Raw genomic sequence first — 118,654 nt, forward strand, 5'->3', positions numbered from 1 at the left:
TCTGCCATTTGTTTCAAAGGTGCAGGGTCCTTGTATCCATACCTCATATTTGTAATTGTGTTTGATTGCTTAAGGCATATGTAGATAATCTCAAAATAGTACCAACAAGGATTTTTTTCCTTCTGGTATTATGTTTTTTCCATGGGTCACGCTGTTATTTAAAATATGATGTATAACAATATAAATGTGAAGTAGATTGTGAAAAGTAGACATTTTCTTTCTTTTTTATAAAACTTCATTCTGGTGTTTATATTTTAATTTTTATTTGAATGAACAACCTTTTACTTGTTAGTGCTTTGATCGCTGAGAATCTGTATTGAGTTTTAACTCTATGTGTCTTTCTTAGTATCTTTGATTTAGACTTTAGTAGGAATGTTTCTCTTATGCTGTTGATCTCCTTTGTGTAGCTCTAATTCAAATCCTCCTTTTTGGATCCCCATACACATTGTGATTCCCGAGCGACCCACTGAGAGTGCTATATTCAACGTCATAGCAGGTATTATTGTTGAACTACTGAATTTATTATTTTGTTAAGATTGTATTTTTTTCCCTTTCACATTGCGTTTTCTTGTCAGTAAACAATATCGTTTTTGGTATCGTTTTTGTGGACTATGATTCTGGGTTGACATTAGTGGGTAAATCCACCCAACAGATTGTCATGAATGTTTTCTCTTAAAATTAAATGTCAAGGTAGTTCCTACATCTATAACCTATCTACATTTAGCCTTTTTTTTTTAACATACTTGGAGATCCGAAGATTTTATCATCCCACCTGAAATTAGGTAGAACTTTCATTTGCCCCCTTATAGTAAATATACGTTAGAATCATGTTGTTTGGCTCTGCATAATGCGGTAATGTAAGGATAAAAACACTTAAAGCTGTAAAAATGAAGACTTGTGTAGATTTATTTCTTAAAATATTGTTGTTTGCATTTTCTGTACTGGAGGTACATAAGGCGTGCATGTGTTGTGCTGGTAGGTGTGGTACAACCTTTGCACCATAGTGCAGCTTGAGCAGTTTACAATTAAGACCTTGATGAGACATCTATGTTTACAAATTTAATTATTAGAGGTTTAGGAAACTGTGATAAAGATAATTTAATATTAATTTTTATGTTTATTTTGAGAGGCATTAAGGTGTATAGACATAGTTGTCCTTTATGTTTTAAAAATTTTAAATTTTATATGGCTATGTCGACCCCATAATGTTGGGATTAAGGCTTTAACATTGTTGAACATAACAATGCTTTTGGTAACTGTAGGGGCCTAGGGGGGCAGGGCCAAATAGAAGCTCTGTACATTTTTGGGGGTGAAAAAAAAATCTTCGAACTTTTTATTGAGATGAAACCAGGTCAAATGTCATGGCGTCATGATGAAAAGCATCCCTTATTTTTTATTTGTTTGAGATTGTAAGGATGTGTGTGTGCATTGCCTCATATATAATGCTAACTAGAAGGAAAGTGATCAGATACTGTATCTGGAAGAGTGATGACATGGGAGTTGCATGTTGGCCTCATACAAAACTTAAATTTTGAGGGAAGTAGCATTAAAGATGTGCTTCTTAGGCTACAAAATTTGTGGTAAGAAGGAAAAGCTTTTAGCATTGATGTTGTCTAGGAGAGGGAGAATTAGAAATTTTTGGGGCCATTTTGGAGGTTTTTTGTTGATTTGTAATTTCAGCTATGTTTCGATTTGTACTTTGGTATTTGCATCATGCTTTGGCTATAAAACTCAATGGGTTGAAATTTGGTCTTCATCTTTGTGACGTTTGTTATATTTCTTTGAAGTCATTCTATGAAGTTATAACCTATTTAGACATGATTCGCAGATTGTCCCCGTGATTCAGTTCAGTTTATTGAATGGTCTCCACCATCTTGTCCTCGGGCATTGTTGATATCAAATTTCTATGGAAGAGTAACAGTTTGGTGTCAGCCTTCTCAGGTTAGTCAGTACATTTGAACATTGAAAGTATTCTTGTTTATCTTTTATTCTCACCTTTTTCTAAACAAACAAGGATAAGGCTGTGGACATTTGACCATCTCCTTCCTACCCTACCTCGTCTAGGTGGGTGCTACTATAGTGGCACTACGGCAAAGCAATGTTGCATTTTAGAAATTCAGATTAGTTTCATCTATATGAATCCTTTCTCATTTTGTAGTACTCATAACATTCTATTCAGGGGCCAGCTAATCTAGTGCGAGATGCTAGCAACTGGCAGCGGGAACATGAATGGAGGCAAGATATTGCAGTTGTAACAAAGTGGCTCTCTGGTGTTTCTCCGGTAATTGATTTTTCCTGTGTTTGATGGTCATTGCTTTTTTGATATTTTGCTTCTTGAATCTTGATCATTCTTGATGTACTACATCACATTCCATAAAGAGAGAGAGTAGGGAGTCTCCATTTATTAGTGACAAGAGCACGTACTATGCACTTATTGTCTATGCTAGGCCCTGGAAAGGGATATATAGGCCTCTTACAAGAGTCTTGAATCCTCTCGGGCATTAATCAATTGCTGGGAAATAGCGATCATGAGTGTGTCATGCAAAGTAATTGTTTTCTATTCTCTTCGTGGACACCATCAACCATAGAAAAAAGTCTTGAATGTTGTGATACTGATAACAATTGCGATGTCGCGGATGCGGCACCTTGCGGCATTAGGATTTAATTCTCGGACTTTGCAATGTGAATTGTTAACTTGAAGAAAATTCATTTTATCATAGTGATTCTAGATAGAACATATATCTAAACTAAAACTTATAATAGACTTTTTAGAACCTGATGGCTAATACACTTTTAGAAAAAGATAGTAATGGCTAATATGTCAAAATAACAACTTGTAATAGCTGTTACTAGATGATTTGATATCATAGGTCACATAACGAGGTTTTGCGGTTCATTAAGCTCAAAATTTTCTATAAAGTGGTTATTATGTAACGGAACAGCCTCATTTTTAATCCATGCCATCGACTTTTCCTTTCATGCAGACAGTTGATAACCAGAGTGTCTTAAATCAGTATTGAAATGTTCTAGTTCAACTGAGAATTTTTCATAATACTACGTTTCTGTAAATTCAAAACCTGGCATCAAGTTGAGAGACTGTAAAAAGGAATTCGAAGCAGAAAAGGGATGCTTAGAGATTAGGAAACTTTAAACTTAAGTCGAGTCATGTTCCTTTCCTCGTGTCATTATCTACATTAGTTTGACCTGGCTGGATTCTTCTTGTACCCTTGTCAACTAAACTTACAGTGGGTTCTTCTATTTGTTTGGTAGACACTTTGAGCCACATATTGTACTACCTTTCTTCAAGTTTGAAAAACATCCAATCTGGATCGGTTTCATGGAATAACGTACTTGTGTTGGACACGACTACTGTGTCCAAGTGTCTTGTCTTTTTATAACCCCACAGAGGCGCACCTAAGGCCCGCAGAGGCGAGGCCTTACACTTCGTGCGTTAGTCGACCTCACCATTTTTACAAATAAGAAACGAAATGTCTGAAGTGTCCTTGCTGATGTCCTTATTCTGAGCGTGGATGTTCTTGATTGGTACTTAAAGTGAATCATCCAAGCTACATGTATCTTAGTCCATATAATATTTGCTTTTTAAACTTGTCCTTGTTCTTTTCATGGCAATAGATTCAAAAATCCTCGAAGTAATACCTGGTTTGTGGTTGTGCATTCCATGATATATGTTGATTATTTGTCATGTCAATCAGATTTCAGAAGCTCATCTTTTCATGGAATATAATCTTTGTGATCATGTTAATTCTTTTCTATACATACAACAACATTCCATTACTCTAATGTTACTAGATGGCTTCAACCTAGGCGAGGTTGGATGTACGAACCTTTTTTTTGTAATGACAGTCTTTGTGCTTTATTGACCTTGATCGGATATATTATTTGCAACTTCATATAACTAAGAAGCACACATGGGATCATGTCACATCAGTCAGAATTTGTTGTCCTAGGCATGACTTTTCTTTTATCTTTGATCAGTATAGGTGGCTTTCTGCAAAATCAAATACATCTGCGAGCTCGAATTCTGCTTTTGAGGAGAAGTTTCTTCCACAGCAGCCGCAGACTTCAGGTTGGTTGGGTACTTGGGTACTTCCCATGATATTTCTTGTCTCACATTTCTCCTTGGTTTTTGATGTTTGAAATTTCTTGTTAGGTTTAACAACGATGTTTCAGTTCTAGTTGTGGATCAATTGTAATCTGCTTATATAACCCAGGCGTGGGTTGTATGTGTTAAAATGGTTTACCCAGATAACTTACTAAAAAATTCATGCATTGATCTAAAATGAAGTGTCAAGTTCTCTAACAGCCATGCTCGTGTAAGAGTGTTGAGGATTCGACACAAATACTTGATGTGAAATGATGACTCCATATGTAATAGTTCTCGAGGAATTAACTTAAGTAGTTTTCTATGAATTTATGTGGGAAATATTAAATTGAAGAATGAGCATGAGTGCAGATAATCATACTGTGTTTAATGTTGAGGAACATTTTAGCAGTTTCCATGTAACTATACTCTTTGCCCAAGCTAGCAACTTTTATTGTCCTTTGTGAGGAAAATTTCTTGGTCCTTTATCGTGAAAATGAAGTATCCATTCCTAAAAAATTGGTTCTTCAATCGAACCTTGGAAAGGAGAAGTGACTAGGAAGCTGTGCGAGCATATCATCAGCATACTATCAAGTGGTATGAATTGAATGTAATTTTTTAAATATATAAAGATTAGCGGAATTGCTTCATTTGACCACCCTTCCTTTTCTCTCATTAGTTACAGTAGCAATTTGGAATAGCAGTCTCTTTTGTTAAATGCATTAAATATTATGCTACTTGAAACTTTAGCTTAAATCACGAAAAAAAATATTCGTTTTCTGCTACATCTATCCGTCCCTTACCAATGAAATAAAAAGTGTTTGCAAGCTATGTTACTCGGACCCTCCATTTTTTCCGGCTCACCGGTGTCCGGTACGGATACCGGTGCCGGATACGTGCGTGGTACGCCGGATTGTAAATGGGTACGGCAGACTTCACGTCATTCTTTCGCCATTGAAGCTTCATCTTTTCTTCTGTTTTTCTTCTATATTAGAGATGATTTTGAAGAAGAAAGGGGTTAAAGAAGATGAAAGGAGGATGAAGATAAAGCTAGTTGTACCGCTGTAAAGTAGTGAATTGTAAGATACAAGAAAAGAGTGTCAGGTTTTTAAAGGAAGAGTTAGACTTTATCGGCCCGTTTGGTAGGTAGTAATAAATGGTGGTAATGGGAATGAAAAACGAGTGTAATTTTAGTTGAAAAATCTCTTGCCTACCTTGATGGTCATGTTTGTCCAACTTTAATCATCTCCTTTTCTTCATAAACTTCATTCCAATGCATTACCTTTGGGAGAGGTGGTATTAGGTGGTAATGGAAATTTGTAAATAAAAAAACTTTTTTGTGACATAATTTCATTACCATGGGAATGATATGGAATTTTTGATGAAATTTTACACTATAAATCATTCTCATTATCACCATTTAGTACCACTAACCAAACGGGTCGTATAAGTCACGATTGTACAAGCTTCTCATACAAGCTACTTGTTTACTTTTTTACTTTCTTTAATATTTTACTGTTTTCTGAAGTATTTTTTTCTAACTTTTTACTTTTTCTTATTTTTTTACTTTTTCTTACTTTTGTACTTCTTTTTTTTACTTTTTCCTTTTCTTTACTTTTTCTTTATTAGATTATTATTGTTTTAGATTTGGTGAACCATTTTATTTTTTGTTTTATTATCTTAAATTCTTAATTTTGAGCATAATGAAAAACTTATATTTTATTGATTATTTAAATTTAGACAAAATTTAATTATATTTATGCTATATGAGATTTTTTTAATTATTTTGCTGTATCCCCATACCCGTATCCAATATTAGGACGGTGTCTGTGTATCCTAGAATTCCAAAATTTTCGTACCAGATCCTAAGATCTACACCCGTATCCGATATCCGTACCCGAGTCCAAGTAACATAGCTTGCAAGTATTCTGGTATTTTTTTGCAGTAATTAGGCCATCCAACTTCCGTTGGATATGGCTGAACTTCTAGTCATTGGCATTTGATTTTTCCCTTTGCCAAGTAAATATCTGAATAAAAAATATTTTGTGCAATTTTTGGTTCACTAAGGTTGAGAAACTTGTGAGCAGTCTTCTATTTGCATTGGATTTCTGTGCTTTTCTGCAGAGCATGCTTCTTATTTAAATTTTCAATGTTCCAACAAATTGTTATATGATGTTACATCTGATGCATTTTTCTTGTTTTGCTTGCCTTCTCAGCGAGGTGGCCGAATATCCTTTGTGTCTGTTCAGTTTTCTCGTCAGGGTCTGTTCAACTACACTGGTCTCAGTGGCCAAATCGAGATGTTGCAGCATCAAAGTGGTTCTGCACTAGCAAAGGGCTTCTTGGAGCTGGACCCAGTGGGATCATGGCAGCTGATGCAATGGTAACTGATTCAGGAGCCATGCATGTTGCAGGTGTTCCTATTGTGAATCCATCAACAGTGGTAGTCTGGGAGGTTACTCCTGGACCAGGAAATGGATTTGAATCAACTCCAAAGGCGACCATAAGCAATGTGGTCCCTCCTTCATTGAATCCCCCACGTTGGTTAGGGTTTGCTCCCCTTGCAGCTTATTTGTTTGAATGGCAAGAATACTTCATATCAGAGGAAAAACACGGAAAAAAATACTTGTATAAAGATTTCGCGGCAAATGTGGTGCTGCATTGTTCGCCAGTGTCAAATTTTTCTGCATATGTGAGCCCAGAAGCTGCATCACAATCAGCAGCAACTACTACATGGGGCTCTGGTGTCACAACTGTTTCATTTGATCCAACTCGTGGGGGCTCTGTTATCACTGTGGTGATAGTTGAGGGTATTATACTTTGAATTTTTCTTGGTTTTTTTTTAATTATTACGTTTCATTTTGGGAAGGCCAAGAGGTGAACTTTTTATTCAAGTTTTTTTTATATGCATAAAAAAGTCACAACTAAGCTTTATTCTGTAGTATTTTTAAAAAATAAGCATTTTTTGATTCAGGCTTATAATACTGACCGAGACAACAATTGAATGATATGGGTTTAAGTAAAGTTTTGCTATCTTGGGCAACAGGTCAAAGTTTTTGGGCTTGCGTAAAATTGGGCTGTGGTGCAAGCCCAGAGTCAATGTAAATAGCTAAGGTTTTGGTCTTTCATGTACATGGCTAAGATTTGTTTTTAATGAAATAGCCACTAGTGTGGGTGACTTGCTAAACATTTTTTTATCCTTTTGTTTTTTCTTAGCAAAACGATGTAAAACAAGTTTTTTTCATTTTTCAATTTTCGACATGAATCCAGTAATCCAAAAGGAACAAAATGAAGTCTTTTCTCTTTATAGTGTGAATTTACAGCTTTGGGTTTACACTTCAAACCAATGAAACATAATTCGCTTGTTAGTTCGCCTTTTGGATTCGCTATTCGCTTAAAATGGTTCAAAAGTAGCCTAAAACCGACCATACTTCGTTTTTTTGATTCGCGATTCGCGATTCGCAAGGCAATTAGTGAATCATGTGACACAGATTCAAACAAATGTTTGAAACCTCATTTTGATGGATTATCAATTGAGAAATGTAAAGCATTCAAGCATGAAGCTTTTGCTTGTTGGAACAATTGCAAAATGTATTGGTTTGCAGATTCCAATATGAAAGACGGGAAGGGGGAAGAAAGAGATACATAATCAGAAGTGAGATACGTGGTAGATTAGAGTGGGGGAATAGAATGAAGCAGGTTTTTTTGTAATGTGGGAAAAGTAAAAAACTATCTTCAATTTTTTTCTCTTTTTCCTTTAATGTTCCATATTAAAAACATATTGCATTTGGTTTTTGATCTGGCCTTTTTTTCAATTGAATGGAATATAATAATAGATTTTCTTATTCTGGTGCACTTTTCCCAGTGGGAATTATGGTCACCAAGCTTTTCTACAAGTTCTTGACCGAGTTTGGTGATGGTGATTGGTGAAGGTGGTGTAGACAGAGATGGTGATTTATCTGGTTTAGGGGATTTTTGGATCCCTGTAGCTGACTTCCCTTTGCTGGTACGATTATCTTGTGACTGAAATTGATTTTGTTTTGGGTTTCAGGTGGGCCTTTTTCTCTTCTCTTTCTATTAGGTTTTGAATGCCTGTAATGTAATGGTAAAAAAATTTGATGTGGGGAGATTGGACTATTGAAGTCTAATGAGGAGAGACATGAGAGAAAGAAGGAAATTGATAGTGGGTGAAGTAGTAAAGAGAGTCAGGAGGCGAAATGAACGATGAACAATTATGTCTTTTTGGATCCTGCCATTCGCTGTAGCTAGTGGGATTTCTGATATTGTTTTGCTGAGAAAAACAATTATTGAAGTAGATTTGTATATAGAATTAAGAGGCTCAGTGAACAAGGAATATGTATCCTTTTGGATCCTGCCATTAGCTGTAGCCATTGGGATTTCCGAAGTTGTTTTGCTGAGAAAATAGAAATAGAAATATATATTTGGAAAGTCACTTTTCTTGGCAACGGTTTTTTTTAAATTTCTTTTCTTTTACTCTTCCGTGCTAACCAGACGAAGTCTATAGAAAGCCAAAATCACTGCCCGTGACAGTTTTAACCTTAAAACCGAAATCACTTGGCTATTTACATTGACTATGGGCTTGCAGAACTGCGTAAGTCCATACAAGCCCCAAATCGATGCCCAGGACAACGATTTAAACCAAACAATAAAAAATTATTTTTGAAAATGCCTAAGGATGAAGCTTAGTTTTGAATGTACTGAAAATAGCTTTTAAAATAGTCCCAAGGGGTTGTTGGACATCCTTCATTCTAGCTTATTTCCACTTCATTCATGCTTCTCGTGTTTTTTATAATGCCGTTTTATATTAACCGTGCAGGGCAGTACATGTCCCCATACGACCCAGATGAGGGACCATCAATCACTGGATGGAGAGTGCAGCGCTGGGAATCATGTCTTAAACCTGTCGTCCTTCACCAGATATTTGGTAGTCCTACCAATTTTGGAGGCCAGCCACCTATGCAAACAGTTTGGGAGACCAAGGTCAACAAAAGCATTCCTCCCACGGACGATCTGAAGTCTCAGCAAGCAGCATCAGTGGGAGCAACCTCTGACATGCAGCCAAAACCTGATTCATCTGCTGATAAAATGAAAAGGGTTACATTTGATCATTTCAATATGCCCAGTGATGTCAGGACACTTGCTCGCATTGTATACTCTGCTCATGGTGGTGAAATTGCTATTGCATTTTTACGTGGCGGGATCCATATTTTTTCAGGGCCGACCTTTAAGCCTGTAGATACATACCAAATTAATGTTGGCTCAGCAATAGCTGCTCCTGCCTTTTCCTCAACAAGCTGCTGCTCAGCTTCTGTATGGCATGACACAAGCAAAGATTGCACTATGTTGAAAATAATCCGTGTTCTTCCACCTGCTGTTTCCATTAGTCAAGCAAAAGCCAGCTCTCCAACCTGGGAACGTGCAATTGCAGAAAGGTATACGGTCTATGCATTTTTTCTGTATTCCACGTGTTTCAAATTGTATAACCCCTTTCTTCCTATGTTTGTCTCAAAATCATCGTTGTTAAAATTAGTACCTGGAGATCTTGTACTAGTAATTATTGAACAACTATGGGTAGACTTGGAAAATGATGTCATCTAGTTACATGTGCACTCCCCATCTTAAAGGGGGAAAAATAGATTTTTCTGTGATGCTCTTAGTTTGGAACAAAGGGTGTTTGCTTTCATTTTGCTGCCTTGTATATTTGTTGAAGTTCCTTAATCTGATTAATATTTTATTTACTGGTATTTTGTTCCTGACTCCATTTCCATTTTGAATAGGTTTTGGTGGAGTCTTTTGGTAGGAGTAGATTGGTGGGATGCTGTTGGCTGTACACAGAGTGCGGCAGAAGATGGAATTGGTATGTAAATGTACCTTATCTTCACTGTCATAGTAATTTCTCCCCAATTTTAGAAGTGAAATGAAAGTTTTGATTTTTGAATTGTGAGCTGTTATTTCTTTTGATATATTATCTGATGTTGGTTTACCGACATTCTGTTCAGTTTCCTTGAACAGCGTTATTGCAGTTTTGGATGCTGACTTCCATTCTTTGCCCTCTACTCAGCATAGACTGCAATATGGACCGGTATGTTAAGTCTTGCTTTCTTTATAAAGTTGTATTTATGTATATTACTAGTCATTACTGTCCTTAGTGTGGCAGGATTGTGGCTTATCATTTGTATGAATGCTAATTCAGCATCAGTTTTCTTGGATGATACTGATCCAGTGTTCTGTGTTGTGCACCCATTTCAGTTTTGGTATTCTCTATGTTTTACCGCGACCAGGATTTGTTTATGTAGTCATTTAGTATAGTATGATGAAATGGGGGAGAGGGTATTATGGATATTTAGATCATATATTGATTGATTTTGTTTAATTTTCCTTCTTGACAGACGTGGAAGTTGATTGTTCTTTTTCTTTTTTTTAATGCAGAGTCTTGACCGGATAAAATGCAGGCTTTTGGAAGGCACAAATGCACAAGAAGTCAGAGCAATGGTTCTAGATATGCAAGCAAGATTGCTATTAGACATGCTTGGGAAGGGAATTGAATCTGCACTGGTAAACCCTGCAGCTTTGGTATCTGAGCCATGGCAAGCATCTGGCGAGATGTTGAATTCGATTGAAGCTGAGTCTATGGCTGTTGATCCAGCACTGGTCTTAAGTGTTCAGGTCTTCATCCTGTGCTAGCTATTTTCATTATCATTCTTTGGTTTGTGTTAGAACGTAAATATCTGGCTTATGACAGTTGGTTTTTATTCCTTCGGGTTTAGTTTATGTTATTTTTACCAGAATATATTTGACTGTGCTTTATTTTTGTGGGTTAAGCTTTGTTGGTTTCTGAAATTCGGAATATTTTGAAAGTTGGAACAGAACTAACAAAAATAATGACGAGTATAATTTATTTTCTGTGCTGTGGTGTACTTTTGACTGCTATATGTGGTTTCATAATTTGCATCTTGCATTAATTGTTTTTCTCTTTTTAATCTTTGAATACCATTCAGGTATTCATCTTTTTGTTTTCAACTTTAGGTTTGTTTTGTACTTTTATTCTTTTCCTTCTATTATTTATAGAATGCAATTAAAATTTGGGATGTTTGGATTCAACAAATAATACTAGTGCTTATTCTTGATCTTTTATGGATCGGTTCTCTGTTAGGAATGTTTGAATAGATGTTATTCAGAGCCTTCTCTTGTGTAAAACGTTTGAGTACAAGTCAATAATATATAAGCAATGCATTATTCTGACAATATGGGTTCTGATTGTATCATCCTTGAATTCATCTCTTTTCTTCGTTCATGAAATTCCTATTTAAGTCAAAAGTAATATTTAAATGCTGATTTTTCTGGAATGATTTTGGCATGCACTTTGAGGCTATATCTGGTGGAAGGTTGCCTAATAACTTAAAAAGAAGTTTTAGCTTTTCCATCTCTTTTCCCATAATCTCAGCTGAGAATAGGACAGATTTGTGGCCTTATGGAGGCTGGTTAAAAATCCATCATATCTGATCACACAAATTTATTTGATGCTATTGACGCGGGAGGATATTGAATATAAAGGCCTTCCTTTATATTTTGTTTCAGAATATTTGAGCATTGGACTATTAAGTGATTATTGTTCAAGTAATTGGGTTTTGTAATTGAATTAGAAAGATATTAACTAGAAAAGCCTTATTTTTCTGGATGACACCAAAGGGATGTCATATGAATCACAAGAGTTGTGGATAAAATATAACAAAGTAGAGCTTGTTTGAGTTTCCCTATACAATGAGGCATGGAATGGTTCAAAGACAAACTTCTGGAAGGTATTAAGTTCAAGAACATGTTGGTCTTGGGTGATTGGGAGTTGAACTTTACGAGATTGAGGCTCATAGTGGTGGAGACGTGGAGTAGCTACTGTTTACTGATCGGTTGAGTTTCCCTATACAATGAGGCATGGAATGGTTCAAAGACAAACTTCTGGAAGGTATTAAGTTCAAGAACATGTTGGTCTTGGGTGATTGGGAGTTGAACTTACGAGATTGAGGCTCATAGTGGTGGAGACGTGGAGTAGCTACTGTTTACTGATCGGTCACCGAAGTTATAACCATGGTATCTTGGGCATGTGAATCGAGCTTTTTAATTGTTATGATTTTTAAAAGGGTGCAAGGTCACTTGTTCAATAATGTTCAAACGTATATTTGTGATGTTATTTGGTCCCCTATTATTTCTGTGATTACTCATTGCATTGAAGAGATCCAGTCTGATTTTGACAAACTATTATATAGAGTGACAATAAAAGTTCCTTCTCCAACATGTATGCTTTCCAGTCATTTCATGTTCATTCTTTCAGTTTGTAACCATCTTTTTTTTGAAGAATGTTCTGCCCGTCATTAGAAAAAATATGCTGGTTCTTTTGAAAACCCACGACTAACTTTTAGCTTTCTCAGGCTTATGTTGATGCTGTTCTGGATCTTGCCTCACATTTTATCACCCGTCTGCGTCGTTATGCTAGTTTTTGTCGTACATTAGCAAATCATGCTGTTCAAGCAGGAACTGGTGGCAACCGGAATATGGTAGCTAGTCCTACACAAAATGCTGCATCTCCTGCCCCATGTCAGGGTGGGTACTCAAACTCTTCATTTATGCTCCTTATATTTTGTTTGTCATAAAAAACGAAGGTTGTGATTTGCTCCAAGTTTTCTTTGACACTCTCCTTCTAGAGTGCATAGGCTGCCTTGAGCCTTGACTGTCCTCTATGCACTGTATTTCAAATTTGTGATGTTCTGACTTGCTTCCACATCCATCATACCAGTGTCTATACGTCAGCCTTTATACATACATGGGATGTGGGTTGGATTCGTCTTTATGACAATGGATACATCACCAAAGAAAGAAGGGTTTAGAGAATTCTAGATCTGAAAATTAGGACCAAGCCAACAATGATCTTGTAGTGAAGAGCATATACATAGAGGAGAGAGCACAAGGGGATGGAAAGGGAAAGAGACACGAGAAAGAGAGAAATGAAGAGAGGGAGATGAGAACTGACAAACTGCAATGTCTTTTGTTGACTGATTTTGCACAACTGGTTCTGATATCATCATATATTTTTTTAAAAAAAAGATTCATTATCTTTTTCGTTTATTTTTTGAAGAAAGTCCTGTTTCCTGTGTTATAGCTTTTTTATTAGAAATCAAAAAAAAAATCTATACTTGTTGAAATAACATAAAAATTAAAAACTCTAAATAACTAAAATATATAATATTTGTGTTTTTTACTGAGTCGAAGTATGGATACCCTTCTCAAACAAGCCACTGAGTTCTGAAAGTTAGAACTTGAGTCAGATACCCGGATCCTTTACCAGACACAGTACTCGAGTCTGGGCATGATGGCGTCAAAGATAGAACCAACAAAGCGTGTTATCTGTCAAAATCTCTGTAAATGGTAGTTTTCAAATTATTTGAGTGCATGGAATCAATATGGTACTTTTTTTTTGTTTTACAAGAGTTCTTCTGACAGAAGTTTCCATGTGTTGCTGCTTTCAGGAGCTCAAAGTGGTACAACAAGTTCAACTGGAAGCACACAAATGCAGGCTTGGGTCCAGGGTGCTATTGCCAAGATTAGTAGTACAACAGAGGGAGTTCCAAGTTCAACTCCTAACCCCTTGAGTGGGCCTTCCTCATTTATGCCAATTAGCATCAATACCGGAACTTTTCCTGGTACACCTGCTGTTAGGCTTATAGGCGACTGCCATTTCCTTCATAGATTGTGTCAATTATTGCTGTTCTGCTTCTTTTTCCGGCGCTCACAGCTACCTCGCTACATACAAAGTGCTCAGAGAATGACTGATGCAAGCATGCAAAAACCTCTGCCAAATGCTGTAAGCAAGGTTGAAGATAATCAGACAAAACCCATGCCAGTTGCAGGCAGGCCAGAAGATGTTCAGGGGGCTCGTAGCAATCAGTCAGCTGCTACTGCTAAGGTTGAAGACGGTCCAGCTAGCCGAACTAGATTGGGGACTGGTAATGCTGGCCAAGGATACACTTTTGAAGAGGTAATTACCTGTGTTTGTTTTCACCATGCCAACTTTAAAAAATTGTACAATTGTTCAAACTATAAAGTTTTGCTTGGGATTCAAAAGTAATTTTTTGATTACATACTGTCCTCATTTGTAAGACTGAATTTTTAGGTGTTTACATCTGTTGAATTTCTAAAGTGAAACTAAAGTTTATTTTGCTCTTTGTAGGTTAAAGTGCTGTTTCTGATACTGATGGATCTCTGTAAGAGAACAGCTGGTCTTGCACATCCATTGCCTGCTTCTCAGGTTGGAAGTTCCAATATTCAGGTCCGGCTACATTATATTGATGGAAATTATACCGTCTTGCCAGAGGTTGTTGAAGCATCACTTGGCCCACATATGCAGGTACCTCTGTAACTGGCTTAATCTTGCGGCAACACACTGCCAAAGCCAAATTATTTATAATGGAATTTAAATATTATGGGGAATGCATTATTTGGAGGAAGCAATCAAGAAGAGAAACTTCCCCAATTTTTTATGTAGGAAAGAATAAAAAAAACTAATACTTGTTTCATGGTGAGATAGTCTACTAGTTATTATGTTGATCGTTTGATGTGATTCTATTAGTGGGTTTTGTCGAATGAACACTGTTGTTTCAATTGTGAAATATTGCAGAGTCGAGGGGGATAAAGAATGGATTATTGGGGAGTAGTTGTTCCTGGTTTCCATGGGTTCTGTCGATGGAAGGAAGTTATATTTATTTTCACTAACAATCGTTTTTTCTATAGTTCAATGTATTCTAAGATTAGTTCGAAAAAGCGCGCCTAAGGTTAGCGCCTTTGGAGGGCGATAAGCTAGGCACCTTGATAGGCAAGGAGATTATTTGAGATGAGCATTTCATTAAAGGCTAGTGCTTGAGAGTGCCTTTAGAACGCCTTTTGGTTTTAGCATCAGATTTCTCGGTTTTCCATTGAAGCTGGATTGTACTTGCTCAAAATAGACTCAATAATTTCATGACATGCTGCAACAGATTATCTTTGCCCCCAAAAAAGGAGAATGAAAAGAAGGAAAAAAACATAAATAAAACTTCCCCCACCCTGCACCGCCATGAACTCAGCCACTGCTCCCGCCTCGCCCCCGCTCAACCCGCTCCCCTTCCATGCTTCTTGCTTACTACCAATGCAAGTTAATGGTGGAAGAAACAGTTAAACTTAAACCAAAATCATCATCCGGTAGTATTTTGAAAGATTTTGTTGTAGTGTAGTATTTGAATATTTTGTTTAAAGGTATGATTTCGAAAAAAATTCCTTAAAAAGATCCTATTTTTCCTTTTGGAATTGATAATTTGAGGTACTCATTTGGGAGGAGAAAGAGTGATTGGCTAGTTATTCCAAGGATGAGCATACAACATTTCATCACCTCAGTGTCATTAATAGGCTCCCACCTAGGTTGGGTTTGGAGGAGTCGATGTATGCTTCCTTACCCTTGTTAGTTTGTTACCTCCAATAATTTGTAATGAAAAGTGATTGATAAAGCCTCTGGAGCCAATGAACCTGACTATACCTTTGAGGAGTATCACAAGCACAAAGAAATAGGAGGATCATCATTGAGAGTTAATAAAGGGAAAGGAGAGATGTTGATCGATGATGATGAGGTGAAACATTAGAGAACATTGGTGGAGATGGAGATCTGAGAGATAAGGATGAGTATAATGACAATGATGATGTACACAGAGACTAATATTGTGAATAAATAGGAGGCTATTTAGGAAGCAATAGACAGGTACTATGTTTGCATGTTTATCTTATTGTCCTATTTTGACTCTTATTTATGTTATTTGTTTAACATTATCTAGCGACAAATTGTGCTATCTCTTGTCAATCTGTGCACTTAAAATATTGCGATATATAGTCTAGAAATGCCAATTTGAATTTTGACACCATTGGAGAGCCTAACGTCTGGGCTCTAGGGACCCTTAGCACTTTAGGGTGCCTCGCACCTTGTAAATTTAAGTTGTCCAATTGATTGTTGGTAACATCATCTAATGCAAATTCACATAAATTAAAAAGGCACATGATTTATGACAGTATTGACTGCCAAGCCGGTTACATTTGAAAGTTGTTTGTCAAGCACATCATATAATATACCTGGATAGGGCTAACTGCTAAGTAAATCTTTATACCCTCTGATCTCATTTATTTCATGTGCGCTCTGCAGAATATGCCTAGGCCTAGAGGTGCTGATGCTGCTGGCTTACTTTTACGTGAGTTGGAACTCCATCCCCCCGCTGAAGAGTGGCATCGTCGAAATATGTTTGGTGGACCTTGGTCTGATCTTGATGATATGTGTCCTATAGACGAAAGCTCAAATTTAAGCTCGTCTAATGATCCACTTGATTCAAGTTTGACGGAAAATTGTGACGTTTCGTATGGAGTGCAGAGCTTATGGCCAAGGAAACGCAGATTCTCTGAAAGGGATGCTGCTTTTGGAGTTAATACTTCAGTTGGTCTTGGAGCTTATCTAGGAATTATGGGGTCTCGACGAGATGTGGTGACTGCTGTTTGGAAAACTGGTTTGGAGGGTGTTTGGTACAAGGTTTGTTCATTACTGTTTTCTTGATAAAATTAAGGTGTGGTCTTAGTGTTATCATTTTTTTATGTTTTGAGCAAGATCCTTTTCTTTAGGACTAAAGTATAGAGAGCTTGTGAATTATAAGATGGTTAGCTCAAATAGCAATTTTTGAATGAGTCATCGTTGATAGTTAGTTTTCTTACATGTGAGAAGACAAGCAAATGGGGACTATAGGGGATAGGATCTAGAACCATGCGATCAACATCATTATACCTAGTATATCCCGCTCAGTGAAATTATGATCAAGGTTTGGGTAGGGTTGGGTGACGCCAGACCATACCATCATCGAAGGAGATAAGAAGGTTGCAGTCAGTTAACACTTAGGGCACTTTATAGTTGTATTCTTTCTTAGATGGAATACAACTGTCATAATGCCAAAACTTCAATCCAAAGATGCATGAAGCACCAAAATCAGAGAATTAGTAGCGATTACTCTGTACATGCCCTTTTACCAAGAGAGTTTCACTCTTGTCAATTCTGCAGTCTTTTCTATGCTTATCCACTGTGGACCGTCAAACATTGACACTGAGTGATCTTAATCCATGATTTTCTTGCCGTGCTCATTTTATGTCCTTCATTTTGACATCTTCACTTCATCCTTTGTGCAGTGCATAAGATGTTTGCGACAAACCTCGGCCTTTTCCTCACCATGTTCTACAAACTCATCCAATCAGAATGATCGAGAAATATATTGGATAAGTCGCTGGGCTTACGGATGTCCAATGTGCGGTGGAGTTTGGGTTCGAGTTGTATAAATGTATAAATGTTTAGGTTTATCTCTGCCTATCTTCTTTAATCCTGATTGATGCTCTCTGTAAATGCTGTTTGAATTTTTTATCTTGATTCATTCGGCTGATTCCTTCATTAATATTCACGTTGTTTCACCATGTTCAGATTGTACATTCTTTTATCAAGCTCTGGCTAGTGAAACGGCTTCACCTCCTTAAAGTTCATGACTCGTGAGAAAGCTGACGAACCCGTCGAGTTTATTTTGCTAAAAGAATTATTGGGTTGATCACGTATCTCTAAATATTGTGAATACGATTTAATTGTAATGCCCGATAACTAATGCTGTTGGCATTCCTGAACCGTGATATATGAGCTCTGGCGGAAGCCCTCAATGAGCAATTTTAGTAAGACATATACAGCAGCTGCGTAGCAAGATCCAGATACTGAAGAGAACATCACGGGTCTCGTTGAAAATTATGTTATGGAGTAGTTTTATGTCATCATACTCTGTATTTGTTGGATTCCTGTAAACTATTGGACATAAAGCTCATTTTAACAGCTGGAAAGGAGCTTATGTTTAGTGAAATTTAGGAGAATTTTGTTCAGCTTTTTGTATTTACTTTTTGTGTTCTATTGATTATAAGTGGCAACCATTTCGGCACTCGATTTCTCCATTCATGAACTTGTGATTGCAGGTACAAAGCCAAGTTTTCATTAGACTGCTTGTGACTAGATCGATCTGTTTTGGGTTAAATCTAGGCCGACTGAACGGTACCACCAATGGGCTGACTGAGTTTACTTGATTTGGCTTCGTTGAATTGAAGTGAATCGTGGGAGTAAACGAAACTGAGAGGTGCTGGCGGTCAGTATTGTAGTTCGACTAAATTTACATTTCTCTAACAAGGTAAAATTGCTAACAATGTTATCGGTTCAATAAAAACGTTAGCGAATTTTGACTAGGAAAACTAAGAACCAATCTCACGGTGACGACATTTTGGAAATTATAATTTATGTGACAATGTTGTAGTTCTGGAGTTAATTTGGGTTTTACTCACTACATAATATTTTTATTTAAATATCTTTAATTGAATTTGATCAAAAATTATAGAAGTTAATGTTAATAAAATTTATACTAAGAGTCAAATAATATTAGACTTGATTATATTTTAACTTATAGATATAAATTAAAAATAAAAAATAAATTATAAAAAAACAAATAAAACATTTAATTAGAATAGGAATGAGTATTATTTTGTAAAAATTATAATCATTTACCTTCCTACTCCATATTGCTTAATTATTTAAAAAGTTGATCCAGCAATTTTTTATTGACTTATTTGATTGATCCACATATTTTTATTAAATAACAATATGCTCTCAATATCTAATTAACAAACATTTCTATAAATAAGAAGGTGTTTCAATCAGCATAAATCCAAGAAAAATAATCAATTGTTTGGGCTAGTAATACTTATATTCTCTCTAAACTAATCACATCGCCTCACTAAAAGTCATAATCAAATAAAGTCCATCAATGATTAATTTTTGCTGTTTATTTCATCGAATCGTATTTACATTTATATAGTCTCACTAAAAAAACTAATCCTATTAATATACCATAGCAAGAAAATGTCTATTTTATTTATATGGTCTCACTAAAAAACACTATCACCACATTCACATCAAACTCCGCCAAAATGACGAGCACAACCGGCATGAGCGGCGGTGCAACATCACAAGGAAATCATTCATTGGCGTTTCGAGTTATGCGATTATGCCGTCCATCTCTCCATGTTGAAACGCCTTTTCTCTTCGATCCTTCCGATCTCCTTCTCGGCGAAGACGATCATTCTCTATCTCTTCTTCCTTCTGATTCTCTCTCTTCCGATCTCTCTTTTCGCTCTCGTTATCTTCTCTCTGATCCTTCGCACGCTTCTGGACTCTCCGGTCTCCTCGTTCTACCTCAATCCTTCGGGTTTGATTTTGTTTTTTCTTAATTTGATGTAATTTTGTCGTAATTGTGAATTTTGATTGTGGATTATTAATGTGTTTTGGTTTTGATAGGGCGATTTATTTGGGAGAGACGTTTTGTAGCTATATTAGTATTAATAATAGTTCTGCATTCGAAGTTCGTGATGTTGTTATTAAGGTTAGTTTTTTTTTTTCTTTTTTTTTTGTGCTCTTTTTGAGTAATTTTAGTTTTGATGTGTTCAGTTGTGGAAATTTCTTGGTTGATAATAGTAGTTGCTTTGCGGTTGATTATGTGATCGAGTTTGGCGCTTTGTTGTTAATTTTTTTTTCTTTTTCGATTAAGTTCTGTAGCCACATTAGTATTGATAATATTCTGCATTTGAAAATCGTAATGTTTTTATCAAGGTTAGATTATTGCACTTTTTCGCTAATTTTAATTTTGATGTGTTTATTTTGTGGAAATTTTTTTGTTGATAGTGGTAGTCGCTTTGAGGTTGGTTAACTGATGGAGTTAGGCGCTTTGTTGTTCCTTTGTTAAATCGATAGCTTTTTGTTGCTATATCAGTATTAATAATATTTGTTGATGATGTTTTGCTATTAAGGTTAGTTTTTTGCCTTTTTGTGTAACTTTAAATTTGATGTGTTGACTTGTGGATGGAAATTTCTTTGTTATTAATGATAATTGCTTTGATGTTAGTTAGCTCATCAGTTTAACGCTATGCTGTTTAATTGTTTTTGATATCGATTTGCAGATTTGCAAATCGATGACTGTTAATTTGACGTTTGGTCGAATAATTAATGTGCGATGTAGACTTGATAATGATGAATGATGATTTCATTTTGTATTGATTTGCATGTTTTCTCTGTAAGTTGGCCGTATAACCAATCTCTTAAGTCCTTAGGGCTACATCCAACTAAATGTGATTTACCTCGAATCAACAAACTGACTAGTCGGAGTGGAGAGACCTAGACCTTTTAAGCTCAGCCTTAACATGATCAAATCATATCTTAGGGAACAATCTGACTGAATCGAGTAAGGAGTAGAAAACTTATATCATAGACCATAGCTGCGCCATTAGACAAAGGAACAAAGCATGAAGCTCCCTTGCTTTTTACTGCACAAGATAGATTAGTCTTAGACCCACTAAAGGACTATGACAAATGGAAAGAAACAGACCTAAATCAATTTTGTATTGTGCACTATAAAGAACAGTAGCACTATATAAATAGATTAAACACTCTCCTACTCTAGGCAAGTAGTACCAATAGGGACTATAGCTTCAGCCTGTTGATTTTTTATTAAGAGTGGATGTTGAAATTTATCTTTAAACAATACCAGGTTGTAGCGTTTGTTGCCATTTCTAAGTTAGCTACAAAAAAACTAGTGGCTCATATAAATCGGATGTTTAGGTGTATGCTGTGCTAGCCCTTACTAGAATACTAGTACACATCTTTCTATTACTTTGGTTGTTGGAGTTTATGTAACTGTATTAATCTTGAATTGTACAATGGTAAAAGCAAAGTTTGAACTCTCTGTCTCAAAGGCTTAAGCCCAGCTATATATATGTATTTGTGTAATCATGTTGTCAGTTTAGCGCTCAAGAGTGTCTCTGATCTCATTTATTGGCTACAGGCAGAAATTCAAACAGAGCGGCAAAGGGTACTTCTATTGGATACATCTAAATCACCAGTTGAAAGCATACGTGCTGGAGGACGTTATGATTTCATTGTGGAACATGATGTGAAGGAAGTGGGTGCACACACGTAAGTTGTGTTACTATGGTGCCTATTTATCTTTCTCTGTTCTTTTTGTTAATGGATTTCCCATCATCTTTAGGTTGGTATGCTCTGCTTTGTACAATGATGCTGATGCTGATCGAAAATATCTGCCTCAGTTTTTCAAGTTTATTGTTGCAAATCCGCTTTCAGTTAGGACTAAGGTATCCGCTTTTCATCTGCCTCATCCAGGCCTGCAAAACTTCTTTATGTATTTTCAAGTCTGTGACCTTAGCTCTTATGTACATGTTTTTTGTGGTGCAGGTTCGTAATGTCAAGGTACGTACTTTGATCTTCGTGATCATTTTTGGGGATAGTAAGTCCAGAATTTCTTTTTAATATATGAATATTCTCTGTTTATTTCTTATGGTGATTGCTAGATTTTGAACTTTCAGTTTGGTCACTATCTTTTGTTGTACCAGAGGATTAGCTAGAAAATGTACAAGTTTCGGTTAAATGTTTCCTATTTTGCTTCCGTCCTTTCCCCTTTGGAAAGTTTTCAGTGTGAGGAACTTGGAAGATTGTTTCTTTGTCTGGAACAGCTTTGGGGATGGACATGATTCATAAGGACTAGTGTTTTGCATTTATTTTTGGTTAATAGTTATATTTGCAAATGGTAAGAGGAGGGCTTAGTTTTTAGGTCCTATAGTTGCTGTTTTGTGATGCTTTAATGGTGGTTTTATCTTGCATATGATTATAACTATTGCGGAATGTCTGGTTGCCATTTGGACAGTTTTATGCATGGTCTTGTAATCGGTGTTGAAAGTTAGTTTGATGTATGAGTTTCTTCAGAATATAGATTTTTGTTTACTTGTGTCATTGTATGATAAGGTCGTGGGGCTTCTAAGATTCACTTGATTATGGAGGTTTAATGGTATAAGGTTTCTTGATTCATTGTGACACACACACACATATATATATATAATGGATGAACTAGTTTTTAACTTGTTTTTTTCACACTATTTCCTGATAATTTGCTTTTCAATTTATTGTTTTCTTCTAGAAAACACTGTACATCCTTGAGTCAATTGAAGGTTGATGTTGTGTCATAGTATAGCAGTAGTTTTGCCATTTTGGAATTTCTTAGTGCTGGTTTTCCAATGTGGCGAATCAATAACAAAAATATCCTTCTCTTAGATTTTGCTAATATGCAATCTACTTCCAAGGTTAGCAAAACATCATACAATATTGTTATAAAACTTTTATAGTGATTGCTACATTTTATTGGAAAATATATAATTTTGATAACAATAATATATAATTTCTTATTTCTTATAAAATTTATATTTATTTGTAATTACATATTAACAAACTCCGTGCATAGCACAAGTTTTTAACTAGTTTTCTATAATGAATAATTGTACCCCAGGATCTCACTTTTTTGGAGGCGTGTATTGAAAATCACACCAAGGCAAACCTTTATATGGACCAAGTAGAGTTTCAGCCAGCGCAGAATTGGGGTGCGACAATGCTTACAGCTGATATGAGTCTTTTTGAGAAGAATTTGGCTGGGTAGGTCTCTAGGCTGAGAAGCCCTGTTTATCATTATACGGTTTACTGTCCACTGAAGTTTTTCAGTTGCTGACTTCGAACAGTTTACAGTGACAGAGAAATCTTTAAGCCGCCAGTTTTGATCAAATCTGGAGGTGGAATTCACAACTTCCTATATCAGTTAAAGTTGTCTTCACAGGAATCTACACAAACGAGAACTGAGGGGAGCAATATTCTCGGTAAACTTCAAATAACATGGCGTACGAACTTAGGGGAGCCCGGACGTTTGCAGACTCAGAACATCCTTGGAAGTGTAAGTGCTCAAGTTATTTCATAACAATATTATATAGAAGTATATATTATTTACTTGCAACTCTGTTTTATACTACTATAATTTTCTTTATTTCCTTGTATGTTATGTGTTAGGATTTGGGAGGTGGTTGTAGGAGAGAAGTAGCTTTCTAGGACTATCTTCTGAATCTAGAGTAGTCCACAAAGTTTTGTCCATGTGTGCAGGACATGCATTTGTGCCACTAGAATGTGCTTATTTACTCTGTAGTTTTGATGAGTAAATGAAATAGAGCTCTAAGGGTTTATCGGTTGTATCACCTTTTTCGTTTGTTCAGTTCATCGCACTCATAAACACCGCTGAGGGATTACTATATCCCTGCATTGTGTGCTTCCCCAATAAATTATTGTTTATCACTTGCTTGTCTATTCTGTTGCTAAACTTCTTGTGAATACATATCTCTTTTCCTTATACTTGTATCTGATTTTACTTTTTGAACAGCCTGTTCCTCGTAAAGAGATTGATTTGCAGGTGGTGGAAATTCCACAAGCTATTACTTTGCACAAACCCTTTAAGGTGACTATTCTTTTCACTTCTGTGTGTATGTTATAGAGGTTGTAGTTTCCATTTACCCTTTTTGGTAAAATAAAATTCATCTCTAGTTTATATTCTGAAAGCAGAAGTGTTGATTTTCAGTTTTTTTTTTTTTTTTTTTTTTGTTGTTGCATGTGCATGAGAGATCCAAACCATGCCCACATTAAGATATATAGGATAAAAGAATAGATTTCTCCGCCCATCCTGTTTAGTCATCTATCCATTTCAGATACATATTCCATTTTGCATTGTGCTAGGCGTTGGTGATGATGTTTATTATTCTAAAATGGAATTACTCTTTCATCATACGTTGTACAATATGCTTTCTGGAAACGGAGAACTAAAAGATATCTTGAACGGTTAAGAACAGAGGGGTATGATGGAAAGGACATGGGTAAACATTTCTGTTTGCTGATGTAGATTCTGTTTTCAGGTAAACTTGAATCTCAGAAACCAGACAGAAAGAGCACTGGGGCCTTTTGAGATTTGGTTTTCAGGTGATGCCAATGGTGAAAGAGCGTTCATGGTTAATGGCCTTCAAACTATGGTAAGACTGCTTTGGCTTGGAGCAATAATAAGTAACATGTGGTTAAATATAGATCATGTTATTTATTGACCTTTCTATATGGGATTTTCATGGACTATAATCACAAATAACACCTGCACTTTAGTCATCTATAGATTTTCAAGATTATCCACATGTTATAGCAACAATCACCTTTGACCTACATATGCTGTCTTAAAAGATTATTCACGTGACGGGGCTTGCTACAAATTTTTCTAGGGTAGGATATTTGTGTGGTCCAGCTTCTAGGTTGTGCTTTATGTTTCTGAAAAAGATTATTAAGTGAAGTATAACTTGGATCATTTTGATGCATTTGTACAGGTTTTGCCAGAAGTTCGGGCTTCTAGTGCTACTGAATTCAACATGGTAAACACCTTCCAATGCTATTTCCGTCTTTGAATTTACAAGTTGTTTTCTGAATTTGAAATGTTTGGAAAATAAATGCCTTAGTCTTTTCTATGAAGTATGAGAAATATAATGTTGCTAACTCCGACAATTAAGCATTTGACTACTACATTTGTCTTCATCAGAAGAAATTACTCTTCACGTCTCTAAAAGATTGTTTTTCTTTACATATATGACTGTACAAGTGAATTTCTGCCAAATTTGTACACAACCTTTTTTTTTCTCTGATAAAGCAATTGGATTCGGAAACAACCTTCTTGTTTCTATAAGGATATGGTTGTGTACATCTAACCTGACGAGTGCCAACCCCCAAATCTCTTTGTTAGGAAGAAATATTAGTTAAACTTGGGTCTTGATACATTCCTCGAAGTATTTGCTGAAGCATTTTACTTCGTATGAATTTTTAATTACAATCATTTAACCTTATAGACTAGGGAGAAGGGTTTGCTGAAGTAAATCAACATTTGAGTTCAGGTAATGAATATGCAGCTTGTAAATATTATGAAGGTGCATTGATGTTTTCCAAAGGAAAGGGTACTTGGAGCAATTTTTGACGCGTGTATACAATTTGCTTAATAACCTTTGACCATAAATTATTGAGCATCTTTGTTCAGTGATAGTTAAAATAGTTGCCAACTAAAGGAACTTGATTGTATAAATTTTCAGTAATTAGAGCATAATGCTAGACTTGTTTTTCAGAAAATTTCAATTTACCATGGTTATTGATGCAGATCCTGATTGCAACTAAACTCGGAGTCCAGAAAATCACAGGTATAACGGTTTTTGACTCAATTGAGAAGAAGACATATGAGCCACTACCGGATTTAGAGGTATGTTAAAAGTAATTGTCGATTTCTCTTTACTCGATCAAAAGAATCCTAATTCGAAGTTGAAAATTCATCCTATGCTATGGTACTAACATTTCGACTGTCATATGCTACATAATATCAACGATATGAATTTACTTTGCCAATAATCCAAATTATTGGAGCTTGTGAAAAAAATTTACAATCATATAATCATCTTATTCATGAATCACTATCTCAACTGTAATCTTTCTAACTCTTATGTTTTTATGTCTAGATCTTTGTTGATATGGATTGAACGATGTCACTATTGTGATGGATGAATTTTTACGTTTGAATGGGCTCTTCGGTGACTCAAACAAGATGAAACTATGCTGAAGCAAAACTTGAGAAAATTGCATCGTGCTTTTAAGCAAGGTAGAGTGAAAAGATTTCTCTCAACTTGATTTAATGAGCAATCTGCAAGGTGTTGAGGCGTTGTGAATCAAAACAATTTCACGTTATCTCAGTTTGCCTCGCCAAGATTTTTTAGTGTTGTTTCAAAACCTAATTGTAGTTTACCATAACTTCAATCATTCACTGTTGACCCCACTAAACTCTATTTATAAAGCCAAGTGTTTTGAGTTGTTTGTCAATATACAAATCTTTATCCCACCACTATCTTCCTCTCTACACCATCCTCAACAAGGGCAGGCTAGTGTGTTGCATATTTTTATCCGACTTGTGTATTTTGATGATGCCATTGGGCCTTTTATGTTGAGCATTTTGATTATATATATATATATATATATATATATATATATATATATATATATATATATCAAGTTTGAATATTTCTTTACTTCTCTACTCTTTTCATATTATTCTAAATTTTTTCTCATTTTATAAATGGGCTTATTCATAATGTTTAGATAAAATTATTTCGTTGATTACAAGGTAGGTTGAATAAAGAAAAGAACCAAGTGAAAATCAAACACAGATTCTTATATAGAGAAAATATTATTTACTATTGAGACAACATTCTACTCTCTAGATTATGTTTGACATTGTTAGTGTAAATGAATCTTGTACTTCTTTCATTATTGTGGAAACAATAAATACACATGCATAATCAATTTTTAAAAAAATAAATCAAAGAAATAGATATCATTAAAAAAATTTCTCTTAAAACGGAATCCCTTTGGCAGACAAACGCAGCACATTGTAGGCCAAGCAACATAGATTTAAGAAGTACGACAGGCTGATATCATATAACTATGAGGAGGCTACGTAGAACTGAATATATTCTCAGTCGAAATATATTATCAAATCCTTAAAACTGTAAAAGTGCAAAAGAAATAAGGGTAAACATGAAAAATAATAGCAATGTGCCTATACATCCAATTTTACAAGCTAACAATTTCGCACCTTTCACGGTTTTACCCGTTGTAATCAGCATCATAGAATTTGTCTTCTGGATAGTAATCAGCAGTGACAGTATTTCCCCCGAATTTCCGGCCCCCAAGCATCTTTTTGGCAGCAGAACAGGCAGCTGTATCAACATACTCCAGGAATACCTGCAAAGAAATAGCTCAAATATGGGATTGTAATAATGTATATTAGCACGACGACAATGTAGAAATACCTACTACATTGTAATAATGTATATTAGCACGACAGTGTAGGATTACCTATTTACTCAGGTGACCGCTATGTGAACCATATATTGGGATCACACATAAAACAAATGATAACTTGCAACGCGTTTCTTAGATAAGACATTCAAGAAATCACTAAAAATATAAATGGCCACTAATTATGATAAGAAATAACTTTGTGAAAGAAACAGTATCGCACACTGCCAGATTTTTATATAAATACACTGACATTCTTATATCTGCTTAAAACACATTGGTAACAGAAGGAAAATGGCATGACATTAATTTTATACTTGTATTACAAAAGGATAGAAAGCCTTTACCTTCCCAACACCAGGAACCAGGTTCCCCTCCATATTGGGTCGCGGAATAACAACACTCAACAAGGATCCTAAGCAGAGTATTGAATAAAGTTAGTTTCAAACCATAATGAGATACCGCTCAGGAAAAGTATAATAATAACACAACAAAAACACAACTCAAAATGTCAACAATCCCACAAACATTTTAAAACAATTGACCAACAGGATAAGATTTGTGATCCTTCTTCTATGAAGACCAGTCATAAATAATCTAAATGCAATTCTTTTGACTTCTATCACGCACAAAAGAACCCAGATGCTTGACATAACTAGCTAAAAAGTTTACATACTAAAAATATATCCCTTAGTCAACACTTTCTTCAGCTTCAACAGCACATAGCTCTATAGCACTATCTAGCCAAATCCTAATTATTCGCATGAAACCAAATGTCAGTTAATGTGTTATAGAAACCAATGGCTAGGAGTTTACACAATCAACCAATGAGGACCGTCACTTATGCCGTTGTGGTCACATCTGAGCCTTTAAGGATCTACAAATTACTCGCATTGAGCTAGACAAATAACATAAATTTGCTGACGAGTTACAGAGAAAGAAGGAAAATCAACTTTTGTCAAGACTCTAGGATCCATAACTATTTATACGCTAAAAGAAGAGAATATTCTCAAAGATATAAAAGTGTGCAGTTATATCCCATGGGCAACAAGAAGAGAAGTACAGTACTGTATCAACTTACCAAATTTTCCGCATTCCTCCCTCATATCTTCTAAGATTTCTTCGTATTCATTATCATTTCTCAGTTCATCAACAGTTACCACCTTGACAATGGTATGGAAAATAAAAGTATTAAAGAAAAAGCACAGGCTTACAATAGGAGAAACGGTAACACTTTGAAAAGCAAAAGGTACCTGATTCAAGCAAAGAATTTTAGTAGGGATTTCTGTAGTTTCCATAGTCGGTATCGTAGCTCCAAGAAGATTGAAACCACTAGCATCTAAAGCCATTTTCTGTTGATATACGATGCAAGAAATTACAAAAAACTCACTAACAGAAAACTACAGATTCAAATCTTCAGATATGTAAGACTAGTTCACCTGCATAGCTACATGTTGTTGCGCATGAGCCAAAAGATTTTCATGCTCTAATTTTGCCTGGCCATTGCTGCATAGGTGTGGCATAACAATTATTAAGACATGTATGCATGAAAGAATGTCATTCTAGAACTGAAAAGGTTCTACCAGAACATTCATTGAGCTCTAATACTCCAGAAGATTAGCAATCAACCACAGCCCTCAATAATTACTCTATTCAGAAGGTCCAGCCACAGGCATGCTATACCTCCCAATCTTCCTAGTTTGTTATTTACTTAGTACCATATACAATATATTGAAGAAAAAAGAAATCTAACAAGCTCATATAGACACCTAAAGAAGTGGGAAAAAAAAACTAAATGAAAGTGCTGATAGATGGAAAACAAAGATATGTATTTTTACAGCGAAATTGGACGAACAACTTGATAGATTAGCATAATTTCACTTATGATAATGCTGTTTGTTAAACAACTCAAGCGTCTGTATTTTAAAATTTACTCGGATATATGACCAGTCACAATGATTCAGCTAAGTCTAATTCAGCAAAAAATACACTATTTTCAACTTGGACATGGTCATATACATAATACGTCATATATCTAAGCAGTGTAGTAAGCCATAGTGTCACTGTTGCAAGCATCAAAATTCAACAAACAGGGACTAAGGATTGCAAACAATAAAGATGAAGTTTATTCCTACAGCCAAAATGTCGAACACCCAACGTTCAAAATCACTAAGTCAACACACCTGACGGCAGCTCTTCTAACAGTTAAAGTTTTATCGCCCATTTTCAAGCCATTGAGGGCATCACAGGCAATATCAGTCACTGATGGATCCTGCAAGTTTAAGACACAAAAAGAATAAGAAAACCATTGGGGCAATCACATAAACTCAAGTTTTAAAAAATAGTACTCCAAATTCTATGGCCAATGGCATAAGGACACATAACAAATGAATGGTAGCACCGCAAAGGGAAATTAATGTCCAAAAAATTCAACAGATGAATGAACTTTATACTTCAACTTCGTCATAAAAAGATGATCTACAAACCTGATAAACACAAAAACCATAGCCTTTGGAATTCCCAGTGTCTCTATCCTTCACAAGGTCAAATGCCTTCAATGGTCTATGATAAAACACATAGCAAAAATAGAAATCAGCAAGCAGTTGAAGACCTCAAGTAACAGATACAATCATACAATAATACATACCCAAATGATTGCAGCAGCTCTCGCATCTGCTCTTCATTAAAATAGTAAGGTATTCCACCAACAAAAATACGGTCAGGACCTTCTGTCCCAGAAACAGCACTGAAACACATTTCAAAATCATCAGGCTTAGCAAAGAAAAATTATGCAAAATATAGCCAACTTTCCTAAAGGTCGGTCCAAAAATTAAGAATGCATCAACAAACAAATTATTAAATGTACAGTTAAATCTCCTCACTCGTGAATTCTTTGAATTAGAAATCATATATCCCTAATGATAACAGCACAGGAGGACAACTTACACCAAACTCTCTTTGACTGACGCTATGACAAAATCCCTACTTCTATCCACAATAAAGATTGTTCCCAAAAATCCACTTCACTGAACCCAGCGAATTAAAATGAAACAATACATATTGCCATAATTAAAAATTATAGCATCTTGTTATCTGATTAAAAAAAGTTCACATTATCAATACATGAGCTTCAATAAGCAAAAAAGCAGTTTCATTTACCATAAAGCTATGTTACTTGGACTTGGGTACTAATATTGACCACTGCTACGTGTCCAAGTGTTGGATACGTCTAAATATTTATTTTTAAGCCTCAAATAAAGTGTCTAAGTGTCATAACAATATCCGAGCATCAAGGATTGGACACGGGTACCTGAAGCAAAATGAAGAGTCCAAGCAACATAGCCATAAAGTAACAATTTTGTACAAATTGAATGCATCATCATCGTATATATGTTTGAACATGGTTTGTAAGAAACATCGAAGAATGAAACTCACCCGGGAACAAGGCCGACAGCAGCTAGATTTAAACTGGGATTTGGTAGGCTTGGGCCAAGAGCTGCAGCTAATGCTGGATTATAATCCGTGGGTCTCTTCACCCTCACGGAAACCCCCTAAGATAACCAAAAAGAATACATGAACAGTTGATAAATGAAAGCATGCAGTCAGAACCTCTAATATGCCACCATTGACCAAGTTACCAAACCAACCACAGTATTACAAATCAAAGGAAGCATGCATAGTCGCTAGATAGGCTAATAAGTGACCTCATAAAAATACATTCGACCCTCGATTCCTTATTCTATCGAATAAATGCATTTTTTGTATCGTTGCACTTCTAGTTCAACAAAATGGGAACTTATGCAAAACATAAAAGCATCAATGCAACATATAAGCCAATTTTCATATTAAGCATATTTACAAAGCTAGATAAAATGAAAAATGTTACAATGAAAAAACAGTTTTACAAGTCAAGCAAATCCAAATTACGCTGTTAAATGAAATATTACAGCTGAACAAAAAGAGATGAAGGCAATAGCCAATATCCATTGCCTGCATTGCAAACCTGCAAGGTATAATAGTCAGCAAACTGAAAGAGATAGGAAAAGCTTCCCAAGATGAATGCACTAATAACAATAACTGGTAGCCATAAAATATGCATTCTCCAAATCATGGACTCAAAACCTATTTAACACTTCTTATGAATCAAGTGTCAACACTCAAAAGCCACACTTGGCAATAAGATATGGTGTCCCCAAAATGATCTGGCTTTTATCATTTGAATGTGACATACATATTGTGATTTACGTGGCTTTCAAGAAGGGAGAAATTCAGGAAGAAACATAGGGGAAGAAATAGAGCCAGAAAAGGACTTGCCTCGAAAGAAATTCCATCCAAGGCCATTGCATTAGATGCTTCTTCAACAGACCTCATTTCTACAAAAGCAAATTTTTTTTCATGATTGATGTACACATTGACAACTGCATCTCCTGTAATTACATAAAAACATTTGTTCAAATTAGAATCATATAGAAGTTTCTACATATCAAACACTGACAAGACTTATATCCATAGAAAAAATCAATTGCGGACGACATAATGATTGCAGTACGTGGCACCTAGTGTGTTAAAACTCGCTTCACAGATATCCCAATATCAATTATGAACTAGTATAAACATAGTAATTCAAGTTTTTTGGAACATATAATCAAATTAAAGCTTCTGATAGCCTTTTAGAACCTAGTACATATTTTTAAAAAATATGATGATTAATATGTTAGAATAAAGCTTATTATGATTGTTACTCCATGATTTTACAAATCTTATTATGTAATAGGGTTTTGCGGAACGGTAAGCTCAAAATCCATTATAAAGCGGATGTTATTGAATGGAAGGTTTTTATTCCATGCTTCTACCTCAAAGAGATTATAAAAAATAGGGTGGCTAAATCAATTTGACTTACCAGGACCAGCAGCATTTCCACCAACTGTTGTCATAATTTGGCTGAAGAATGTAGCAATTGTCTGCAAAGTCGAAGACAATTTCTTTACCACAAGTAAAAAAAATAACTTGGCTGCATTTCAGTAGCTCATTCTGAATATAGTTTGGAACAGGATCACTTCCACTAATTGCATTAATAAACTACAAAAGAAAATGACTGAACAGCTTGATAACATAGCATAACATATGGCTAAGTGCATAAAAATTACCAATTTGAAAAGAAAAAGATGGCTTGATTTACATCGTTAAGTAAAAAGGCTATTTTAGAATTAAAGCATGCCCATTATGCCAACTCGACTGAGAACACAGTAAGATACCATCCAACTTGTCAATAACATATTTCTGAAACATAAATAGTACAAATAAATAGAAGAATAGCATACAGACATCAGATACATTAGTGCATTCTTTTATATCATTATCCCACAATAGAAGTATTATTATGTAAGAAAACAATATTATCATATACTGTTCATGACATGGATATTTCAAGAGAGAAAATATTGCAAAGCATAAACATAAACTTGAAGATACCTTATAAAAATATATCAATACCGAGAATCAATTTAAGTGTAGACTGTGGTTACTAAGACAAGAAAAGCATAGAAGTATTATTCCACCCATACATGTCTTTCACACTCAAGTTTTGCATAAAGATTATGAATTATGTAAAATGTATAGTAAATATGGAATGGAGAGATTAATGTTAAGTGATAAGCTTCTTAAGTCTCAACCCAAATAAAAATGTGAAACCCTGTTGGTGACTACCTTAATGTCAAAGAGTGAAAAGAGGCATAGACTGTAAATGTGCTAATAATTTTTCAAAAGGAGACATTGAGAAGTGAACAGGACTTGTTAGTTGTTACTCTTCATAAATGTAAAACCACCAAGAAATAAAACACAAAGAAATCAACCTGCTCATTGGCCGAAGGAGGAAGCCCACCAACATAGACTCGGCGAGCATGCCTAGTAGCCTACAATGTAGGAAATGATTAGGAAAGTGGGAACATACAAAACCTAAATTAAGAATTGTGAATTGTGATTAAAGAGATAAGTGAGTATATAAAGTATCCAATTTACCTGTTGAGTCATAAATTGTGCTGGCATCAAAGAGAGATGTCCCAACTAATTAAACATGAACACAAATTACATTTTCTCAATAAAGGGGCAAATATAGAAGAAAGGATCAAAAACAGATCCATACACACCTGACTTGGCCCTCCAGTAAACATACTATGTGCATGTCCTGTCACTGGCTGCGGCACCCCTGGTAATTGATCTACAAAATCAAGTATAAGGGAATTCATACTCATTTACTGTGTTCCCACTGTGTCAAAACTCAGAAATAAGTACAATATACTCTTTATACTAAATGAAATATCTACTATATAATCCCAACATTTAGTGCATCAAGAATAATAACCTATTTCATACCTAAGCACAAGATCATTCGCACTATAAATAAGAGATAAATTCCATCATGGAAGAAGCTGATGATTTTTTGTAAGCTACCAAGGGACAACAGTTGTCGGTCGACAGCGGGCAGGATCTCGCTAAGCCTTGCTAGAAATCGTTCCCGTTGATTACAATAGCTACTGTGCCCGTGCCCATGAGTAGCACAGTTGGACAAAAATCAACAGTCTTCTAACCCACACGATAAGCATAACACACAAACTAGGAACCACACACACAGCCAACAACACAACAACAATTCTCAGATTCTATGGGTAATGATACATATATATATATATATATAGAAGTAACATAAATAAAACTTTGATGGTAACTTCTCAAACTAATGATCCCAACTAATAACTTCAAAAAAGCTTTAAAAAAGCTACCATAGACAGATTGAAACAAACCTTGTAAACTTTGAGCTGAAACACTCGAAACTGAGCTGCCTGTAGGTGGCGCCATATCAAAGCCACTAGTTCGCTTGCTACACAAAGGTACATATATATTAATAATTAACCAAACAATCATAGCACAAAAACATTAAGGCTACAAAAAGGATAAGAAAACATCCTAGGGAAAAGGAAGGCAACTCCCATCGGCCTAGCCATAACCAATCATTCCCTCTATCATATTCTTAGGAAACAAAATCAAACTTGAAACCTCAAAGATGCATAGCTTTGCAAATACAGACCACTAAAATTGCAAAAATCACTATTTATCTTTATTTCAATAAAAGAAATAATCCCTCGTTCCTTAAAGAAGTTCCCACATTCCATTTTGTGGTGTTCCATTTATTGTTCCCACGAAGAATCTTTCCATTTATATCACAAATTTTGGACAAAAATAACCTTGTTCATCCTCATTTTAATATTTTAATAATGCTTATGATCCCCATATATCTTCCACTAACTTCATTTTAACATCATTAAATCCTTATGGTCACATATGTTTCCCACTAACTTTATAAAAACATTTTTTATTAGTTGTGGTCCCCATATTTTTTCCACTAACTTTCTTTAATATTTTTTTGATATTTATGGTCCTCGCTTTTCCTCTATTAAATTTATTATTCAATAAAATAATATCTCTACTATCTAAAAGATTCTATTTTTCTTAATACCCGTGAACATTCCTTATGAGAACTAAACGGTCGAAGTACAAACTAAACATCAAGAACCAAACACTAAAAACAACCTTGAAGCTACAACAAAGCACCTTCTTACTCGCACTTAATCCAATTCACTCAAATATTAATATTACTTACTTCCTCTACCATATTACTTCATAAAAGCTTAATGAAATTCTCACTACATCAAACATTCATATGAATTGCCATAGCATAGCATAATTAAGGTTATCAAACCCACAACCGATAAGCTTCATAAGTAGTACACAATCGATGACACAATAAATGCACCAGTTAGCACTAAGCACCTATCTCCACTTTGACATATAAATAATTTCAGCTTCATAACACATATCCTTACTCTTATAAGATAGTAAAGGTTTTTTAAAATAAAACAAACCAATATTTCTCATGTTATAAAGATGTAAAAACACACATTTTGGGCCTTATCAAGGGATATTTATGGTTTTAATCGACATTTAGGTGTTATATTAATCACATCACACTCATTACTACATTATCGTTCCGTAACAACAATCGCGACCGTAACCGCATTTTTACGCTATACTTCGGAGGGACATCAAAGAATCAATTAATCTCTAAAATCTCAAATTGAAGCCCTACTTAAAACATAGTGTAAAAAAGCCATAATCGCGATCGCGGTGACAGAACGATGATGTGATTATTGTAATGCTAATATCAATCAAAATTCAAAACCATGAAATATCCCTTGATACGCGATTTCTAAACTTTTACAACGCGAAAATTATCAGTTCATCTTCATTTTTTTGAAAACGTTGGCAATGCGGCCTTTATTCACTATGGCTTAAAGTGCTAATATCGCAACTAGGCTTCTTTTTGAATTAAATAGTAAAGTAATGCAAAGCAACATTCACAATCACAATGATATCCTCAATCCTAGTAGTTGTAGATGAAGAACAAAAGCAAACCAGTCTAAACAATCACACTATCAAAAGCTTCATAATAAAGATTGCATACCTCCTCGAACGAGATGGTGAGGGAGAACGTGATCTACCTCTATGTCTTCTATCCCTATCATGAGACCTAAATGTAAAGGCAAATATCAAACATTGTATAGGTTATAACAAGAAACTTTGCACCGAGAAAACTAAATAGGCATCCAAACTACTGAATATCATAAAAATAAGGAGTAATCTCTTTTTTGTTGGTCACTTTTCAAAACAATCAACAAGAAATAAAAATGTGAAATTTAGCACAAAAAAGCTAAAAATTCGACAACCTTCCATAATCGCGCCCACCATAATCTCTTCGTCGTTCATCTCTGCTGTTTCTATCTCTATCATCTCTGTTGCTTCTATCTCTGTCATTCCTATGGTGACCATCACGGTCATCTCCCCTATCCCTTTCTCGGTGATAATCACGTTCTCTAGTCCTCGGCATTTCACGGTCTAGCTCTCGTGACTTATACTGAGGTATAAAAGCTCTGTCATTACGTAATCAGCAATTCTACAATTTACATTATCTACAACAACTATGTCAAAGCCTTGATCCCAACAATTTACACTATGTACATGATGCCAGTATAGTTCATCAAAATTCAATATCAACTCTTTATCAAATACAATTACAATTAGCATAATTTCACACTTCACAACTTCCATTATTAAATCAAACACCAGACAAACAAATCACACAATTCACTGAAACATCGAAGTTTTTTCCTGGATCATTCATCAATCACCTCAAATAATTAAATGCGACTTCAAAACTGAAATTAAATCATGCTTGATTTACGATGCAAAAAATTAATATTCAAATGGAATCATGCTCTATACATAAATAAGGAAAAGCGTTTTTTTTTTTTAAATGAGAAAGGAGAATCACCGTCGAACGAGAGCTTCGATCGTCAGAACCTCGTCGAGGTGAGGATTTCGCATGATCGCTACTCATATCTTCTCTAAAATCAATTATTCGGAACTTTGCAGTAAACCCTAGCCCTAAACCTAGAGTTGTGTTTGCGTCTTGATTCTTAGATTTGCTTCGAACTTCCAACTTGTATCTTGTGATGATTTTAGAACTAAACTAACGACCCGTTTGATAGGTGGTAATAAATTATAGTAATGGAAGGAAAAATCAGTGTAATTTTGGTTGAAAAATATCTTGACTACTTTGATGGTCATGCTTGTCCAATTTCAATCATCTCATTTTCTTCACAAAATTCATTCCAATGCATTACTATTGAGAGTGGTGATATTAGATGGTAATTGGAAATTTCTAAATAAAAATTTTTTTTTTTCAAAGTTTCATTATCATAGGTATGATATGGAATTTTGATGAAATTTTATACTATAAATCATTTTCATTACCGCCATTTAATACCATTAACTAAATGGGTTGTTATCCATGGAAATTATAATAACATTATTACTACTAATGAATTAGCATAAATAATATTTATATGTTAAGGCTAATGTAATTATCTAATTGTAAACTTTTATAATTTTAACTTTTTTAAATAATACTTGAATAGTCAAATGTAACAAGTATCATAGAATAGAAAAAGTATATATAATTAGTATGATTTCTAAAAAAAATTGGACAGTAACAAAATCTCACATGATAAAAAATTCAAAATTTCTAATTATTGAGCGAACTTGTGATTCGTTGGAGTGGTTTTAAGGGATAGTATGAAAAGTTAACGTCTTTCAATTTAATTGATGTGATGTTAACTAATGAGAGATGAATTGTGTAAATGATATTAAATGACACTCGATTTGTTGTTTTCAAACGTTTTTCAATTTATTTTTTTCACAAATTCCAATGCAAACTTTAAAATTAAATAATGTATTTTTCTTATGGATCAATGAGTATTCGAAGTCAAAGTTTAACACTAAAATTCGTAAATTATATTTGACAAGAACATATGAAATTTTGACACTAAAATTTGTAAATATAAGAACATATGAAAACGGAGGATGAAATTTATTAAATAATTAAGATTTCAAATATTCATAACAAAATTAAAAATTTAATATAATGAAAATATGCATTCCAACGAATTAAACAAATTTAATAATTAAGATTGATTGATAGTGATTATTATTCAATTATAGTCATTAAAAACAGTGAAAATATTATTTAATTTAAATTTGGCTAAAAATATGCCAAATTTGAAATACATAAGAGAAAAAAATTAACAAAATAAACTAAGTTTTAAACTTATTTCAAAAGTGAGCGTGAAATTTCCAAACCTGAGTTTTGGGGTTGTTCGCAGTTACTAACTGTAAACAAGTCAAAACAGACAAAATAGTTGTTCGCACTTACTAATTGCGAACAGCTATTTGACCTGTTTTGACCAGTTCGCAGTTAGTAACTGCGAATAGCATGCTGCATAAAAACAGGTAAAAATAGTTACTAAATGTGAACAACTTTTTGCCTTTTTTGACCTATTCGCAGTTACTAACTGCGAACAGCCCCAAACCTCAGGTTTAGGAATTTCACGCTTATTTTTGAATAAGTTTAAAATTTAGTTTAATTTTTAAAATTTTTTTATTTTTTCTCTTATGTATTTCAAATTTTCACGCTTCACGGCATTCTTGTTAGGGTCGGCCTTAAGCAAAGGCAAGAAGAGCTTGCGCTCAGGGCCCACGAGAAAAGTAGATAATTTTTTTTTCGTATACATCAAACTTGAGACCTTATGTAATTAAATTATGCATTTAACCACCAAGTCAAAATGTTATTAATAATAACTATTACCTTATTTACTAATTATTGAATTAGAAATGCATGATTATCACACAAAAAGCGGATAATATCGAGCTCTATTATTAATGTGCAACAATTTTTTATATTATAAATTTATTATTATAAATATATATTTTATAATTAAAGCCCATGATTAATTTTTTGCCCCGGGCCCCTAAAATCTTAGGGTCGGCCCTTATCCTTGTAATCTTGATTAATTAACATTTAAAATTCATAATCAAATCAATAATCTTTCTGGAAAATCCAACTAAGTCAAAGGAAATTTTTGTTTGGATATATCTGGAAGATGCTGTGGGAGCAAATACTACATAATGCTAAACTTGGACAAAATAAGATAATATTATTATGTCAATCAGTGTACCTTTAACAATTTAAAATGATTGTTACTTAATGGAAATGAGCAAATGACTATCTTTGTTAATAGTATAATTTTTAATAATACTCCCTCCTATTCATTTTAAGAGTTCCATTTGACTTATAACGGATTTTAAGGAGAGTCAAAAGTGGGAACCTAAGGGTAGGAAAGAGGATGGTATTATGAGTTTTTAATGTAAGGGAGGAAAATTAGTATGGGTAATGGAGGGTATAATTGAAAATAGGATAAAGCTACTAACGGCATAAAGTCAAAAATTCATACCAAAAATAGAAATGAGACAATTAAGGTGACTTGACCATAAAAGAAAATAGGACACATAAACTGAATAAAAGGGAGTAATAAATAATAATAATAATGTAAGATGTTTCATGTTTGATAGGGAGTTCATAATAATAGGGTAGTTTATAGTCAAACAAATAAGGTGGACTATAATAAATTTTCTAAAGTATATTTCTCTCATAGTTACTGCTTTCTCCGTTTTATATCTATAACGTTGGCTTTTTTATATACTTTAATGCATTAATTAATTCTTTAATATTTTTATTTATGTATAAAATAAATAAATTTTAAAAATTTGATAATAGTAATCTTTGCATTTAGATTAACCCAATAAAATTTCAGTTGACTATATTTTAACTAAAAATTAATCACAAATTAAAAATAATGAATGTATATTGCAATCTTCTTATATTGTAATTAATTTGAAAAGAAGCAAATATTGAGTAAGTCACGTAAAAGAAAATGACAAAAATAAATATTTCATTTGTTTCATTTATTATCCTTAAATTGTAATTATAAGTAGTTTTTAAGTTTACTAAAAACTAAAAAGAAAGAATTTCATTTGTTTCATTTATCATCCTTAAATTGTAATTAGAAGTTGTTTCTAAGTTTACTAAAAACTAAGAAGAAAGAAAATTTCACATGGTTGCATCTAACTTTCATGAAATGTCAGTAGTGCACTTTTATAAGATTTTTCCACATGCTAGCATCCAGTTTATGCCTTATCTAACTGTCGTAGCATTTCCCTTTAAATTCTTGTCAACTTCTGTTTAATTCACCATTTTGACGTTTCTATCTCTATTACGTGTTGGTTTTTGTCTTTATAATTTGCCTTAAACATGTGAGAGCGTTGAGGAATAAAACGTCAAAAATGGCGATGTAAATATTTGAGAGCATAAAAATGATTTAGGGCAAATTATAAAGACAACAACTAACACTTACTAAAGGTAGAAACGTCAAAATGGTAAATTAAATGGAAATTGGCAAGAATATAACGGAAAATGCTACGATAGTTAGATGAGGCATTAATTGGATGCTAGCATGTGGAAAAATCTTACAAAAGTGCTACTACTGGCTTTTCATGAAAGTTCGATGCTACCATATGCAATTTCCTTAAATTAAATATACTTCATAAATTTACTGAAGTAAAATTAATTTTATTCGTCTTGTAAAAATTATTAATATTAAATATTTATTTATTAAATGCGATATTAAAAATTAAATTAATATATATAATTCGTCAAGCATTTAAAATGATTAGGTAAATATTACAAAAGTGGCGCCCACAACCTCAATCATTCAAGTCCGTAGTACCGCTACGTACCTGTCGTCCAACCTGTAAATCGCTATAAATAAATATTACCAAAAATTACTTGAATTCACCTATAAATATCCCATACCTCATTTGCATTATCTTCACCCTTACAAATCTAAAAAACCCAATATTTTCTCCGCCATCAACGATCTTCTTCAAGCTTTTTCTCTCTAGTGCATGGCAGTACAATTATTCTCTCATGAAATATCTGACCTTTGTCTTGGGAAGCCCCCGCTAAGGCCTCTCTCAATTACTGCTAAAATTTCTGACGCTCTCTCATTTTTCCGGCGATCTTCTGGCGACACTTCGCTTACCGTTTGGTCTTCTTCGTCGCTTTCCGGTGAAGCTTCCAAATGTGTAGGAAAAATTAGTGTTGTTGATGTTCTGTGTTTTCTTTGTCGAGAAGATAATATCTCTTCTCCTTTTCTCGCTTTGAGCTCTCCTGTCTCTGTTCTCCTTCCTCCGGAGGGTTCCACCATTGTAAAGCTCTTGGATCCTTCTTCCAGGTAAATTTTCAGTTAAATTTATTCGTTCCATTTGTGGTTGATTGCTTGCGATAATATTTTTAGCGATTTGTTATAAATTTTCATTTGCAGTTGACGCTTTGTATTATGTGTGATTAATTTGTTTGTTATGTTTTGAGTTATGACTTATGAGGTTTACTTTGTCCGGGTTTTGATTATTAAAATTTAAACTTTGTTATTCAGTTTGTGCAATTAATTTCTTATTGAGTTCGATGCATTTAATTCATTCTTGAGTCGGTAAGATGAAAAATGATTGAAATTAAATTAATTTGGTCATAATTTTGACATCAAAACCTAAAATAATGCTTCATGCTTAATGTTTTTGCTTCTAGACATTTCTTGTCGGTGCATAGTTTTGCCTTATATTAATAGCTGCTACATTTTTATTTAGGATGCTTTTTGATAATTATTTAATATTTAGTCTTTTTATCACATAAGTAAAAATTATAGTTGTATGATATTTGAAAGTAATATAAGCCATGAAAACCAAAGGAATTACTCTACTACTCCATGTACTAACAACCTTTATGTGGAAAATGTTTAATTGTGTTAGGCGAATTTGTTTACTACTCCTAATACTAGAACATTGACGCGTATTCAAGTTAGATAAGTGTATATTCAGAAAATTGTGATAATTAGATAGAGAAATTTGATTAGGTCTATAAACGACAAAATCATACAATGAAAAAAGGAAGTCATATAGAGGAGCTTGGACCTTTTTCTTGATTTAATTTGGCTTTTGGAGGCTAATTGGGTCAATATAGTACTGGAAAATAGTTTTTTATGTGACCTTTATGGAAAAATGTCTTTTTCGGGGCTTTTCTGGGATCCAATGATGATGATAACAATTAAATTTGGGATGTGATACCAATAGAACGGAAATCAAACTTAATGACGTGTTTGATTTCCCACTCATGTAATATCACGGTCATGCACCATTTGTCCGATAGTTTTCACTTTTCAATTTTCATCTCCTGCAATGATAGATGTGTACCATACAGTACGAGGTGATGAAAATGATCTTTAATTTATGGTTCCATCCAAATTTAACTGGATTATTGGCTATTAATCAAATAATTAATTACCCTATATGAAAACCTACAAGTAACCCCAATACCTGAAGGTTTCAGACATTTGACCCCTAAATTCCACCCTAGATGGGAGCCAAACTGGGGCAATAGAATGTGGTTATGATCATACTTACGGCTGCCTTTTTTCTGATATTGCTACTTGTTTACCTTTTAACTTGCAGCATACTTGATGCAGTAGATAGCATCCTTGAAGGTGCTCAAGGTCTCATAGTGCCTAGGAGGAGCCGCAACAGCAGCAGTACAAAACAAAAGCCTCAAAAACCTCCTGTGGGGCGACAATACTGCTGGATCACTCAAGAAGATGTAATCCGTTTCTTCTTTAATTCCATCAACCATTTCTCTCCCGTCCCATTCAACTCTCTCCAATCCCTTAATATAATCGAGGAGAAAATCCTATCTGTTCATTACAACGATCCTGCACTGTCTGCCCTCGCAGAAATCTGCAATTCTCCTTCTGGCCAAACTGCTGTGGCAGTAGTAGACGACCAAGGTAGATTAGTTGGTGAGATCTCGCTTTACACGCTTGCTTGCTGTGACGAGACTGTTGCTCCTGCTGTCGCTACTCTTTCAGCCGGTGATCTGATGGCTTACATCGACTATGGCGGCCCACCAGAAGATCTTGTTCAATTAGTCAAAACAAGGTTAGAAGAGCGGAAATTAGATCAAATGTTGGAACTTTTAGAAGACGATCACTCAACTTCTTCGACATCCTCTTGCTTAAGTTCGTCTCCCTCTTCCTCATCCGATGATGAAGTTACTGTAAAACGATCAAGAACTAACTCGGGGCGATTCACAAGTGGGACAGAACCCATTGTTTGTCACCCTAGGAGCTCTTTAATCGCCACGATGATACAAGCATTATCACATCGGTATAACCATGTTTGGGTTGTCGAAGAGGATTATAGCTTGATCGGAATTGTTACTTTTGTGGGAATGTTGAAAGTTTTTCGAGATCGTGTCCCTTGTTTCTCCTAATTTTGGCCTACATATGTATCTCTATATCTACTACTAAATGATCATTAATCATGGCGTGGATAATGAGATTATTGTATTGTTATTAATCATGGCGTGGATAATGAGATTATTGTATTGTTACTTTACTTTTGGGCCAAATTGTACTATAAGATGGTTGTATGAAAAAAATTATCGGTTCAAGTACAGTATATGATATACAGTACTATGATAAGAACTTTGATATTTGTAGCATAGTTTGTGATCATAGAACTTATTCTGAAATGTCATTATCAATTTATCATTTCTGATTCACTTTTTAAAAATTGGTGTTTCTTTTTATTTATAAAATTGGATTGGTTTTGTTCTCCATCTACTTATTGGTTTCTTTCACAAAAGTACAGATATGAATGAATGGTCCAAGATAGAGTAGAAAAGACCATCTTGAACCCTTGTAAATGTGAATGTAGTAATTGCAGTCTTATGGATATAACTAGAATATTCATGAAGCTTATCCAAAATCAATCATAAAACTCAAAGTTTAGAGAAAAAGCGACAAGTGTAAATTGAGTCAGTAACAATAATGTCACAGCTTTAATCTCCAAAAATTGAGCAAATCTAGATTGTGTAAATGAGATTATTAAATAAATTAAATTTATGGATGACAATTAAAAAATATAAATGAGATTATTAAATAAATTAAATTTATGGATGACAATTAAAGAAAATGAGTGATAACTCAAATAAAAAATGTAGTGAATCTCGTATTTTCCTACATTCGATAAAAATATAAATACTTTAATTCCAACCTTTAAACCAAACATAAAACTGAAAGAAAATGGAGTATTTGATATAGCAGCAGCCAACATAGCAACATAAGTGAAAGAAAAAGAGTGATTGAATTGCATAATCTACAATGTGAAAATAAACATTAGACATTGTAAATGTATGGTTCACCTTATTACAAAATGTAGTAATATCAAACTTAAAACATGGAGGCAAAATCTTTGCTCATTGTTTTCTGTAATAGATACAGTATATGACAGTATTACAATGAAAATAAGCTAGTTAACCCGAAAATTCTTTCTGCATCGAAGTAAACCGTGTTATGTCACTACCATCGAGCATAAATAAGCACTTGGTTTGTATTGCAGTTACGGTACACGAAGTATGTTCTTATTCTATACACTATAGTTGATCCCCTATGACGCTCTGTTCAAGCGAATCTAGCTTCATATCACTAAAGGGGACCTACGCTCGGGTCTGCCTAGGCCATGGCCCATTGGCCCAAGGCATTTGATTAAAAACATATTAATGTTTAATTGTGTAATTTACAACACAAAAGAATGGTACTCGAGTTGGTTCAGCAAACATACAAAGGTGACTGTTCGGCTCACGTTATACTAGTATCCTCAATCTGCCCCTATGTACCACGTTCAAATGGAGAACTTGACAAATAATGATAGCGGAGTTTGAAGATCAAGGAAGAAGAATGGTGGATGGGAATGTCATAAAAGGAAATTTAACTATTTGCTTGTGTTGTTTTGAATGAAGATTTATAAGTCAGGAAAGGCGAGCTCAGATATGCATGAAGATAATGCTTTTCTTACTTGGAGGTTGTTGGAGCCCATTTTGACAGCATCCTCGTAAAGCCTCTTAGCTTGTTGTAACAATTTCACCTTATCTCTGTCGTTGCTTGGTCTCAAGCGAGATCTTTGCTGCAAGGCCATACCCCATCTGAACAATGCTGCAGTGATTCAACAATAAGTTAGAAGATTGGATCTAATATAGAATATAGAATTTACGCTATTTTTATGACGATTTTAAACTTTTTTTATGATTCGGATGAAAGAAGTTCAAGGGTTCTGCAACAGCACTTTATAGCTACTATGCTCTTTATGTGGACTTCTACAATGAAACACGAAACACAGATCATACCTCCGGTCTCCGGTCGAAAACGTCCGTTTTGGAGTCGTGAGGATTCGCGACTCAGATCGCCGGGGATGGCGATCCGGATTCCGGTGCATTTTAAACATTTTACTTTCTGTGTTATTCGGACCCTCCATTTTCGCCGGCTCACCAGTGTCCGGTACAATCCAAACATTGAAGATAACCCGTAATTATTAGCTCGTCAACCGTCTCTTGTAGTTAAGCACCAATACAATACATATATTGACGATAAATTGCACGAAGAAAAAACACTCATGCAAACACAACAAACACAAATGCAAACACACAAGCAAAAATGTGCAAATTTCGTTATTTCACCGATTAATGGAACACATTGTGACAGGTACCGAATAGAACGCAGAGATAAAACAAACCGAACACACAGAGAGAAGCAAGCGCAGAGCACAGACATTTATTATATATGCACGCATGCAAGAGTGAAATGACCACAGAAAAATAACGAGGATCCGATATTTGAATAGTTGGGGCAAAAACATGCTTTGCTTACCTTCTGGTGCATAGTAATTGCTTTTCGACATCATAGCACTAAATTTATCAATTGCAGCTAAGAATAACTTGTCAGCATCACAAGCTGCATCCTGTATATAGGCAGAAAAGAGAGCTTATTTTAATATAGTATTAAAAATAGTTAGCATGCATAGTAAGCCCAAAATTTCTCAAGCCATAGGTGATGAACCTTTCAAATTTCGATGGTCATCTGACACAGACATGTAATCTGTCATAATAGTCATTATCTCCATGTTTCTAAGAAAAATACAATGTCTCGAGTGTTGTATTACTAATCAAGTCCGAGTATCCATAACAAAGTGTCTAACAAAGGCAATCGAGAGTGTTTATTTGGAATGAAAATAGGTTTCCATTTTCCTGTTTTTTGGTTTGTTAAGAGTGGGAGACAATTTTTCAGGGGTGTACATAGTTTTCTCAAGGGTAGTTACATTTTTCTTTCGTAAGAGAAGCCACTTTTTTTGGTAAATGAATGATATTATTACCGAGAAACACAACAATATACAAACCCAATCGGGGAGGGGGCAAAGCATCTAGGATAGACCCTCACAAGTACAATCGGGGAAAAAATAAAACTAATCAGCCTACTCAACATGCGAGGCAAAAGAATATCCAGAAAAAACTATAGAAGAAGTTTACAGGGAATTAATCCAATCTATGTCTTTACAAGGCACTTTCTCAAGAGAAAATAGTTTCATTCTTTCCTTTATGATCATCTAAATGTGGGGTAGTGATAGATCATGGATTTGGAACTTTAGGATGGATTCAGGGAAGCCACATTTTCCACCCTATTTCATTACGTTTCTCTTCCTTTTCCCCATCAACCTTCCCTCTTTATTTTCCATTTCCCACTTCTCTTTAATTTACGTGCATGTGAAATTTGCCACTAAGGGTCTATTAGAAACAACCTCTTTGTTATCGCTAACAAGAGTCAAGTTGCGTACATCCCACCCCCAAATCCCCACAATTCCCCGTAAGGTGGGACCCACTGAATCGCATTTGGGTAATGACATGTTGGCACTTCTCTCTAATTTTTCATGCAAGAAAACCAAATGAACACAAATTACATTTGTATAATCCCCTCATCTTTCACTGGAATGTATAAGTAAAACCCATAAAAACGACTGTAAACTTGTAGTAACAAATAAAGAATTGAGGTGAAGCACTACATAGAACATCAACAACAATGTTTATGATAGAGTGCTTACCGGACCGATATCAGCAATCAGTTGTGCGCGGAAGGAAAGGGCAAGGCCCCAATTATACAAGGCTCGTACATCATTTCTATCAATTGATAGAGCCATCCTATATTGCCTTCCTGCTTCTACAAGAAGTGCTTCACACTCTTCACATACACTACTTAGACGATTCTGGAATCCATCTTTGCTTGGATTTGTGTCCTCTAGAAAGAGTAAATTACTCCTTTCTACTCCAAAATCAGCGGTTTCATAAAGAAGACTTCTTAATTCTCTACCAATCTTCAGTTTTAACTCCCCATGAAGAAGGTAAGTATTTCCCAACTGTCCTATAGCCAAGAGACTCAAAGGTTTTATAGCAATTGCTCGACCGAGCAACTCAGCAGACTCACGAAGCCTTTCCTCTGCATAGGTTTCATTATTTCTAGCCTTCAAACAGTCTTTCGCTTGTTTCAGAAGCTCATTGGCTTTTCTAAGGTACCTATCAAATAACAAATCTTTCGAAATTGTCAATGAAGATAAGGAACCTAAGTCATTCTCTATTTCAGATTGGTTTTTTCTAGAATAAAGTTCATCTTCTACAATCATCCTCTCTTCAGTAATACTTGCTCCGAAACTTCCTTGGTCAACACTTTCCTGTTCTTCATAGCACTTGTAAGCTTCACTCGAGCTTTCAAACATACGTTGATTCTTCAAAGTTTCCTCCCCTATAAGATATTCCATGGAGGTATCAAAATCCGGATTGCACCTCATACCATCATCAACTACCCAATTTCGAATTTCCTTGTGAGATGGCATATTGAAACTGAATCTTCTATCACTCGAAAATCTTACATTTTGGTAATTAAACTCATCATTATAAACAAAGCTTTTAGTATTATTCATGTATGTTTCCATTCTATTAGTTTCCCCTCTAGACAAAATCCTCTTAGTTTCATTTTTTGTACCATATGTATTGTTCTTTCTACTACTATCACTCACCGTTTCCCTATATGGAATCCCGGCATCCTCAGCTACTACCGGTTCCAATGCTGCCTCTGCAGCTCGGTTTTGATCAACACCATCCTTGGACAAAATATTCTTCCTAGTAAAGTTTGTACTACTAGACTTCGATTCAGCTCGATTATCCTCGACAGATTGTCCCATAAATCCGAACAAGTCAAACCCTTTATCACCATTTTCTTTCTTTTTCATATTGTTCTGATTTGGCTTTTTTCTCATTTCCTGTACCTCAACCAATGTACTATGAACACAATCGTCAACCAGATTCCTGGCATTCAAGATCAACCCACCAAATGTCTCAACATCATTCACATAACTCTCCAAATCACCCAAATCAATCCTTTCATATTCAATTGCATTCTTAATATCATTCTTCAAATCATTAATTTTAACATCAAACCCATCAAAAATTTTCACTAATTCCTTTAATTTTCGAGCATAAACCCTATAAGAATCATCTTTTACCCTTTTCTTACTCCCATAAGTCCCATTTGAGCTCAAATCTTTATGAGGTCTTTTTTTAACAAACCCAAACCAATACCCAGCAGCAAAAACAATAGCAAAAGCAGGGAAAACAGTGATTGATGAAACCCTAACCCTAGAAATTGCTAAAGCACAAACAAAACCTAATAGACATGTAACAGCATACTTCTTATCATTAATTCCTAAAGTAATTAGAAATCTTTTTAAAATATTGGACTCACCCAAATCATCTGAGTCAACCCAGATTCTTGAATCATCCCAGCCATTGTATGAAGCTGCTGAAGTTAGAGTACGAGAAGCTCTGAATGAGCTGGCAATGGCGATCTTAGGGTATAAGAAGCATTTATAATGTAAAATAAAATTGGGTTTTTTGATTTTTAATTGAGTTGATGGGAATTTGAAGAGAAAATGAGATTGTTTGAGTGGAGAAATTAGATTGTTCATTGAGTGGATTGGAATGTTTTATGTTGCATACTCTTATCTTAGCATTTCTTTGGTGATCAACGACTCAGGAGTCAGAGTCAAGGAGGCAAGAATATAACTTTGGAAAAAAATTATAGTAGTAGCTTTTTTTTAAAAAAAAACATTTTATTTATAAAATTATTCTCCATAACTAGTATTTTCTACCCTAAGTTTAATATGGTATAGTGAGCAAAGTTAAAAAGTTTATTAAAAAGTTGACAAAAAGACTTTATTTGTTATAATTAACATCAAAGTAAATAAAAAATAATTTTAAAAAATTATAGCGGTTATAACTCATAATTAAACTTTGCGGATATAATTAATAAACGAAATAAATTTTGCAAATTGTTAAGTTTAATTTAATTTTAATTTTCTTGCAAATTAATCGGTCATCCGAATGTAAATTTGGTAAATAATTTTTAAAGTTGGATTTATTCATGGTTAACCAAAAAATAAAATTAATATTAAAATATAAGTGAAAAATTAAATTATTTTCAACAATATTTTCAACAGGCAAATGCTAACAAACGCCCAAGGGCTTACGTTAACAAAAATAATAATACATCTAAAGGGTAAATTAATAAACAAACTTAAATATAAAAATAATGTGTGATTTGGTAATAAAATTTAATTTTTTTATGCTAAATTAGGCAACAAATTAATACTTACACAATTAAAAGTATATAATATATTCTAGTTTACCATTTAAAATTCATTTTATTCTAATGAAGGGGTGTTCGTTAGCTCACTCTCACTGTCTCACAAAATTAGCCACATATATTAATTGTGAATTTATCATTAAATAATTTGTCAATTGAATACTTATTATATTCTCAATTTAACTTGTTATGGAGTAATTAATTCTAAGGATATAAGTAGTTTCTAGATTAGACTACTTTAAACTAATCATGTGTTTAACAATACTTTATTAATGAACAGAATAATAATAATATTGCATGAGCAAGTTGGCTAAAAACATACAGTCAGCTCTGTCTCACTTAATTGCACTCAACTTACATGAATTACATCATTTTTTATTTTTAATTGTGTCATTTATTTTGTATTATTATTTTAAATTTTTTTAAAAAAAATTTATTTTATTTCTTTTATCACCCACTACACTTCAAACAATTTTTAATATTATTTACACGGTTTATTTCCTCTATTCATTTAATAATCCCTTTAATATAGAGCTAATGTATAAGTGTGACAATTAACTGTTGACTGTTGTCTTATTAGTTGGCTTGTTTGACTAGCTAAAAATGTTAATTGTTTTTGCTCCCTTTTAAGCTATCTTAAAAAGTATGTTGTTTATGGAGATATTTGGTGAATTTAAATATTGGTTATTGGCCGTTTATTAGAGAAAAAGTTAATCAACAAGCCAAAAACAAATAAAAAAAAGCTAACTTGAGTAGGTTTTTATTTTGGCTTAAAGTAATTTACTAAATTTTTTTTTGCTATTTGACCAACGAATAAGCTAAAGTCAAAAGTGAACAAAAAAATCAATGTAAAAGCCAAGTACTAAACACTCCCAATGTCTTATTTGCTTTTTATATACTATTCACATTTCACAATTAATTTGTATTTAATTCTTAATCTGTAAGTTTAAATATAGTCAAGTGAGTTTTTTTTATTCGTCTCAATGTGAAAATTTTTAATATCAACTTTCTATAATTTTAGTTATGCAAAATCAAAGATATTATAAGTAAAATTTGTAAATTAACAAGTGTGTAAAAAATAAATAAGATATTAACTCTAATTCTTGGGGAAATATCATATCTTTTACAATTTTTTATACTTTTCTTACATATCTTTCTTTTTTTTTTTCCAATCCTTAAACTTCGCCACCCTTTACATTGTATCACCACTCTCTTTTTAATGAAATTACTAAAATGCCCTTAAATCTATTTTTAATTATAAAATCAACCATCATTATTTCTTAACTAAATTTATTAATAATAATTAAATTAAAATAAAAAATATTAATTTTATTAAAGAAAATAATTTTTTTAAATCGGAAAAACGGGAAAATAAACCTAATCACATATTTTGTGTTGAAATTTGATACATGATCACTCTTTTAGCCAAAACTTTTGATAGGAAACTCACATTACTACAATGTTTACAACATTAGAACCTAGACTTAAAAGATCTTTCCAATGATGTATTATATGCCCAATTCCGGTAACCGAGCGAGAAATGACGATCGTTTAAAGTTTGTTTGCGTTGAAATTTGATATATGTTTAATCTTTTGGGCATAACTTTTTATACAAAAATTTTATTATTGCAAGGTTTGTAGCATTAAAAACTAGACTTCAAGAGCTTTCCAACGACATATTATATGCCCAATTCTGACAATCGAGTGAGAAATGAGAACTGTTTAAAGTTTGCAGTGATTTTTAACATCCAGTTGCATAAGACTCTACCGCGGTCCATTCGCGTGTTTTACGTGACCCGACTATACTGCGGTCTGGTCGCGCGCGACTAGATGTTAAAAATCCCTGTAAACTTTAAATAGTCATTATTTATCGCTCAGTTGTCGGAATTGGGTATATAATAGTTGGAAAGCTATTGAACGTCTCGTTTTTAATGACACAAACTTTGCATTAAAACAATTTTTCTATAAAAAGTTATGCCCAAAAGATTGAACATGTATCAAATTTCAACACAAAAAAACTTTAAACGATCGTCATTTCTCGTTCGGTTATTGGAATTGGGTGTATAATATATCATTGGAAAGATCTTGAAGTCTAGGTTCTAATGCCGTATACATTGTAGTTATATAATTTTCCTATTAAAAGTTATAGCTAAAAGAGTGAACATGTATCAAATTTCAACATAAACATTTTTTTTTAAATGCAAAATAAAAAAGACAATGAAGTTAAATAATAAGTACCATTTTAAATGTCAGATTTATTGCTTAGATATTTCAAGTGGAAAGATTTTTTCTATATCCCATGAATCAAGTTGTAATGTCAACATTAACAGGCTCTTATTGAAAGCCAAAAGAAGATAGATGATTATTTAAGTCACTATAAAGTAGGGTGAGACAAAACTTTGGATAAGGCAAAGCCACCGTTTTATCATTGTTTTATGGAGTACAACATTAGAATTATTTTAGATCACCATGTCCCTTTATATGTTTTATTATTTAGTTATGACTTATCACTTCACATTTTGTCTAAAAAATCTATTTTATTATTTAAAATTATTTTATTTCAATTTAAACAGTTATTTATTCTATTAAGAAATCAATTAAATTAAAAATTCACAAGTATTGTTAAATTTCCAAAATATGCATATACGAACCATATTTGACCAAGAGCAGGGAGCAACATATATTTATTATATTCTTTTATAACTTTTGATTCATATAAAGAAATCGCCTTAATTAACGAGTTAAACAATGATGAAATCCCCATATCATATATACGTCATAATTTTCATCCTTAATTTTATCTTATTATGTAATTAACTGACAACAAAAATTAGAATATTATTGTTTAAAAAGTATTAGGACAAAACTTTAGTAATATTAATTAGAAAATAAGAATATTATGTTTTTTAAAAATTATTTTTGGTATCACTTAAAAAAGAGTACTTTATATGTATATTTATATTATTAGTTATAGTAGTAGTATATTTATTTATATATATAGTAAATAAACCTCAAGATGACATATATTAAAACAAATTGCACTTGTCATCATTTCACACCCTCCACCTTCTCTGTTTGCCTTTACCTAGTGCAACCACTCTCCAAAAATAGGGAATTTAATTTTTTTATTTTTTTTTAAAAAAAGTTGTAGAACCCAGAAAGGGCAAACTTCGCTCTCTTTTAAAGAGAAACTTTTTACATAGTTTACAAAGAGTGTATAGATTTTGTTGGGTTTTACTTTTAGGGTTTTTGGGGGTTTTGAAGATTCAGGTTATTGAGACAGAAGAATTAATTCAATCCGTTATAGGGTTTTATTCCATTTAATCTAAATTGATGGTGGTGTTCTGGGTATTTTTTGGATTTTGATTTTTCTGGGTAAATTAAGTTTGAAATTGAGGGTAAAAGCAGAGTAAATAGGAGTTTAAGATTTTTTGAAAGAAATGTATGTGGTTTCTATGCGAAAGTCTTTCAAGGATTCTCTCAAAGTATTGGAAGCAGATATTCAGCATGCTAACACTCTGTAAGCCATGGAATTTACTTCTTCAATTATTTTGTTCTTGGAAAATCCATTTTAATTTTCTTTTTTCCCCCCAAAAAAGTAGTTTCTTTTTGGGGATTTTGAGATAAGTTTCCTAATTTTATTATCTTTTTATTTATGTTTCTAAATTTATGATTTTGGGTTAGTTTTAGAAATTTGAATTGACACTAATATAATTCATGGGTTTGAAGTTTGTTCCTTCAATTAGTTCTTTGAAGTATTTGATTGTTGTTTATGAATGACCTTTTTGTCAAATTGTGTTCTCTTTGATTGAGCTGTCGGTTTGTTGAATTTTGAAGGATGAATTGAGATATGAGATTCATTGTTTTTTGGGATTTGAATTGGAGCCCACATATCTAACTGTTTGAATTAAGTGGGGTTGTTAGGTATGAAATATGAATGGGGTTATGGGAGATTTGTTTCCAAAGTAAAGGAGTTATAATTATGGTTTTACAATACTGGAGCCCAAAGTGTTGGATGCTCTTTATGTTAATTGTGTTATTATAATGTTGGATATGATTACTTTTGGAGTTTATTCATCTTGTGTTATGAGTTGTATACTTCATGATATAGCATTTGCTTTGAAATGATAAGGATTTAAGGAGTATAATGGTGAGTAGTATGTATGATTGATAAATATCAGTGCATTTTTACCACATTATGTATGATGGATAATATGGGGAGCTTGGTATTAGTATAACGACGAAATCGTGTATTGTTGTGTGGGATGATTTATTTTGGCTTTTAACTGATTATTATGGATTATTGCTTGTGGACTTTTAGTGCTTGTTAAAGCCATGGGGATCATGAAGTTCATTTTTGGATTCTTTGAACTTTGATTGAGTTTGCTATATTTGTAGGGTCGTATTTTGTTTTGGTTGAGAAGGGTAGAATGCATATTCTTTTTTGTTCGGTGGTGCCAAAGATTTATAGTTCTTTTGTATTAAATTGTGATGGACTATATTGAAATATCTCCTCAAATCATAAGCTCTTTTTATTCACGTGAAGTTGGAGAGGATGTTTGCTATTAGTGGTCAATTGAAATTTGTAAACAACATCCTTGTTATCACCAACCTGGGTAAGGTTTCGACTTGTTTAAACCTTACGTAGGTGGGAGCTACCTAATGACACTAGTTTTGTGGATTGTTGTTCAAGTAGTATCTAGTAAAGCTATGCTATGAATTTTTGCTAGTTTGATAAAATTTTATGTTATATAACGAGTGGACTTTCTTCTGTAGGGCATCTGAATTTCCTAGAGAGTATGATGGGGCTTGTGTACAAATGAGAATGTCGTATGCTCCTGTTGCTCATTTCTTTCTTTTCTTGGTTCAATGGACCGATTGCAACTTGGCAGGGGCGCTAGGCCTATTAAGAATTCTCATTTATAAGGTTAGCTACAGACAATTGAAATATTGTTATAGCCTAAGTTACTCGGACTCTTTATTTTGCTTCACGTACCCCGTGTTCGATTCTTGATCCTCGGACATTGGTATGACACTTAGATACTTCATGTAGGTGAAGGATTGAATATTTAGACATATTCGACACTTGGACACGTTCCAGTATTTCGGTATTCAACATCAGTACCCAAGTCCAAGTAACATAGGTTATAGCTGCTTGCAATGTCATTGCTTGTTGCTTAGGTTGCACCTTTATGTGCAGGTTTATGTGGATGGAACCACAACTATGTCATCACATGAAAGGAAAGCAAGTATAAGAGAATTTTATGGTATGGTATTCTGTATTCTTTTGCATAATGCGGATTTTGAGAAAGCTGCTCTTTTCTTTTTCCGATGATGATATATGTTCTTCCTTGCTGCAGCCGTAATATATCCATCCTTATTACAACTTGAAAGTGGTGTTACTGATACTGAGGATAAAAAACAGAAAGTTGTTTGTATGGAGAGATACCGGAAAAGAGACGAGGAAGAATATAGGCAGTTTACAGATACGGATATTGAAAGGGAGGACGAGTGCGGTATTTGCATGGAAAATTATAGCAAAATCGTGCTACCTAATTGCAACCACGTGATGTGCCTGAAATGCTATCGAGAATGGTAATTTTTTTTTCTTTTGTTGAGACATTTTTTGATATTCACAGCAGAATTAAGAATCGAGAATTGACAGTGATTATGTTGTATAGGCGCACGAGATCACAATCATGCCCCTTCTGTCGAGACAATCTCAAGAGGGTAAACTCCGGAGATCTCTGGATGCTCACCGACAGCAGAGACGTAGTCGACATGGCAACTTTGACAAAGGAGAATCTTCGGAGACTGTTCATGTACATAGAGAAGCTGCCTCTGATTGTTCCCGAGTCCTTCTTTGACACTTATGACTCACACCTTAAATGAATTGGGAATCGGCCCACCCTCTCTACTTTCCTGAAGTGTTAGTTTTTACCTTTGCTACATAACCTGTTCATCAGTGCAGCAGGTTCGTACGAATATCGGTCTGTCTAGATCAGTTTAGAAGTACAAATGTTCTTTTACTGCATGTCTTTCACTGATTATTATGTGGAACATTATCGGCCCGATTCGTGGTTGGCGAGGGAGGACGGACGGGGCAAGTGCCTTTATTTCGAGGGGGTTCGTAATTTGTATGTAGGAATATATGTAGATGTTTGTATAGCTCTGTTATTCAGGTACAAAAAGAAAGTGTAGAAAGAAAGGAACTCCCTTTTGTTGGTAATTTTCTGTATCTTATTCAAAATGTTGAATTTCAAGGCATTACTGGTTTGGAATGGATCATCCTTTTGTGTCTTAGTTTTTTTGTGGCTGATGGTTCTGCCCTCGGCAGGACGTTGCGAGACGAGGTTGTTTTCTAACTTTTTTTTTCTTATGGGATATGGTGAATGCCTTTGTAGGCAAGAGGGGAGGAGAAAGGGAAGAGAATTAGTTTTTTATGTAGACGGTGAAAATTGAAATCTAAGGGGGTGAAAGGAGTAGTGTCACATGATTTGCTAATTGACTTGTGAATCGAGAATCGAAAAAAGCTAATTATGGTCGGTTTTAGGCTATTTTTAAACCATTTTAAGCGAATCGTGAATCCAAAAGGCGAACCAACTAGTAAATGATGTATCATTGAAAGGAGGGATAATTACTTAATTAGGGTCAACCATGGTTACTCACTTTTAAATTTTTCTTATTTCTTCAATTATGATATGTCCTCTCACCTGAGATATTATCGTTTTTGGTTTTTGTGGATTTAGATTTATAAAATTGTTGGATTTATACTGCACTAATTATTTTTTAGAATAGGTTAGAAAATTGCTACAGACAAGGGGAAAAATAATTTATCCTTTTAGATGATGAAAATCAAACCTTTTGTCATCTGGACGAAAATCCTCAACTACTACGTTAATCTATGATTTTTGCTAATCTTAATTTTTAAACTAATCTATTTTGTTGGAAGATCATTATAAGCAATTGAAAGTCATATATAAGTTGCCAACATCACATTCTACAAAAGGTTGCTCATATTATTAGATCTCACAATATACACACAATAACATAAATTTATGAGTTCAACACTGTAAGCTAAGAGCTCTGTCTGAATAACAAGCTCCAAGAAAATTTCACACATGAAGTATCAGTTTATATGTTGAGCCAACATTCATTTGTGCATGTGTATTGAACCAGTTCGGCTGTCATTTTTTAGTGTGACATGTTTTGCAGTTCACACATTTTAATCAAATAACTGTAAATACGGCTCAAGCAGACTCGAACCTAAAATCTCTCAGATCAGTTTCTTCAACAGCCTTTAGGAATAGCTATCACTGTAGCAGCTATGTTTTCACCTTTCTCAGTCCCTTCAATATCAGGATAACCATGTATGTTTTTGTAGGATGGTGCTGCATGATAGTAGTACGGATCAGGGTGACCAACAGCATAAGGAAGATCTCCTAAGTATTGATTTTGAGGTACTAAGAATGGAAGTGTGGATGAATTTGTATTTTCGTCGTCTTCGTTAAGATCTAGGCGTGATTTGAAGGGACGCGTAGCTCTCAGTATCATGGCTAAAATGAGTGAAATCACCTGTCACAATATCGGTTCAAAATTAGTTATAATGAGTTATCTGAAATATGTTTGCACACCCAAGATTCGGAGATAGATAGAAGTGTCTACAATTCTATACTTTAGACCTCTAACTAAACGAGGTTTCATCTTTAAATCATATGGTTATATATTTCATTAGCTTTTTCAACATGAAACTTTTTTTTAGATTACATAGGAAAATTTGAACAAAATAAGCAAAATTACACCAATAAAATATCAAAATAAACATTGGAAAAACTTATTTCTCGAAATAAGCAATTTTAGCCCAATGCTAAGGTATGAAGTTTGTTCGCTGTTAGTAACAGTAGACGATTTTTAGGTTGACTTTTTAACTCTGTTTAAGTAATCGGCCGCTGTTAGTAACAGTGGGCCATATACAATTAAAAAAGTTGGTTAATGTATATGGGAAAACAACCGTTGTTAATAACAGCGGACCATTACACATCCAAAAGTCAATAAAAGTCAAAAAAGTCAACTCAACCGCCCCCTGTTAGTAAGAGGGGCGAGTACTTGACTAATCTTTTTTGACTCAATTTTAATAATTTTGGGAAATACGTTTTCCCAAATTTTATTTTAAGATTTTTTTATATGACTTTGCTTATTTACTTTAAATTTTCATTAGATAGTAGGGTGATAGATAGAAAATCTGAATAAAATAAGATGTTTTAATAACTTAATTCCAAAAATAAACTTCGTGAAAACTTTATTTCCAAAATAAGCGTCCGTACATTTCAACCTAGGCTTGGTGTAATGTCGCTGTAACTAACAGCAATTTAAAAAAAAAATTATTTTTTATTTTTTATTTTTAAGTCGCTGTTAGTAACAACGACTTAATGCGTTTTAAGTTTCCAGTTCTCAGTTACTTCCTCATTACAACCTACGAGATTAAAGAGTTGACCAGTTAACCTTAAAGTCGCTGTTAGTAATAGCGACTTGAGGCTTTATTAATTTTTTTTTATTTTTTTATTTCGCTGTTAGTAACAGCGACATTACACCAAGCCTAGGTTAGGATGTACGGACGTTTATTTTGGGAATAAAGTTTTCACGAAGCTTATTTTTGAAATTAAGTTGTTAAAACATCTTATTTTTAATATAAGTGCCAAGATAAAATCTGAATCTTCTAGTGTGAAACTTTATGCTTAGTAGAAAACTAAAATTATGATACCCCTATGGCCCTATCATTTTCTTTTCTTTATCATTTTTAGTTCATACTTTGTATTAATTTAAAATTAATTTTATGATCAAATGTAACTTTTTTAATTGTAGTTATAAAATTTTATTATTTTAATATTATTTATTAACTTTCATTTGTACTTGATCTCTTACCTATTTTTAAGAGTGACGTGATCAATCTTATTTTTGTAATAACAAAGTAAAATATAATCAATAAATATTTAAAATTAATCTAAAAATTATAAATTTCTGAGTTCATCGAGAATGAATCTAATTTTTCATTAGTACATACAATATTACTCAAGGAGATTAGATTTCGAGATGTATAACCTGAGATGATGCAATCAATAAGCCTAATTTTGTGAAGTTTTCCTTGTTGGAATCTATGTAATGCACCAAGGCATCAAACCTTCCTGTAGGATCACGAGGGAAGTCCTATTCCATTAAAAAAAAAAAATTAGTAAATCAAGCACATTAATAAATTAATTAAAATAAGAAAATATTAAATATCATAATCTCGTTTATTATCTATTTGTTGAAAATAAATTTCTTATTGGTTATTGTCTAATAATCCCTTTTACTACTTCTTTTAAAATTCCCTATTACTAGTTCTATTTGCTAAATAAATTCACCTTTTCTTATGTATTTAAAAATTTGGATTCACTATCAGCAAATAAAAGTCAAAGATTGGATAATACATATAATTAACTGATGGATTTTCAACAGATTAGTAATAAGTAAAATTATTAATGTCAACTTTTCCAAATAACAAGAATCTAAATTTGAAATGATAATAATTTAAAGTTAAACTTAATACCTTATCCCAATCGTCATTCAAACAAATATCACCAATGATTAAACCTTCAACGCACATAAGCAAGAACAAAAAAACAATATACTATGGTCATTTTTAAGGTCCAACACATTAACTATGACCAGAGCCGTATTTGACCCAGGGCGGGTGGGGAAAGGCCCAGGGTCCCAAATTTTCAAATTTTGGTAGGTTTAAATTTATATTTAAATATTAAAAAAAGTAAAAAAAAAAACATTAACGAATTAAGAGTGACAGTGAAATATTATTAACACATAATGTTCACGATTAATTGAATTAAAGGAAATGCAATTTAAGAATCGGGTTTTATTTTTCCATCTTAATTTTACTTATATTATTAACTAGTCTGTCTTGTATGAGACCGTCTCATTTAAGAATTTGTGATTAACATATTATAATAATGTTGCCACGAAAATACATCTTGTTGTGAAAAAAGAAACAAAATGAATTTAATAAATAAAAGATTCACAAAGTAATTTAGCTTTTTGTGGATCCGATGAAAAATATTATGATGGAGAATTTTTAGTGATGCTGATAAGGACCTCTATTTCTAGTCTCGCCCTTCGGCCACCAAAAATTCAGCATTGGTCTTGACTATGACACTTGAAATTTTAAAATATATGAGTATATCAGTTTTTGAAATTAAAAAGTTACTGAATTAAAAAATAAAAGAATTAGAAATTGGTGGTTGTGTTTGCATCGTATATCACATGCTATACACCATTATAGGTCGAAATATTTTGTTAATCATTTTTATTACCAGTAAAAGTTGCAACTTATAGCCTTTTAGGCTTGTAGCTATCATCGGTGGTTCAGGATAATAATATAAGGTGAGTTGAACACTTATCTGTGCAATGCATATTAAATCAATTTAATTGTTATTTTTTTATGTTATACTTTATATATTTGATAGAAGTAATATTTAATATTAATAGCTTTTATAAATAAATAATTTTGTCCATAACTTAGGCAGATCCCACATGCTGCATGTAACTAATTGTTATCATGATACTAATTATAGTAGAATATCATCATATAAAAGTTTGATGAAAAGGATACTGATGATAGCAAAAAATCAAGTGTGGTAGCTGCTCCTCCATGGCCAATGAATGATATGAAAATAAACAGACCTCCTGTACCAAGACATGCCCATAAAAACCTGCAATATTAAAATATATATAAATTAATAATAAACATCAACTATATATGAGTTTTAAAATAAATTTCAAAGCAAAACTAACTTTTGTAAAGCCAAAATTTGATTTCTAAGCCAACATTATTTTGTATAATCACATAATACACTTTACTACTTTAATCATCAGATAAATTTTTAATTGCAAATAATTATTTAACATTTTATTAGATTAAAATATCTATATAACATATTTTAAATTTTAATCATCAGTTCAAGTTAATAATTAGAATATCAAATAACAAATATGTTATATACTCGATTACTTTACACAAATTATAATTAAGTTGATTGCCAATACTCCTTCCACACTTTTAATTTCACTATATTTATTATAAAAACTCTCAAATTGAAATAAATTATCAAATTAAATGGAACACACATCATTATATGAAGGACGAGTATACAAATTAATTAAATATTTTAAATATATATAAAAAGTAAAAACACGACCAATAAAAGGTCAAAACTCATTTTGACTATAAAACTTCTAAACACGTATAAATAAAGAGCATATAAATACGTAGCTATTATGAGAGCATACACATTAATCATATATTTCAAATTACATATTTTATGAAAATAACAATATTAAAGTTTTAATTATCTGGACTATAAAATTTGGATACTCATATATAAATAAATAAATAAATAAATAAAGAGAAATATATACATTACCATGGAAAAGGATACTTTTGATATTCTCTAAGACAAACAACAATAATCCAGACAGAATACATAAGAATAGAGATACCAGTCATAGCCATGACTGAATTTGAGATTTTAAGTGTTGCAGCAACATATCTCTTAGAAACTGATCCATCCATTGTAATATCTCTTGGGTTGAAAATAATCACATTAATTACCCAAATTAATATTTTGCAAAATGGGGTATAAATTTTTAAGTTCATGTTGGATATAATATAATATATGTAGTATGTTATTTAGTATTTTAGTAGAAAATTTTGGCAATTAATTTTTGTCACTCATACATGATTGCTCTGTTTTTTTAAATTTTCAAGTTCTAAGAAATTTCCCAATGTTTATTTTTACAAACAGGTTAAAATAAGGAAGCTTCCTGGAAATTGAACAAATTAAAGCTAATATTTTGCTGTATTTTTGTTGGTAACGGAAACAAATGTGTTGCTGTGGTGTCGTCAGTTCGATCCTGCGCAGCAACATGTATTTTGATTTTTTAATTTGTTACACTTTTTTTTTTATTTTAAGAAAATTGTTGCTCTTTAGTCCTTTATTTTTTTTGTTTGTTCAATTTGTTTTTTACACACATTTGAAAAAAATTTTAAACCTCAGCTTCGGTTACTAAAAATCAAGTGTATTTTATAAGGCTTAAGGGTAAAATGTTATACGGCTACGAATGTGGAACTCATCTATCTAGTATTTTGATTTTTTTTTAATTTGTTACACTTTTTTTTTTATTTTCGAAAAATTGTTGCTCTTTAGTCCTTTATTTTTTTTGTTTGTTCAATTTGTTTTTTTACATGCATTTGAAAAAAAATTTAAATCTTAACTTCAGTCAATAAAAATCAAGTATATTTCATATTGCCTAAGTGTGAAATATTATATGGCTATAAATGAGGAACTCATCTATCTATTATTTGTGTGACTGTGTGGGAAACTTCAAATTATATGAAATCTTTTATCAATTTTGTGGATATAATTTTTTGAAATGAAATTTTATTGTTTTTTTTGATAAGGAAACTTTGTTGATTTAAGTTAACTAAATATAGTTAATACTCAAAAGCAATGAAAAGATTCTCATCTTTGAGTACGCCGTATTCAGGCATTATTAAATGAAACGGTGCGTTTTACTTGTACAAAACTAACTATCCCATTGGATCACATTCAAAAAATACCAAACGAAAAACAATATTGCTCCATCAATGGAGCTCAACCTCTGCCTCACCAAATTCTCTCTCCTCAATTACCGCCATGACCGCCATAATCGCCGTAAAAACTTTTTTTGCAAGCTTTCTCTCTCCTCAACCCCCTCAGACAATCTCAAACTCTCCGAACAACTCCAAAACGAAACCCTTGAAATTCTTGAATGGAATCGTCTTTGCAACCAACTATCCCCCTTCATTTCCACTACTATGGGCCGGAATTTGGTTCAAAATTGTTCTATTCCTATGGGAAGGACATTGGAGGAGAGTCGAACACTTTTAGCTCAAACTACTGCGGCTTTGAGTTTGGGCTTCCCTAGTCCATTAGATTTCTCCGGAATTGAGGATGTTTCTGGAATTGTGAAATTGGCGGATTCTGGTAATGTTTTGTCCATTGGTGAGCTCTGTTTGGTTAGGAGAAGTTTGCGGTCGGCTAGACGGTTGTTTGAGCAGTTGATAGAGTTTTCTGATGATGACGTTCGAAGGTACTTTTGTTAATTGAGCTTAGTGTCGGTTTCGTTTACCTTATCTTTGTCGAATCAAACTAATTTATTCTGAACTGAACTTATTACTGGAAAATTGAGAGAAACCAAGAGTAAGATTCAAGAAAGTGTTGGTGACATTATTGGATATAGAATTATTGCACATCAAAAGATTGGACTAAATTAGAATATTGGCTAACTTTTGGGACAGAGGGAGTATCCATGTTGATAAAATTCTCTATATATTGATAAAAGTTTAATAAATTGAGATGGTTAAGAATACGAAGTTCAAACATTATGTCACATGCTTACATTTTCTGTTAAAGATAATATAGTAATGACGTTCAAAGCAAGAGTTTTGAACAATGTAAAAAGTACAATTGTTGCAAGTAAAAAGAAATAGGGTGATTGTTCATTTTGTTACTATTATTAGCTTCTTAATGATTGTTATATATAGATATATTCTTGAGCACACATTATTTACTTATTGTAGGGTATTACTTAGCTAGTTCTATTGGAACTTGGAACAGGAGCTATCCTTTGCTTGAAATTCTTAAGGATTGCAACTTTCTGGTTGAATTGGAGCAGAAGATAGAGTTTTGCGTGGATTGTAGACTTTCAATAGTATTGGATAGAGCTAGTGATGATTTGAAGTTTATTAGGTTGGAAAGGAAAAAGAACATGGATGCTTTAGATTCTCTTTTAAGGAGTGTTTCACAACAAGTATTTCAGGCTGGGGGAATCGATCAAGCTGTTGTCACAAGTCGTAGATCAAGGATGTGTGTCGGTATCAAAGCCTCTCATAAACCTTTGCTTCCAGGTGGAGTTGTTTTAGATGTTAGTAGTTCTGGAGCAACACTTTTCATGGAACCTAAAGAGGCAGTGGACTTGAATAACATGGAAGTCTGGCTTGCAAATTTGGAGAAGGATGAGGAACGCACCATATTAAGCATGCTTGCTTCTGAACTGGGAAAATCAGTAGCATATGTGATAGATTTGTTGGATAGAATCAAAGAAGTTGATTTAGCAGTTGCAAGAGCTGGTTATGCTAATTGTTTGCATGCTGTCTGTCCTGCTTTACACTCAATTACTGATGTTGATGAATTATTAGTAGATATTGAAGGAATACATCATCCTTTGCTTCTTGAACCATGTTTGGGTAACTTTAAAGATGTAACGGGACTTGATTCAGGAAAAAATATGAATTTCAATGGGGAAGCTGGTGTAATGTCTATCAAAGAGCTGCCTGATGAAGTGCACAAGTTTCCTGTTCCAATAGACATTAAAATTGGATGCGGAACTAGTGTGGTGATCATTTCAGGACCAAATGCAGGTGGAAAAACTGCTTCTATGAAAACTCTCGGACTCGTGTCCTTGATGTCAAAAGCTGGTCTGTATTTGCCAGCCAAAAACGCTCCTAAGCTCCCCTGGTTTGATTTTGTTTTCGCAGATATAGGAGACACCCAGGTATGAAATCATTTTTTTCAATATATATGTTAATGTGCCATAACTCATAAGTACTGTTTCATTCGTCTAAAATGCTTCTATTTCCTCTTTTCAAAATGAAGTCCTTGGAACAGAGTCTCTCTACTTTTAGTGGTCACATTTTGCGGATTGGAAAGATCTTGGAGGTGGCTTCAAGAACTTCACTTGTCCTGATTGATGAAATTGGGAGTGGGACTGATCCTTCTGAAGGAGTAGCACTTTCCGCTAGCATCTTACAGTATCTTAAAGATAGAGTGCGTTTAGCTGTTGTGACTACCCATTATGCTGATTTGAGCCGGTTAAAAGACAAAGATGATCGATTTGAGAATGCAGCTATGGAGTTTTCCCTGGATACTCTACAGCCTACCTTTCAGGTCTTATGGGGATCTTCTGGTGAATCAAATGCCTTGAAAATTGCTAGGAGGATTGGCTTTGATGATAAGATTATAGATCGTGCAGAAAGCTGGCTTGAGAGGTTGATGCCAGAAAAGCAGGCACAGAGAAAAGGTCAATTATATCAATCTTTGTCAGAGGAGAGAAACAGGATGGGTGAACGGGCTCGACGAGCTGCATCTCTTCATTCAGATATAATGGATCTTTATCATGAGGTAAGAATTCTGGTTTCTGTCATGGTCTGATCCCTGCAATGCATGAGTCATATAGTGAAGTTCAGTTCCCACTTATTGTGTACTGAAGCTGTTGCCCTGGGTTTACATTCTGGGTTGAATTTTATAATTCTAATTTGATTTCAAACGTTAGTGGTTCATGTTGGCAGTTAATGTTTTTTTATGATAGCTATTGCTCCAGATATTGATTTAGTTTTTGACTGCGTTAAACTTATGAGCATATTGTTTTTTCTTTAACAAATGGCTTAAAACTGCATGAACTTGGATGTGTATAGTATTTGGCATGAGCCAACTAGATAGTTTGCATCTTGTTCCACGAGCTTTCAATTTTCTAGTACCAACTGGAGAATCAGGATTATGTTGATGTTGTTTAATTTTCATGAATCGTTAATAAAATAGGATTTATAATGTTCAAAGTTATTTCATATTGCAAAAATCAGTAATAAAAAAGGAAGGAAAACCGAAGTACCTGTTTGTGGTATCTTCTGTCAAAAGAACTTTTTTCAGGTTAGTAGTTTATTGTTTAATTAATTATTTTTGATGTGTGCAGATTGAAGATGAAACACGTGATCTTAATTATCGCGAGAAGGCTCTGATTGCAAAGGAGACTCAACAAGTTGAAGAAGAACTTGAGCTCGTGAAATCTAAATTAGAAACTGTAGTCCAAGAGTTCGAGCATCAATTACGTTTTTCAGATGTTGGTCAGTATGGGTCTCTTGTTAAGAAGGCCGAATTGACCATTGGATCTGTGGTTGAAAGTTACCGCCTTCTCTCAGATAGTGTCTCTGAAGATATAGTTCTGCATACACCTCAACCTGGTGAGCAGGTCCACGTAAAGCGTTTAGGAGGCAAGCTAGCTACTGTAGTTGAGGTGTCTGAAGATGATGAAACTGTTCTCATACAATATGGAAAAGTTAGGTTTCGCGTGGATAAAAGTGGTATCCAACCTATGGAAGGAAGCACAGCTGGCTCACGCTCACAGGTGAAAAAGCTGGTATGAGACATAATTCCTGCTATGTGATGTTTTACTTTTGTTGTCTTCCAAACTACTCATGCTTCATTTATGGACTTTTAAATTTTTGCATGAGTGATTAATCATCTGGATTTTGTTCAATAAGCATTGACCTTTTAGCAGTATTCAGAGTGGTGCATCAAATGTGATATTTTGCATTTTGTTTCTTTAACTCTTGAGTATCATTACACTCTTGAATATCATTCAAGTTCCTCATTCATGAATGATGTTTGATTATTTTATTTTTGATTTTTCTTTATTGATTTTTCTTTGTAAGAATTGATAGCTGATTGGCAGGATGGTTTATAAGCTTACTTTATTTTTTTTCGTTGTTCAAATAAAAAAACTCCTTTTATTTTCTTTATTGTGTTTAGGCACATAATTACATAAGTAGAGTAGGAGAGTTTCATGTAGTATGATGTTGCTTTTCTTCAGTACTCTTATCCGTTCCCAGTTATGATATGTGGTATCTTTGATTTGTTGGCAATATATCGATAGGAGCTTGATACATGATTAGAAAACTTTTGAAGTTCAAATTTTTTTTTTCAGAAGAGGAAGAATCGTGTGTATAATGTATTGTTTGTGTTGGTACTGTAATTTGTTAATTTATGCCACCTAATTTAGTAAACTATGCGGACTGTGGATTTTCTAGTCTTGTTGCTCCTGGATTTTGAAATTCTCTTGAGCTGTAAGTTATGCTATGTACTGGTTAATACAGGCTCATTTATCTGGAAATTTGAATCCGTTAAGTGGAAAGGACAAGGAACTAGCTTATGGACCAGTTGTACAGACTTCAAAGAATACTCTTGATCTACGAGGTATGAGGGTGGAGGAAGCTTCTAATGCTCTCAGTATGGCTATAGCAGCTAGGGAACCTCTCTCTGTCCTCTTTATCATACATGGTATGGGCACTGGAATTCTAAAGGAATGTGTAATTGAGATGCTGAAGAAACATCCACGTATTGAGAAGTTTGAACAAGAAAGTCCGATGAACTATGGCTGTACAGTTGCATTTATCAAGTAAAGTTTTTTGTATATTCCTAATCAAGTTCAATATAATAGAACTATAGAAGTAAAGGCTTGATTACCTCTTGCCTTTTCATTTACAGTGAAGTCTTATTATTGAATATTTAGCAGAATAAACTGGGAAACCTATACTAAATCTATTCTGTAGCCACTTGTTTGAGCACATAAACTTCTAGAATCTGCTCCTTACACTTCCGAATGTATGTAGAGTTTTTCTCTAGAATCGTTCTGCAACTTCTGTATTAAGCCATATGTTACAGGTTATAAACTTTGAATCCATTGTTATTTTTACATGTGGCATATCTTTGTTTTCTGAAGTGGAGATCTTGTGTAACTCTTGTGGAAGATAGCTATCTATTCTAGTCACTCACATTTTAGAATGAGTTATTTGTGCACTTCCTATTTAAGTAAAGTTGCGGATGTTGTTTTGCAATTAAGGGTAAATCAACCTCCTTGCTTTTACAGAAGTAAAGTTGCGTACGTCCAAGCCTCTTAAGTATTACTTGCCTCGAAGAAATACTTGATGGCATTGGGGTAAAGTAACGTATTGAGCCGTTTATATCAGAAAATTTGGCAATTCCTCTAGTCTTGGATATTATTTTTCTTGGATAATGATTGCAGCTTATGAGAAGAAGGCTGAAAAAGCTCCAAACCTTTTGTTTTGGGTTCTGTTGACGTAAAGCACTCCTAGAATATTGCAGAAGCCGCTCAATCATCATCATTTGATCAACATTCACTACCTTCAATGGAACTTTGATGAATTTGCCAAGGTGATGTCATCTCTGCCAAAAGATTTCCGAGCATCTGTCTCTGCTTCTTTTTTTTGCATCTGTTTTTGTTAAAATTTGTTTTAATAATATACTGTGTGAATGAGTATCAATTTTATCATAACTTTTTAGTTTTGGATATGTGAATTGTAAGTATCCTGAGCTTTCTTTAGTATTCGAAAATGTGAAGTGGAACTTATCTTTTCTTTTAATAATGATCTAAAACCTCTGTTTTGCTGTGGGTGGGAGTAGGCATGCATGCAGTCTTATGATAATCATGTTCACCTTTTTTGCATTTTGTTAGGAGTTTGGAAAACCCTCCTAGTCAAGTGTAGGATATGAGCTTCTGGACAAGCTACAAAAGCTTGAATGATATTGTTAGAGTCCAAATCCGGAAAAACTTTGCTTTGTATCACCTTGATTAATTTATTTCACATATGTTGTTTTTTGTGATCTCACACAAACATGGTTAGAATGTTGGGCTTTCAGAAGAAGTGGGGGTCATTAAGATGCATATGCTAAGATGGATTAGTGAACATATCTCGAAAGATAGGATTTGAAATAAAGACATTAAGAAATGGTCTTGGAGTCGCATATATTGAAGACAAAATATGAGAAAATCTCTTAGGTAAATACATTAGAAATGTGGAAATTCGAGGAGCGTAGAATAGGTTAAGGTGGGATGAAGATAACTTGGATAAAAACAGTGAGGAAGGATGTGAAAAATTGAAATTTAAATGGACATATGACAATAGATAGGAATGAATGGACGTGTAAATATATGTGGATGATCATTGACACTGATTTTATTGGATGTAAATTAATATTGAAGATTAAGATAAATAAAGTACGATCATTGCTGGGATCTTTCATATTGATTTGTTTTGGTTCATTTAGCTAACCTTATATTGTTGGGACTCAGTCTTCGGCATTACAAACAAAATCCAGTAATCACCATGAACGTCATATTTGAATGAGCATGTCATTTTGCTTCCACTGCTGTGATAAGACACACAGTTGCGATGTTAACTACTTTGTACGAGGCCTTGATAGATAGAAGATTTGAAATTATTCTTGCATACATGCTTAAGATCTTTAATTTGTGGCCTAATTTTACTGATGAAGTGATGCTGGACTGCCAACCTATTTGAACCAAAGGGCTAATTTGCCAAAGATAATTTTTCCGACTAACTCAATGAGATGAATACCTGACTTTGAAACTAACAATTAACATTGTGTTTACAAGTTTTGCATTGATGGTGGAGCTTTATCTACCATTTCTCTGTTCTTTGTGGAATTACCATGCCAGTCATCATTGTGCTTTGTAATTTTGTAACGTTCATTTTCATCAGCATGATTATGTTTGCCGGTCCTTCCATAGTTTTTAAATCCCCCTTTTGATCCTGTTTCAGAATTTTCAGTCAGTCCTGGCGTGTGAATGAGAAGATACCTTCGTCATCCGCCTCCAAAACCTCCACCCCGGACTTCTTCTCCATAAATTTCATTCCTTGTGTTCTACACTCTTTCAACCACCTATGTTGATCGCTCATCCTTCAGCACAACTGTTGGAAATCATATGCCTCTCAGCTCTCCACGTCAGCTATCCGTGTGCTCAAGCAAACAATCCATGTGCATCAATACGAAACACAAAAGTTAGTTAGGCTCTTGTAACCTACTTCTGTTGCTTGTAACAGAAAGTTGTTAGATATTGCTGTGTATCTTAGTTCTTCTTTAGCTTCTGGATGTTCTTGTATATATACCCTCATACATGTATTTGTTTCTTTCACCAATTCTATCAATAAAAGATTGCATGATTAAAGATTGAATTCAACAACCTTTGCTTTCTAAACCTCCTCCATAATCACCACTCCACAAGGATCACAAACTTCTCCTCCATAGCCTCCACTGCCCCAACCTTCACCCTCTTCACAACCTCCACCACCTCAACCTTCACCTCCTCCACTGCCATTACTACCCCAACCTTTGCCATTACTACCCCTACCTTCTCCCCTCCATTGCTTCCACTACCCCAACACTGTTTCTGATCTTGTTTTCTTCAGAGATCTTTATCATTTGACTTGTCAGTTTAGTTCTCAGCAAATAATCTGGCAGCAGCGCAATGAGACCGAGATGAGGCAAGTGATAACATTAATTAAGTAAGATAAGCCCGTTTTGATGGTGCAGCTTTCGGTTTATTTTTTTATGGACTTTTTAAGTCCTTATATAGTTGTAGGCGAGTTTAGATTTTAAGCATAGATAATGGTGTATGGCCATGTATTCTTTCAGTTTCTTCTTAAAAATATTGATTCATGCTGTTTGGCTGCTTGCATGGAGTTAGGAAAGCATCCAGTTATTTCTGTGCAAATACCTAACTGCAGAACTGTAAAATAATCATTCCCCTGGCATGGTATTTGTGTGCAAGCTAGGTACATTTTTAGATGGGATACGAAAATTTACGTTTGGTACTATATTCTATAACTCACCAAATGAGGGTAGATAATCACTTTTGGATTTTTGTTGAGTGCTTATACTTCATAATTCTGCTGTATCCTTTTATCATCTTGATCATTAGAATTTACAATGTTTTATTTAGTATAGTATACATGATAACATTTAGTACATTAAATTGATACTTTTCTACATACTTGATACTACAACCTTAAAATTCCAAATTTATTCACTTGATTCATTGCTTATCCCAGATATTTATTACAGTCATTAGTGATGTTCTGCATTTGTGGACGACCACTGAAATCGATCTATTGGTTCATGTAGCAAACCCTAATATTTGGGATCAAGACTTTGGCATTGTCGAGTGTTCTGCATATGTGCTGTGAGGATACATACTATGCCCCATTTGGTTACTTCCTGCTACAACAAAAGATGGGATATGAAAATCTGTACCACTTCCTGTATTCATCCCTCCTGCAAAATTGCACTGTTTTCCACCTTCACATTTTATCGGCAAGCATACTACCGGCCCTGCTTTACTGCGACTGTCGCACTCAGCCTTCGGACAGTCACAATTACAGTTGCAGCTACATGGTGCACCTTTGACATGCTCTTTTTAAGGTTCAGGTTTTGGCACAGGGAAAGTCCATGGCCCGGGCCATACCGGTTTCGATGCATCTGCAACAGGAGTTGTGGGTTGGTTTTGTTGGAGCTGTGCTGTGGAATGATGCCTACACTGGCAGCTTAGCACAAGGAGAATACTGATTCTCAGTAGAGGAAATATGGTCCATGATCCCCAGTTTATGTATCTTGCCATTGTATTAACTAATTTTATTTGTGTGTTTATATAGATAGTTTACGTAGGAGATAAATTTGGAGATTAAATTGATTCTTTGTATGAGTTTGCAACTAATTATAGCAAATGAGCTTCTTTACTAGCTGCATTCTTTTGCTTTCAACTTCCTTCTTTTTCTTTGTAAACTCTTTTTTGTAGTTCTTTACAATGCCAATGTGGGTTCTAAGGAAAAAAAGACTTCCCAAGTACGAGAAGACTTCATTTATTGCATATGAACATTTTTTATATGATTAATATTTATCTACGACTTAGCACATCATCACATGTTCTTATGATATAGATATAAGTCTTATGCCGATTTTTGAATTTACGGTTTTTCAATTTATATAAATTTTTATTTATGATATTTGTTTTGTATGATTAATACTATGGACGACTTAGTGCATCAAGACATGTTGGCTTTTTCTATTTTGCGCTATTTTCTTTTTTAGTAATATCCTTTATAATTTTCTTTTTATTTTACCCATAAATTTATTCTTTTTTTAATTTCATGTATCATTTTTTCAAACTTATGTTTAACTCCTTTGATTCCACAGGTTTTACTATATTTTTCTTTTGATCCGTTTTATGAATTTTGCTAAATTTTTTTTCGTTAGTCCTGAATCATGATTTACAGTCTCACATGCTCTTTATTTAATTTTTTTTACTACGTATAACTTATCCTTTTATCTAATTTATATATTTTTTTCACCACCCCATAAAACTTCTTTTATCTCCATTATCTTTGGAAGAATTGCTCACAAAATATTTTTTAACAAAATTAATATTTACATTTTTGTTTAAAAAATAGAAATTGCTAATTAAATGGGAGTTGGGACTTGGGACAGATCACAGATGAAATAGAATACACCTATAAGCAGAAAGAATGTACAACTAATAGAGCAGACACAATTCTATATAGTATATACTAGTATTAGACTATTAGTATACTTGGGTAAAGCAGTACAACTAGTCATCAGACCCGTTATATTTTAACTCACAATAAATAATATTCTATTGTCGGGTACACTGCACAGTAGTACTAGTGCAATTCTATACTTCCTTCTTAAGATTTCATCAACCAATATTTGATTTTTGTACCACTTGTTCAACAATTATTGGTTGCAAATGTGCTTATACTTGTGTGCTTCTCGTTTTCACTCTCCTTGTAAAGGGTAGCAGAAAAGCAGTAGACTTATGTTCACTGAAATTCAGGTACTGTTTCCCATTCAAAGATTGAATCTTTTTCCACATGAAAGTGATAATTTCCATATTTTACTTTAATTGTGTGTAATTTTGAAGTTTTTGAGAATAAAAAGTATAGAATATAGTTGGGATTTTTTGTTCCTTGCTTTGATTATGATTTAAAACCCTTTATTCTGATCAAGTAAGTTATTTTCCTTAAATTTTCACTTATTTTTTCTGCTTTATCTTGCATTAAATTTTGAGTTTTTCTGTTGTTTGGAGGGAAGATTGTGATATTTATGATCAAGGGTTTTAATGATCTATTGAAAATTCAATTGAAGTTGTCTCAATTTTTTTTTGATTTGGGTATCTTGTGTTGGGGATCATTTGATAGAAGTGTATGTTACTGTGAATGGGAATTGGGAATTTGGGATCCTTCTTTAAATTGATTTACCATAACTGGGTTGGTCCGCAACTTTGTATTGATTGTCATGTGTATGCATGTTTATTAATCAAAGGGGTGTTTGAAAAATATGCAATTTTTGCTTATTTTGAACAAGCTGCTTACTGCGGGTTCAAAATCACGGGGTCAAACCAGGTCAAGTCGGTCACTCCAATCAGCTACTAGCTATCATCCGTTTGCCGAACACTCCCTAAATTTTTATTCGTATTTGTGCAAAGATGTAATGTAGCATACTCATGAGGACAGAGGGAGTACTGACAATGTGATACTGTCTCACAATTTAGGTAATGGTGGATCTTTTTTTAGAAAGTTAAGCTATCTGTACTATAGTGCAAAAATAAGGCAGCATCACATCAATCCCGCTGTAAAGACTTTACAAAAACAAACCTATGTTTTCCACGTTTTAAAGGTGTAAAAAACGCAATTTGGGCCATTTTGGGCATCTCATGCTTTCAACTGATATTTGACATTATGATAACCACATAATTCTCGTCACTGCATCATGGTTTGGTTAATGCGATTGCTACTGTTATTGAGAGTTTCTTTGAGGGAAGGGAGAGAGAGAGAATTAATGAGAAGTAACTTGTATAGTTGTATAGGATACTTCATCACCATTCTACCAAGTTTTAATAATTCTTCCCTTTTGAGCAACTTGATGATGGACCTTCAATGAAAGGATTTCTTCTCCATGTTTGTGTTGGGTTTATGTTGTGTTGCAATCTTGAGTTGATATTTATAAGGTTTTTGGCACTCTATTTATCCAAGATAGCATATTAGAAATGGAGTAATGGATTCAAGTGATCATTAGTTGATGCCTCGTATCCCGTTGCTTTAGCGTTATGAGGATATATTCTTTTTCTCGACAATTTTCACGAGTATCTTTTTGTATCTTACATTCATCAGTTAGGGGACGTTTTGGATGTTTTATTGACCGCTGTTGTGTTTCCCACTAATATGCTTTGTTGTATTCCCTCCATCTCAAAAGAATTGCTACAACTATAAAATGAATGTTTTTGAGGGTTGGAGAGAAATGTGCACTTTGTGGAGCGGTGGGAGAAATATGTGGATGAAATGAAAAGATAAGTTCTATGTGAGGATCAGAATTAAAAAGAGAGTATAGGTCATAGCCAAAAATTAAATTGTAGAGAATTCTATAGGACAGACTAAATAGGAAATTGCAGCAAACAATATGGGACTTTTGTGGTTGGTCTTAAGAAACATGCTACTTATCATTTCAATGTGTCCCTCTCCCCCCTAAAGATGACTTTTTCCTTTTCTTTTTTTTTTTTGGTGATATTGTGGGTTTAATTTCTGATTAAATATGTTGGAGATGTCGTAATAAGATGTGTTATTATTGTTGTTCCATGACCTTTACGTTGCTCGATTAATTTTCTATTCTTAATTTATCTGTTATGTCTGCTTTATTGTTGTTCAATTTTGCATCGTTTTGAGTCTTCACGTGCTTTCGAATTGTATAGATGTTTCTTGACATTTTTGTTATTCAACCTAGTCAACTTTTTGCTCTTGTTTCTGAATATCAGAATGGAGGGGCCAATGGTTACAAGAAAGCATGACCATGGAGACAAGTCGTTGAAGTTTCTGCTTGATACATTTGGCTCTTCATTCTCTATAGGGGAGATTGCTTCTGCCTTTTGCAATGCAGGCCGAGATGTTAATGTGGCTGGTGAGATTCTTCGCGGTATGCAGACAGTCCCTTCTGCTGATGGAACTCGTTTAACTAAAGCATCTAAGTTGAAAACAAGTCCTGCTTCGATGAGTACTATTTCAACTGTTGGGAAAAGTTGTGTTTGGCGTGTTGTTGGATCGAATGGAACTTCTAATGGGACAATGCCTCTAGAATTAGGGGCAGCTTCGGTGGATACCGGTTCATCCGATGGGAAAAATTATGTTTGGCGTGCTGTTGGATCGAATGGAACTTCTAATGGAAAAATGCCTCTAAAAGTAGGGGCAGCTTTGGTGGATACCAGTTCATCCGATGGGGAAAATTATGTTTGGCGTGTTGTTGGATCGAATGGAACTTCTAATGGGACAATGCCTGTAAAAGTAGGGGCAGCTTCGGTAAATACCAGTTCATCAGATGGGAAAAATTATGTTTGGCATGTTGTTGGGTCGAATGGAACTTCTAATGGGACAAATACAATGCCTCTAAAAGTAGGGGCAGCTTCGGTGGATACCGGTTCATCCGATGGGAAAAATTATGTTTGGCGTGTTGTTGGATCAAATGGAACTTCTAATGAGACAATGCCTCAAAAAGTAGGGGTAGCCTCGGTGGATACCGGTTCATCTGATGGCGATGGGAAAAATTATGTTTGGCGTGTTGTTGGATCGAACGGAACTTCTAATGGGACAAATACAATGCCTTTAAAAGTAGGGGCAGCTTCGGTGGATACCGGTTCATCCGTTGGGAAAAATTATGTTTGGCGCGTTGCCGCATCAAGTAAAACTTCTAATGGAACAATGCCTATAGAAATAGGGGAAACTTCAGTTGCTATCAGTTCAACTGTTGGGAAAAAAGCTGCTGGAACAAATGAGACTCCTAACGGGGAACAAGCTTTGAAAGTGAAGGCAGCTTCAGTAGTTACCAGTTCAAGTGTTCGTGAGAAAAATTGTTTTTGGAGCGTTGTAGGATCTAATGGAACTCGTGATGGGAAAAGACCTTTGAAAGTAGAGGCTAATGGGTTTCATGTACCAGTCAAAACTTCAGACAAACCCTTGCTTTCAAGGGATGCTGATTTGGGTTTGTTTGAAACCTCCTCATCGGAAAGTAATCCCAGTTCTGATGACCACATGGAGAAATTCTTGTTTGACATGTTTGGACATGGATTTCAACTCGAAAGAAGTACAATTCGGGAAATGTTAGGTAACTTTCTTGTTCTTTGTAACATAGATTCCGTGAGAGTGATAAGGTTATCATAACGTCAAATATCAGGCGAAAGCATTAGATAACCCTTTAAATGGTCCAAAACTTGGTTTTTTTTACACCTTTGCAACGGAGAAATATCGGTTTTTTTTTTTTTGAAAACCTTTACAACCCGGCTGATGCAATGTGGCCTTGTTTTTGTACTATGCTGTGGTTAAAATACAGTAACTTATCACTTTGTTCCTTCTGGTATTTAGTAACTGTTGAACGATTTCGATTAAATAAATGTGTGTGTTTACGGCAGCTGATTAATCCCCTCTTTTTTTTGCGGTAAAATCACTTTTCTTAATCAATTTCCTTGTGAATTTGTGTTTGGTTCTTCTTGATAACTTAAGGCTTTTGTGAGGGCGTGCTGACAATGTACTTGTCGTGTAGTTTTCTTGACTTTAAGGTGCAACTAATATATTTTTCAACTTGAATGTTAGGTCAGTGTGGATACGACATGAAGAAGGTATGTTTTATGAATGTTTTTTTGTTGTTGTTGACACAAGGTTTGATCGTAGGATGTTGATAAATGTGTGAAAAAACATCATATAGGAAACCACAATGTATCAACATGTGCTAAACAATCATTTTCTACGTTCATGATCACGAAAATATGGCACTACGGTATATTTACAGTTGATATCAGTTCTATCGGTGTCAATAGCTAACTTTTCATTCCATAAGAGATCATTCTATTACCCCAACGCCATAAAATGACTCTGACCTAAGTAGGGTTGGGGGGTTAGATGTACGCAACCTTATCCCTGTTACTTGTTAGTGATAACAGATAGGTTTTTTCGATTAGCCTTGGGAGTAAACATCATAAATAAGAAGTGCACACGATTTAATCATTTTAAAATAGTCCATTAGAATTCGAAACTAAAGGACTATAAATCCTTAAGTGACATTCATTCCATATGATATGCATCTCAATATTCGGAAAACATTTAGGAATTGTAGATAAAAGGTCAGTTTATCCGACCCACGTACGAAAAGGCGCTTGTGGGATACAAAATTCAAAAGTTACAGGATAATCTGAGATGCTTGTTCAATGCAGAGCTTGGAAGCATTGTTAGATCTTACAGCCGTAACACTTGACAGAAGAAATAACTTGCTCGAGGTATGTTTATTATCCGATCCTGTTTTTTCACTGATCCACACTATTTTCTAGACTTACGAGATTCATTCGAAAATCAGTAATTCAACAAGTTTTCGATACTATGTTTGCTGTATGCTTTACATTATGCTAAAACTTGAGCATTTAGAAATTAGAAGGATCAGGAAAACTGAATTGCTCCCTCATGGGTTTTTCGACCCGGGCTTTTTCGGGCTGCCCCTAATAACCAACAAATGGCAAATGCTTTTCCTTGTGTGGACCCTATTTCAATGGGAACTTGATGAGTCGATCTTCCTGCTTAAATGAACATGATCATTACATTTTTCTTAACAAGTTTTGACGTCTTATTTTCTTACGATCTACAGGGTAGACATGTGCATTCCAACTCCAAAAATCTTTCATCTAGTAGCCGAATACAAAAACAAGCATATGCTATAAGGTTTACTCCTAGTCTTCCTAGATTCATTCGTTGGCATTTGGCCAAAGCAGGGAATGCAATTAACCCACATATTATCTAAAATCTGAAAATTTCCCCGCCCTTAGAAGAAATTCGGATTTTCTTGAGCTTCTGTAACCTTTTTTTCGCTACCCTATACAGTAATGGTTGTAGTACCATGAGATCCAATGAGAAATATGATCGGCAAGAGGAGAGCTTATCTGCAGTATTTCCCGCTCCTGAGCAGCGAGACTTGTCTTTCAGTGCTTCTATTCCTGGATCAGCTACAAGTTCTTGCGCAACAAGAGTAGTGATTGAGCCTGTGAAAGACATTGCTGGGGACTTTAAGGCGAAAACCACAATGTCACACCTTGACAAACTGAAAGGTACTTGCCATTTTTAAAGAACTATATGCAATTTCATTTCTTGGCCGTAACCTGGGCATAGAAGTGTTCAAAACAAACTCGATGTTCTGATGTTTACCCGACCTTGTAACCGAACCCAATATGACCCGACATTAAAAATAGATCATCAGTTATGTAAAAACCAACACGGACACAAGATCCGATTTTTAAACTGACCCAAAATATTTGATTCAAAATCCACCAGATGACCCGAATGACCTGCGCGACAGAAAAAGTACAATGCATTTTCATCTTGTTATTGCAAACTTAGAAGTGTACAATGCATTTTCATCTTGTAATTGACATATAACCAGAAAAAATACCAAGTCATTGCAATTTTTTGTTATAGGTTTCTATGTTGCGTAGATAATTCTTTACAATTCTCAATGGACGACATTGCTCTAAATTCTTTTTATATCATAATAAATTCTGATGTGTAGATGTTGTTGAAGAGGGTAGCTATAATACCCTTCGCAAAGCCGTGAAAGAACACCGTGAAACAATGAAGAAGTATTATAAAGATGTAAGTTTTCGTTAGTAACTTTTGACAGCCACGACCTTTTGAAAAGCTTTGTTTACTAGTTCATGCTGAAAATCTCGATACTGATTAGTAGTTATGTGTTTCTATAAAGGCGGCAGAAGCTTTTGCAAGAGGTGATCGTGATCAAGCACTTGCGCTGCTCGAAAAGGTTTAAACTGTCTGCATTTTATAGTTTTCGATATTAAAAAAAAAATTTCATGGTGGTCATTTCGACTTGGTGACAATGTGTCTTTTAGCTTCCGTTTTGATAACCTCGTCCATTACACGTCTAAATATAGGGACAGTTTTTTTACAAAAAAGCTCGTGAAGCTGATGAAGAATCTGTCGCAAAAATATTTGAGACCAGGTGAGCATATAATCGGAACTTTAGCGTTCCTTTTTTTTATGCGATTTTCCTTTTATGCAGCATTTGGGCTTCCCTTATATGGCCGTTTTGCTTGTCAAATATTTAATTATAGCACTGGCGATGACACGGTGGAAGACGAAGTCTCTCTTGACTTACAAGATCACAATGTTAAAGAGGCAATACAACTTGTGAAACTTCACCTTCGTACACTCTCTGGCATTCCCTGTAAGTCATCAAATTTCTCGTATTCTTCTAATCACAACAATGCTTGAAGTTATGACTTTAACAGGCTATGTTACTCGTTTTTTCAGTTGTTAGGAATCTAAAAATCTTAATTGGGAATGGAGATCGAGATGTTAAAAAGCTAAAACGACTGGTAATGCTTATAATTCTCACTATTTGTTTATTCAAAATTCTTTCCCTGTCCGAAGTTTTCATAGCTGCAAAGTTTTTGATTTTTTTCTTTGTATTTTTGTGCAAAAATTGTCTTTTCATTCAACGCAATCTCTCCTTCAATCATCGTGTTAATAATAGGCATGAGTGAAGAATGAGGTTAAGAAAACACAAATTCTTGTGTGAGCCGTCTCACCGTGAGATGTTCTTCATACATTGGTTGAATAGCTCAATTAATACAATTATTAGCATATGGACTCTTTGTTTGAGATCATCTCACCAAGAGACGATCTCTCACAACACAGGAGTAGCCTTTAAAGGTACTTGAGGAATAACTCAAAGACCCGATAATAGATAGTAATTCTGAATTTTGCGGGCAAACTCATTCGTTTCCTAGTAGACGGAAAATTCATCCTTCTTGCATATACATTTGCATCGAAAAGATTAATAGTATAGGCTAAGTTTCTTTTTCTGCCCTATTTAGTTATTCTTGTGTAAATTTGCCTATTTATGATTGAATATGATTTCGCTTCACAGATTTTTAAGCTATTGGATAAGGAGGGCATTAGTTGGATCGAAGATGAGAAATGTGGTACAATACTGATACGTTTGGATGAAATCAACCCGAAAACCCTTAGCTTCGGTAGAAAAGTTTGTCAAATATAAGAATTGAAGTTGTGTTGCATCGAAGATACATGAAGAACATCTACAATTGTTTGGAATCAAAGAAATCATCCAAAAACCATTTTTTGGGAATTTAATCATATGATTGTTCTATTTGTGGCTTCCTCTACATGGTTTAAAATAAATTACACTACAAGTATTTCCTAATAGTGAATAGTGAAAGAGCTTTCATGAGCTTCTTGAAGTGTAAATGGCAAGAGATGTTCAAAAATCATTATGAATACAAATGCACAAGGATTTTATGAATGTAATGATGTATTTAGGTCTCTTGTAGGGTTTTCCAATGAAAAACAAGTGTTAGGAATTGGTAATCATTATAGAATAAAGTAGTATCTTTGGTTGTTACGTGTTTGTGAAATGAAAGGCTTAAGGACCTTACAGTGATGAAGAAGAACAAAGAAAAACAAGGGAAAAACAGAGTATAAATTAACGGACAAAGCAAACACAAAATAGAACACAATGATATTAGTAATTTTACGAGATATATTTTTTTAAGTTAATTTTTCTCAAATAAATTATTTGATATAAAAATTAAATATAACTAAATAAGTTGTTTTACAATCAAATTTGATCTCCACATTTTCACTATCAATTCAATCTCTTTTCTTTCACAATTTAAACCAATTCAGTTCAATTTATTTTCCAATTCATTCTATTTCAACATTTTTCATTCCTTTTCTAACCCTAATTAATGTCTACAACCAAGTACAAACCTTAATTTACCCCTAATTTGGACCCACCCAATCCAAATTTGCCATCATCCTTATCTCATCCCCCAAAACACAAAAATCACAACCTTCAATGGCAATTCTCCCCCGTTCTTTTCATCTTTCCATCCCTTCCATTCATCCATCTCCCAAAATTTCTCAATCCCATCTCACCCAATACCTTCCATCACCACCCATCAAACCTACACTCAAAAACCACCTCCTAAACCTCTCAAAAAACTCCCCCTTTATCCTCAAAGCTGCAGAAAATGGTGCTCAAACTGACAAAGATTCTGAAAACCCAATAATCACAGATCAAAAACAGACCACTGAAGATGACATTTCTGAACTGGGTGCAGAGATTAAGAAGGCAATGAAAGAAAGGGAAAAGGATGAAGATTCTAGCAACAATGGCGGATTTTTAAGTGGAGTTGTGGAAGAAATTGGTCAGATCGAATGGCCTGATTTTGGTAAAGTTGTTGGTACTACTGGTGTCGTTTTGGGTGTTATTGCTGGTTCTAGTGTCGTTTTGCTTACTGTTAATGCCGTTTTAGCTGAGCTTTCTGATAAGGTTTTTGCTGGTAAAGGTGTTCAGGATTTCTTTGGTGGGTGATTTGTATATTTGGATTTGAGATTTAAGTTTGGAAATTGTTGCTTAAGTTCATACTTTTTGATTTTGATTGTAATTTTACTTTTTGTTAGAAATTATTTTGAGGAAGATTTGTGAATTGAATGAAATTTACAGAAATCTTAATTATTTATTGTACTATATTATACTTTACAATATTTAACAATCTATACTATGTTGGTCTCAAATTAGTTGCTACATTAGGGTTTGAGTAAAATAGATTGTTAAATATTGTAAAGTATCAAATCCAACGTCTTTAAGAAGCCTTATGACTGTGCACCTGGTCTGGTGATTGCAATTTTATTGTCATATCAATATATTCTGATAGACAATATTGAAGAAATTAGGTAACCATATATCCTTCAGAAAGTTGTGAAAGAACACACCAAGACATTGAAGGAGCATTATAAGGTTGTAAGTTTTCGGTTTGTAACCTTTGGCAGCCATGCCCTTTTGAAAAGCTTTGTTCACTAACTTCACTTCATGCTGAACAATCAGACAGAGATGTGTTGGGGTTGAATTTGAGTCAAGTGTTTCGGCCGGTTTAAAATTGAGTCTTGTGTCACATTGTTATATAATTTTTGATTTATTTTGAAGTTGGGTCAAGTCGAAATCAGTTACAAGGTCGGACGAATATCGGATTGTCGGATATGTTTTAAATACCTCTGTGGCTATGACTTATGAGCTCCATATTAGACTGCATAAGCTTTTGCAAATGACGATCTTTGTCATGCGCTTAGATGAAATCAACCCGAAAACCCCTAGTTGTGGTTGGAAAAGTTTGGCACATATAAGATTTGTTTATGTGTGTGCGTGTGTTGCTTCAAGAGAAAAGAGAAACATATGCAACTTATTATCATTTGAATAAGATCTAATATATGATTATTCTTTGTGTGGCTTGCTCGAGATGGCTAATGGCTTTGGTTCTTTAAGCTTATGGTTCGGGCAACCCTATGTACAAAACGTTTTTATAGAGCGAACTAGGGCTGTAAAAACGGGTTAAAAGGTCGGAAACAGGTCGGTCAAAAACAGGTTCGGTAAAAAACGGTCGGTCAAAAGCAGGTCGTATAAGTCTTTCGGTACCGGTCGGTATCGGTCGGTTTATTCGGTATCCGGTCGAATCCGGTTTTTTTCCTTGGCGGGTGTCGGTCGGTATGGGTCCGGTATTTATCGGTCCGGTCATTACCGGAAACAGGTCACATTCGGTCGGTCAAAAACGGTTTTTTGCAGGTCGTAATCGGTATACAGATCATAACCGGGCGGTCAAAATCGGTAATCGGTCGGTCACAATCGATATGCGGGTCTGAATCGGTCGGTCACAATCGGTCGGTTTTGGTCGGTATCGGTTCAGTTCAATTTAGTTGAACCGGGATTCAGTTCTGTTCAGTTCAGTTTTGGTTGGTATCGGTTCGGTTCAATTCAGTTAAACCGATATTCCGGTTAATTTGGTTGATATCGGTTCAGTTCAATTCATTTAAACCATGATTTAATTCAGTTCAATTATGTTCCAATTATTCTGTTCCAATTTGGTAAAAAATCGCATCGTGTTGCCTCATAATGTCATTGATCATGCGTTTATCCATGATGGGAATGATATATAGAAGGTGGAACCTCACATCAAGTTTTATAGATGTCGTTAGGTTATGAGTTTTATGACATCAAATTCAACTAATCAACTCCGTCTAAGTTAATTAATAGATCATAACATGTTAATTGATCGACTTGACCCTTGTTAGCCCATGGGTGTGTTATTTTAAGCTAATGTGATCAATCTATCTAATCAATCTAGCTGCCAGCGATCTAAGTTAATTGATTGGTTTTTCATTCTATTTCGTCCTATCTAAGTCAATCATGACAAGTTAACATGTAAATCCATCTACGTTGATATGTTTGATTTTAAATGAGGTTTTCGAAAACTAATCAACTCGATTTAAGTTAATTAATTTATTTGATCATAAGTCTAATTTTTCAACTTGATAAATCGATTATAATTAATTAATATATTTGATCATATCATGTTAATTATTTCTATTTGATAAATCAACTCGTGAATTATTCTAACGATTATCTTTTTGGGTGTAATTTATAGACTTTTCAATTTCAATATAGAATTATATAAATACCAATAACATTATAACATTGTTTTTTTTTTGGCAAATAAAATAATAGTTGCATAATTAGAAGTATATATATATATATTTTAGAAATAAGAAAGAAAGAGGTTTATTTATTAAAATTAAGAAGTTTATTTAGAAACCATTAAATCAATGAATTACTCATATTTAAAAAAAAAATTTAGTTGTAAAAAAAAAAAAAAACACATAAGATTATCCCATTGGTGCACAACCTCAATACATGGATTGTCAACTTGGCAAAAGGCATGATAAATCATAACCCTTCATTTTGAAATCAATTAATCTAAACCATTGATTAAACATACTCTAATATATTAAAAAAAAAAAAAAAAAAAAAAACTAATATGAACCGTTAGATCAAGGGATCTAATCTAAACCGTTGATAAGCCCAAGTGTATTTCGCTAATTGCTCCGCGCCTTCTCTGATTCTCTCCCTAAAAACCTAAAAACCCTTAATCCTAATTCTCTGATACTCAGCAGCGCCGTCCCCTAACCCCTTCCCTTTTTTTCATTCTCTCTCTAAATCCCGCGCCTAATCCCTGCCGCTCCTCTCCAGCCAGTTCGCCACCGGCCCACCGCCACTCCTCTCCAGCCGGTCCAACCGTCCAAGTAAGTCTTCTTCCATTTTTTTTTTGTTCGATTTGTTTTTGTGTTTAATTTTATGGGTTTAATGTGTTCGTTTAGGGTTAGATTTAGGGTTTTTTGTATTTAATCTTTGTTTTTTGTGTTTAATCTTTGGTTTTCGTGTTTAATCTTTGTTCGATTTAGTCTTCCAGTTTTTTTGTTCTTAATCTTTGTTTCGTTTTCGTGTTCGATTTAGTCTTGTTCCACTTTTTTTTTGTTCGATTTGTTTTTGTGTTTAATTTTATGGGTTTAATGTGTTCGTTTAGGGTTAGATTTAGGGTTTTTTGTATTTAATCTTTGTTTTTTGTGTTTAATCTTTGGTTTTCGTGTTTAATCTTTGTTCGATTTAGTCTTCCAGTTTTTTTGTTCTTAATCTTTGTTTCGTTTTCGTGTTCTTAATCTTGGTCCAAAAATCAGTTATTCGGTCTCAATCTTTGTTCGGTTCTTAAGGGAGTTTTTTTGTTCTTAATTTTGCAATACTTAATCTTTGTTCGGTTCGGTCTAAAGATATAAAATGCGGTTCTTAATCTTTGTTCTTAATCTGGGTTGTTCTTAATCTTCATTTGATTTTATTTGCGTTCTTATGAATTTTTTTGACTTTCATTTAGTTCTTCGTTCTTCATTCTTGTCTTGTTTTTGTGCTTTCTTTCTGGCTTTCATTCTTCGTTTTTGTTTTAATTTAGTTCTTCATTCTTCATTCTTGTTCTTGTTACTTTTTATTAGCGTTTTTGTGCTTTTTTTTTTTAGTATCATTCGGTTTTATTTTGGTTACTTTTTATTTTGATTTTTGATTTCTTATTCTTGTTTTCATACTTGGTTTCATGTTCTTGTTTTTGTTATTGATTTCAGTTTTTGATTTTGATGGAGATTTCATTTTATTCAGATTTTGTTGTTAGGGTTTTGTTTCTTCGGACGGAGCTGCAGTTTTCCACTCATTTCACTGTAAGATTCAAATTTTATAATTGTTTTCATTCAAGTATTGATTTTCTATCCTGTTTTTTTTTTCCTACAATTTTTTGTCATTTTCGGATAATTTCATTGTTAAATGCTGCATTTTCGGATAATTTTCTATCCTGAGTTGATTGATTTTGTGTTGATTATATGGTTATAATTGGAATTGAAATTTTATTTTTTTAATTAATTGTTTGCAAGTTTTGATCTTGATTGAGTTTTATTATTATTTTTGTTGTTTTGAATTTCATTCATTAAGCTGTTGGACATGTCATAGGTGGTTATAGCGTGCTTTACGTGGAAATTGTGATTGGGTTTATCATCATTTTGGGATTTAAGTGTGTCATCTGTATAATTGTTGTAATTAGTTTGTTTGCTTTGGAGATATCTGTATAATTGTATAATTGTTGGGATTTAAGCGTGCTTTGCTTTGGAGACATGTCATAGGTGGGTTGTTTTCTATTTTTTTGTTCGTATGATGAATGTTTGGGTTAATTTGCTAAATCAGTTGCTAGATTCATGTTCATGTTGGCAAATAAAATCAGGTATTTTGTATGATGAATGTTCATGTTCAAATGTACTGTTTATCTTCTTGATGTTTTTAAAGTCGTTTTTAAGGAGATATTAAGTGTTATTGAGGAAAATAACACTGATCATGATGATAATGCTTCAGGTAAGTGTAGTGCTCTATGAAGATTTTTTTCTTGTAATTGGGTTTTTTACCAAATTATCATATCTGAGCGCCCAATTTATATTTTATAATTAATTTATATTTATTTTATTTTATTTATTATAACTTTCTGTCGTTTTTCCATCTCATGCTCTTAATCATAATACTCAGTATCTGAAAGTTGTTACTTTTATATGATCTTAAGGTACACTAAGTTTAGTGGAGCAGTTCCTTACAGATTATTGAAAGGCGGTGTCGCATTGAGGATTAGGAGCAGGAGATCTAAGGTGGTGATGGAAGAGGAGGAAGAAGATGAAAGTGATGAAATGAGTTATACTTCTGAGAAAATTAAAGAAAAATGATGAAATGAGTTATACTTTTGCAATTTCTTATGCATAACTAAAATTTGGAAAAGACTTTTTGTGTAGTTAGGATTATTGATGTTTATATTATTGGTAGGGAAAAAATGTAATGGATCTATTTTAAATTTCGTCTAAACTATTAAATGAAATGAAAGTGGTTTATCAATTTCATAGGTTAATATTTTGTATTGGTTTATATTGTTATATGTTGATTTTAATACAGTATTAATTAGTCAGCAAATTAACCTGAACTTGGTACTTATATTGGTTGCAAAGTATGAACTATGTTTATGCAATTTTGCAATTTCTGAGTTTTGTAAAATTTATACTTAATTTTTTAGAAAAGAAAAAGGCTTTACTAAATTACTGAGTTAATATATATTAACTTATAATTTATATATTTATTTTATAAAAATTTATATTTAATTTAATTTTCATCATATAGAAATAATATAATTAAGTTTAATTTAATTATTTTATATAAAATTTTATTATATTTTGACAACTTAGAAGAATTATGTAGATAAGTTCGGTCCAAAACAGGTTCGGTACAAAACAGGTTCGGTACAAAACAGGTTCTAGGTTCGGTATAATACAGGTTCGGTACAATATAGATTCGGTCAAAAACGGTCGGTTAAAAACGGGTATTAAGCGGGTCGAAAACAGGTTTCGGTCTGAAAACAGGTTCGGTATCGGTCGGTCACGGTATGATAAAAACAGGTCGAAAACGGTTTTCGGTTTAAAACAGGTTCGGTACCGGTCGGTTTCGGTATGTGTAAAACAGGTCGGAAACGGTTTCGGTCACCATTCGGGTTCGTTAGCGGTCGGTATCTGGTCACTTGTATTCGGTCAAAAACGGGTTCGGTATCGGTCGGTAACAAGTCGGTAAAACAGGTTTCTGACCACATTTACAGCCCTAGAGCGAACATTGGGAAATCATTTCCTAGAAATCAAGACTGCTACATGTTGAGAGTCAGCATGCAATTAACAAGGATCAGGCTTGCTCTAGAAGGCTAATGCCTTTATTAGTTCTTAAAGCTCGAAAAGCCAACTTGCTATAATAATTAGTTCAACATAGAGTCAAAAGTTCAAAATTTTCCTAACCTTTGACCTAGTGTAACCTTAACTACGTTCTCCTTTTAAAAAACGTCACATATTGAGTCAGCATGCAGTTGACATGGGCATGCCTGACTCATGGGATGTACCACACAACTCAAAGCTAGACATGACATAACACAATACATTTCGATCTTTGTGTAGGCATAATTTATATTAAACCTGCTATTATATAACAAAAAAAATAATAATAAGATGAGTATTTTGTCTGCGGACATAACTTGACATGACATGCTAGCCCATCGTGCACATGCTATGACATGGCAGTGCCACATCTTGTGGTTTGATTGTACAAAATTTGGCATGACACGACATACTCCTCTTATACGCTGACACAATTACTTTGATCGTTGCACAACTTAAGATGACACATTAACCCATTGTGCTCACGCCATGGCACGTTAGTGCCACATGTCTTGGTTTGATCGGACAAAGTCTGGCACGACACCACCTATTCGGCTATTCCTATTACAAATTCACTAAGAACGGCAAGCACAGCTTGCAGCCCACTGCCTGCAGCCTAACTCTTGTAGTCCTCGTCCTATTAAATACTGTTTTACCCACTAGGGATGCAAACGGGGCGGGGCGGGTATTGGAATTACCATTCCCATCCCCATCTGTTAACGCAATTCCCATCCCCATCCCCGCGGCGGGTATAATTTTTTTCCCCGTCCCCGCCCCGATGGGTTTGTATCTAAAACCATCCCCGCCCCACCACCCATCTGGGTATCCATCCCCGTGTAATACCCATTTTTCCCGCCTCACCACCCGTCAAATCCCCGCTTAATACCCATCTGTGCCACATATTTGTATTCAATCCTTGTCTCAAACAAACGCATAACCAAAGTCTCAAACAAATATACATGTCTAAAACAAAAGTATTTCAACATCAACTCAAAATCATCCAAAGTAAATATAAAATCATCCAAATTAAGATAACAATTAAATATAAAATAAGCAACAAAATAAAAAAAATACACTAATCAAAACAATATTAAAACATACTAAAACTAAATTAAATTAAATTATCATTAAACAAAAAAATAAAACACTAGTTAATAAATAAGCAAAACAAAAAGTAAACATGAAAAAAAACAAAAACAAAATTTAAAATTTGATACTGGATGAAGCATACTTCATGAAAAAAATTGATTAGCTATCTATCTTCCAGGATCCACCCATTTCTAATTCTTTACCGTTTGTTTAGATTATGCATCTTATGATTTTCATAATCCTTATCAAATCTCCAATTAGGCTCCAAAAGGCCAAATTTAGGGTTTTGAAAATATATATTTTTTTTTAAATATAAACCGGATACCGGGTACCCGGTTTCCCAAAATTTGTACATATTTTGAGGCGGGGCGGGGCGGGGATGGGGCGGGTATCATCTAAAACCCATCTCCATCCCCGCGATGGGTATGAATTTTATACTCGTACCCGCCCCATGACCCATCAAACCGAGACCCAACCCCTCCTCGATGGGGCGGGTCTCCTATTAGACCCGCCCTGCCTGCATCCCTATTGCCCACCCAAGAGGAAAAAAAAAAAAAAAAGCAGGAGAAAGAAGGTTCTCGAAATCAAAACGTGACAAGGCACAAATCCATCAAGTGAGATCAACGGCAGTGATCAAATCATTCTTAGTTCCTATTCTGTGGGGCCACTTTACAATACTATATTGTTCTCTTTAGGTTTTTTCCCAGTTTTTCTGACTTCATAACAAAAATCTCATCATCAAAATTTCTGCTTCTCTTTCAAATAATAGAAAAATCAATCAATGGGAAGTGGAATTGTAAAGAATGTGGAGTCAAAAGACGAACTTCAGAAGGCAGTGAGTGAGGGTTCTCCTGCAATTTTGCATTTCTGGGCAAGTTGGTGTGATGCTTCAAAACATATGGACCAAGTTTTTTCTCATCTTTCTACCGATTTCCCACACGCCAATTTTTTTAGGGTATGTATCAATTCCTTTTTTTTGAGAATTTTTGAATTTTTTAGAGTGAAAAGGTTTTAATTTGTGTTTTGTTTTTTTTTTTTGGCTTTAGATGTCAAATTAAGGGGTTTTTATTTGTGGGTTTATTTTGTTTTTAAGTTTTTGATTGAGTATAGATTGAAATCTGGTTGTTGATCGAATAGATATTAAAAAATAATTTTTTTAATTCATTTATCACAGAAGTATACTCCCTCTGTTTATTTTGGAGAGAAAATTTGATGAAGATTATTAAGACATATATAGATGATAAAATATATCCATATGAGATCTTATTAGATTCGTCTTAATGTATACCTTTCTATCATATGTAATTTTTTGTGATATCCAGGCTCGAAAATTGTTTTAAAAACTGCGCTAAAAGTAAATGAAAAAAAAAGAACGGAGGGAGTATTAGTTATGGTTAAGAGAAAGTTTTTTTTCTTAATGATTGAACAATGAGGTTCAGATAGTTTTATAGTGATTGTTTATTGCTTTAAAAGTTAATTAAGGGGGATTTTGATTTGTGAATTTGTTGTGTTTCAAGTTTTTGATAGAGTATAATCTGAAATCTGGTTCAGGTTAGAGAATGTTTTGATCTTTTTGATTGAATAGTGAGGTTTTGGTAATTTTTATTGTGATGATTTTTTATTGCAAATTGGTTTTTATGTTTGCTGAACTGTCATATCTGTTTGGATTTTTGAATTTTTCATTTTTCGAGTGAAAAGGTGGATTTTTTTCTTGGGTGTTGTTACTTGAAATTAAGGGGTTTTAATTTGTGTGTTCAGTTTGTTTTCAAATTTTTGATCCGGTATGGACTGAAATCTTGTTCAGGTTAGAAATTTATCTTTTTGATTAAATAATGAACTTCTGATGGTAATTGTTTATTGCAAATTGGATTTTTATGATTTCTGAATTGTTATGATCTGTTATTTTGATGGTTGTCATTGTATGTTTATTGTCTTTTCATTTGTTGGTGATGAAAGTGAACTCTATGTGGCATGAGGAAGCAAAGTTATATGCTTTAAAGGAGGCTAAAAGATTAAAGGTTTTGTCTTTTTTTGGTATTCATAGCTGTTGTTGGCATGAATGTGCTAATATTAAATTCAATCCAAAAGGTTTGGTTTTTAAAGTGAGGAGTTGGAAATCGAAGCTTTCTTAAATATTTTCAAGGACCCTGGAAATTTATGTTGTAACAAGATAATTTGTTTGAGGACATAGAGTTGGCTGGGAGTCGATCATTAGTTTGGATTTTGGTGTGGGGTTTTTACTTTAATCATGTTATTGCAATGGTGATCGCTTTTGTTGTGATGTAAACAAAGCGTTTGTGGGCTATAGTTTTGTTTGAAATGCATTATAATGGTTTTCTGTATTATTGAGTGATATGCAGTTGAATGTTGGGACTTCTATTTTAGATGAAATAAATAGAACATAATATCCTGAATCGGAAAAGACAATGTGGGAGAGGCTAACTCATGTGAATTGATGATGAGCATGTAATGGCTTTACGTTCTTTTGTGATGAATATGTGTTCTTGCATTGGTGGATTGATTTTTCTTGCCCAAGTGTTGATTACACCTTATAATGCTGGACTGATCCAGTTGTATGGCGTACTTGAATGGGTAATTTTAGCTCTTAACGGACATAGCAATGATAGGAGAGGGTCTGTCTATGATCTTGTAAGTTTGTCATCTTAGAGCTTTAACAAAAAAGTTAGTTTGTCAATTCAATGATCTTGTAAGGAGCTTTATTGAGGATGAGGATAAGATGCAAAATAATCTTGTTATGGTAGTAAGATAGGGTTGTGTCTAAAGGTTGTATTTGTCATCTGTTTTTGCGGTGTAATTAAGTCGTTCTCCTTGGTATCTTGATTGTCTATTTGCTGATTGTTTTAAATTTATCAAGCGTGAAGACATTCTATAAATGATGGTCGTTTAATGCTCCAAAAGAGAAGCATCATTATTTCTCCATAGAACATGGTTATTAGTATATTTTAATAGCTATACAGTGCTTCAGAACAAGGGCTTCATTATGTTAATCATCATTTTATTTTAGATTTCTTGCAGTGCCGTATACTTCATTTGGTTGCACTTAGTTCCTGAAATGTTTAAGTCCTTTGTCAAAATATCTCTGAACGTGTGGGTCATGAAGTGCTGTGTAGAAGAATATGAGCTTCTTCCATTTTGAATGATGGCATATATGTTTGTAAGCTTATGTGGAATGTTGTTTTTCATTTGTTTGAGATCAGATTTTTGAACAAATGTTTGTAGGTTGAAGCTGAGGAGCAACCTGAGATATCTGAGGCTTATTCTGTTTCTGCTGTGCCTTACTTTGTCTTTTTTAAGGTATGCTCATAGTCTATGATTCAATACATTAAGGTGTTAGGGCTATTGTCATTTGCTGTGTATGATTGTATGTCCTGTATCTACAATGTGTAAAACTTAATATTATACCACATAATCATATCAATGCTTTATATCCCTTCTAGTTTATGATTATGGAGGGTGAAATTAGACATTTCTAGCACTCGTAAGTCTTGCTAACAAAGAGTTTCTTCTAGCTTTATCTTTGCAACTACAGCGAGGTTATTTCCTGTAGACAATTGATATTAAGGGAAACCAATTGTCTACAGAAAGAGACTTAATCTGGTTCACTTTAAATGTTAATCCGCTGGCAACTTGTTCTATTGGGCATGGTTTGTGCAAGTTCTTAACAAAATCATTTAGGTGGCAGACTTCTGGGAAATGTTTATTTTGTGCGAATTTCACCTAGATATGATCTTTGCTGATTGGTGGAGTGATTAAATACTTTTGATGATGCTAACAATAGGATGTAGTGTAAAATTGCAGTAAATGGTCATGATCATGGTAACTGAAGTGATGCGGTTATCGTAACACTAAATATCAATCACATGATATCCCTCAAAACGGCCCAAAACGCTATTTTGTAACACCTATACATTGCGAAATATACATTAGTTCGGTTTTTTGGAAACCTTTAGAACACGGCAGATGTGATGCGTTGCGGCATTGTTTTTGGACTATGGGATATTGGGATGTATACACCAGTGTTGGTATCTGTTCAAGTCCAGCTTCCTATTATATATTCTTTAACAAGCCATAGCTATATGCTCATTGAACTTTATAAAGAGTTCATTGCGCTATTGCTAGAATGCTTTTGTTGTTAATCCTTTAGATTGTCATGGAATGTAACACGATGTTAGATCTGTATTGGATCATGTGAATGACCACAGAATACACATTTTTGATTCACATAGTTGACCACATGCTTTGATTATGGCTTCGGCATGTTTTAGTAGGAAGCTAGACTGGCTTTGGCATAATCGTAGAAGATAGACTGGCAATATACCATCTTTTAAGCTAGTGAATTTTGATGAGGATGATAACTGAATTGTGCTGATCTCTGTATGAATAATTGCTGTAGAAGACCATGTAGCGTGTATATTCTTTCACATGGATAGATACTAAATGACATAAATAACATAACCCAACATCTCTAAAACAAATGAAACAACCAAAAATGGCAAATGAAAACAACTTTAAGGAACGAAGGCGGTACAACTAATATAGGTAGTAAATCTTTTTTCTCCAAATTTGTTGCTTTCACTTCCTATGGCAACCTTAGGTTGTCTACAACATTTGCTCTGCCGCACCAATGATTTGCCATTTTTCTTTGTATGCTCGGAAATCGCCTTGCCTATTCTGACCCAACTTAGTGCTCCATACATATCTTTTTAAAATTAATAATTATTTTTTGCTGCTTACTTAAATGGTTAGGTGAAGTTATAAGAGTGTTGTATATTTGAAATTAGTTTGATCGTAATATGGATTCCAGTTTGAAATATGGTTCGAGACTTTTCTTATCTCCTGTTCTATTAGGGTGGCAAGGCAGTCGATGCATTGGAGGGAGCAGATCCATCCGCCTTGGCCAACAAAGTTGCTAAAGTTGCTGGACCCGTCGACCCTGATGGACCCGCTGCACCTGCCAGTCTCGGGATGGCTGCAGGATCCACTATCATTGAAACTGTGAAAGAACTTGCAAACAACAATAACAGGACATTTCCAACGGGCCGCAACCGTATCGATGATCTCAACGAGAAGCTAAAACATTTGATTAATTCTCACCCGATCATGCTTTTCATGAAAGGAAGCCCAGAAGAGCCACAATGTGGATTTAGCCAGAAAGTCGTCAATATTTTGAACGAAGAGAAAGTCAAATTTGGAAGCTTTGATATCCTAACTGATCACGGAGTTCGAGAAGGTTTGAAAAAATTCTCTAATTGGCCAACATATCCTCAGCTGTATTGCAAAGGTGAGCTTATCGGTGGGTGCGATATTGTTATATCTATGCACGAGAGCGGGGAGCTGAAAGACGTGTTCAGAGATCATGAGATAAAGACATCTAATTCCATTAACGGGAAACAACCCGAATCTGGAAGTGGGAAAGGTGTTACGGCATCGACTGGTTTAAGCTCTTCGTTGACTTCCCGTCTTGACAGCCTTATCAACTCGAGTCCCGTAATGCTTTTCATGAAAGGCAAACCAGAAGAACCAAAGTGTGGTTTCAGCCGAAAAGTCGTTGAAATTCTCAAGCAAGAAAAGGTGGAATTCGAGAGTTTTGATATACTAACCGATGATGAAGTTCGACAAGGGCTCAAAGTTCATTCAAATTGGTCGAGCTACCCTCAGCTATATATCAAGGGTGAACTTATTGGTGGATCAGATATCGTGTTGGAGATGCAAAAAAGCGGTGAGCTCAGTCGTGTTTTAGCCGAGAAAGGGATTACCCGTCAAGAATCACTCGATGACCGTCTGAAGAAATTGGTTAACAGTTCACCTGTTATGCTCTTCATGAAGGGCAACCCCGAGGCCCCTAGGTGTGGCTTCAGTTCCAAGGTGGTGAATGCCTTGAAGGAGGAAGGTGTGACATTCGGATCGTTCGATATTTTTAGTGACGAAGAAGTCAGACAAGGGCTAAAGACGTTCTCAAGTTGGCCTACTTATCCTCAGCTTTACTACAAAGGGGAGCTGGTCGGAGGTTGCGACATTATTTTGGAGATGAAGAACAACGGAGAGCTCAAATCAACCCTTTCGGAGTAAGCACTAGTATGTGGATTACGAGATGCTGAGAAATAACACCGGGTAAGCAGCTCGGCTTAAAAGTAATCTTGCATATTGATTAATGGCCATATGTGATTTTTCAGATTACATACATGTTTAGTACTTTGCACTATAGCACGGCGTAAATTTTCCGGACTTTGTCGTTTGTAGTTGTTTGATAGGGATCGTCTCGAGAGTATGGAGTAGATATTTGGTGAGGCTTTTGTTATGGTTTATTTTTGAGGTTATACCGCCTTACTATCTCTAAAATATACTTGGTTTTTCGGCTTGTCAACTATGTTTTGATCATGAAAATTACAAACACAAATACACGATGCTTTTGTGGTTGAGATCGGGATCCTTACAATTAACGTCTTGATCGTATTGGGAACTTTTTGGCTGCTAAACAAATCGGAGAAGTCTACTAGAAAATAGAAAATATACTAGATACTTTTGTCATGTTTAGAATAAGCACTTTTAGAGCGTTTTTAGATGTTTTCGATAGCAAAGCGAGAAGATAATATGAGAAGTTCCATTGGGTGACCACAGGTTTTAAGGAACCATACACGGTTGTAGGAAGATATCAAAAAGGGTCTTGAATAGCCCACAAGTATGTTTCTTCAACCTTAGCGATGGTCATACCATTTATTATTGTGAATTACAACAAGTTAATTCTTGTTTGAATGTCCAAACTCAGCTGATCAAATTAGTTGATAAAATCATAATCAAATCAATCACTTATATCAGTTATCGGTTGTCTTTCAAGCGCATATTATCTCTTAATATATTTTGTATGCTAGCAATAGCATACTATATATTATTAGGCGAGATTTACATATTCACGGAGAATCGATACAAGAGTGTGTAAAAACCCAATCCTTAGAGGCTACAAGTGTTTAAAATAATGTTGATTTGATATCTATTAGTCCTTGTACAATCAAATCTGATTGAATAAGATTTATGAATATAAAAATCAAAGTGAACATAAGATTTTCATAACCTGATTCGAAACATCTAATTGAACCAATTCGATGGTTCGATTGAACACTTATCTCCAATAATGTGATGCTTGCCATCATGATGTTTTTAAGAAAAAGACACCCAATAAATAAAGCGTGTTCACATGGTGAGAATTCAAGTCCCACTATATAGGTCACCTCGGTGAGAATCGAATTTAAAATCTTACATGAAAAAATATAATTTATTTTAATTGAGATAAGACTCGATTAACAATTGAGGATATATTATTATTAGGTTTCATATTAGCCAAGTTATTTTCTCCTTAAACAAATACAATTGAACAAAATAAGTTTTTTTAAAAAAACAAAAATTCTAAAAGTGAGCTTGAAAAACTTTTATTTTCCAAAATAAGCATCTTTTAAATGTTTGTTGTCAGTAACAATGGACGATTACTAAACTGAGTCAAAAAATTCTGCCAGCAATATTCTACAATAGCGGTTTTGGTGGATTGACTTATTTGATTGAGTTTAAGTTATTAACAGTGGACCATATATGAACAAAAGCTTAGATGAAGAGTTTTGCATATGAATTACTGTATCTTTCGGTGAGATAAACGCTTGCTGTTACAAAATCATTTTTACAACTATTACATGTGAAAACACTCAAAAGATTAGGAATAAAATACCAAACCACCTTCATAAACACTTGAATCGATAAGACTTTGTAGTCGCTTAATAGCTTTTTTTTATTATTATTATATTGTAGGTTAAAAGAAAAAAATAAAGCAAAATCAAAATCAAATTCAGTATTTTTTTAAAAAAAAAAAAATATTTACTTCGAATAAAATAAGATCATAGTTCCACTCGACTAACATTATGTTAGGTAGTATACTTTTCGTGTACGTGTAGCCTTATGTTAAAAGCCGTGCAATTAAATGACGAACCATATAATAATTTTGAAATCATAACCGATGCCTATTTAGGCAATGGTAAATTTTTTTTTAATATATAATTAGTTCCTATTTGGTTTACCTTTAAAAAAATAATAATCTGCAAAAAAAATTTTAAATTAGTAAAAATTAGTTTTAATCAGTAAAAATGGATAATAATCAATAAATCAGTTGTAATCTATAAAACTCAATTATAATTTATAACTAAAATCGTTTACAATTAGTAAAATTAGTTTTAATCAACAAAAATCAGTATCAATCAATAAAAAGTATTGATAATCATTAAAAATTAGTTTTAATCAGTAAAAATTAATTGAAAAATTAGTATCAATCAGTAAAAATTAGTTATAATCAATTTAATAAAAAGTCAAATTGAATTAGATAAATAAACTATGTCTTAGTCTTATCAAGGGTGGAGCAAAAATTTAAAAAATTCTTTGAAGGTTCTTTACAATTTCAAAAATTATGATATTTTAAAACAATTTTATATCTTTAAACATCTAATATATACTACATAATTTAATATTGAGGCTCCAATTTTTCGTTGCCTAATATAATCAAATATGTTAAATATGCTCAGAACCTCCTCTAAATGTTATAATAACAATAATGAGTGTATGTTAGTCACTCAATTAGCAATAGTATATTAGGTTGCAATGTCAAGATTTGCACATTATTGAGAAGATCATAAGATGGACACTTAACAAATGAAATCTTTCCAAGATAACATCCACTACTATGTGCTCTCAAATCTTAATACTCCCATTGCTTTGTTTTAATTTTTTTTATCAAATACTACTATTCATATTGCTGCAATTGCTACCATTTAAAGTTGTATTTTTATTGTTATTAATATTCTTAAATGGAATATTGAGTATATATTATTCTTTCTCGTAATATTACTATTAGAAAAGTAAGCAACCATAGAATATTCGTGATCAACTATACGAAAAATATAATAATAATAATAATAATAAGAATACTACTATTATACCCTTTTGAATATTGTTTTTGATTCTACAATTTGATTATACTTAAGTTTTTTCTAATTCATATCTCAAAAAAAAAAGTTTTACTAATTCAAATTAATTTTTACTACATATGTTTTTATTTTATTGAATATTATTTATTAGAGAGAAATAGAACTATTACTAAAATTAAACTAGACTTATTAAAAATTGACTAATTTATACTTATTAAAATAAAAATCATACTCCTTCCTATTTCTCTTAGGAGTCCCATTTGACTTTTTACGGATTTTAAGGAGTCAAAACGAGACCCTAAGGGTAGGAGAGAAAGTGATATTATGAGTTTTTAATTGCAAAGATTAATGAATTAATGATTCCCACAAATTTCTAGAACTTTTTAACCAAATCTAAGAGCTGAATTTTTTTAACATCAATGGTCGGAAATTTTTTTCAGTTCAACACTAAAAAGTACATCGCCCGTCTACTTAAAACCGAAATTACATAAATAAGTCCTACATGTACAATAATTGTTCGAAATTACATAAATTTTTCGGAGTACTAAATTAAATTACATAGAAGCATTACGGTATTTGAGCTAGCCTTCTCAATTCTTCGACGGCCTCGGTGTAGTTGCAGTCGTTAACTGATCATGTGAGTGCAGATTTTTTTACGATCATTGACTTCAGTTTTCCAAAATTACCAAAAATGACGCATTATTAATTTCATAAATAGCCACCGATTTGTAAACAACCAAATTTTCAACTAAAAATTTCATCACAGTACCTAAAATGGTTTAGAAACCCAAATTAAAATGTCCAAAAAATTAAAGTGAATCAGAAACTGCCGCCAATAAGATGAAATAACCCAAAATGAAATGTTGGCGCCAACACAGTAGCATGAAGAACAAACACACCACAACATTTCATGAATTAATTTAGGCGCCAATGTGGAAATATATTCTGGAATAATATAAATCAGTAAATATTTTAATTACTTAGATTAGCCAAATGTATTTAGGGAAATTTCTGATTGTCCAAGGCATTTCTCTAATTGGCTCATAAGAGTTTGTATATATATTAGGATTGTAATTCTAAGAAAATCAATACAAAAAACACAGAATTCATCCTAATTCTTCATGGTATCAGAGCCGAAGGTGTTTTCCGGGACTGGCAACACCATTGGTTATCATCATCTACCCTAAAAACTTACCTGTAACAATGGCAGAAACAAACCCAAACCAAATTGTAACCATGGAACAAATGGAACACATGTTCAGGCTGTTCCAGCAGATGCAAAAACCAAACACAAACCTTGAAACCATTTCCCCAGACTTAAAATTAGCCGAAAAATTAAACTATCAAAATTACACAACTTGGTGTAAAATGATGCAAATAGCCCTAGAATGCAGGGGACGTCTCAGTCACATCATCGACGATCCCCCCAGTATCACAGATTCAAATTATAAGACTTGGAAGCAAAAGGACTCAATTGTTCTCTCATGGATTATCTCGAACATTGATACGGATCTAGTAAACCAATTCTTAAATTACACCATTGCAAGGGACTTATGGAAAGGAATTGAAGTTCTTTTGAACAGTGGTAGGGACGAACTCCAAATATTTGATCTGAGTTCTCAGGCCAACAGTATCAAACAAAACCAAGATCCTCTGGAAATCTTTTATGGAAAATTAACTATGATCTGGAAAGAAATTGATCGACGGCAACCGAATCCTATGGTACATGCTGAGGACATCACAATTTTTAACACATACATACAAAAGCAACGTTTATTCCAGTTCTTGGCCGGAATTAACGAAACCTTTGACAAAGAAAAGAGGGATCTATTGAATCAAGAACCATTACCAACAGTAGAAACAGCATATGCAACAATCAGACGAGAAATTTCAAGGCGTGGTATCATGACTCACGCTTCATCATTGGGAAATAATCCCTCAGAGATCGGAAGTGGGTTGGCCGTTAAACACCACCGGTCAAATCCTTCATTCCGGCGTGACATGGAGGACAAAACTTACCTGAAGTGTAGCCACTGTGGAGGAAGCCGACACACTAAGGAAGGTTGCTTTAAAATTATCGGCTACCCAGAGTGGTGGGAGGAACACCGGCAGCGTAAAGCCGCCACCAAGGCCCCGATCAACAGAACCGGCGGCAAGGCTAACATGGCCACCAGCGCTCCTCACATCTCTGATATACCTGATGAACCAACCCAAAGCATGAAAGGCAAGGATGGTGAAAATGGCGATACAGGTGAACAAATTGCAAGGGAAGGAGAAAACGGCCCAGAAAAGAGAGAAGGAGAAGGGAAGCATTTAAAAACCTTCCAAAAGGGGACCTTTTATAGTCCCCTTACCCTAGCCCTAAAAGAAACCCTAAAACCCACAACCCAACCGGCCCAAAACTCCCAACCAGCCCACTACCCCAAAGCCCACAAAAAAACACAAAAAGGGGTTAGCTTGATGTGTAAACCGGTTTCGTCTAAGTGGATATTTGATTGTGGGGCCACGGATACTATGACATTTGACCCTCATGATCTCCTATTTACCCATCCGAAAACCCGCACCTATGTCCAGACGGCAAATGGGGAATGTGTGAACGTTGATCACTCTGGGCCCGTTTCTATCTCTCCGTCTCTAAAATTAAATAATTTTCTTCTAATTCCTGACTTATCTCATAAGCTATTATCTATTAGTCAATTGACTCGGGAATTAAATTGTACTGTGCTTATGACTTCTTCTGATTGTGTTGTACAGGATACTCAGACCGGGAGGATTATTGGGCATGGTACTGAACGAGATGGCTTATACTATGTGGACGAGGCGATTCAAAAGGGTCACACTTTGCTTGCTCATGGATTCCCTAATCATCAGTTACGGACTTGGCATCGACGTCTGGGTCATCCATCTTTGGGGTATCTAAAACGTCTTTTTCCGTCATTAGCTAAAAGTACTGTAGTCTTGGACTGTGAAGCATGTGTTCTTGCAAAAAGTCACAAACATTCTTATCCTCCTAGTTTTACTCGTAGTAATGAACCATTTGTTTTAATACATTCTGATGTTTGGGGCCCTGCTCCTGTGTTTGGAAAACACAGCTATTCATATTTTGTTTCATTTATTGATGATTGTACTAGAATGTGTTGGATATATTTCTTGAAACACAAATCTGAGGTGTTTGATGTCTTTGTCAAGTTTTATAATATGATTGTCACGCAATTTGATGCTAAGCCTAAAATACTCCGCTCAGATAATGGGGGGGGGGGGGGGGAATACATGAACCAACACATGACAAATTTCTTTACCACCCATGGCCTCCTCCACCAAACTTCTTGTTCCCACACACCCCAACAAAATGGCATAGCTGAAAGGAAAATTCGTACTCTTCTTGAAATAAGTCGAGCCCTTATGTTTGAAGCCCATGTCCCACCGTATTTTTGGCCCGAAGCCATTGCCTCTGCTACCTATCTCACCAATCGACTACCCTCCAAAATCCTTAACTTCAGAACCCCCTTGGAAGTCCTTCATACCCACACTACTATCCCATCTTTCCACTCCTTACCTCCTCGGGTTTTTGGGTGTGTTGTGTATGTCCATCTACCCAAACCTACTCGAACCAAACTTGAACCCCGGGATGTTAAGTGTATTTTTTTGGGCTATGGAACTAATCAGAAGGGATACCGCTGCTTTAATCCAACTCAGAATAAGATGTATACTACACTGGATTGTGATTTTTTTGAGCATTCCTATTTCTACTCTCCGCTTCGTCCTCAGGGGGAGACTACATGTGATGACTTGAGCTGGCTTACATATTCTGTAATTGATGATTTGAATCCCAAAGAGCAAGTAGGTAATCCCACAGACATTGCTACGGAAAACATAGTTTTGCTTCCTTCCCAGCCCCTTCCTACCGTGTCTGAAACATCCCATGATCAAGAGGTTGCCTGTGAGCCTCAAGAGGTATTAACTGAACCTGAACCTCAAACTAATGATGATATATCTGGTATTGTTAATTCACCCTGCAGATACCAATTACCCCCAAGGAGCAAAAGGGGTATTCCTCCAAGAAGGTATGATCCAGAGTTCGAATCGCAGAGATCTCGATACCCTATTAACCGGGAGACGAGTAACTTGGCACAAACAGCTGTTGCATTCCAAACCAGCCTATACTCAAGCTCCCTGCCTAAAAATACTGAAGAAACTCTCCAAGAGGCTATGGTAGATGAGATCTCGGCTTTAAAGAAAAACAGCACATGGGAGAAGTGTATGCTACCAGAAGGAAAGAAACCGGTAGGCTGTAAATGGGTTTTTACAATAAAGTATTGTGCAGATGGTACTATTGAGAGATACAAGGCTCGTCTTGTGGCAAAGGGGTATACACAAACTTACGGGATTGATTACTCCGAAACCTTCTCACCGGTTGCCAAAATAGATACTATCAGAGTCATTTTCTCCATAGCTGCAAATAAAGATTGGCCTCTATACCAGTTTGATGTGAAGAACACCTTCCTACATGGAGAGATCGAAGAGGAAGTGTATATGCATGCCCCGCCAGGTTTTTCAGATGAATTTGCTACAGGAGAAGGATGCAGACTCAGAAAGGCGTTGTATGGCTTGAAACAGTCTCCGAGAGCTTGGTTTGGTAAGTTTACCTCAGCAATGAAGAAATTTGGCTATGAACAAAGTCATTCCGATCATACCCTATTCCTAAAGAAACACGGTAGTCAGATAACATGTCTCATCATTTATGTGGATGATATGGTAATAACCGGGAACAATGAAAGGGAGATAAAAGAGCTCAAGAAGAAACTTTTCATGGTATTTGAGATGAAGGATTTGGGGAACTTAAAATACTTCCTTGGTATAGAAGTTTTGCGATCCAAGAAGGGAATCTTCATCAATCAAAAGAAATATGTCCTAGATTTGTTAGCAGAAGTTGGCATGCTTGATTGCAAACCAGCAGAAACACCAATTGTTGCTAATCACAGACTGCAGACAACACCTGGAGGAGAACCAGCTGACAGGGAAAAGTATCAGAAACTGGTAGGAAAATTGATCTATCTATCCCACACTAGACCTGACATATCATATGCAGTTGGGGTTGTAAGTCGATTCATGCACTTACCACAAAATCCACACATGGAAGCAGTGATAAGAATTTTGAGATACTTGAAAGGCACAAGTGATAGAGGAGTCTTCTACGGTAAAAATCATCATCTTGACCTTGTTGCCTGCACAGATGCTGACTGGGCAGGAGATCGAGACAGCAGGAAATCTACGTCTGGATACTTCACCCTTGTAGGGGGTAACTTGGTTACTTGGAGGAGTAAGAAACAGAAAGTAGTCGCTTTATCAAGTGCAGAAGCAGAGTTCAGAGGGGTAGTAAAAGGAATAACAGAGATTCTATGGCTAAGAAAACTCTTATACGAACTTGGCTTTCCACCAACAGGAGCGTGCAAGTTATTCTGTGATAATAAAGCAGCTATTGATATATCAGAGAACCCGGTGCAGCATGATCGAACAAAGCACGTGGAGGTTGACATACATTTCATAAAGGAAAAACTCGAGAAGGAAATCATCAGCATTCCACATGTGAGATCAGAGGATCAGTTAGCTGACATTCTCACAAAGGCCGTTTCCGCTGAAGTTTTCGAAACTACTTTGACCAAGTTAGGTGTTGGGAATCCCATAACCTAACTTGAGGGGGAGTGTGGAAATATATTCTGGAATAATATAAATCAGTAAATATTTTAATTACTTAGATTAGCCAAATGTATTTAGGGAAATTTCTGATTGTCCAAGGCATTTCTCTAATTGGCTCATAAGAGTTTGTATATATATTAGGATTGTAATTCTAAGAAAATCAATACAAAAAACACAGAATTCATCCTAATTCTTCAGCCAAAACATAATTCTCAGCACAACAGACCACATCAGAGGCAATAAATACACCAAACATAAGTCATTAATTACTCATCCAACAAAAAAAAATGGCTCCTTCAAAAAACCTAACTACACAACAAAGAACCCAAATAATACAAAGGTTACTTTTAGCATTAAATAAGAAGGACAAACCAGTGCTAGGCACAATCAATGCACTTGCCACAGAGTTTCAAGTGTGTAGGAAAGCAATCACATGATTGTGGAATGAAGTGAAGAAGCAAATCAGGAATAACAGCACAGTTATTAACCTCAACAGCAAGAGAGTAGGAAGAGATGCACCAAAAAAAATCGAATTTGATAAAGAAAAATTTAAGGCCATCAAATATGAACTCAAATGTACTCAACATTCAATTGCTAATCAGATGGGGGTGTCACAGACCACAGTATGTAGATGGAAGAAGAGCAGAGTCATAAGGAAGCACACAAACGCGATCAAACCAACTTTGAATGAGAATAACAAGCTACACAGGTTAAGTTTTGCGTTATCTAAATGTGAATATGATGAACATAATGATGCATTCAAGTTTAAGCCATACACTAACGTTGTTCACATAGATGAAAAACACTTCTATCTAACCCGAGAGACACAGACTTATTATCTAGCTCCGGGTGAAGTAGAACCACATAGAGAGTGTCAATCAAAGAGGTTCATTCCAAAAATCATGTTTATGTGTGCTGTTGCAAAGCCAATATTTACAACTGATGGTGATATTTTTTTTGATGGTAAGATAGGCATTTGGCCATTTATTACACAAGAGCCAGCAAAAAAAAGCTCCAAGAACAAGAAAAGGGGGGAGTTGGAAACAAAACTAATACAATCAATCATGAAAGAACACATTAGAGCAATGCTTATCACTAATGTGCTGCCAACCATAAGAGAAAAATGGCCTGAAGGATTGTCAAAGGATATTTACATTCAACAAGACAATGCCAAACCACATATAGCACATAATGACAGAGAATTTTTAGAAGAGGCAATGAAAGATGGGTTCTACATTCAACTAGTTCAACAACCATCAAATTCCCCTGACATGAATGTACTAGATTTAGGTTTTTTTAGATCCATTTAAGCTTTATAGTATCAAAAAGCTGCTTACAATGTAACACAGTTACTTAGAGATGTGAAAAATGCTTTTGAGAATCTAAGTCCACAGTGTCTTAAGTTTGTATTCATCACATTACAAGCATGTATGATAGAGGTGATGAAAAGACAAGGAGGATTCGACTATCACATTCCTTACATGAACAAAACAAAGGCAGCAAGGGAAGACACTTTACCAGATTACCTCAGTATTGACAAACAATTGGTTGTTGATTCACTTCAACATTTATTCACAAAACTAAGTTCAAAAACAATGAATCAGTTAGTGGAATTGATTGGTTATGCAGGGGGCATTGAACAAGGGACTGTGCAAGTCAATGAGAACGTTCACATGGGGACAACAAGCCAGCTGTCTAATCAAGAAGGTCAACAACAAGAATGATGGAAAGGTGATCTTACTTTTGGGCCATATAATAGAACATCACTTATTTTTAGGTGTATGCACAACTAACAACAACACAACAACAATCAATGTGAACATTTCAAACATTAGTTACTTTTGGGAGCAGTAATGAAAAACCAACAACACAGAAACTGATGAACAACAACACACAAACAAGCAACAGATGAACAACAGCACATAAACATAGCAACAAGTTTCAAATGAGACTCCTTTTGATTTTGGACATATTTTTGGGATCTTAAACATGAGATGTTTCAGATCTAAACAACAATGTAAAACGTTTATGTTGTTTAAAATGAAACGTTTGTATTCATATATAGATAAATGAAAATTGGTTGTTTGCAGTACTCTCAAGTAAATTAGACAATTTTTTTTTCAAATCATTGAGTTGAAATCGAACATCTCTGCGCTTAAAATGTTGGAAAACAATCCAAACCCCGTATGTTCGATTTTAGGTGGCTAAATATTGCTCTCACTCGAAGTTCACTGAGCAAAGGAAAAAAATGCATCAAAAAAACGACTTAATAAACAATCATCATCAGTTAATACCAACATGCACCCACAAGAACACAAACTCACTTGAGAAAGGACCAAGCTTATCAAGCCAATCCTCTTCTTCATAATCAGTATTCGAAAATACAGCATCAGCGGAAGAATATTCACGATCAGGATACATTTCAGGCTCAGGTGTGTAAATGGGTTCACCCTCAAAGTCAAGTTGTCTTCCCTATTTAGGATGATAGCCCAGATCTAGGATTTCCATCATTAAAACCCTTAAACTCAATCTTAGAACCCGATTTGTAAGGAGCTTTGGAGATTCTCATATGTGAAGAACTAGGCGAGTTAGGATTTTTCAGGGGTGACTTCAATGGCGAGTTCTTGTTCTTCAGGGGTGAGTTCAAAGGAGACTTAGGGTTCTTCAGGGGTGATTGTAGAGGAGACTTACGATTTTCCATGAGAAGAGATAGAAGAACACGAAAGCACAAAAGAAGAGGGAGAAGACCACTAGTGCGATATGAAGAAGACGTTCAACCAGATCTAGGGTTCTTAAAGAACAAAGAGATGAAGAACAAAAAAACCCAGATCTAGGGTTCTGATATGATGTAGACGAAAAACCAAATGGGAATGGGTAGGTTTTAGGGTTAAAGAGGGAGGGAATGATTAATGGGAGGGTGTGTTAATTAGATTTTAGATGTTGTTGATTAATTATAAGGGAGGGAAATTAATATGAGTAATGGAGGATATAATTGAGAATAAGATAAACTTCTAAGGGTATAAAGGTAAAAAAAACCATATTAAAAATGGAAATGGAACAATTAGTGTGACTTGACCCAAAAAGGAAATGGGACACATAAGAGGAATAGAAGAGAGTATTAAAAATGAATACATGTATCTTGGTTTAGCTTAAATGTTGAGGGTTTTTTTTCTCATGCTTGTGACTAGGGTTCAATTATTATTACCTAAGAGAAGGATAATTAAAGTTCCTCACCCCTTAGCCGTATGGATTCTCTAGTTTACCTTTATAAAAATACAAAACAGTGTACGTAAACTTTTGTAATTAAACCAGTTAAATTTCACATATTTTTGTGTGAGACGGTTTCACTGTGAGATGCTCCTTATATATAGATTAGATTGAAAAAGTCAAACTAATATAATTTATTTTGAGGTTGTCTTTCCCAAAGAAATCTCTCAAAACATAGCTCATTAAATTTAGAACATTTGTCAAAACTCCTAAGTCCTAAGTCCCAACAATCAAATAGATTCAAAAATGTTTATCGAATTTAGCCTTTTTTATAAAGGTCAGGCAAGCCAACACAGACAATAATTTTATCTGAGCAAATTCAAGAATAAAGGACTTGTGGTTAAAAAAGCACAATATAAAAAAGTAGGTAAGTGATATGAATTTCTCAATTTAAAAATTAATTTTAGTATAAATGGCACTTTGATAACCACCTAGTAACTCGCAGAACACCATTATTACAAAAAAATCACATTATGTAATATTAAATTTAACATTTTAGTTTCTGCTCCAATAGTAATTGCCTTATAAATTTAACCGCTATAATAAATTAAATGAAAAAAAATCATCAAACTTAATTAATAATTAAGTTCGGGACTGTTGACGATTAATTAGAAATAATTATATATTTTTAGAAATCATTTACAACAGTTTAATTTTTCAATATCATTAAAGGCTTCTAGCTAGATGAGGTTTGAGGGTTGGATAGACGACCTTACCTGGTAATAATACAAATTTCGTTTTCAATTAATTCAATATTTTACGTCATTTGCGACTTCACATAAATATAAAGTACACGTACATGATATAATATGTTATTTTAATATAATTTATCATAGTCTAATAAATAATAATAAAAAAGTCTTTAGTTATTTAGAAATATTAACTTGCGTTTTAATCGTTCTTTAAATAATGATACATTTGAGAAAAGAACACTTTCACCTTTTAGAGTTTTTTATTTATAAATTTCACCTTTTGTAAAATTTAAAATATAAAATTTTACTTTTTAGATCCCATTTGTAGCAGTGCATTAGCATCAAAGAATTACCCAATAGTAGAATATGTAGCTAAATCATATATATAGGTGATGCAAGTAGTAGAGAACATATAAACATTAAACACAATTACACAAACCCAAACTCAAAATATACAAATTTGGTAAGAAACCAACAATAGAAAATGACGCTTTCTAGCAGCAACAATCATCTTTCAAAAAGCGTCAGAAAAGAGTTTATCATGATGGTAGAGGAAGTAAAGCGTCGAAACGGATCAAAAGCGCCAGATGATCTTCACCAGTTTAAAGCTCATCCTCAAAGAATTTCGAGTGTTATCGACTGTTTCGAGGCAGCTGAGAAGTATGGTGGTTTTGTGGTCTGTGAAGTTGAACCCAACAAATCACCTGTGAAGCATAAAGCGTTCTCGAAAACTTATCTGATTTAAGCATATATACGAGTGTTAGACTCAACTAATCTATATTTATAGTCACATTTCAGAAATAAAATGTATAAATGCTATATTTATCTTCAAGTGTTGAAGATCTGATATAAATAAATTGTGTAAAAAATAAGAATGTTAGTGTATAATATAAAAATAACGTAGTTGTTTTCGAATTGGGTACAAGTTTAATCGTAAAATTTGGCTAATTGACTGAAAGTGATCACATAACTGTAGATAGATCTAAATGACTGAAAACTGGATCACCAGAAAATTTTTCTGAATTCACAATCACGAACATCGAAGATATTTCTAGTAGATGCGTCAACTTTGTAATCCTACTGACCCTTTTCGAGCTATACAAGAAGGTACAAATAAGGATCTGGTACCCCAGAAGTGTAGATACAATCAGAAAAAGAAAAGGCAAAGAATAACGCAACATACAAGGAAAAACGAAACTCTGCTCAACGATTTGTCGTTCTGCATCTCTTGTCTTCTTAACCTTGTGCTACTGTCCCCGACTGTAGTATAGGAATTAGGATAATTATACAATCTCTGCGAGTTTCCGAACACTCTAGCATAGACCATCTCCCCAAACATAACAGCACTTGTTTGATTGAAGGATGAGGAGGAAGTGATTCGTTCTTCAGGTGGGGTGTAAGAGTGAACATAGGGTGGTTGATAAGGATTTCGGTATGGAAGCTGGTGGTTAGGCTGAGATGCAGCATTCAATAATGCACGGGTCCCACAAGCTGGCGGTCTCGGAGGTGTGCCCACACCCTGGGTGGAGTCTTTCGCCTCATGCTCAGAGTTGTTCGGGGATTGACCTCTGCCATATAGTGGGACCACAGTTGTGTGAGAAATTTCGGCCTTGCAAACTGGGCATTGTGGAAACTCATCTGAGGGAAGAGAGGCACTCTGCACTAGAAACCACTTATAGATGCACGGCCAGCAGTAGAGGTGCCCACAAAGGGTGACTACGGGCTCATTTGCAAAGTCTAGGCAGATATTGCACTCAAAAGAGCCATTCATATTGTCGGCTTCTTTTGGAGCAGCTATATCAGATTTACATTTTGGAGTAAACTGCTGTTCGACTGCCATGGATTCCGTAGCTTCCTTCAGCTAACAATCGCGCTACCAGTTACCTGAAAGACACAATAGAGAGGCTACAATGAGTTGAAGGGATCTCAATTTTGCTATCAAGAGAATACATCAATAATTTCCAAAAAGCTTTAATGCCAAAATATGAGTTGGCTACATATAATAAAACAAACCTACGTGAGAGAGCGTTGATAACAATTATATTATTTCACTCAGCTCTATATATGACTTTTGACAATAAGAGAATGAAAGAAAATATCTTGCACATTAACACTCGATCTTATAAGAAGATGTTAGATGAAAATAAATAGAAAATGCAACCACTTGCAAGAGCACATAAGTGCATGTATGACACACTTCAATCATTTACGCAGTGAAATCAGGAAGAAACATCAGAGGGCCCAAAAGGGCATAACCTAGCTGGATTTTGTTCAAGGGAACTAAAAGTCCAAATAAAGCTAATCCAAAGACACAAAGCAGATAAGATGAGAAATATCAAATATGATAGTATTCAATTATGTTATGTGATGGAGAATAATCTCCAGGGACCACTTTGTCCTAATCAAGCTGAATGGATAAGAACAGGCTGAATGACACAGCAATTTGCCACTTTTGTCCCCAAGCTACATAAGCAAAAACGGATAACTCTTCCACCAAAGATACCTGGAACTAATTTAAGTTCAGGACCAACCACATGCTACCCAGCATCAAGGGCAGCATGAAATAGTCAGTTAACGATTACTGATACACAAATGATAACTCTCCCTGATTCTGAAATAAAGAACGGATAATGACCTTGAAAACAGACCATGACTAAGATTTGCTATTACCATGACAAACCTTCTAATTTATTGGTAGAGGAACTTTCTAAATAGTTGGCAAATACAGTACTATATGTACTTTTAGATTGCTAACTCAATTTTTGTCCCAATATCTAGGGGGATATTTAGATAAAACTACATTCGACCAGGAAACTGATAAAGCTTGTGCACTTCTAGTCCTGTATTGCAACTTTTCCTTTAACCCTTTCCATACACTCTAATAAGGTGCAATTTTGCAAAGCCACATCTAACCATTCTAAGGGACAAGGGTGAAAAAAATTTTGCGTCCAACCAATCCTCAACCTCAAAACTCCAAAGGCATGATTACTTGATCATACTTCAGTTCTAGTTATTATGTAAACAATTAAATTTGATTAGTAAAAGAGTTAAAGTATACAACAACATGGCATTAACCCAATGTCATCAAGTGACTCTCACCTTACTCCACAATTGTTACTGTACCTAGGTGGTAGCAAAGAAACTGTTTTTGTTGACTCTTAATTGCAATCATGATATTCAAAATTCACTTAAATACGAAATGTGCATGATCTAATCAATCATTTTAGAATAGTTCATTATAATCCAAAACAAAAAAATGTTTTCTTGGCCAAAAGTTTAAAAGTATGATTAAACAAATGAGGAGTTATATGTTAATATCTGATAACATCATTAATCATTATACACTGACATGAACGATAAAGCACCAAGAATTTTGGTAGTTTCGGTATTTCATGCAAGGTGAGAGGATATTCCAATTTTCCAACTCGATATCAAATATTAACAAACATTACCGGAAAATCATAATAAATGATGCAAGTAAAAGTCCAAACGGCAAACAGGTTTGATCAAAAACAAATTGAAAAAATTTCTGATTGACCTGACTTAGTCGTCTCATGTTGGATCAATGAAAATGGGTTGTTCATACGCAAACAGCTAAGAATAGCCACACCAGTTGACTCTTATTTAGGCATAAAATTAATCAAAAGTCAAAACAATTGCTCACTAAGCAAAGGTACTCCATGCCGGCAGATAATTCATTGAATCTAGGTAACATTATGTGTTCTCAATGTATTGCATGTGCATACAGTCTAGCATCTCACAAAAATAGAAACGTTTTTTAGGACAAGGTAAGAGAAGAAATGAATAATTTTGTCCATCCAATGCCTCAAATTCGCACTAGGAATACTAGTAATCAGGCTTTCCTTTCTATAGTAGCACAATTGATTTATGTTCAAATCTTCATTGGAAAGAAAAAAAAACAGAATAGATTTTAAATAAACAGACTATAAAAGAAGTACAATTAAAAACACAGTTTATAAATTGAATATTTCAAGATAATACTTCTAAGCTAAGATAAAAGAACAAAAACAAAACTCTCAATTTTCAAATCAACAAATTACTTCTATTAGGAAGCATCTGATGTTGAAATTTCAAGTATTTACGCAATATGAACATGATTGCTATTTTTTATTCAATGGTTGAATTTGGCAAGGATTTCTGACTGGGGTTTCTCATATCCCACATATACCAAATGACTAAGCGCTATGTCCATCAAACTACCTCCTAAAACCATAGGAAAATAATGCACATCCACTATGTACATCCTTAGTCAACTCTAAACTCATAAAAATAACTCATTCTAACTATTCTGTAATATTATAATCTGCATAAGAAACTGCTAGATGTGACAATAACACATAAACCAAATATTTTTTAAATGAAGGGTTATGATATATTTCTACAATAAATATTGATAAACATTAAATGCATTGCCCAAATGGTTGCAAGTTAGAAATTTCTGACAAAATTATGCAGTTTAATACTCACTCTTTTCCCATTTGATGATCTCATTTGTTTTTTGCACAGTTTGCAAAGCATGTGTTCAATATTAAATATCTTAAGTGCATTTCATAATATAGAAAGTTTCTCTCTCCTTACAAAGAACACTCCTTGGCAACATCAAATGAAAACGAAAGAGTACTAAAATATACCTAGCCAGGGTATGAATATATTAACCCATAAATGAATATCCATTTTTTCCCTCTGCTAAATAAAGCCATTCATCATCTGGATCATCTTCCCCTAACAATCCTAGAAGTAATATAGCAGAGTAATTTACAGCGATAAGGGTAGAGATAATGGAAGAATAAGTGGTGAACCAAAGATATTAGTATAGAGTGGGATGAACACTCATCTCTACGTAGTGTGCAGAACCTACCTGACAGTCATTCTGCCGTGGTATGTTACACAATTTAGTTATAATTCAAATGACTCGGGGCATAATCTAGATTCTAGGCATGTCCGGGCCTAAATTTCCTTCCAGGCAAATAATCACTTTATAAAAAGGGAACGGAGTATGTATAATTGTAATTTTGAAAGGAAATCAAAGCAAAACACCAGCTAACTTATTTCAACTTCAATTAAAGAAAGGTAACTCCACCATTAAAGAATGCTAACTACGAATTAACAACATCCATAATCCATTCAATTGTAAGATTCTTGCAAGAAATAAACTGATTTTTCTTAAAAGTAAACAGTAGAAAAACCCTAGAAAGAAAAATTAAAGATTGAAAAACAATAGACATGCAAATTAATAGAGAGATAAAGAAAATGACAGAAATGAAAATGAAAAAATTGGAAGAGAGAAAGCGAACCTGCAAATTGAAGGTAGAAGAAGCTTTAATGGCGGATGTAAAATGGAAGATCGATAGAAAGAGAATTAGGAGATGAATTTGGAAAAGGAGAAATTTTTGGAAAAAGTGAGTTCTTGCCGACGACAGTTGATAGTGAGTTTTTATACAAGTGTAGAGTATTCGAAAGAAACATTAAAAGTTTTGTCAGGTGAAAGACGTGGCAACACGCATTGGTTAAAATAAAAAAGCATAAAGCTTTCTTTTAAAGCAATTATAGAACAGTCTAATACATAAAGCATTCAATAATGGCAACATAGGTGGCAAAGTTGGAAAACTTGAAAAAATAAAGCTCATTTTACAATTACAATTCCCAAACTTAACACTTATTTTTCAAAATTTTTTTTCCAATCCAATCTTAAAGTAAATTTTTTATTCACTTTTATCAATAGCAAATAAAAAAATTTTAAAAATTCATCACCTCAGCAAACATAAGAGACGGTCAAACATAATCAAATTTTTATTCATTTTATGTTTTTGAATTTTTTTATATATTGAATTATCAAATAACTACTGTAAGATTTTTGGCCCATCCTCATTCTACGTTTTGATTTTGCCAATTGAGTTCATAAAAGAGATATTAATGTTTAGGGTTGATACAATATGACTACGCTATTCAACGGTCTTGGTCAACAAGTGATTTTTTAAAAAATTTGAAAGTTACGGTTTAGTTCTTGACTCATATTTCATGAGTCGAGTTATAATTCCTTCGTTTTCGTGCAAACATCCAATTATTTTTAAAAATAAATATTTATTGGATATTCAATTAATCGATTAAGACTTGAACTATTTAAGAAACTTAACCTTACAAGTTCGAGACACAGACCACCATTTTAAAACCAAGGACAGTTATTGGAAAGGAAAAATTATAAATCATACTCTATAACTCTCTGTTAAGTTAGTTATATTGTCATTTTGTTATTTGTTTGATTATTGATATGATTAGTGGAAAAATATTACAAACAGCAAATAAATGAAAGAAATATATAGATATAATAAAAAAGATAAAATAAATTTTTGTAAATGAAATTATAAGAGAAAATATGTGATTATCATTTAGGAAAACTATAACAAAATAATAAGAACGACAAAAATAAAAAAATACATCTAGTAAATTCAAATAAACTAAAAGCGTATTAATTCGATTGGATTACATAGATAATGATATAGGTTCTTTTATAGCATATCAGTATCAATAATTTGTTCCATCTCATAATTTAATCTTTTTATTATTATTAAATGTCTATTTTTCTTAAAAACACTCCACTTTCTTTTTGATATTAATTCAAAGTCACGGACTTGTTTTAATCATGTTAATAAGGTTAGAACAAGGTTAAATGTACTCTAAATAATAATAATAATAATATTATTATTATTATTATCATTATTATTATTATTATTATTATTATTAGCGTCAAAAAAACAATAATGCCACCGACTATGTCAGTGTTTGTGAACGAGCACTTAATTTTTTAATTTACATCCACAAAGTCTCCTTCTTATCCATCCTAACATGGCCCTTGGTGGAACTACAAGAAATATATTACTTAATTATTCAAACTAGCAAAAGGGAATTATTACTTATAACAAATGTTGCATGTACTTACCAAACTAAAAAATGGCATCCTATGTTTCTATATATGCTCATATGGTCTAAATCAAGAATAAGGATGGTTGTAGCTTTCGCAATATATCATTGCCACATTCATAGAAATGAAGAATATTGTCCTAAATTACCCTGAAACTGTTTCAAAATTCCAATTGATGAGGAAGTTCTAAAGAATCTATTTCTCTTTATTGTACGGGGTGACAAAATTTCCAGCTTTCTGAGAAAGTCTCTAGAATTCATATTTGAAACTGCTTCAAACAAAAAACTTCAAACAAAATTAACAAGATTAATATGTTGCAAAACCCGAGCCTAGGTTTGCAGTAAGGACGAAAACACTTGACAATGCTATTATATATATATATAGCTAATTAGTTCGATTCAGGCATGACCACTGTTGGGTGTTTAGTGAATACGTTGTTAACATTTCGTATCTTAGAAGAATATTAAATACGGCACATTTTCTGTAAATTCAGACATATTGTATAACGAGACTCTTTGATCATCGACAACATCAAATTTCGAAACATAAAATTGATTGCTATATAGTCGTGAAGAAAATGACATCTCAATTTTCTCATCCAACGGACTAAAAATAGTCTAAACATAATGCCACAATTGGCAACATGATTACTTTCACGTTAATATTTGGTAATTCAATGTAATGTAGATATAAAGGAGCATAAATTGAAATCAAGAGAAAAAATAAAAATGAGTTACAAACATAGGGTTTCATAGAATTACACCAAAGGGCCGAAAAGCTTGGCTCTGTTGTACTGACAGAGGAGGACGCCTGTTATGGTCCTGTAAACACACCAAAGAGAGGATTGAATAAGTGAACTTTGATTCAGGAGCATACAATACAACACGTTAAATGTCAAATGTTAATGTCAGATGTACACAACTTTATCCTTGTAACAAAAAATGACATTTGATGGGCTCTTAATTTCAAATATCATCTACAATTTCACATAATTATGATGCAAAAACAATATAAGAAAAATTGTCTAGAATAATTCAACCTTTTATTGATTTTCCTACAATAATCTCAAATTATGATTAACCTTGAATAATTTCAACTAATGGATCACTTAACCAAGAACACTGTTAGGCAATTTGGTAACTGGTTGTTTCGGTAAAAAGTAACCATTTTGTTGCATTAACAACGAGTTTACACCTTTCATTACTTTCTTCTTCCTCTTTTACCTTTCAGCTCCATTAAATCTCCATATTTCTTTCTTTATAGTTAGTTTCTTCTTCCTTCTTCTAAAAAAGAGACACAAGAAAATTGGAAAATTGGTAGATTATAAAGTATCTCTAGTTCTCTCTCTCCACCTTAAGTTTCATATGAGTCTAGTTCACCAAGTGTAGACACTACCTCAACAATTTGTACAAAGAAGCCTCAGTTGGAGCAAGTAACACATTTCCCAAATAAGATATTAAGTTTGATTTTCACTAGATTGTCCTCCCTCAGCTTACCCTATAATAAAAAAAAATATTTCTCCCCTACATGATATGCTTTAGGCAAAAACCATCAGGAGGATAACCAAGCAACTAAAAGCTATCAATCATAAACAAAACACTAGACCAACATGAATCATTCATCCAAGGATCATCAACATTACTAAAGAGCAGGAGCAAGGAGTGCATACTCCAATGTAGATGACTGACGAGCAGGAGCAACACCGAACTGAGAGAGCACCATAAGGGTACATCAGAAGCACTCGACAGTTTTCGCACTTCACTTGCCCGACTTGATGCTCTAAAAAACATACAATTAGGTTTTCCATATATCAATTGTAGTTGGAAATTTAAAGGTGGCATGAGCATTGAGGAGAAATCAATGGCAAAAACAAACCGAACCTTCAAGCACGTAGTTGACAGTCTTGCAGCAAGAGCATTCGACATGCTTGGAACCTAAAGGATATGAAAGGAGGCGGCGACAGGATCCACATACCATTTGACCCCTTTCTGCATTACAAAGTTGCATTGTTTTTTTCTATGAAAACTCCATTACACACGTTACATAGTATATCAAGCAAGAATGTGAAACGGATCAAGTTTTATCAACAAAAAAACATGCCGTTACTACAATTTTAAGCGTCCCTTATCTAATCAGAGTTTACGCGATAGATACATGAATGCAACCTTACCCTTGAAATTGATAGAGTATAATATATAACATATCATGGGGCTAATGCATCAATTTAAGCTTTTGGTTGAATCTATTAGTAATAACAAAAAATCATTTTTGAATGGTCCTATATTGCAAACACCTACTATAATTTCACACAAATATAAAATGCGAATGCTCTAACAACCTATTTGGACATAATCCATTATAACTGAAGGTATGTGTTTACTTTGGGCGGATCGACGATGATTTGACAGTTATCGCTTCAAGATGTGACCGCTATGTCAACAACAAAAGTGGAGTTCATGGTCATTGCCGAATCATTCCAAGAGACAAAGTGGCTTAAGGGTCTAGTAGGTGAGTTATCCTAAGATGAGTTTGGTGAATGTTCATTGTGATAGCCAAAGTGCATACAATTTGGCCAAGAACAAAAACATCTTTTACAGGAGAACCAAACACATTGATATAAATTACAATTTACAACTTCATTCGAAATGTAATTGACAAGAGGTTGAAATTGGCAAAGATAAGTACCTAGGATAACCCCGTCGATATGATGACTAAGTCTTGCCCGCCAACAAGTTCACATTGTGAGTGAACTTGGTTAGCTCCTTGCCAGATGTGAAGCTCTTTGGGGCATTATGTGGTGTATAAGTCGAAATGTTAATAGTTGAAGTGTCTTAGAAGATGAGTAACTTGGTTGATCTCAAGTCAAGGGGAGATTGTTAGAGTGAGTGACTTGAGTGCACCATGGTGAGTACATGTTGGTGTATGAGGAGGCACAAGGTGTTGAGACATGTAAGTGTTGCCTAAACATAGTGCTCTTTCAAGGAGATACACATTTACACTACCCTAATCATGTTCTTTTGTGATGTGGCTCTCTTACTACAATCATTTGTGTTGTCCTCCACTCCTCCTAGTATATAAAGAAGATTATTACACTCTTACACTACCTTAATCATTCCATTATAACCCTAAAACCTAAACACATAGCCTACTTTCTTCTTGTCTCACTCATTTCTAGTGTAATCCTCCATTGTATTGAGTTCTTTGAACTTCATTGATTTTTATACCAACAATCAAGCTAGTTAACAAAGAGAACGTAGCCCAAGTTGGGGGAGCCTCGAAAAGACTGTGTCTTTGTTTATAACTGCAGTTATCTCTTTATTGTTTTCATTCCTAGTTCACTGATTATAGCTGTTTTGATGAAGAGTCTTCATACCATTGTTCTTGGGTGTATTTCGGGATAAAGTTTAAATCTTCAAGCCCTATTCTTGTTACATTTCAATAAACAATCCAAACAGAAGCCAGTACAACAATATTGAGGATATTGTCAAGAAGGATTAAATAAATTTGATATACAAAATGCAGAGTAAATTAGCAAATGATGAAGTGCAGAAAAACTAGTAATACTGTGAGAAATTAAATTTCAAAAAATATTAATGAGTTATTATTCTACATGAATTATAATTACAAAATAAATTATAATGTGTTATTATTCTACATGAATTATAATTACAAAATAAATTATAATGTGTTATTATTCTACAAAAAATTATTATTCATTCAAAAAAAATTCCATTTACAACAATATATTACCACGAAACTTCTAAATGTATAACAAATAGCGGGGATAGCTCAGTTGGGAGAGCGTCAGACTGAAGATCTGAAGGTCGCGTGTTCGATCCACGCTCACCGCAACATTTAAATATAAACATTTTATACCCATCATTTTTTAATATTAAAATACCAACAAAAAAAAAAAAAGAAAAAACCTACCGGGCAGCGATGACGACGGCGGAAATTCCCAACCAGGAGGAGGACCATCAACTTCTTCTTCTTCATCAATTTCCTCCATTTTTACACTTTCTCTATCGTCTTTATCCTCTTCTGCTCCTTTTTCCTTTTCATCTTCCATCCATTTTTTCTTCAATTCCACCATTTCCTTTTCTTCTTCCCCTAATTTCTTCTCCCGTTCCACAATTGCTTTTTCTTCTTCCATTAATTTCTTCTCTTTTTCCTCCATTTCCTCTTCTTCATCCATAGATTTCGTTTCCCCTTCCACCATTTCTTCTTCCATTAATTTTTTCTCCTTCTCCACCATCTCTTCTTCTTCTTCTTCTTCTTCTTCTTCTTCTTCTTCTTCTCCTTCTTCTTCTTCTTCTTCTTCTTCAATTGATTTTTTCTCATTTTCATCTTCAATTTCAACTTGTTCCTGATCGATTACACTGTTGATTTCTCGTTCTTCTGCTTCTTTTTGTTCTTCTTTTGACTTTGATTGTTCTAATGGTTGTGGTGAAGTTGATTCCTGGTTTGCTTCAGTAATTGAAGAATTTTCTTCTTCCATCTTTACTATTGGATATTGGAATTTGGAATATATTCAATCTTAAAAGTTAAAACCTTTTGGCAAGTTCTTGATAAATACTTCTAATTACTCATTAAAAGAATAGTGCAACTACTTAAATTATGAAGAGTACCAAGTATTGAGCCGAAAACTTTAATAGGACGAGGAGTATTTTCTTTTTATAGGCACTAATAGTAATCATCACATTAATTAGTTTGGTCTTTGGGTAGTAGTGTTTTATAAAGTGATAAGGGGGTAATTATGCGTATGATTATGAATGGAAATCCTTTCTTATTTCTATTAGAATGAATATAATTTTCCCCGATAAGTCTTGATTTTTTAATATGCTATTAGAGTGAATTTGATAATATATTATGGGTTGAATTTTAATTGTTCCTATGTGAAATATTTTGAGTTAAGTATCAAGAGGACATGTGTTGCGTCAACACTTTAAATTTGAAGGGTTCTCGAGTGAGGAAATGTCGAGATGTGTTAGATTATTACCTAGGTCTCAACCATTAACTTAAACTTTTAATTAAGGTAATTTCTAAATATAATTTTGTATAAATAGCTTTAAAATCCCACCATTAGGGATTTGATTTTTTAAAAAAATTGAATTCAATTGGTTGTTTGGATTTAGTTTGAATCGGCTAATTGAAGAAGAAGGAGGAGGAGGAGGAGGAGGAGAGAAAAAAATGATGAATGATATATGATTTTTTGCTAATATGATTTTCTGAGTTGTAATTATAATATCTGAATTCAATTGGTAACCGTCTTGTTAGTATGGAAGGAAATAAGAGAAAATAATGGAGGGGAGAGGGCGGTTATGGTAAGGGGTGGTGGTGGCGATGGAGAGGGAAGTAGAAAGGTTGTGAAAGGTTTGATGTTAGGGATGTAAATTAGTTGTAAGTAGGTTGGGTCAAGGTAAAAGGTAAAATAAAAACTTCAAAGATACTTTGGGCATAAATCACAAGATTATGATAACTTGGACGTATTATTGTCATTTTTCGAAACACGAAGATTGTAGTTCTCAAAAATGAAACATTAAAACTGTAATTTTAAAACAAGTAAACATAATGACAGTTGTTTGCAAAATATTCAATAAATAAGCAGTTAGTCTCTTGAGAGTCCATCTCTTTGAGTGACGTATCTTAAACCCAGTACATTAAAGATTAATGCGTACGTACCTTGTTCTAATGCCTACGTACATTATCCTTAATGCTTTCTTACCGTATCCTTAATGTCTACTTTCAATATCTTAAATGTCTACTTACATCTTTCTTAATGTCTACTTATAATATTTCAAAAAATATATAATGAGTCGGCCCAATTAGAGATGATATCTCAAAAAGACCGTCTCTCACAAATTTTTGAATAAAATAAATGACATTTTTTTAATTTCCTTTTTTCAACTAGAACAATGATAATACATCAACAATGCCTATTCTTATTGAATAATA

At 34.0% G+C, this 118,654-nt stretch overlaps 13 protein-coding genes, 1 long non-coding RNA gene and 1 other non-coding gene across 30 annotated transcripts in view; 11 read left to right on the forward strand and 4 right to left on the reverse strand.

Annotated features, from left to right (window-relative positions):
- LOC130823574 (mediator of RNA polymerase II transcription subunit 16) overlaps positions 1-18,135 on the forward strand; it is a 21,520-nt gene extending 3,385 nt beyond the window's left edge. The window contains exons 3-17 of one of the 2 annotated variants that reach the window (XM_057688225.1): positions 408-496; positions 1,829-1,941; positions 2,180-2,281; positions 3,997-4,087; positions 6,319-6,912; positions 8,940-9,555; positions 9,901-9,980; positions 10,123-10,205; positions 10,553-10,789; positions 12,547-12,718; positions 13,642-14,150; positions 14,343-14,519; positions 16,332-16,709; positions 17,354-17,502; positions 17,640-18,135. In XM_057688225.1, the coding sequence (XP_057544208.1) occupies positions 408-496; positions 1,829-1,941; positions 2,180-2,281; positions 3,997-4,087; positions 6,319-6,912; positions 8,940-9,555; positions 9,901-9,980; positions 10,123-10,205; positions 10,553-10,789; positions 12,547-12,718; positions 13,642-14,150; positions 14,343-14,519; positions 16,332-16,709; positions 17,354-17,500 (3,388 nt within the window). In that variant the 3' untranslated portion in view covers positions 17,501-17,502; positions 17,640-18,135. Of the gene's footprint in view, positions 1-407; positions 497-1,828; positions 1,942-2,179; positions 2,282-3,996; positions 4,088-6,318; positions 6,913-8,939; positions 9,556-9,900; positions 9,981-10,122; positions 10,206-10,552; positions 10,790-12,546; positions 12,719-13,641; positions 14,151-14,342; positions 14,520-16,331; positions 16,710-17,353; positions 17,517-17,639 lie in introns of both variants that reach the window. The other variant, XM_057688224.1, reaches the window with a different exon arrangement.
- Positions 18,136-19,069: 934 nt separating this feature from the next.
- LOC130823575 (uncharacterized) lies at positions 19,070-26,025 on the forward strand. Its single transcript, XM_057688226.1, has 12 exons — positions 19,070-19,449; positions 19,539-19,623; positions 21,079-21,209; positions 21,283-21,385; positions 21,486-21,500; positions 22,591-22,733; positions 22,824-23,025; positions 23,503-23,577; positions 24,029-24,142; positions 24,482-24,526; positions 25,297-25,395; positions 25,649-26,025. Exons 1-12 carry the CDS (start codon positions 19,121-19,123, stop codon positions 25,667-25,669), a joined length of 1,362 nt encoding a protein of 453 aa, XP_057544209.1. The 5' UTR covers positions 19,070-19,120; the 3' UTR covers positions 25,670-26,025.
- Positions 26,026-26,647: 622 nt separating this feature from the next.
- LOC130823576 (splicing factor U2af large subunit B-like) lies at positions 26,648-36,551 on the reverse strand. The gene is made up of 18 exons (XM_057688229.1): positions 36,370-36,551; positions 35,765-35,952; positions 35,503-35,568; positions 33,785-33,861; positions 33,131-33,201; positions 33,003-33,047; positions 32,837-32,896; positions 31,885-31,945; positions 31,299-31,411; positions 30,420-30,535; positions 29,632-29,730; positions 29,471-29,546; positions 29,168-29,256; positions 28,424-28,490; positions 28,238-28,336; positions 28,066-28,147; positions 27,332-27,399; positions 26,648-26,927 (listed from the first exon to the last, which is right to left on the reverse strand). The coding sequence occupies exons 1-18, from the start codon at positions 36,433-36,435 to the stop codon at positions 26,790-26,792; spliced, it is 1,581 nt and encodes a 526-aa protein (XP_057544212.1). The 5' UTR covers positions 36,436-36,551; the 3' UTR covers positions 26,648-26,789.
- Positions 36,552-40,303: 3,752 nt separating this feature from the next.
- On the forward strand, positions 40,304-43,090 carry LOC130823578 (CBS domain-containing protein CBSX5-like). Its single transcript, XM_057688231.1, has 2 exons — positions 40,304-40,726; positions 41,997-43,090. The coding sequence occupies exons 1-2, from the start codon at positions 40,398-40,400 to the stop codon at positions 42,808-42,810; spliced, it is 1,143 nt and encodes a 380-aa protein (XP_057544214.1). The 5' UTR covers positions 40,304-40,397; the 3' UTR covers positions 42,811-43,090.
- Positions 43,091-43,666: 576 nt separating this feature from the next.
- Positions 43,667-48,516, reverse strand: LOC130823577 (uncharacterized). The gene is made up of 3 exons (XM_057688230.1): positions 46,470-48,516; positions 45,245-45,335; positions 43,667-44,533 (listed from the first exon to the last, which is right to left on the reverse strand). The coding sequence occupies exons 1-3, from the start codon at positions 48,384-48,386 to the stop codon at positions 44,343-44,345; spliced, it is 2,199 nt and encodes a 732-aa protein (XP_057544213.1). The 5' UTR covers positions 48,387-48,516; the 3' UTR covers positions 43,667-44,342.
- A 3,562-nt stretch (positions 48,517-52,078) lies between these two features.
- Positions 52,079-55,351, forward strand: LOC130823580 (E3 ubiquitin-protein ligase AIRP2-like). Its single transcript, XM_057688234.1, has 5 exons — positions 52,079-52,583; positions 53,840-53,990; positions 54,264-54,330; positions 54,424-54,658; positions 54,745-55,351. The coding sequence occupies exons 1-5, from the start codon at positions 52,504-52,506 to the stop codon at positions 54,953-54,955; spliced, it is 744 nt and encodes a 247-aa protein (XP_057544217.1). The 5' UTR covers positions 52,079-52,503; the 3' UTR covers positions 54,956-55,351.
- A 668-nt stretch (positions 55,352-56,019) lies between these two features.
- On the reverse strand, positions 56,020-60,787 carry LOC130823579 (tetraspanin-19-like). 2 transcript variants are annotated; one of them, XM_057688232.1, is made up of 5 exons: positions 60,535-60,785; positions 59,724-59,823; positions 58,650-58,730; positions 58,163-58,267; positions 56,020-56,638 (listed from the first exon to the last, which is right to left on the reverse strand). In XM_057688232.1, exons 1-5 carry the CDS (start codon positions 60,765-60,767, stop codon positions 56,354-56,356), a joined length of 804 nt encoding a protein of 267 aa, XP_057544215.1. In that variant the 5' UTR covers positions 60,768-60,785; the 3' UTR covers positions 56,020-56,353. The 2 variants fall into 2 exon arrangements, with proteins under 2 accessions (XP_057544215.1, XP_057544216.1); XM_057688233.1 differs by lacking the exon at positions 58,650-58,730 and having other exon boundaries at positions 60,535-60,787.
- Positions 60,788-61,261: 474 nt separating this feature from the next.
- Positions 61,262-70,732, forward strand: LOC130823581 (uncharacterized). Of its 9 annotated transcripts, none has more exons than XM_057688238.1 (7): positions 61,639-62,242; positions 62,770-63,706; positions 63,808-64,332; positions 64,901-65,332; positions 66,081-66,382; positions 66,854-67,158; positions 68,568-70,732. In XM_057688238.1, exons 1-6 carry the CDS (start codon positions 61,758-61,760, stop codon positions 66,882-66,884), a joined length of 2,712 nt encoding a protein of 903 aa, XP_057544221.1. In that variant the 5' UTR covers positions 61,639-61,757; the 3' UTR covers positions 66,885-67,158; positions 68,568-70,732. The 9 variants fall into 9 exon arrangements, with proteins under 9 accessions (XP_057544226.1, XP_057544222.1, XP_057544223.1 ...); XM_057688235.1 differs by having other exon boundaries at positions 61,642-62,242; positions 64,901-65,344; positions 68,568-70,730; XM_057688236.1 differs by having other exon boundaries at positions 61,642-62,242; positions 64,901-65,344; positions 69,858-70,722.
- A 663-nt stretch (positions 70,733-71,395) lies between these two features.
- LOC130823583 (putative nuclear RNA export factor SDE5) lies at positions 71,396-79,281 on the forward strand. Of its 3 annotated transcripts, none has more exons than XM_057688247.1 (12): positions 71,396-71,656; positions 73,631-74,970; positions 75,456-75,481; positions 76,073-76,135; positions 76,498-76,571; positions 76,731-76,954; positions 77,413-77,495; positions 77,605-77,661; positions 77,792-77,859; positions 77,972-78,084; positions 78,171-78,235; positions 78,790-79,281. In XM_057688247.1, exons 2-12 carry the CDS (start codon positions 73,632-73,634, stop codon positions 78,916-78,918), a joined length of 2,241 nt encoding a protein of 746 aa, XP_057544230.1. In that variant the 5' UTR covers positions 71,396-71,656; position 73,631; the 3' UTR covers positions 78,919-79,281. The 3 variants fall into 3 exon arrangements, with proteins under 3 accessions (XP_057544230.1, XP_057544228.1, XP_057544229.1); XM_057688245.1 differs by having other exon boundaries at positions 71,422-71,656; positions 77,966-78,084; XM_057688246.1 differs by lacking the exon at positions 71,396-71,656 and adding an exon at positions 71,679-71,828 and having other exon boundaries at positions 77,966-78,084.
- A 246-nt stretch (positions 79,282-79,527) lies between these two features.
- Positions 79,528-80,397, forward strand: LOC130823584 (preprotein translocase subunit SECE1). Its single transcript, XM_057688248.1, has one exon. The coding sequence runs from the start codon at positions 79,738-79,740 to the stop codon at positions 80,254-80,256; it is 519 nt and encodes a 172-aa protein (XP_057544231.1). The 5' UTR covers positions 79,528-79,737; the 3' UTR covers positions 80,257-80,397.
- A 2,432-nt stretch (positions 80,398-82,829) lies between these two features.
- On the forward strand, positions 82,830-85,192 carry LOC130823585 (uncharacterized). Its single transcript, XR_009046594.1, has 3 exons — positions 82,830-83,015; positions 83,914-83,972; positions 84,857-85,192. It is a non-coding gene; the product is annotated as an uncharacterized LOC130823585 (long non-coding RNA).
- A 2,635-nt stretch (positions 85,193-87,827) lies between these two features.
- Positions 87,828-93,562, forward strand: LOC130823586 (monothiol glutaredoxin-S17). The gene is made up of 3 exons (XM_057688249.1): positions 87,828-88,077; positions 90,363-90,437; positions 91,992-93,562. Exons 1-3 carry the CDS (start codon positions 87,904-87,906, stop codon positions 93,210-93,212), a joined length of 1,470 nt encoding a protein of 489 aa, XP_057544232.1. The 5' UTR covers positions 87,828-87,903; the 3' UTR covers positions 93,213-93,562.
- Positions 93,563-102,087: 8,525 nt separating this feature from the next.
- Positions 102,088-103,524, forward strand: LOC130823481 (uncharacterized). The gene is made up of 3 exons (XM_057688097.1): positions 102,088-102,213; positions 102,403-103,077; positions 103,150-103,524. The coding sequence occupies exons 1-3, from the start codon at positions 102,088-102,090 to the stop codon at positions 103,522-103,524; spliced, it is 1,176 nt and encodes a 391-aa protein (XP_057544080.1).
- A 2,641-nt stretch (positions 103,525-106,165) lies between these two features.
- On the reverse strand, positions 106,166-111,307 carry LOC130823588 (E3 ubiquitin-protein ligase RMA1H1-like). 4 transcript variants are annotated; one of them, XM_057688252.1, is made up of 2 exons: positions 111,075-111,307; positions 106,166-107,643 (listed from the first exon to the last, which is right to left on the reverse strand). In XM_057688252.1, exon 2 carries the CDS (start codon positions 107,597-107,599, stop codon positions 106,907-106,909), a length of 693 nt encoding a protein of 230 aa, XP_057544235.1. In that variant the 5' UTR covers positions 107,600-107,643; positions 111,075-111,307; the 3' UTR covers positions 106,166-106,906. The 4 variants fall into 4 exon arrangements, with proteins under 4 accessions (XP_057544235.1, XP_057544234.1, XP_057544236.1 ...); XM_057688251.1 differs by lacking the exon at positions 111,075-111,307 and adding an exon at positions 107,773-111,032; XM_057688253.1 differs by lacking the exon at positions 111,075-111,307 and adding an exon at positions 110,412-110,967.
- A 5,170-nt stretch (positions 111,308-116,477) lies between these two features.
- TRNAF-GAA (transfer RNA phenylalanine (anticodon GAA)) lies at positions 116,478-116,550 on the forward strand. Its single transcript has one exon. It is a non-coding gene; the product is annotated as a tRNA-Phe (tRNA).
- The last annotated feature ends 2,104 nt before the right edge of the window (positions 116,551-118,654 follow it).

Source organism: Amaranthus tricolor, chromosome 9, assembly GCF_026212465.1.
Source record: "Amaranthus tricolor cultivar Red isolate AtriRed21 chromosome 9, ASM2621246v1, whole genome shotgun sequence".
In the NCBI taxonomy this organism is placed as follows: Eukaryota; Viridiplantae; Streptophyta; class Magnoliopsida; order Caryophyllales; family Amaranthaceae; genus Amaranthus; species Amaranthus tricolor.

Excerpts from the sequence above, each read along its gene's own strand:
- LOC130823575 (XM_057688226.1), top strand. The coding sequence starts at position 19,121 with ATGGTCTCACTAAAAAACACTATCACCACATTCACATCAAACTCCGCC. Across the intron at positions 19,450-19,538 it reads GTTCTACCTCAATCCTTCGG|GGCGATTTATTTGGGAGAGA; the intron begins GTTTGATTTTGT and ends TGGTTTTGATAG. Across the intron at positions 24,143-24,481 it reads TTAATGGCCTTCAAACTATG|GTTTTGCCAGAAGTTCGGGC; the intron begins GTAAGACTGCTT and ends GCATTTGTACAG.
- LOC130823576 (XM_057688229.1), bottom strand. The coding sequence starts at position 36,435 with ATGAGTAGCGATCATGCGAAATCCTCACCTCGACGAGGTTCTGACGAT. Across the intron at positions 31,946-32,836 it reads CTCCTTCGGCCAATGAGCAG|ACAATTGCTACATTCTTCAG; the intron begins GTTGATTTCTTT and ends TCGACTTTGCAG. Across the intron at positions 28,148-28,237 it reads AAATTCTTTGCTTGAATCAG|GTGGTAACTGTTGATGAACT; the intron begins GTACCTTTTGCT and ends ACCATTGTCAAG.
- LOC130823578 (XM_057688231.1), top strand. The coding sequence starts at position 40,398 with ATGGCAGTACAATTATTCTCTCATGAAATATCTGACCTTTGTCTTGGG. Across the intron at positions 40,727-41,996 it reads CTCTTGGATCCTTCTTCCAG|CATACTTGATGCAGTAGATA; the intron begins GTAAATTTTCAG and ends TTTAACTTGCAG.
- LOC130823577 (XM_057688230.1), bottom strand. The coding sequence starts at position 48,386 with ATGAACAATCTAATTTCTCCACTCAAACAATCTCATTTTCTCTTCAAA. Across the intron at positions 45,336-46,469 it reads TGATTGCTGATATCGGTCCG|GATGCAGCTTGTGATGCTGA; the intron begins GTAAGCACTCTA and ends GCCTATATACAG. Across the intron at positions 44,534-45,244 it reads CAATTACTATGCACCAGAAG|CATTGTTCAGATGGGGTATG; the intron begins GTAAGCAAAGCA and ends GAATCACTGCAG.
- LOC130823580 (XM_057688234.1), top strand. The coding sequence starts at position 52,504 with ATGTATGTGGTTTCTATGCGAAAGTCTTTCAAGGATTCTCTCAAAGTA. Across the intron at positions 52,584-53,839 it reads ATTCAGCATGCTAACACTCT|GGCATCTGAATTTCCTAGAG; the intron begins GTAAGCCATGGA and ends TTTCTTCTGTAG. Across the intron at positions 54,331-54,423 it reads AAGTATAAGAGAATTTTATG|CCGTAATATATCCATCCTTA; the intron begins GTATGGTATTCT and ends TCCTTGCTGCAG.
- LOC130823579 (XM_057688232.1), bottom strand. The coding sequence starts at position 60,767 with ATGAACTTAAAAATTTATACCCCATTTTGCAAAATATTAATTTGGGTA. Across the intron at positions 58,268-58,649 it reads TGAATGACGATTGGGATAAG|GACTTCCCTCGTGATCCTAC; the intron begins GTATTAAGTTTA and ends TTAATGGAATAG. Across the intron at positions 56,639-58,162 it reads TATTGATTGCATCATCTCAG|GTGATTTCACTCATTTTAGC; the intron begins GTTATACATCTC and ends ATATTGTGACAG.
- LOC130823581 (XM_057688244.1), top strand. The coding sequence starts at position 61,758 with ATGGAGCTCAACCTCTGCCTCACCAAATTCTCTCTCCTCAATTACCGC. Across the intron at positions 62,251-62,744 it reads TGACGTTCGAAGGTACTTTT|CTAGTTCTATTGGAACTTGG; the intron begins GTTAATTGAGCT and ends GGTATTACTTAG. Across the intron at positions 64,333-64,900 it reads TAATGGATCTTTATCATGAG|ATTGAAGATGAAACACGTGA; the intron begins GTAAGAATTCTG and ends TGATGTGTGCAG.
- LOC130823583 (XM_057688245.1), top strand. The coding sequence starts at position 73,632 with ATGGAGGGGCCAATGGTTACAAGAAAGCATGACCATGGAGACAAGTCG. Across the intron at positions 77,860-77,965 it reads GCAAAAATATTTGAGACCAG|TTATAGCACTGGCGATGACA; the intron begins GTGAGCATATAA and ends TCAAATATTTAA. Across the intron at positions 78,085-78,170 it reads TACACTCTCTGGCATTCCCT|TTGTTAGGAATCTAAAAATC; the intron begins GTAAGTCATCAA and ends TCGTTTTTTCAG.
- LOC130823584 (XM_057688248.1), top strand. The coding sequence starts at position 79,738 with ATGGCAATTCTCCCCCGTTCTTTTCATCTTTCCATCCCTTCCATTCAT.
- LOC130823586 (XM_057688249.1), top strand. The coding sequence starts at position 87,904 with ATGGGAAGTGGAATTGTAAAGAATGTGGAGTCAAAAGACGAACTTCAG. Across the intron at positions 88,078-90,362 it reads CACACGCCAATTTTTTTAGG|GTTGAAGCTGAGGAGCAACC; the intron begins GTATGTATCAAT and ends AAATGTTTGTAG. Across the intron at positions 90,438-91,991 it reads CTTACTTTGTCTTTTTTAAG|GGTGGCAAGGCAGTCGATGC; the intron begins GTATGCTCATAG and ends CTGTTCTATTAG.
- LOC130823481 (XM_057688097.1), top strand. The coding sequence starts at position 102,088 with ATGGCTCCTTCAAAAAACCTAACTACACAACAAAGAACCCAAATAATA. Across the intron at positions 102,214-102,402 it reads CACTTGCCACAGAGTTTCAA|ATGGGGGTGTCACAGACCAC; the intron begins GTGTGTAGGAAA and ends ATTGCTAATCAG. Across the intron at positions 103,078-103,149 it reads CAAATTCCCCTGACATGAAT|TTACTTAGAGATGTGAAAAA; the intron begins GTACTAGATTTA and ends AATGTAACACAG.
- LOC130823588 (XM_057688252.1), bottom strand. The coding sequence starts at position 107,599 with ATGGCAGTCGAACAGCAGTTTACTCCAAAATGTAAATCTGATATAGCT.